General features: G+C 46.4%; 1 protein-coding gene across 2 annotated transcripts; it reads left to right on the plus strand.

Annotated features, from left to right (window-relative positions):
- The first annotated feature begins 28,411 nt into the window (after positions 1-28,411).
- On the plus strand, positions 28,412-79,558 carry LOC149338423 (uncharacterized). 2 transcript variants are annotated; one of them, XM_089550320.1, is made up of 7 exons: positions 28,416-28,717; positions 37,014-37,316; positions 38,740-38,941; positions 62,100-62,327; positions 64,005-64,171; positions 73,532-73,832; positions 79,194-79,558. In XM_089550320.1, exons 1-7 carry the CDS (start codon positions 28,470-28,472, stop codon positions 79,425-79,427), a joined length of 1,683 nt encoding a protein of 560 aa, XP_089406446.1. In that variant the 5' UTR covers positions 28,416-28,469; the 3' UTR covers positions 79,428-79,558. The 2 variants fall into 2 exon arrangements, with proteins under 2 accessions (XP_089406447.1, XP_089406446.1); XM_089550321.1 differs by lacking the exon at positions 64,005-64,171 and having other exon boundaries at positions 28,412-28,717; positions 79,194-79,453.
- The last annotated feature ends 64,621 nt before the right edge of the window (positions 79,559-144,179 follow it).

Consider the following 144,179-nt stretch of genomic DNA (forward strand, 5'->3'; position numbering starts at 1 on the left):
CGTGGCAGTGCGAAGCAGAGAGAACAAAATTCCCATCGCATGACCATGTCAAAAAATCCTCCTAGACGCCGATTTCTTGCAATCTTGTATGCTACTCCGTTGAGAGTTCGCAGCTCACTTGCGTTACCTGCGTTATATTTCTGTTATTTTGTGCAGGCATTAACATGACCTTTAAAAGCCGAGGTGAGAATTCATGGTATGTTCGCGCTACTTTCCACGTTCCCTCACTAAAATCTCAAGTTAACCTCCCCTGCCTTGAATCGTGCCGAAAGATTCTTAGTTTGTGCCTTTAGCATAAATTCCATCGGCACTTCCCGTAATCATCCCTGAGCACCGTCATTCACGCCGTATTAGCCAACTGAAACCTGTGCATCCTCTTCAGGCATCCACTTGTGCCCCTCTCGAGTCGTTCTTCACTCATACTCCCAGAGAGCGGAACAATTTTAAACTGCGCTACATCGTCCTCCTTACCGCTTCAATACATCGATATAAGAACCAATTGTTCAGTACTTGTATTAGCCTCTCCATCATATGCTGCCCCTTTCAGCACCTTTGATGTAGAAAGAAATAAACGTTGTTTCCAAGGGCTATGTGTCTCAAAAACCCACGACACACCTAGCCCAAATGATGTCAGCTTAGAAAAGCTATCGTATTATTAAAACGTTAGACCATGGCTTTGCAATGCGTAAAAATCGTTCAAGATTTAAAAATGTGCGGCAAGTGACTTACGTTACGATTATAGTTTGAGAAAAGGAAAACGATTCACATCAACCGGGTCTGCATTAAGATGCTTAGAGAGACGCTTCGTTGCGGCTTTGTAGCTTTGGAAGAGTTGCAAAGAAACTTCGTCGCAGAATGTAGTTCTAGCTACAGTGAAGATGGCAATAATCTATGCGTGGTTCTTCATGGACGACTACGCGGATACTTTCTTAACAGTTGTTATTGCTGCCCCCGGCGTGTCCGGGTGGCTGGTGATGAATTTTTCCAGGAATTTTGGTGACTGGTCTACGCGGTGACAGTCATCTAAATCGTAGTGAATTCGCCAACTCTCTTCGAATCATTGCATGCAAATATGAAAAAGGTGCTCCTTGACGTCTGGTCTTATGAAAGTTATTTTCTTGTCCTCCCTCATTTAAGGGTCCGCATAACGAAACATGCGCGTCATGTGTACGACGCTCACGTACACTGTGTCGTTTGAGTGCTTGGTGCAAAATTAGAGAGTAGCTCAAGCCTGTCCTTGCGCAAGATGTTCCTAAAGGGCTCCTTCCCAGGTCGTCAAAGAAGCCTCATTGTCTTTGAGCCACGAAAGAACAGTACCATCAAGTGCAAAGGAGACGAGCCGAACCATAATAGCATGGTCGCAGCTGTACAGCATTATTCCTCGCCCGTAGTTGTCCGACCGTCCTTCTGGATCTATATTTAGAGATTCAGAATTGATGCTGGATGATGACCGGGGCTGTCGTCGCAAGTGAAGCCATTGTCAGCGTCACCGCTTCCCATGTGACAACGGTTGCTTTGAGGCTAGTCTGCAATTCGACTGGTTTCGAGGCCTTCTCCACTTCTTTCTTGGACGTAGCTTGGACTGATAGGAAAGTTTTAGGAGTCCTTTGTACAACCAGCACACCACCACATGTTACGCGGCTCTGAAAATATACGGGAATTTATTTGAGAAAACTGTTACCTCAACACAAATTGATTCATTCAAGCCATGAAAACGTTTTCGTGCCCCTTTGGTAGGCCAGCAAGTTTGAAGTCGGCAGCTACAGCTATAGTGGCGATAGGGAGCTCTTAGAATCACAGTACAGTCGCTAGTAAAAACGATTAGCACAATGACGTTACCGGAGCGGTGAAAATAGCACCGCGCGGCTGGTGCGGCCAAGCGCTTTGAGAACCCACCTGACACTTTTGTTATCGGCGTGTTCGTAACCACAGCGCGAAGCATTGCTATCTACCGCTCCTGTACCACGTCACTTGTGCTAATCTTTTTTCTCGCGACTGTACAACAGGAGTACATTCAAAACTAGTCAGGTGTTGCAAGAGTTGCAGGAAAAATGGTTTAGTAGAGAATAATTGCGGTAACGCGGAAAAATTGGCGGCGGCCAAGCAATAAAGAAAAAGAAAAATGTCTTGTTGTTACTTTTGCCTTACATCTTGTTCGTCGTCCGCATTTTCACGTGTTCACCTTTGAAAGGCGAAGGAAACCCAGCCGCCGGCTGCAGCTCATAAGGTAGAATGCCCACACGATGCTTTCGGTAACCATTGACACCGTGGTTGCTTTTTCCAGGACTTCTTCTGAGGTTATATTCTACCTATATAATTACGCAAGGAATTTCCGACACAGTGAACACCGCACATAAAATATCACTTCCCGTATATCCTTCCTTGGTTTAAGTGGGAGCCGACTTACTTCCTATCCAAATGAGCCCATCATTTCCTTCAGTTCGCTGCACACGATTTCCTAACTGTCAGCAAAGGTCAGCCACTGGTTTACTTGCTTACATTATCCTCCTTTATTTGAGAAAACTTTTCCGGAGACATTGTAAAGAATCCTACAGATGCCGGCCCACTGGGGAACACGTTCTGCGCAAACAAAAACAGTTGCGTGATGAACTTATTGACAAGAAGCATTAGTGCAAAGGAGTTCTTTGAAAGCGAGGCTGTTGTCAAACTGTGTAACGACGTCTGCTTTATGCGGGTACCAGCATCACTACTATTACGGACATCCAAACATGCCAGCTTGATCTTGTACACCATTCAGTCAGCGCAAATGAGTAAATAGCGCGTGAAAGACTCAGAACAAGCGTCACAAGCACTTTGTGAAGTAAGGTTCACCGCTTTCAGCCTACGCGGAAGCCAACTCACTATGCCCTACTGCTGGTTTCTTACTGCTTCCACAAGAGATAAGAGACTACTCGTAACCAGCGGTGGTACAGGCATTCGCGACGCCCATCTCTCCGACGAGAGAGACGACATGCCAGTCGACATTTTCGGAGTATTAGAAAACATTTTTGTCCAATAATTTTACGAAAATGAGTGAGCACAAAATGTGATATTTCTTCTTTCGGTCCGATTTCGTCAGAGCCAAAAAAGCGGATGTATAAAGCCTCCTTTCAGAACATTAATGCAAGCGAAGCCCTTGATGATGGGGAATCGCTTCTTTCTTACTAGCATGAATGCCTGATCGGCTTTGCCACAAAGTGCCGATTTGCTTAGTGAATGTAGACGAAACGACTCTGAATATTTAAGGTCGGCAGCGGAAAAAAAAACAATTTTTTTTCGTCGACCATGTTAGGAGTTCAGGATTACATTGAAGAATCGGATCACCGAAGAAACAAAACGCGTCATTCTGATTGAATAGGTTGCACTAGTTTTGTGAAATGGTGGGAAAATACTGGCAAAACACAAGCAGCACTCAATTAAGGGTTTCAAATCATGGCAGAACAGAATTTTAAACACATTTACCCTTAATATTTTTTTCTGCTCCCAATAAAAATTGCTAGTCTTATCACACTTTTTTTCGGCACTAAATTCGGTTTAAGACTTTAACATGTAAGGAATATACGACATACATGTCGTCTTATTGCGCGCTACTATGATTGTTCCGTATTCTACTCATGTATCGCAGACTACATTTTCTTCTTATGCCATCTCCAGGAGAACTATTCATACTCTGAACCTACAAACCAATTTTAACGGCTTTCTCTTCTGCTTTGTTCAACGGCTACTGTGCGACTGATTGAATTATTGATTCAACAAACTTCCTTGTCAGGGCAAGAGCAGTCCACCTCTCCCGTGGAGCCTGCGTTCCGGGGCTCTCAGAGCTGCTTGGGCAGCCTTCTCTGCTCACTCCGAAATCCAGTTGATGTCAGTTGTGGTGAAGTCGGTCAGCCCCTTTCCGAATGAAGTGGCTCGAGAGAAGGCAGAAAAAGGGGATCGCCTTATAGTATTCAAGGTGTGGTGGTATGGTATGGCATGGGGTTTTGTATGGTATGGTGTGGTGTGGTATGGCACGGCGGCACGGTATGGTATGGTAGGCATGACATGGAATGGCATGGTATAGCATGTTTTGGTATTGCATGGATGGTATGGTATGTGATGCTTTGGAATCGTACGGTACGATAGGGCACAGTGGGGCACAGCAGGGAACGGTAGGGTATGGCGCGGTAGGGCACGGTGTGTTACGGGACGGTACGGTATGGTACGGTACGGTATAGTATGGTATGGTATACGAATGGTTTAACTCCCCAAACCGACACGTAAACTTTGACAGAAGCTGCAGTGCAGGACTTCCAAATAATTTAGACCACCTTTGGTTCTTAGACGTGCAATGAGATCGTACAGTGCAATGGCGTCTTATGTTTCGCCTTAATCTAAGCTCGGAAGCCGCGATCGGAGTTTAGCTCGATTCCTCGGGCTCCGCAGCCGAGCCCTCTAACCACTGGGGCACCGCCAATTTAAGGCAATGAAATAAACGTAAGGTGAAGTATGAGCAGCCGAGGTCGAACTGCGACTAAGTAAACTTGATTGCGCACATAAGCCCACACCCGTCGCAAAGCTGTTTTGAAGCCGGCTCTTGTGCATCTTTTCTTAAGGCTAACTCCGGCATTTTCCGGGGTTCAACCACCTAAAAAAACGAACTGCCAGGCGTCTTGCCCGTATCTCTATTTTTCGGAAAATTCCGCTGCGGGGGGGGGGGGGGGGGGGGGGGGGCAATTTTCTACGCTCGGCAGCTTTACAATTGGCCGTTTTCATGACCTCAAGTGAGGTAATTTCAAAAGCAGCAATGCGTTTGCTACCTCACGGTATTACCTAACCACAAATAACCGCAATTCGTTTCCTGAAATAAAATTTCCAAAATGTTATTCATCCGTTTAAGACACATTATGAACAAAATCATTGCTACCAGTATCCACCGTAGCCTTTAAACTGCTAGGCATGAGTTTCTTCAGTAATGTTAGCCACGTGAGTGCCGCGTTACTCCAAATACGGTTTTCAAATATACATTGTACTGTAATCTTTAATTAGCTCGCGTTGGTTATCAATATTTTCTGATCTGATTTTCCGCCATTAACCATTTACACATGAGCCCTCACCATAGGCGATGGCATACGTTTTGAATAATGGCGGCGGCTCCTCTGTTTATCCACCGGTTTTCGTGACCGTTCTAGGCACTCATCAAAACGCAGAGGATGGACAAGAGAGAGAGAGAAAGCCACTATTGTTGCACGCACGCGCACACGCCCACGATGGTTAGCGTGATGAAGCTCAGAAGCCATTTCTGCGCGATTATCAACGATTTGACCTGATGTGCAGTAGACACGCCGAATGTGAGCTTTGCTCTTTGGCATTAGCCTGTTTGCTAGCTAGATGATAGCAAGTGGGGCGTCAAATGTACATGACGAATATGCCTTCCGGGTAAATGCTTATAATTAAGCTTAGAAAGAGGAATTCGTGGGATCATTTCATTTTATGACCTGAACGAAATGATCTGTGATGATATTTCCAAACATGGAATTTATTGCCATATGGGAGTAATTGCTCATCGGCATCCAACTAAGCGCAGCCATACGGCTACAAAGGAGAGCTATACAGTTTTCTCCGAAACTTCGCAGTTAAAGAAAAATTCATCCTGGTCCGGGGTTGGAACCTGGACCGCCGTTCTATCGGAACAGTCGCTCTACCAATTGAGCTAACCGGGACGGCAAGCTTATGATAGGACCAGAGGGAATTGATCCATAACTCGAAGTGGGAACAGTGTTGGTCAAATGTTTCTGCGAGTCCTCAAAGGTAGAATAGATTTGTATTATGACGCATGATGGCCTTAGCTGCCTATGCGCCATAAAACCCAACACAAGACAGATTTGTAATACCGGACTAATTATTTATTGGCATCCACCCAAGCGCAGACATACGTCTACAAAGGAAAGCTATACAGCTTTAGCAGAAACTTCGCAGCTAAAGAAAAATTCGTCCTGGTCCGGGGTTGGAACCCTGGACTACCGCTTCACCGCAGCAGCAGCCCCATCAAGTCAGTTAATTGGGACGGCAAGGTGTGGTCCCGGGTTCAAACCCCAGACCAGGACGAATTTTTCATTAACTGCGAAGTTTCTCAGAAAGCTGTATAGCTCTCCTTTGTAGGCGCATGGCTGCGCTTGGCTGAATGCCAACGAGTAATTACCCCTTTATTACTAATCTACTCCACCTTGGGGGATTCCCCTAAACATCTGACTAACACTGTTTCCATTTCGAGTTATTGATCAATTCCCTCTCACCCTATCATATGCTTGCCGTCCCGGTTAGCTCATTTGGTAGAACGACTGCTCCGGTGAAGCGGTAGTCCCGGGTTTAAACCTCGTACGAGGACGAATTTTTCTTTAACTGCGTAGTTGCTGAGCAAGCTGTATATTTCCTTTGTAGCCATATGGCTGCGCTTGGGTATTTATTACAGTGAGTTATTGTACTATGTAAAGTAAACATGTACAAGCTATGGAGAAAACAGACGCAAATTAACACAGCCCATAATAACACACACCTAAACCAAGCACGGGAAAAGGCGCAACACAGGGCACATCGCTACTGCATCATAATAGAACACACCTAAGCAACGATACACTAGAAAACGGCCAACGAAGAGCGCAGCACTTGGAGTGGTTGCCACTCGGGCTCGAACACGGTCTGGGGATAAAATTACTTTAGATGAACAATCATGCTGCTTAAATGGCCTTTTAAAGCAACAACCGATTCACAATGTCGGTACATCATGCGCGTTTTCCAGAGGCTGTGTAGTTCAGTCAGAAAGGACTGTGTCTAAGCGTTCATGAACAAACGGCAGAGCAGTGAGATATCACGCAGAGTGCGGTGTCAAATTAAGTCTTCCTAAAGCGAAACCTTTACTGGCCTTACTGGCCTAGTCGAGCGAGTTTCGCAGTGCATGAGAGTTTGACCTTGGAGTGGAGTCATACCACCTGACTGGCTGCAGCCGCGCGCCGCCGCCGCCGCCTCGCCAGCTATGTCCACGTGACTAACCACGTGCTTGACCCGATCGCTTGACTGTGTCCACGTGGCTGACTGATCGCCTCGCAGTTCCTTGCTATAGCCGGGCTATAGCTCCTTGCTATAGCCATTGTGCTATAGACGGAGAGAGCGAGGACGCTGGTCCATCTGTGCCGAAGTTGTCTGAGCGGTCCCAGTGGCGAAAGCGGCAAACTGCGTAGGACCATCCTTCTTTCGTTTGCATAACCGGGCCTAGCTGCGTTCAGCTGCAGCCATTTTTTTTAAATGTCCGTTGTATGATATCACAAAACAGTATTGCATCTTTTAATCAATTAAGCAGTGCTCAATTGTTTCTCGAGCATCTCAAAGGCGACAAGTTACAGTGGACACAAAGATACCCTTTTTTTCCTAACCATGCTTTTAGGGGCAATGTCTCGCTATGTAGCTTATGGAAAAATATCTTGGTACACGGTGACATGAATATTTTACGTACTCTTTTGACGTCAATGCAGCTTTGTAGGGGTCTAGTTGGTCGTAAATACTGAGACTGGGGAGCGCTGGGTTCTAGACAAGGGAACAACACACACAAACAAGTTGCGCTCGTGTCTCGTGTTGTTTCTTTGCGTGTATTGCTCCCGTGTCTAGAACCCAGCGCTCCCCAGTCTCAGTACTCTTTTCACTATGTCATGTGCCAGTAAACGAAAACGCGCAGAGCGGTACATGGGCGAAGGAGGGAGCATACGACTTGAATCCTTTTATAACAGATTCCTCGACACTGTGTACAGAAACTCAAGGGAGAAATGAGCAAGCAGCAAACGAACAGCCAAATATACTTGATGCATGAACCCTACAAAAACGGTCAATCAGGAACATTATGAGACAAAATGTGGTTGGGTAAAACGTGAGCTAAATTGAGTGCATAATGCATGAAGACCCACAAACACGAGCGATCAGTACATTAGAAGACACAATGAGGTTAGGTAAAACATAAAAAAAATTGAGTGTCAAGTATCCACACGCTATTGGGTGCGCAGTGTCACAGAAAAACATGAAACGTGAAACTATCTTCCAGACTTATAGGTGGTCTAAATCGAGGCCACCAGCGCCAAAATCCGGGAAGGTTATGACGCCTCATAGATTCTAAAAACAAATCCCACATAAATGTGGCGAAAACTCTGAAAGAGCTGGATATTAAGTCTTGTGCAATGAATAATTTCAAGTAGATAATAAATTTTATTCGCGAGGAAAAGATTACATGCTGTCGCCCTGCCAAAAAATCGAGAAGCATGGGGACAAGGTAAGAAAATCTTGCATAGCGCGGGAGAGTTGCCACACGATCTTTCCAGTAATGTGATGACGATCAATTTTTCTGGCTTAAGGGCATCTGCTGCCAAAAAGCGCCATAGCGCAAAGTATCTTCATTTACTCAAGGTGGGGTCAAAGACCCATTCCCAAGCATTTGACCCTGAATACGCCGACCACCAGGCCAGGGGAAGTCTGTACCGACTGTCTTTCCAGTAATGTGCACTATGTTTAAAGACATTTAAAGGAACGCCAAGGTACTTGGGTGGCCTACGCGTCCATCGCATACCAGCATATTTAGCAGGTGTCGATCCCCACGTTCCAAACCAGAGACCGCAACTCTTCGAAAGATTAATCTGAGCTCCTGACACTGAAGTAAAGCCCTCCGTTAAACGAATAACCTCTTCGATGCTTGAATTATCAGCGAAGAAAAATGCGAAGTCATCTCCATAAGCTAATACTCTAGTTCATGACCAATAAAACAGAAACCACTGATGGCTCTGCTGTTTATAAAACTTCTGCAAAGTGGTTCCAAGTACAGCGTGAACAGGAGTGGGGTTAGGTGGCAACCTTGTTTCACATTGGACTAACTCAGACTGATTGTCAGAGACAGCCATTTACAATCAAGTGCGTGGAAAAGTTTTTGTACCAAAGGGCTATCCTAGAAGAAAGAATTGAACCAACGTTCACGTGATTTAAAAAGGGGTAAAATTGATTGGCGCACTCAATCGAATGCCTTTGGAAGGTCAATTCGCAGCAGCGCTAGTTGTTCATGAGTGATACCGCAATAATGCAACACCGTGCGCTCAACATGAACATTGGACAGTATTGACCGTTTTAACTGGTAACGACCTTCTCAAGAAAATATTTCCCGACGCACCAAGGGTAACATACAGACGCAACACAAACCTGAAGGACATCCTGGTGCATGCTAGGCTCGGTAAGAAACCACCACCGACAGTAACTTCATGCTCTCGACCTAGATGCAAGACATGCAAACATTTACAAAGGGACACTACGGTTAAAAGTACGGCAAGCGATTTCAGTTTCGATATAAAGACCAGTTTTGACTGCACATCATCCAATATCATCTACATGCTCCAGTGCTCCTTCTGCCAGAAACAATATATCGGGGAAACCGGGCACACAATGAATTCCAGATTAAACGGGCACCGGGCTGACACAACACGGAATGAACAGAAGGCAGTGTCGACCCATTTTAATCAACGCCATCACAAATTCGACGAACTCAAATTGTTCATTCTTCAGTCAGGCTTCAAATCGACTAGGGACAGAAAATACAGAGAAGCATTCCTAATCCGCAAATTTAAAACACTGCAACCAACAGGGATTAACATGTCCAGAGGAAACCTGGAATCTCTCAGGTACATTCCAGGGTTAGCATAATTTTAAATTAGTCTTGCACGTGCTCAGACCATTTCCTAGAACCTCGCATAAGTATTTTATCTTTTCAGGAGGACACAGGGGCGCGATGGGAGGCACGGGCGTGGAGGTAGACAGGGACAAGCGCTTGTCCCTGTCTGCTTCTATGTCCGTGTCATTTGTTGCGCCCCTGTGTACTCCTAAAAAGTTACGAACCAACACGTCCAAACACAAGTACTTCTGAGTATACTATCGCTCTTTGCACCCTTCCCACGTCATATCTTCCACCACATTTCCGCCCTTCTCACCCTCTTCCTTTGTTCACTTTTTTTTTCTCCTAATCCCCTACTATCAGTTCTCGGAAACCATGACATTTCTGTTACACCCTCCGACCCCACCTTTTGGCTTTCTCTGAACTCGAGCCATTGCCGCCGCCCCCCCCCCCCCTCTGCCTTGTCCTTCCTTGGAAATTCCCCCCCCCCCCCTTTCTTTCTCCTTCCAGTGCCAGCCTATTTTGTTTGCCTTGTTCTCATTTCCCTGTACCACGCTGACTAATCCTCTTATCTGAGTTTTTCAGGTCCACCCAGCGCCTCCCCCCCGTCGCAGCCCCTTCAAAGCCTTTGTTCATTACACACCCCCCGGATATAAGTTTTTCTACTATTGCAGCTTAACGAATCACGATTCACCTCCCTCCCCTTCCTGACACGCATCCCCTCTCACACCACTTTCCTTCCCCACCCCCGGGGCCTTCCTCCTCGGAGCCAAGGCCCTATTTAATCCCTGCCAATGATGAACGCTTTGTCCAGACGAAGACAAGTCCCCTTGTCGAAACGTTGGCTCAAGCAACCTGAGGTTTTCCCCTCCCTTGTTCATTTTGTGATCGCCAAGGACCATCTACCACACCCTCTCTCTACCATGGACTCAAGCCGCATGTTTGATGAGGCCCAATCAATGTAGACACTGAAAGCTGTAGACGATTTGACAGTACATTAGCGAAAATCTCATAATCAACATTAGAAAGCGTCGTCGGTCTGTAGGCATCTATAAATCGCAGTTTTGCCTATCATCAATTTTTGGTACTGCGACTTTATGGCTCTTGGAAAATGACGGCGGCAAAAATTGGACATCGATACTCCTCTCAAAAATTTGGAGGACAGGGGACAAAGCAGATTTAAATGTCTTGTAAAATCCCCCTGAGAAGCCGATCACGTCTTGTGTTAAACTGTTGTTGTTGTTGTTGTTGTTGTTAGCCTTTGAAAGAATGGCACATACCCACTGTGGGGGATCGGCCAAGAATCGAGAGGTAAAGGTTGCTATTCACCTGTACATAGTAAAGGCAAAAGAAAAGCACGCGGGAGAGCAACACCGGGGGAGTGTACCACAAGGAGGGCAGGGAGTGAAAAAAGAAAGGAAGGAGTTTGGAATGAACAGAGAGAGAGAGAAAAAAAGAGAGATTAATTCGAAATATAATAAAGCATAAAAAAGAAAATACTGTAAGCTTTAGCAAGGCAGTCGATGAGATTCCAGCAAGAAATTTTGAACAGCGTCACAAACAGACCTGTGGCTGAACCCAAGCGTGGTGGCGCCAAATGATAGCAAGAGAGGGCTGCTCAAACTCAGGCCAAGATGCTGTAAGGGCCACTCCAGCAACTGCAACACATGCTGTGCATTGAACATCGTCGTCGTCTTCATCTAATACTGCTATCGAACTTGTATACACATTCTTGCACGCTTCTTCTTCTTCTTCTTCACCTCTTTATAATGGCACATACCCACGTGGCGGGATTGGCCAAGGTGTAGCGGTATGCATAAGAAAATTTTCATAGAATGAAACGTGAATTTTGAAAAATTTATTCATGAATCTTGCACGCTGTGCAGCGCACATCGTCGTCATCTACTAATGCTGCTATCGAAGTAATATCGACGGCAGTTGTGTCGGTGACCCAGCAAAGAAAAACAATAAGCCAATAGTGCCTGAGATACCTGTAGAGCTGCGCTCAAATTTATCATTAGGTAGTATCGTAATCGCGCGCGAAACTTTTTTGTCTTACAAAATAAACAAGAACAGATATTACCTTCCGAAGAGAAGAAGTTAGCTCGCGCTGAGGTGGCCCGTGAGCTCGCTGATATCTTTCTGGCTTCCTCTCGGCACCGTACGCTTCCTGCGTTTTTCTCACTCAAAACTGCCATCGCGCCTCTTTTGCAGGGAGCAGTTTAGGAAGTGTTAAGTGCCTGCACGGCGCATCGACCATCGACCATGACCAGCTCGTCGCAAAGCACCTACGACCGCCGGGGCCGAGCTCGGGGTGCGATGCACGCCGACCCCGTGGAACCGCAACTGAGCGTGCCGTGCGGCGCCTTCCTGGCGGCCGAAGGAGCGTTCGTGACCGTCTCCACCGTGCTGCTCTTCGGCATCGGCATTCTGCACCAGAAGCACGCCAGAGACGCCGACGACTCCTGCCTCAGCGACGGCTGCCGCCGGGCTCTCAGAGAGCTGCGACACGCGGCTGCGCCCAAAGACAGGTGCGTGCGCTCTCGGGGGTGGCTGATGAACGCGAAGCCTATACAAATATGTAGATATTGCTTATAAGAACAGGTGCAGCAATCAATGTAATGAAAGGAAATTAGGTAGAGAAAGGGGCGCCATAGTGGAGGACTGCCTATAAACATCCAGCACCTTGGGTTTTCTATGTGCCAACTATTGGGTTTTCTATGTGCCATCGAACTGCACACGGGCTCCTTATACATTGCACCTTCATCGAAATTCTGCCATCAAGGCAGGGGTTCTACCAAGTGGTCTCGTGCTTAGCAGCCGAAAGCCGTAACCACTTAGCCAGCCATGTTTAGCTAAGTGCCGTTCGAGCAACTCCAATGCGCCCAAATTATTTGTGTGATTATTCTAAACCAGACTAAATTTAAGCACGACTGAAACTTTTTCCGCTCAGCGGTGAGTTTCTTCACCTGTGCATGATAAAAAAGGAGGTACTTAAAAAGTGGCCTTGCGCTGTGAACGCGTTTTTAAAACTGCCGGTAGTCGAAACTATTCTACAGAAGATTTTTGCGACGTTAAACCCGTAAACCTTTGGCTTAGTGACTATAAGTGACTATAGTGACTTGGCTTAGTGACTATAAGATTCCGTATGTTCCCACACGGTCTCTTCGACCGAAGGAACCTTTCTGTATTCCCCGACGGTCTACAAGATATGGAAGGCGTGTAAGAGATTATTACGTTCCCTTTCACTTTAACAGGTTACCTCCAAGTGTTCGCCGGGCAAAAACTAAATACAAAATAAAAAAGATGCTGCGATACATTAATTAGAGGGTTTACGACATCATGCATGTGCTTTACCACCTGTCAAGTAAATCTTGTGATTTCATTGGTTACTGCTGTATTTATTGCACTGATCTGAGGTATTGTCATGCCACTTTGGTTTTTCTTCCTTGCGATTTAATCTGATGAGGATTTTTTTTTCCTTCATGTAACATGAGTCTTGTGTCTATTTTGTTCTCACCGTCATACTAATTTGATGTCCGTTATTTTGAATGTTTTTTTTTTGCCTGTGTGTATGTCTGCGCGGTTCCGCTGCCTGTCGGGCTCTGCCGCTCAAGCCCTATGAGGCTTTGGCAGGCCGGATTTCTGTACATTTTTTTAAATATTTGGCGCAATAAAGTATTATTATTATTATTAAACAGCCGTTTTCCCGCTGCTGCAAGTAGGGTCAATCATCAGGCTTACAAAAGTAGTACATGACGCATACATGAAGGTGAAGCAGCTTCTGGAAGATGGCCGATAGTAGCCAGTGGTATATTCTGCTTCATACTGAGTTAAACGTCTAGCTGTAAAAATTATGGATGCCCGAACATTTTGACATTGAACGAAAGACAAATAAGTAATCCTAAATTGGTAGTTTAATATAAACTCGCAATCTAACCGCACAAGAACACGCAACTGCACCGACATGTTTGTAGCGTGTTCCCAGTTTGTGCTTTAAGACAAAGATTTAAATTTTCTGAAAGCCACTATAGCTACAGTGAGTGATATTATGGAACGGGAATTGCGGGATTAAAGCTGGCAGTTTATTCAAACATTCTCGGGCTGCGTCTGTCACACTGACAATTCTTGTTCTCTCCCACAGTTGTAGCCAGCTACGTCACCACGTGTAGTGTATTTGCCAACGTGCGGCCAAAGAGTTACTGCGATTCAATCATACAAATTGGAATTCAAGCTGCGGCTGAAAACAACACAAACTTAGCGACCCTTTATTCAAAATTAAACAACACTGGTCAAGCTCAGTTCTGAGCAGAGTTCCTCGTGAGGATGATGTCCATGTGGCGATTAAGCTGTTCTTGTTTCAAGTTATGCACTAAATGTTGGACACAATGGACAGGCACATGGTTGTTTTGGGTCTGAGTAAGAAAAAAAGGCAAGGCCCGGGGAAAGAAAGCACCGCAGGCGCATGGCCTCTAAGGCGAATGCACGGCAGTGTCGCTGGGCGGCTTCTGCTTCCTATCCTCTGAAAACAACTACGACGTACCTCTTTCATTGTCCAGTTGGTGGCAACTTCACGAAGCGTGCGGACCTAGTCCACATAGCTGGGTGATGTTAAAAAGGGACGTGCGAGGAAAGAACTAATTCTGACAGGGACGAAAATAACTTTAAAGCGATAAAGACGTCACGCAGCCCCGACAGCGCAGCGTGGAGGCGGCGGAGAGGAGTAGCAGCGATAGGGGCTACTGGCTGGAAGCCCCGACAGCAAGCGAATGCGAACAGCTGCGAAGAACGCTTCAGCTGAGGAAAGACAGACGCAGAAAAATGCTGCTCGGCCGCGTTTCTCGACATTTCGCCGCGGGTTGTGTGTAGTACGGGAGAGAAAACGCAAGCGCTCACTCCGTAAACAAGACGCTTGCTCCGAAATGTCTCACACTAGCTGCTCGGGCTATCTAGTTTGTCCCTGTGTTTGTTCTAGGTTCTGGCTGCTCGCTTCCAGGGTCACGTGTTTCTGAGTTCTTGTCTTTTGTTTCATTCTTGCACGAGACATCACAGGCTGAGTTTGCGCGCCGCGAGAGTCGCAGTTCGTTTGTTCTCGGAGACAATTGTTCCGGAGGCGAGCGCTCACGGAGTTGCAGAAATTCAGCGTCGCGCCGTTAAAGCCACGCTTGCTGCTCCCTTTGTGAGAATAAGCTGAACGTGTGCAGCATATCCCAGCGCTCCACGCTACGAGAGGCAAACGATTCCCTAATGCTGTGCAGGTTGGGTACGAAAGCGTGATACGGAGCCCGGTTGTTCAAACTATACCTTTCTTCGCATGCCTAGCACCACCTACGCGACGCACACACTCTTAACAACCGGTTTCTGCTTTCAAGCATGATACGTGTACTGCTTTCTTCTCGAAGAATCTTTGGCGTTAGTCTCGATAGTGGTGTACTTTTCACGAGAGGATCCCTTTGTGGGCAAAAATGAACGGAAGACCACGACGCGAAGCTTCGCGTTAATCTCATCCGAGTTAATTATAAGTTATTTGGTGCCGAGGACGTCATCTCATTTGCTTGTACCACGTGTTTATTTTTTTTATGTGGTGAAAGGAGCAGCACATTGCCTTCACAACATTTCCACAGCAAAAAAAAAAATAACCTGGAGAAGCAGAAGCCTCGGTAATTACGCAAGCAACACTCTTGTGAAGTCGTGTAATTACGCAATCAACACTCTTGTGAGTTGTGTTTTTCCAGAACTGGGCACAAAAGTAATTAACGCTTCCTTAACAAAACAAAATGGGAAGAGTCACAATTAGGATACTAAAGTGGCGAGAGGTTTAGGCACAAAATCAATTTTCTGCCAGTATTCCCGCTTGAAGCATTTGGGTTTTTGATGTTGTGCAAAATTAAAACTTTCTAATCCGCTTGCTGCACCTGGCTGTTGTGCCACAACACGGCAGCTGCGAAGAAAGAAGCGATGCGTACGACGGGCGACCGCAGTGCTCACTCGGCGAAACAAAGAACGTCGTACAAACAGCACTGAAACAACGACAGGGGTGTACCTGTCTGAGGAGCACGGGTTTCAGGCGGCTGCAAGACTAGAATAGAGCGGGAAGAAGAAAATAAAGAACGAAAAAAGCTTGTTAAAGCCAGATAAAAGTGGAAGTTACGAGAGTGGAAATTAGCGGCGTAGTAAAACAATGACTTCTATTCGAGGGTTCTGCGCCTTCTTCAGATGCCTTTTCAGTAATGCGGTGCTGTAATTTCTCTACTGTTTCTTCCGAAATCCGGCATCGCTAGATAAACAACACCGACAGAGTGGCTGGTTAAAAACTCACAGGGCGGTTACCACTGCGTTAATGGAGGGGCAGCGGCACCTCTTTGCGGAGATGGATATAATAGTTTATTCTTTATAGTTTTTATATTACTGTTTGCTCATTATAACTATTTTTCTTTTCTTGTTTCTCAGAATGTTTGTGTTGTCACTATGATGTCATTCGTGACGCCAGTGCGTTGGAATCACTGAGCGTGGCACGTTACACTAACCCCAGGTGTGACTTCACGGCAGGCTAACCAGCCAACGTTGCGCGGTGCACGTCCTTCGGTCTTTTTCCTTCTCCTTTGCTCGTTCCACTCCTCCTGTTGCTGTCAGTGCAGAATGGAACCGCTTTGCCTCTCGCTGCTATTCATTAAGATGCAGTGGTGGTAGTCCACGCGGCAGACTGTGCGGAAACCGCGCGTATGATTCGCACCGTTGTCGTCGTTTCCATGCGCTTGTTCTCGTACCAGCGGGAAACGGTGCCGCGCGGACTAGGTACATCACTAGCCGCTAGAGTATTGCGCATCTGGAATTCAGTCGCAGAAAAAAAGTACTTCACCAATGGTGATTTATGCGAGGTTTCAAGCGAGGAAGACAATAGATAAGCGAGGAAGAAAAGAGTTCACCGCAAACCGTTCAGGATTGCTGCTCACATGCTTGGTTCTTTGTGCCTATCACAATACAATGAGAGCATTGAAGCAGCGAGATTTTTCTTGTCCCATAGTTTAGGTATTCGTATAAGAAAGCTTCAGATGCATATATATTTCTTGTACATCCTTAGCGTTTCCGCCCTGCCGCGGCGGCTCAGTGGTTACGGCGCTCGGCTGCTGACCCGAAAGACGTGGGTTCAATCCCGGCCGCGGCGGCTGAATTTCGATGGAGGCGAAATTCTAGAGGCCCATGTGCTGTGCGATGTCAGTGCACGTTAAAGAACCCCAGGTGGTCGAAATTACCGGAGCCCTTTACTACGGCGTCTCTCATAGCCTGAGTCGCTTTGGGACGTTAAACCCATATACCAAACCAAACCACACCTTAGCGTTTCCCCAAACTTGGGCGTTTTTCGCCATTGGAACGGGAAATCATTCTCTAAGAATGACTAACTTGTATCACATGTGTTAAAGCTTAAAAGAAGCAGCACTACCAAGCATTTTTGTATTGGAACATTATGTTCGTTATCGACGAATTTTGAGGAGAAATTCCCTCCTGAAGTGGCCTTCGCCAAATTGAACTGAACTGGGTGCCACGAAGGTTCTCGCTGTTTTCAAAGAATACAAAAATTTATTCCCAGTCGCCGCCCCGAGGCAACTTCATGCTAGTGTTTAAAAGCCTTCTTACGTCGGTTTTCAATTTGTAGCACAAGTAATGACTCCTCATACGGTCGTCATCAAGAGTTATTCGCTACTCGGCTACAATGCCGAAGTACCCGGGTTCAAATCCGCCCTCGGCGGTGCATTCCGTTAGTGGCGAAACGCAAAAGGCGCTCATGTGCTCTGCAATGTGAGACGCCACTAATTACTCGCTGTAGTAATTAATAACCCTTATTACTGTTTTTTCACCTTGGCCTCCATGTTCTTTTTCTGATCGTTTAAACTCTCGAATTTACCAAGTTAAGGAATAATCCTACTCTCACTCTGAAGAAGCTTAAGCCATTTACAGATGAAAGAGCTTTAAGACGCGCCATGAAACGGATTAGGCGTTCAAAATTAAAGCTGTCACGTTTAGCGCACGCCGCAAGGAAGGCGTTAACACGAGAGAGTGTCAATCCTCGAGGGAACGTGAAAATCCTGTGCGTAAGACACTCGCGCAACGTAAGCCAAGTGTGCATAGCAATACTCCGCCGACGACGTCCTTCAGACGGCCGCAAGTTGTCGCTGCTGCCACCTGGCTGTGGAAGGTAGCATGACATCTGCGCCGAAAGCTGAGCGGCCGTGCTGAAAGCCACCCGTTCATGCTAATGTGAACAGTGCAAGTGAAGGAAAGAAAAAAAGCTTCTTGCGCTGCTGCTCGAAATAGCCGATTTGCGCCAGCGCAGCCTCCGGACGGGAATTAGGGCTCCGGCAGCGTGCACTGGGGGAGATGAAAAGAGCTTAAAGCGGGATTAAGCTTCGGGCTCCAGGCAGGAAGAAGGAAGTTTCTCGCCCGGCTTAGGCGGCTCGGTCGGCGGTCTAAGCCGGCGCACTCCTTAAATGCACTAGATTATTTTCGACGTGGGTGTAACAGTGGGTGTTTTTTTTTATTCACCTGTGTTCCTTCTGTGACGTGATAATATGAAAATCCTTTGGCTTACGACGCCACGTACACTGATTCGTTAAGCTGAAGAAACCCCTATTCCACAGAATTTTCCCTGCGTTCAATTTGGGCTCTGAAAGCTTTGTGGAAGCATGCCACCTGGAAGCACGCAAAATGTCACGCGCTCAAGGAGCGCCTACGATTCATGTAGACTTAGACGTAGTTCCTGGAAACAGAAAAACAGCTTAAAATATTATGAACTAAGCTTGACATTAGCAGCCAAAAGCGACAGAAGCAGAGCTGCTCACGCGCATTCAATAATACGTCTAGTATTTATAATCCTGCGTGCGTTGGCGCTGTAGAATTTTGGCACACAAAACACTGCTCATCTTTCGCATGCACCGTTGACTGCGATCAGATATAGCGCAATTAAAATGTCAGAAAATTTTGTCTACTAAAAATATTATACGAACCTAAGAACTTGGAGGCACCATTCTACAGATATGCTTCAATTTTTTTACCGTTGCTTTAATTTTTGCAGTTAGTACTCGACGCCTCTCTCTTAGCTTGTGTTGGGTAAAAATAAGTCACAGCAGATCAGTGGCCACTATTACGGCCATTCAGTCATAAGTGTTCTTTTTAGAGGAATAGCTTTTAACAGTTCAGCTGATGTGCAAGAAAATTCCCGCCTTTGTATTTCCTTCTGATCGATGCATTATCGGAGTGTTGTGTTTTTCTGAAGCGTAAGATTTACTGCCCTTAAGCGCAAGCAGACGGCGGACGCAGAAAGAACAGACACTACAAGCACTCATTCGCTGCTGTTTCCAAGATGCTGTGCGAAGTAGTTGAAATACTGGTATTTTATCCAGTAATATTCTTCGCACACACCAACCATTCAGCGCACTACCAAAAAAAATAAAATTTGAGAAACCAAAGCAGTGCGGCGGTTTACGGCTTAGTGTAATATAGGTACAAACGTTATAGTTACACTTTTACTTCAGCTGTGGCATATAGCTTTCGAAGTAGCGCTTTTGTATCGAGAATGCTATAGAAAGGAAGCTAGTACATCCGGTGCGGTGCAATATACCGCAAAACCGGTGCGGTGCAATATACCGCAATATACCGCAAGTCGGGAGAATCAAAGATGAGTATACTGCAGCTTAGTTATATCCTTCAGAAGCTTTAAAGACTAGTCTGAACTCTGCCATAAGTATTATCTCAACGGAGAAAATCAACATTTTCTGCCATACAAGAGCAACCAATGCACCAGCGTTACTTTTAGTTCGATTGCAACATTCTGGTCTGCACTACGGCCCCACTTGTCTACGACAATATGCTAAGGCTGCCGCAAGGCAATAATTTTTTACCCAAGATTTTGTACCTAGACTGTCTGGCCTATGCACAGATCACTGGCTAACAATTTGCCGCTAGCGAAATAAAGCGACAATAAACGTACATATAAGAAACTTGCTTGAATCCCACCACTGTGGCTAAGTGGCTTTGGCGTTCGGTCATTGAACCCAACGTCGTGGGTTCGATTCCGGTCGCATGCAACCGTAATTTGATAGTCGCGAAATACAAAATCGGCCACGTACCTTGCGATCTCAGCGTGTTTAAAATGTCCCCAGGCGGTTTAAATAAATATGGAGCACTCCACTACGGCATTCTTCATAGCCCATGCGTCGCTTCGGGGCGTCAAACGCCACATTCACGCTTTTCACGAAGAACGCCAGTCTATTGACAAAAGGTTGCCGACGTTGAACCTCAGTGTGATAGTCGAAGGCAATGCCTCACTTTTTTTCACGCTTTATTTATTTTATGGAGCTTCGAGCAAGATTTCATGTTATCGAATATTGCCGACGAAATGCATTCTAACATTAGTCACAACCTATTGAATTTTCATGCCTGTCTACTTAAACTGATAGTTTTTGCAATAAATATCAATCGTTTAGATCATAAAATGAACAAGGGAGGGGAAAACCTCAGGTTGCTTGAGCCAACGTTTCGACAAGAGGACTTGTCTTCGTCTGGGCAAAGCATTCATCGTTGGCAGGGAATAAATAGGGCCTTCGCTCCGAGGAGGAAGGCCCCGGGGGGGGGGGGGTGGGGAAGGAAAGTGGTGTGAGAGGGGGGATGCGTGTCAGGAAGGGGAGGGAGGTGAATCTTGATTCGTTAAGCTGCAATAGTGGAAAAACTTATATCCGGGGGGTGTGTAATGAACAAAGGCTTTGAAGGGGCTGCGACTGGGGGGAGGCGCTGGGTGGACCTGTAAAACTCAGATAAGAGGATTAGTCAGCGTGGCACAGTGAAATGAGAACAAGGCAAACAAAATAAACTGGCACTGGAAGGAGAAAGAAAAGGGGGGGGGGGGGGGCATTTCCAAGGAAGGACAAGGCAGGGGGGCGGGAGGGTAATGGCTCGAGTTCAGAGAAAGCCAAATTGTTCATTCTTCAGTCAGGCTTCAAATCGACTAGGGACAGAAAATAGAGAAGAATTCCTAATCCACAAATTTAAAACACTGCAACCAAGAGGTATTAACATATCCAGAGGAAACCTGGAATCTCTCAGGTACATTCCAGGGTTAGCATAATTTTAAATTAACAAATGTCTTGCACGTGGTCAGACCATTTCCTAGAACCCCGCATAAGTATATTATCGCTCATTGAACCCTTCCCACGTCATATCTTCACCACATTTCCGGCCTTCTCACCCTCTCCCTTTGTTCACCCCTTTTTCTTTTTTTCTTCTTTTCCCCTAATCCCCTACTATCAGTTCTCAGAAACCATGACATTCCTGTTACCGCCTCCGCCCCCACCTTTTGGCTTTCTCTGAACTCGAGCCATTTCCCCCTCCCCCCTGCCTTGTCCTTCCTTAAAAAATGCCCCGCCTCCTTTCTTTCGCCTTCCAGTGCCAGCCTATTTTGTTTGCCTTGTTCTCATTTCCCTGTGGCACGCTGACTAATCCTCTTATCTGAGTTTTACAGGTCCACCCAGCGCCTCCCCCCCGTCGCAGCCCCTTCAAAGCCTTTGTTCAATACACCCCCCCCCCCCCCCCCCGGATATAAGTTTTTCCACTATAGCAGCTTAACGAATCAAGATTCACCTCCCTCCCCTTCCTGACACGCATCCCCTCTCACACCACTTTCCTTCCCCCACCCGGGGCCTTCCTCCTCGGAGCGAAGGCCCTATTTATTCCCTGCCAATGATGAACGCTTTGCCCAGACGAAGACAAGTCCTCTTGTCGAAACGTTGGCTCAAGCAACCTGAGGTTTTCCCCTCCCTTGTTCATTTTGTGATCGCCAAGGACCATCTACCACAGCCTCTTTCTACCATGAATCGTTTAGGAGGGTAGATAGTTCCAGTCCGAGACGGTATTGGGGACGAAGGAATTTATGAACTGGTCAGTCCTGCACTGTGAAACATGAACCTTTAGGTGATGATCTCTGCGGGGCGATGAGTACATCGCAGGAGTGAACAGGGATCGCTTTAGGGGAATATAAAGCATAATATATTTTATGAAAACTGTGCAGGCGAAAATTGCGACGTTGTATGGAAAGATGAGGAAGGTTAAGTGTCCTTTTAATTTGTGAAACACTGGAATGGCGTGAGTACTTAGATATGAATCTTTCAGAGCGAGCTTTGATTCATTCATGTAAAACAATGAGAGACTTAGTGTATGGAGTCCATACTGAGGCGGCGTATACAATCCTCACAAGCACTATAATTTTATGCAGCAGTAGTTTTAGAGGAATAGTGCCCAGGGAAAAGTTGCGACGAATTAAACCAAGCATGCGGTTTGTGTGATTAGTGATTTGTTCAACGTCCGCCTTCCAGTACAGATCATCTGTTATTTGAACACCAAGATGCTTGCTAACTTGGGCGAGTAAGGTGTCATTAAAGCAGTATAAGCACGAGGTTGTTTATTAACGCGTATAATTCTCACCACTTCACACTTGTTAACGTTTAGTTTCATACGACAGGTGTTACTCCAAATTCCAATATTTTTCAAGTCATACTGAACAGCTCATGCATAACCTAGGTTACTAACTTCACTTTATAAAACTCAATCATCAGCGGAAAGTCTTAATTTGGAACTAAATATAGATTAGAAAAACAAGGGGCCCAAGTATTGATCCTTCTGGAACGCCAGATGCTACAGGGCAATAGGGAGATCCATGATCATTAGCAGTTAATATTAATACCGATTACTCAAGAAACACTGTCTAAAGGGGACAGCACTGTTTAAAATTTAGTTTACATAACTTATGTGGTAGCAGTTGGTGTGAGAAGTTATTAAAGGATTTTGCAAAGTCGATAAATATACAGTCAATAAGAGATAAGCGATCAAGTAGAGAAATCAAATCATTGGCGAATGCAAATATTTGAGCTCCGCAGAAATAATACTGCCAGAAATTATGTTGAAAATTTGTACAAAAAAACGAATAAGGTTACAGGTAATCGACAAGGATTGAATAAATAACACGTTCAAGGAGTTTCTACGGAATTTACTTTAAAGAAATTGGCCTTTAGTTGCTACCATTATGAACGCCACCAGATTTTTGGACAGGAACCACCTTGCCTATCCTCCATTCCTCAGGTAGCGATGCGCTGAGGACGGAAAATGAAAATTGAAGATCGGTTTTGACGCAACGAAATGACACAGTAACTGTCATATATATCTTGGCGGACACCAGAAGCGTGCTTTAACGGAAGGGATAAATGGGGGAGTGAAAAAGGAGAGAAGAAAGATGTGCGTAGTAGAGATCTCCGGAATAATTTCGACCACCTGGGGATCTTTAACGTGCACTGACATCGCACAGCACACGCACGCCTTTTGCGTTCCGCCGCCATCGAAACGCGACCGCTGCGGTCGGGTTCTGTACAGGGTACTCCGGCTTAGTAGACGAGCGTCTTAACCGTGTAACAATTTCGAACATCCGGGATGAATATAAACATGTACACTTCAGGAACTTATAATCAATGCCATCGGCGCCTGCAGGTTATGCAAGCTTTCCGTTTTGAATTAGTTTCGAAGCCTCTTCATCCCTGATAGTAACTGCTTGACTGGAAACAGTTATGAAGCCACAGTATTGGGTAACGTAGCCAGCACAGCATTAGTGAAGGATGAGAGAAATGTATGATTTCAAACAGCAGAACACTTCTCAGGTAAAAAAAGAAAACTATTTTGGCAACGAAGTCATATATCTTTTGTTTTGCTCGTATTAATGACGTTCCAGAATTTCTTTCAGTTGGAAGCCAGCAACTGAGGCAGTGTATCACTATGAAATGTACGCTGAGCGCCCTGCATGACCTGCTGTACTGTGAAGCAACACTAAGATAATAGTGTCATTTACCAGCAATGCTTGCACAATTCAGGCGCCAATAGATGTGTTTTTTATTCTTTAGCAGGCACTTTCGCGCCAAGTTCAACCGTAGCGGTTGGTTGTAACAAAAATGCAGCGAATGAGTAACGTGCACGAAGGAATCCAAGAGACCTGCAGACCAAGGCATGCACTGGAAAAAGTGGCTATCGATTTTCTAGTCGTCTTCGTGAATAAAGAGCTATCCGTGCGCTATAGACATTGCAGAGACCTTTGATTCAGACCTCACCGGTGGCATGTGGTTGTCCTTGCTTTCTTAAAATTGCTCTAGTAATTCCTCAACTAGTCTCCTTCTGCACTGAACAAACCCGGAAAATAAAACAGAAGAAAAATTTACTTAAATGCTTTATATATGTGTTCACCTATTTTATAGACATGTCCCAAACAACACAACTCCTCGATTCGGATCATTTACAGAAATGAGGAATACTGGCAGCGATTATCAGGAGCATCCGCAGGAATTTCGACCATGGACAGAAAACGTAATTGTCGTGAGAGATACGAAAAGTCAATGTGTATTCAAGCTCGGTGGTGTTGGGTGGGTTATTGAGTTATTGGGATTTAACGTCCCAACGCGACTCAGGCTATGAGGCACGCCATAGTGAAGGGCTCCTGAAATTTCGACCACCTGCGGTTCTTTAACGTGCACTGACATCGCACAGTACACAAGCCTCTAGAATTTCGCCTTCATCGAAATTCGGCCGCCGCGACCGGGAACGAACCCGCGTCTTTCGGGTCAGCAGCCGAGCGCCGTAACCACTCAGTCACTGCGGCGTGTCGTGTTGTTGGGACTGAACGTAGAACCTGCTCTATATAAAGCACATCTGGAATTATGTAAAGTGCTGCTTCTTGCAGTGCCCTTAGTTGCGTGATGCCAAACCACATGACGTAAGCGCAAACATGATTCCACAGTAATGACCTCGTAATGGTTCTGAAACCGCACTCATTGCGGCTGCGGAGCAAGAGCGCTTAACCTTTACGTAGAAGATTTCGACACCTTACACAGAAAATGGAAAAGCTTGTCGGTAGCAGCGCAAGCGCGTTCACACCCAGGGAAAAGAAAAATATGCAAACCTCGAAATTGGCGCCTTAGGTTATGTTAACGCCAAGCTCAGACTCGGTTTACTGTTACAGACAAGCGCTATGTGTGTGTGTCTCTATCTTTCAGTCCGTGTCTTTTAAGCGCAGGTATATTTCAATATGGCAAACCAACTCGCCCAACAAACCACTCTGACAAACAAGGCAGTGGCAAGCGGACAAGCAAAAGCAGAAGTCTTTCTTCTCGTGGACAAAAAATACCAGAGCCCTTAAGTGCTGCACGCTGGCGGTGCAAACGTATCCTGTATGCCCTATCTAGCGGCAAACCCGGCAATTGTTCATTACTAATCTTCTCATGCTAGAGCTGTGCTGTTCGCGTTTCAAATATTTGGCGCAGACAAAATGATGTGCGGAACTTTTTTCAAAACTAGGGAGTCCAAGTGTTTTGCTTCGGTTTTATGCTGTGCGGTACGGTATGCATCATCTACATTCCATATCAGTTTAATGCGAGATTAAGTCTCTTCCTTAAACGATCCTATATTTCCGCCTACATGAATCCTCTAAGAGCGCAGCTACAAGGCTGAGATACTATCTCGTCCGACTTCTTATTTTTGGCAAAGCCTACGGAACTTCTTTTTTAAGCATGGTTTAAAATACGCACTTCAAAAATTTCATTTAGCATTACTGTTATTTAACTGCTCCACTGCACTCAAACCACTCATGTGATCGTCTAACAGCGAACCTTGCAGTTCAGTAAGCTTGTACTGAATCACAAAAACGTTTATCGACGAATCCCATCAATCACAAAGAAAGCTTGTGTCGACGAGGCCGTTATATTGCATTTTTGCCTCGAGGGGCGCTGGGTGGTCGTTACCGGTATGTCTCAGAGCGCCACCTCCATAGGGTTGGAGATTATACAGTACGGCGCGTCTCTAAAGAAATTAACTTAAGCGAACCATTACGAAAAACCCGTATCTGATCCTTTACAATTCATTGTTATTCAACTCATCTCGGAGGAGAGTTTCGGAGCGATGATAGTTACTCCGGACTGACGAGCGAATAAATGTGCGCAGATAATGAAAAAATTTCTTAGACTCTGAAGAAGTGTACGCGAATTCAATCTGACCACACATGCTTTATTTACATAGCCAAAATCATTTAAAATTCCAGCGCCAAGACTAGAAACGAAACCACTGATTTTGACCAGACATTTAAGACGTCTTCGCAAAATTTGATTATCTGTGCTTACAAATCGTAAGAAGTCAGATGTCTCATCATAAATGTTAAGCATTCATGCAATGTGGATAAAATACGAAATATGCTTCTTCTAATAGATGCATATTTCTTTCAAATTTTTGTAATTTTAGTCATTTCCTTTGAGAGCTTTTGGTACCCAGTAACTGGTTACTTGAGAGCTCAGTAGAGGTCCACAAATCGGAGAAAAACTTGAAGGTCTACATTATAGACCTGTTTTAGCATACGTTAGAAAATCCTTAAGCACCTACTCGCCATCAATATGAATTGTTTCGTGCAAACGAAAATCTTTTTCATCAATTACTAACGCGGATTTCGCAAAAATAAAAAGAATCAACAATTCTATGACTTGTTTCTGCTATTCCTAGTTTCGATTCCGCCATCGCTTCACACTTTCACGCGCATTTTGTGTTTTTAGACTTACCCAAAGCATTATACCACCTCGGCACATCTGATTGACTGTAGAAAGAGAAGCTGATTGACTGTAGAAAGAGAAGCACGGCTCTCGGACCCTCTCGTTCACTGGAAAATCTGATAATCTGGATAAGCTGGATAATTTGATGACGTTAAACAAAGTCCCAGGTTTCGCCGGGTTACCGCAAGCCTCTTTACTTGACCTGCTGCTGTTTATAACTCTCGTAATGAGTGCGTGATGGTACAACTCTAAAATTACATGCTGATGGCTGTTGTTTCCTTCGTAATCAAAGTGCCTCGTGAGTTATTTTGGGCTGGAAAGCTTCGTATACACGTGTACTATGTGAAAACAAACTGGAAATTCAATACAGTAAAACTGCTGCCATTACTCTGACAATATATAGTGCCCTTCATTACTACACGTGGTTTATTAATGGTCACTGCTTTCACAGGGTTACTTAAGTACTTCATTTGGGCCTCCAACTAAGCAGTGCAATGAATTCGTATTTGAAAACTAAGAAGAAACGTACAACGCGTAAACGCGGGTCGCAGTTCAATGGATCGCGTACGAAAGAAGCACTCAACTGAGTATTGTTCGTCACGAGCCCAATGAAATTACGTTTGAAGCTTTTTCATTGTGTTTATTATTCAACTATTCGTATTGAAGAGAAAAGAATTTGCAACAACAGCCTTGTTACAAATTTAAGCGCGTTGACCATAATTTTAATGTTCGCGAAATTGCTTGAAAAACCGAATTGCTGAGAATGTCTTTCTTTCCTAAAACCTTTAGGGAATGGAATAGGCTGCCGAGTGATGCCCTGGGTGCTTCATCAAATGATGCTTTCTTTTCTACGTTGTAAAAGTGTGGCATGGCTAGCGCTTTTAATTTCTTTTGTCTCTTTTCTGTTTTTTTTTGCATTTTTTACTCTGCCTAGGAGCAATGATATTACTTACCCCCTCCGTAATGCATTTGCGCTGTGGGTTTTTTGATAAAAAATAAACGAATAAATGCTAAAAGAAAGCGGTTGCAGGCATATAAAGCTAAAAGTACCCTCTCCTGAGACCAACTCCAGGCTCCACGTACCTTGGTGCGCCTAGGTAACGAGTGTGCGGCGGCTGCGTTAGATCTCTACTACGAGAGTGGTGCTAATCAAGCAAGTTCTGCAAAGTTTGTCTCATTACTGACCTACGTCGTCCTTATCCCATGTGTTCAAACAGTTTAGACTGCAACCACTCCACTTACGAGAGGAGATGCAAAAAGTGATGCTCCACAAAAACAGGTTCACACATAAACAATAGTTTTTCTCCTTCACCGAAAAAGTCACAGCTTACCCATTCCAGATAGCTGCGCACGTACCTTGCTAATACCAGGCTGAGCAAGAAATTCTGCTCTCCAGTTACCACCGAGTTCTGCAATTGCTCCAGTGCGTCTGTAGTTGAATGAACTGCTCTGAGTATTCGTTCACAAAGTCACTATGGCGCTCGTTATGTAAAGTCTCCTGCCCTTGCAACTCCGCTGCCTTCAGTGGTCTGTCTGACCGGCAGCTTAAGCACTTCCATAATACATCACGAAACATATGACCGATCGTATCTCCCGCGTATTTGACTAGGGTTAATGGCCCCACGTCTTCGTAGCTCTATGCTGCAACATTGAAAACACTATTTCTACGGGTATAGACCAAGGCGTCACCATCGTGGTTTTGCGCGGCGGCGTTGGAAGGACGCTGTCACGCACGGGCTCGAGGGGCTGGAGCAAACAAACCTAAATGTAGTACAAAGAGCAGATTTAGTGAATGTGGACAGCTACCAACGTTACATGCGTATCTACCGAGCCTTCGGCCACCGGCTGACTATAATTTCTGGTACATCACGAGTCCAGCTTGACCCGCGTTTTCTGGCACACTTTGTCCGGGTTAAGGCAAGTGGGGCTCGTACAGAGTATGTTTCGGTTTGCCGACAAATCGCAGCACCGGGTCTAAATTACCATTTTGGTACTATTTTTGAAATGAATATCGTGTCCTTCAGGTGATCAAAATGGGGGTTTGCGAGGACGTTCCTTTTCAAACGCGCAGAGTGCACCCGTGCGACGACTTCTACGAGTATGTCTGCGGCTCTTGGAATGGGTCACGGGACGCAGTCACAGACGCTGTGCTCAGGGCGTCACAAGCAGCGCTCGGCGAACTCATGCTCTCCCCACCGGATCAACAGGCGGCGCCCTCGGCTGACGGAAATTCTGCGGTGGTGCCTCCTGCTACATCTGCGCAAAAGCTGCGCGCCTTCTACGCCTCGTGCCTGGCAGAGAACGCGGGCTCCTCCATCGGCCAAGGGGTTCTCCTCACAACGGACCGCTTCAACGCTTCGTGGGACGCCGTGTTCGTCGCTGCCGGGAGTGTCAACTATACGCTCGAGTTCATGGTGATGATGGCGCTGCGGTGAGTAGCTCAGTCTCAGAACTGTCGAGCAAGAAACAGAACCTACTGCGAGAGAGAGGCGTTAAAGTTTAACCAGAGCGTTCTTGCATACAGTTTCCGCGCACACTAAACGCTTAGTCTAGTTCGGGCCCTAGCCAGGAAAGCACGTAGGCTCTCTAAGATAGACTGGGGTCCCGGACTAGGGATCCCTCCTAGCCTTTGTAAGGGGCTGGCTCTTAAGGTCTGCCCACCCCCCTCCCCCTTTTCCCTCGTATATAAATTATAACAAATAAATGTTTTTCACCGCCACCGCCGCTTAGTCTAGTGCAGCGTCACATATGGACATTTATTAATTCGACCGCTTTAGAACGGCTATGGCAGGGAAAACTGGGCGGCGTCCTATGTTTGTCGCGCACAGCGTGGAGAGGGTAATTTTGTAGGAAGGGTAGGAGGGCAGGGTGCGACGTCATGCACTGATCTAGGCTGCCAGGTGTGGACAGGAAATATCAGAACTCTTGGAAGCAGTAAGGAGCTTGACATAGCGTGTCACGTAGTATATGGCGTGCCTGACGTTCGGCAAATCACAGAGGAGTGGGGGCAGGGCCCCTCTTGGCGGAAGCGGCTTGCGTAGTCGGAGTCGGCACCTGCAGGCGCGGACTCATTCAGGACAAGCTTCGCCTCCGGGCGCATTTCGTTCCTGTCTGAGTCCGCGCGTGTGTAATGGGTGCTCTCTGCACTCTAAAAAAACTACAGAGAATGTTTACTACATTCGAATCGGAGCTAAAGCACGGATTTGTGCTACGTAAAAGACGGCGGTGAATAGGCAGTGCCGCGGGACGGAGCAGATAGAAGCTGTTGAGCCGCCGCGGTGGCTCAGCGGTTACGGTGCTCGGCTGCTGACCCGAAAGACGCGGGTTCGATCCCGGCCGCGGCGGCTGGAATTTCTTTGGAGGAGAAATTCTAGAGGCCCGTGTACTGTGCGATGTCAGTGCAGGTTAAAGAACCCCAGGTGGTCGAAATTTCCGGAGCCCTCCACTACGGCGTCTCTCATAGCCTTAGTCGCTTTGGGACGTTAAACCCCATAAACTAAACCAAACCAGAAGCTGTTGAAGACGACGCTCTCCAGTGCACAGCGCGAGACTGTGGTGCAGTTTAACACGAGGTGGGTTGGCTGCGGCGACAGCCTAGTGGTCTCGCTGAGCTGCGCTTAAATAAGATCTGTTCGCGCAGCCGCGGGTTCGCCTCACAGTCATAGATATTGTTTCAATTTATTTTCCTCTTTTTCATGGTTTGTCCTCTAACTTAACTCAAGGTCAAAACTAGGCACCCGATGATCGAGGCACGAGGTCTCGTAGAGAAGCTTTTGCTACAAAAAATTGGTGACTTTTAAATCTTATAAACCTAGTTATACAGCGCGAACTCTCTGTGGCGCTACATCACAAGTCCAGATTCTCGTTGGTCCTCGGTTTCAGCGCCTCGTTTAGTTGGAATCCTCGATTTCCACATTTAGGAGCGGGTCCGAGTGCCCGAACTCTGGAGACGCGCAGTCAGTGTTCGACCCCTCCCCACTAAGTGGGATAAGGAAGATCATAGTGGTCGTCGCCAGGCTAGGGCGGAAGCCTTAGCGCGCCACTATGGCAACAAGCAAGGTGTCTACTACGTAGTTGTAGCCGGGCCGAACCCCGGGGGGTGGTACGCGGCCGTGGTCATACATCAAGAAATACAGGTGGCTGGGCTCTCCTTTCGAGCACCAGGCACAACGCAAGCTGAAGAGGTTGCTATCGCCTTAGCTGCTTCTGATACATAATCAAAACACATCATAACAGACTCGCGTTCGGCGGGTAAAAATTATGAGGCTGGCTGGATAACTCCACTAGCTGAACGGATACTAAGGAACTGCAGCCGAGACACCGATCATACTGCCCGCTCCATCGTTTGGACTCCGGGCCATCAGGGCCTAGCAGCAAACGAAGCGGCAGACGCGGCTGCCCGAGCACTCATTCACCGGGCGTTCCCATTGGCTTCTGAGCACCTGAAACCTGAAGGTGGCTCCTTGCTCTCGTTCAAAGATATAACTTCTTATTATAAGGATAGGCATCGCGTGTACCCAGCCCCTGCCAAGGGACTGGGGAAAGCAAACGAACGCGTTCTACTTAAACTTTTCACTAATGCAATGCAGTGCCCGGCAGTATTAAAACACTTCGATCCCGCGTTCACTGGCAGGTGCAAACACTGTGACGAGGTGGCTGACACCTACCACATGGTTTGGGCTTGCCAGCGCAACTCAGCTCTCTCTCCCCACCCAACCCTACCAGAGAGGAATGGGAGGCGGCCCTGCTTGGCTGCTCGGACCTTCAGGCCCAAAAGGCTTTGGTCAAGAGGGCTAAGCTGGCGGCTTCGACCAATGGAGTCCCGGAATAGGGACTCCACCCATTGCGGGGCTCTTTAAAAGAGCCTCATCTCTTTCATTAAATAAAGGCTTTTCATCATCATGGTCATCATGTGCAGTACACCTTCTCGGAGACCTACATCGAGTGGATGGTCGGACGCGGCTTGACGACGACGCTGAACAGTTTACACACTCGGTCCCGCGCGCGCCTCAATCATGGCGAAACTGAACGAGAAACCGCCGACGTAGCAACTGTTACACCCTGTCCTCGTCACGTGGTTTCACAACGGCGGAGCCTGCTAGCGCGCGTTTCTGTGGCTCTCCCTTCCTGCCCTCTCCTTATCATGTGGAATCACAGTGGCGGAACCAGTGAGCGCGCGGAGGTGCGCCTCTGTTTGGCGAGTCAAGTGGTTTGCGTGCCTTCCTGGCCTTAAACTGAAATGCGTATCAAGATTAACATCGGGAGACATGTAGTAATAGAGCTTTCACTCTAAAAAGAACTGCGTGGTTAAGGGTGCATTTCCGTGTCTAGAACTCGCATCCTTCCACCTATCCAAAAGTGTACGAACAATGGTTGTCTCACCCCTAGAGTTAGAGGTCTGATATTTACAGCTGCACACTTCTTCAACTATTTTGTAGTTTCATAGGTCTTCATTGCTTTAATAGAAGGTGGCCAGTTTTTTTACTTCCTTGCACTTTTAAAAGAAAGGTCGACCAGCTCTACCAAAACCCGCCGACGACTCCTCTAACTCTTCATGACAATGAGGGCATTTTCAAGTTTAATTATTATACCCAGATGCGTATTTCACGGCACGCCTCTGCCTGTTTCCGGTGGAGCGACGTTTAGAATCTCCGCAGGATGTTCACAGCGTAATGTTCTTTAATATATCCTAAAAAGAAAAGAAAAAATTCAGGGGGCACTTTGACTGTCTAAAGTGCGTAGAGGCGAAAGCGTTTTCTGCACCACTTTCAGTGCTTCTGTGGCACTGGTGGCGTCACATGTAATTGAGTACTAATTACTAAGTGATGACAAATCACTAATTAATGGTTGAATTCTGATTAATGCCTGAATACTGATTAACTGCTAATTAAGCTTAAGCTTAAGCTTCGCCTTTAGGAGTGGAACGCGACAGCGTGTTGTAGCTCTGCCAGGGAGCCCACGGAACGCCACCACCCGTTCGGCGCGATGCCTTGCCGTTTCAACGCAACGGTTTTTGAGGAAAGGAAATGGCGCAGTAAATCTGTCATCTCGGTGAACACCTGAACCGCACCGTAGAGGAACGGAGGAAGTGGGAGTGAAAGAAGAAAGACGAAGATGGCCCGTAATGAAGAAAATGAAAATTGTATTTGAGGAAAGAAAATTACGCAGTAACTGTCTCGCATATCTCGGTGGACACCCGTCAAAATTCAGGGGCGGGGGGGGGGGGGGGTGCACTTTTTTGACCTAAAGTGTGGTCACTGATGTGTGGTTAAGATTTAAGCTTCGCCTCTAAGAGTGGAACGCGAGAGCGTCTTGCAACGCTGCTAGGGAGTCCATAGAACGCCATCGCCCATTCGGTTCTACGCCTCGCTCGTCGGTAAATTGGTTTTTGAGGAAAGGAAATGTATTTCTCTCTCATATCTCAGTGGACACCTAAACGTCGCCGGAAGGGAAGGGAGGAGGATGGCAGTGAGCGAAGACACCGTATTCACTAGTCGTGCCTTTGTTCATTCCAAACCATCGAGCTGGCATGGCGGAGTGGATAGCATGCTCGTCTCGCACTCCGAAGACCGGGGTTCGATTCCCGAGCTCGACCAATTTCTTACTAGGTTTTATTTACTTATATGGCCTGACTAGAGAAGTTAATTAGGCTAATTGTGTAATTAAGTAATTAACTAAGCTCAGTCCCACTTACTTGGCGCATCACTATATGGTCCCTTCAATTGGTTGCATGGTTACTAGCCAAAGTACAATTGGCCCCGTTTGAAATTGGCGCACTGTGACGTCACGACCGTTTCGACCAACTGAAAAGCGTGACATTCTCGGTCGACAACTGCTGCTTACAACGATGAGACATTAAAGGCTTTCGCCTTAAAATAGCTTCATAAAGGAGGATAAACTTCAGCGAGCCTGCTCGCACCGCAACACAACGCTGGCGTCTGCCACACATTCATGCCAAAGGAACGCGAACAGGAATTAGCTTCAATCGAATAAGTCGCACAAAGCTACTGGGGTGCCAGAGTTGAAACAGGAGGCACCATGGCTGGGGTCAGTACTTGTCCATAACGCCCACACTTTCTCCGAGTTCAAATGCGACATTTCAAGGAGTCCACATTTACTTGAAAGCAGTGATGCTTAGCAGTCCAGCTAAAATAATACACGCGGATCCGATCCCTGCCGCGGCGGCGGTCGAATTTAAATGTAGGCGAAATTCTAGAGGCCGGTGTGCTGTGCGATGTCAGTGCACGTTAAAGAACCACAGGTAAAGGGAATTTCCATAGCGCCTCCACTACGGCGTTCCCTCCTAGCCCGAGTCGCTTTGGGATGTTAAAGCCCATTAAACCGCAAAACTATTAATTCAGTTCACAGATTTTGGTGATGTAAATCGCAGTTAAAGCTATAGGCATAAGCTCCAACTGTCAATTAGTGAGAAGCTCAAATAGTTTACATCATTTTAAAAAGCCCCATGACTGAAAAACTGCAGTTGTTTAAAAGGTCTAAGAGCAGCCGTAGATCGTTAAGCATTGTTGCACCCAAAGAAGCTGGAACAACCCTTTCAGCTGTGAGGAGAACATGCATAAATTAAGGTTTCTAATGGGCTCATGTGTACCCTTAAGAAAATAAAGGTGTGGAAAGGGTGCCGTCTATCTTCTAATTGCATAAATCTTTTCACTGGTTAGTACGTTGCGGCTTTCGCTCATCGGCAAGTTCGCACCTGGCCGCGTGCACTCTTTAGTCGTTCGCGCTGTCTGCTCCTCGGCAAATTGGAATAGGTTTTTCAGGAAAAGAAATGACGCAGTAACTATGTCACGCACCTCTGTGGACACCCGAACGGCACCGTAAATTTAGGAAGGGAGGAAAGTGAAAGTGAAAGAAGGTAGGAAGAGGTGCCGTGGTGGAGGTCTCTGGAACAATTTCAACCACCAGGGGACCTTTGACGTGCACTGACATCGCATTGACACTCCGGCGCCTTTTTCGTTTCGCCTCCTTCTGAATGCGGCCGCCTCGTTTTACACACTCCGTACAAATAGAGGGGGCTCGTTACTTACCAAGACTGGTCGTGTGTTTCATGGTGTGGTGCTTGTGCTGCGTCGGTCGCATTAACCGTTAATCGCCTCCAAATGTGATTATTTCGCTGAACGCAGAGAGAGGAGAGCCGCTCGGGGCACTTACTGGATGTACTAGGTTGAACGACAGCAATCGAAAAAGAGGTTTATCACCTCATCTGTGGTACAAAATTAATGGTTTTCTTCAAAGAGTTGATAACATATAAGACGAAAAATATCGAAGGTTGTTTTTCTTTCCAGTACAAACGTATTACGAGAGAAAGGACAAAGCTCCGACGGACAAGCTGGGAAAGTGGGTTTAGCATTTCGCCTGGCCCTCGCGCGAATGGGGAGGGGCGTATCTGCGTGCTCGCGCCATCTCTGCCGAGAGTATTTGCACGGGCAGTGCTGCTGCCGCTTGTACGCTGAGCGGAGGGCATGTGTAAACACGCGGTTACAAAGCTTTCTACTATGAATGGTGCCTCGATGATTATCACAGACGCATATCACTGGATCCTCTTCTGCTCGGATATTGATGCACATAACCTCTATGCCAGTAATCCACCTTTTTCCATCTAGTACATGCTATAAACGGCACGAAGTACCCTCTCAAAGCATCGCTAGATAGTATCATGCATGTGGCACTTGCATCACGTTTATTGTGGGAGGGTGAATAAGGTTTTCAAAGCTTTGGCTGGACCAGCGCTGACATTAAGAACGATGACCCTTGTCGCGTTTGTCCTTGTTAGCGAGAAAGTAGTGCCGTTCACTACTTTCTCGGTTTGATGACCATGCTTGTATGCACCCCTATAACATCAAGGTATCCCGAGGCTGTCACACAATATCTTTGTCGTGCCTTGTAAAACACACCACCGTGGTTGTTAGACAGCACTAGAGTGGGTGAACCGGTTTTAGAAGAGCATTGTCGTCTTCATCGCTACGGCTGTCGGCGCAAGGTTTAAGCGTACCTTTAGCAACATCAAACCGGCTGTCATCTTCGTTAGATCATAACTGTGAAAGAGCAGAGCTCGTGGGAAGTAGTCCAGCGAAGATATGATAACATCAGAGGGTCCAATTTCAATAAGTTCACGAGCACAATATAACATATATCGCCAGTATAGATGAGCTTCAAATATTTGCTCAAGCTGTTGTACCTGCCAGAGAGAGTTACAAGCTTGAAGAAACACACACACAACACTGATTGAGAAACACAGCGATTCGAATTGTACTCAAAATTTGTTCAAGCGTTTGCAATCAATTGTAGTCAGGTGTTTCAAAAGTAACGAAGTAGAAAGAGTCCTTTTCGCTAATCTGCTCCGTAGATTTATCCTTCAGCAGGATGGCAAGGTAGGCTAGTTGGGTGACGTTTTTCTGAAAGAAAAACCCAGCACGAAGTTGAATATTGGACGAACAGCGAAAAGTGTGTGTTTTTTGTATTTAGCCTCTGTTTTTTCATGAAAATTAATATCTATCGTACGAAGCAGAGAAACTTCAAAAGCCATTGCTCTAGTGCCTTTCTAAAGTTTTCTGCTTGGAAGAGCAGGGTTCCGTGATTACGTGTATCCCTCCAGGTTTACTTCACAATTGTCGCTCAGTTAACGTGAAAATAATACCCGCATACTGCAGGCCATATAACAGAGCAATTGTTCAAAAACAATTATTCTTTTTGACAGTCGGTATATAAATCGAATCGTTGGACTATGGATGAGTTGATACTGCATACTGTTTTTGGTATGCAGTACGTCTTCAGTAGCGAGTGCGCCACCAGTATCTTTTCTAGATAAAGAATGAAATTGTTGGATGGGCCACGAATCCTGTCGTAAGGAAAAGCACGTTTGTCTTTTATGTTAAGAAGCGCGGGCGTGTTTGGGTGAAAAGAAAGCTGTTACGAGCAGAGGAAGCCGTGACCATAGCACCTGGCACACCAAAAGTACATTAGTATCCTTGCTTTCCTTTCCAACTGCGGAGAAGCAGCAGCGCTGCATGCAAGCGCTAGTTCAAACAAAAAATTGGCCACTCTGGTAATGTGAATATTAGTTTTCAGCTACAGGTGGGGTGATACAAAATGGTGATACGACGTCAGAGTGTTTAGTAGCTGTAAGTGCGGCTGTAGGATGTCAATCATTGTTATGCAAGTGCACTCGCATTAGCACAGCGTTTAGCTAGGCTCTAGTGACTGCCTCGTAGCGTGGCAACTGACGCCATTTTGTTCGGCGCAGTCAGTGATTGGCATGCAGGCCAGTAGGGCATTTCCAAGGACTCTTGCGTGACATCACTTATATCGCAAATCAGCGTGCTGCGTCACCATAATGTCATGCTTGACACCACTTGATTTAGGCCAATCAGTGCGGTGCTCCGAAACAGGAAGGGTGCACTTGTCAGCTACCACTGTAAAATGTTTTTGTCGGATTCTATGCACCATGTGGTGTTGGAAAGGAGGAATAACCGCCAACTTGGACGAGACTGAAGAACGAGAAGACAGGACTGCTCGTCCTGTCTTCTCGTTCTTCAGTCTCGTCCAAGTTCGCGGTTATTCCTCCTCTCCAACATGTCAGACCAACTGGCCCAAAGCTTCCCCTTGTTGCAACATCTGGTGAGACGAGCAGGCGACAGAGTCAAGCAGCAGACCTGCCGGCGCTGCCGTTCCGTGTCATGCACGTGTGCACACCGCGGCGGATGCAGGAACAAAGTGAACGTGGGCCTCGAGTTGGCCATCGAGGAAGAAGGGTTGTCCATGGGACCCGGGCAGAGCCTGGACGACCAGTGGTACGGCAGCAGCCAGCGCATCTCCGTGCAGCTGGTGGACGCGTCGGGGCTGCCGACTACAGTGCTGTCGTCGGCAGATGTCGAGGCCGCGCTCAGCCTCGACAGCCAGGTTCATGCTGCGAGTGTCGCGGAGTCGCCCACCACCACCAGCCTTCGGAGCGCTGTCGAGCAAGCGCCCTTCGGCGTCACTCTCGACGACTGGGTGCGCTATGTCACCAGGTATGGCTGCTGCAGAAGGAGACCGGTTCAGAGTTTCCTTCTAAACTTAGATGCGCAGTATAAAACAGACCTTTCAGAGGTGTACTTTGGTATGCAATGCTAGTCCTGGCAACGTCTGCGGGTCCATTGTTGGTTGCAACATTAGCTTATAGGGCTCCAATTTCAACGAGATTGGAGCTCGATTTAAAGCAAAATTTGTCTTCTCAGCTACGGTTCTACGCTCTATCTCTGCCTGAGCCATTGCATGCTTGACGGTATTTTTGCAACGTTTTTTTTCTTCCAGAAAAAGAAATGTGCAGACATTGTGATATTCCACAGCTGTTATGGTGTTCTCCTCCATGCACCTTTGCGAATTTTAATTGACAGCATTTTATTTAGGTGCATACGAGAACCGGATCGTGGGTGCGACAAGATACAGATGCTGTTAGTGATGCGAAGAACAAACCTTTGACAAAGAGGCGGTGCTCTATAACGAAAGTTCACTAACCATGGGATCGAATGTTGTGGGCGCATTAGAGGTAGGCGTTAGCAGGACATCACTTTACGTTCAGAGATTGAGAATCATGGGACTGTAGCAAAGAACTGGCATGTTATGCCAACCTTTAGAGCTAGAACCTCAGGCTGAAAATCTTACCTTTTATATACAGTCTAGCCCGTTTATAACGAAGCCACTTATAGCGAAATAGTGGTTATAACGAAGGGATTTCAATTTCCCATTCCCATTTTTGCATTCTCAGTACATTTTGGGTCCGGTTTTAACGAAGTAAATAAGAGCGCGTCAGCGGATATAACGAAGAGATTTAATACAAACCGAAAAATAATCTGCCAATCAACACATTTTTGCATCCTTGAGGCGATTTTTTCCGCGAAAATAAGAGAAAAATTCGGCTGACGGCGTCCATTCGTGGCGTCGTCTGCTCTCCTGCGATGCGAAAGGTTGCTTCACTGCATCGCATGGCACTCGCAAGTGGTGTCATCAATCCACAATACCACGCTACTGCGTACTTGACGGTATTTTTGTGAAGTCAGGAAGCAATGGAACCACACACCTCGCCATTTAGGTGAAAGTGGCGAAAGCGTTAAAAGGATTTGGCTTCAATCCGTAAAGTAAACGCTCTGAAACTTTTTTGTGCTCAGGCCAACTATTTGGGGTGTTTCACCTAAGATTGTTAACCGTTATCAATAGGATTTTCCAGTTTCAAAAGCGCTTTCTTCGTCATATAATTGTCTGTGGCGGTGTACATCTGAATACAGTTCAGAAGGGATAGCTAGCAGGGTTGTGTGACCATTATTGAAGAGCTCAGTTTTTAACTATTACAGTTAGGCTCCTCACGTACTAAGAGGTTTCTAGAACATGCGCTGTAAGCGTGCCCTGCTCAAGCACTCTTTCAAGGACCACTGCTTACAAGCGCTCCTGCAACAGGTACGGAGACGGGCAGCCCTTGAACCCGGACGACGAACAGCTCGTGCACGTCAACAAGATGACGAGCCTTCGTGAGCTCAGCCGGCAGCTGACCGCGGCGAGGCCCATAGTGCGAGCCCTCTTCCTCTACCTGCGGCTGCTCGCGCACGTAGGCCAAGTGCAGGCACTGCGCAACGAACGCAGCAAGGAGTTGCGCGAACAGGTACACGCGTACGGGCGCGCTATGCACGGGCCCAGTGTGCTGCGAACGCTAACAATTCACTGCACTCCACTGCCGCGCTAAGCGGCTGCCGCAATCCCGTGCAGACCGCCTGCGCATTCTTGCTTACCTCTGAGGCAGCCATTACGGTGACGCCTTCTGGTAGCCGACCGTCCCTGTCCTAAAAAGTTGTAGGACGCAATTCATGTTGAAAACGGCCCTGTTTTCGTGTTAATCCGGTACCATGGTGATCGCTAGAGAGAAATTCTACAAAGCTTTTCTTTTTTAGGTCACGTTAGCGCTCATAAATGCAAAAACAATTTTTTTTAGCAAACTTCAAACCTTTAGCAGCATTGGTCGTTGATTTTGTGTGTCTTTTTGTGACAGCGTTCTCGGCAGCACCATGATGGCGCCGAAGTAATTGAGAGCAATTGACCTGCCCTCCACGCTTTGGCACTATGCACTTCATAATGTGGCTTTCTCGTCTGGAACTAGCACGCAGATTCTTCTGCGGAGGAAGCGTGCCGTTTACTAGCCGCCGTAAGCCTAAGTCCTCCGGATGTTCCTCGCAAAGTGGTCTATTCGTTAGATATGAACGCTATGTAACGTTTTCACGTCAAGAATAGGGTTGCTCAAAATTTTCCACTCCAGGGTCTGTCTTGTAGCCGCGTAACAAGGCATTGACAACACCCTTCAAAATAAACCGTCTGTAAAGTAAGAAGCCACATCCCCAATCCTGAGGAACTTTTAGAGCTTCAAGGGCGCCGTGGAAACGATTGGATGGAGAATGCATTTTTTTCTTTCTGGGTTATAGTCGCTATGATGCCGCCCAGTGGCACTGCGAGTTGACTGTCCGTACACAAGATCAGAAATAACGTCCCGGTCAAGGTCTTTTTGTACCTCTTGCAAAATGAGCGCTGAATTTTTGATGCAATGCTTATGTATTACTCGAGAAAAATTATAGCCTCCAGGAGTCAGTTATTTCTATCTGTTAGTAAATAGTGTCTCCAGAAAAACTGTTTCAATTCCACGCTATCTCACAACGGTGTCGTCAGCCCCATTGTTCTCGCCTTCTTTAAAAGCACACACATTATTGTCACCTCTCACCTAAATTTTTCTCAAGCCATTACTTATATAAGCTTATATAAGAGATTTGAAAAGGTCAAAGCTCATATAAGAGACGCGAAAAGGTCACCTACCTTCCTCTCTAGCCTTCTTATCTCCATTCGTCCCCCTTCCCACGTGTATGGTCGCATCCTGGGCGTCGCTTATACAAGCTCCCTGCCTTTCTGTTCATCATTCTCGATGTTTTTCTCATGCATTTCATGGTGGTAGGCATACATTTCAGTGTGACACGTGCTAGGAACGGGCTCGTCTATCATGTTGGGAAAAGGCTCGCCGTCGGGAAGCTGAGACGAGACACCTGACATCGACAAGCTTTCATGCTAAAAAGAATATCTTTTTTCTCGCATCTCATTGTAGTGTCCACAAAAAAGTGGAAGTAATTTTTGTTATATGTACAGCTTGAAGATAAGCGCACACGACTCCCATTTATTCGCGCCGACGCAGTAAACGTTGCAGCGTGCCTCTTATCAGTGACTGACGAACGAGTTACTAAACAAAAGTGACAGAAAAAAAGACAATTTTATCTATAAAACCGAAAATTTGAATGTTACACAAAGGGAACAGCGCCGGATTACGCTCGGGTTGCTCCATCGCAGGCCATGTATACAATGCGTCAAGCCGCAGACGTGCTCTGTATACGCGAGCGCCAAAATGCGAACGATGCACATTCAACGAACCAAGGAAGAAGTGATGCGAAGGATATGAAACAGCCTGTTAAGAAAAGAGGAGCACAGCGTCTCTTTTCGCCATTCATACTCTGATTTCAACCATTTCAGCCGTTTCATTCATTCTTGTTTAGTGTGTCAACAGCGAGAGTAACTGCGCTATCTTGACACACTCCCTCCGCGTGAACAATGAAGAATTACAAAAAAAAAATGGCGGAACAAGTGACGAGCCATTCGTTGGGGGCGAACTGAAAGAGAGCCATGGTTTAGCGCTATCTAATTCGCGCTTTAGCTACTGTCTCTTGCGTTCTGCTCTAACCCAACCGCAGACCTTGTGGCACCGTCGTAGTGCGGTTATTTTTATGGAATTCTTAGTTGGAAGTAAGCTATCAGTGTCAGTGCCGCAAACAGTTATCAGGCGACTGCCGGAAAGTTTCGCGTGAGAGCTCTGAGCGTAGAAAGAAGTAATGCGCTGTTCTCACAGTTAAAGTATCACGTGTTTGGTGGAAAGTTACTGTACTGCCCATGAAGTGTCATTATATTAGGGACAAAATCCTCACTACAGAAAAGTGCAGGAATTGTAATGGTAAAAATGTGACTTAGTGTCAAAGTGGCGCCGTGGCGTTGTGATCACAGTCGTAAGCTTGCAACATTGCCGGCACACGTTCGATTTTGTGTCTAGTAGTAAAGCTTTAATTTACGTTCCTTTCATTTGTTTTTAAAGAGGAGCCTTTGATCGTCCTATCGTGGACTTATATTAGCTGCGCTTTCGACGGCTGCGCTTGACATCAGGAAAACGAGGCATTGTTGCCGGATCACCGGAGAATCATCAGTTTAAATGCGCCGCATTCGGGGTGGCAGATTTTTATACATTACGAATGCTCCAGGGTAGTTACCAGATTGGCATACAATAGGGGAATAGGCCATATTTAAAGCCAGTGGTATTTATATTACATTCTTCCTCAAGGCTGCGCTCGCACGTGCTCCAGTTCGGCCGAGAAATACTGAGGAGGTATCTAGTGCCTGAACGGACACTAAGGGCAATGCTACCCAGTTACTCTTCTGTTTGATTCTTTTTTTTTTTCTGGCTATGCTGACGCTTGTCCAGCAGCAACAGATGATTTTATCGCCGACAAAATTGGATTTGAAAATCACCCCGCCGGTCTATTGAAAGTTTTGACGTCCGTACCGAAAAGGACTGGTCGCAAATGTTTTTAAGTCAATGGTGGTGTAACGAGGCCTCTGGAATCCGCGCTTAAAAAGTGGTTTCGACGCGTGTAGTTTACTTACGATATTAGCCAATGGTCGACACATGTATTTTCACTGAACTGGGCATTCCTCGGATTTAGCGGTTGTCTTTGTTTGTCCGGCTGTCTTTGTAGGAAGCCTACTTTATGGTAGGCTGCCCACCGGGTTGGGGGAAACTTGCCAGGTTTATATACATATTTTAAGGCAGGACTTCATTGCCCAGATGTATTCCGGCCCTTAGCCAGAGGTGGTGTGCGCCGAACGAACAGCCCAAGCGATGACGATGAGTATTCAGTGGTAGAAAAGGATGAAGCAGTAGCCAGTTCAGAGAAAAGGATGAAGGCGCATACAGTGATCGCACTAACTACCCAAGAGATCAGAAGCGGCGATCCTGACCGCAATTATTCTGATGAAGTGCACCGAATGAAAAGATTCAGACGGGAAGCGTGGACAAGTTCCGTGTCCCGGTAGCGGCGGTCCGGAGGAAGAACAACAGGAGTGACGCGCTAGTTCACTGGAGAAGTTTGGTTGAGCGCCAAGTAGGAACCAATAAAACGGTGCTGAAACTTGTTGCAAAGACCAGGCCTCCGCAGATGGGTCGAAAGTGACCCCTCGTCTCCAGGGTGGAAGGGGACAAAAATTGAGGGGGCACTTTGACTGTCTAAAGTACGTAGAGGCGAAAGCGTTTTCCGCACCACTTTGCCTATGTGACACTGGTGACGTCACCACTGGATGACGTCACACATAATTCATGAAGAAGTAATGACAAACTACTAATTAGCGGTTAATTACTGATTAAGGATTAAGTACTAATTAACTGCTAATTAATGACGTTTAAGCTTCGCCTTTAGGAGTGGAACGCGACAGCGTGTTGTAGCGCTGCCAGGCAATCCATGAACGCCACCACCCGTTCGGCGCGACGCCTTGCCCTTAGAACGCAACGCTTTTTGAGGAAAGGAAATGGCGCAGTAACTCTCTGTCATCTCGGTGGACACCCGAACCGCACCGTACAGGATGGGAGGAACGCCACCACCCGTTTGGCGTGATGCCTTGCCCTTTGTACGCAACGCTTTTTGAGGAAAAGAAATGGCGCAGTAATTCTCTGTCATCTCGGTGGACACCCGAACCGCACCGTACAGGAAGGGAGGAAGTGGGAGTGAAAGGAGAAAGAGAAAGAGGGTCCGTAATGAAGAAACTGAAAATTGTGTTTGAGTAAAGGAAACTACGCAGTAAATGTCTCGCATATCTTGGTGGACGCCTGTCAAAACGCGGACACATCTGCCGACCCGGCTGTCGACACGGCTGCCGACACGGCTTTCGACGCGGCTGCCAACACGGCTGCCGACACGGCTGCTGACGACAGTATGAGGCATTGAAGGCTTTCGCCTTAATACGGTGCGTCGCGTCGTAGCGAGTCTTGTAATCCTCCTGGCAGGCTTGAGTTCTGAGGCGACCAAGGTGGCGGCATCAGGCCAGTCGAGAGAGGAACTGGTGGGGAACAGACGGGGAGGAGCTCGAAGGCGTCGAGAACAAATACGTGTCATGAATGGTCGTGGGAGATTCGAGGAAAACTCGCGTGTAAGCTGCGGTTTGTTGCAGCGCGAGATTGTAGGCAAAAGTGAGGAAAGGCTGGACTGCGTCCCCATTCTAATGGTCAGGTTCAACGTACATAGCAATCATATCTGAAAGGGAGCGATGTAAGCGCTCAGTCAGGACACTTGTCCGGGGGTGGTAGGTGGAAGTCATCGTGTGACCTGTAGAGGAAGCTTAAAGAACTTCAGCAACAACTGTCGACAGGAACGTCCAACCGTGTTCACTGAGAGCCACCTGAGGGGCACGATGGCGCAGTAGGGTGCGTTGAAAGAAGCCGAGCTCGCAATCAGGCAAGGCTCCGGGCTCGGCGTAGTGTGTCAGATGGCCGATGGCGGTGACTATCCAATCCTCGTGTGGAAAGAGGAAACGAGTCATACAAGTCGATGCCGACGACGACGAACGGCGTGGCTAGGCATGGTAGAGGCTGCATGTGTCCAGCGGGAGTTGAAGTCAGATCTTTTCGACGCTTGCAGAGCGGACAATATGCGATGTTTTTAGCGGCACTTGAAGAAAGGCCAGGCCAGAAGAAGCGGCTCTTCAAGCGATCATAGGTTTTGTGAAAACTTAACTGACTGGCCGTTGCGCCAACGTGGAGGGCCTCCTAAATACGAGAGCGAAGCTTACGGGGCACCATAGGAACCCAGCAGGTGCCATCAGGGCAGTAAACGTTGCGGAAGAAACCACCATTCTCCGGTGTGAACAGTTGGAGAGAGAGAGAGAGAAAAACTTTATTTCAACAGGAATTCGGGGCACGCCCCAGGGTCCCCGCACGACCCCACTGCACTCAAGTGTTTACGTTCCTAAGGTCCATAACACTCGCAGCACGGCCGGAGGCGATGGTCTGCACGGCCGGGTCCTCCGAGCGCAGCAGGGTCTCCCAGTCCTCCCAGGTCTTGAGGTTCTCTAGGTCCCGCGGCGGAGGGTCCGCCGGGCAGAGGGAAAGGATGTGGAGGGAAGAAGCGAAGGGTTCTGGGCATAGGGCGCAAGCAGGAGTGGGGAAGGAGAGATGATAGTGGGTTAGGGTAAGGTGCGAGGGGAGAGTGTGTGTCGGTAATCTGCGCCAGAGTGTTGCGTGTCTGTTATCTAGGGAGGGGTGGGGCGGGGGGTAGAGCTGGCATGAGGCTCTGTATGCCTGGGTCAGCTCACTGAAAACCTCGGGCTAAAAGGTTGGCGGCCTCGTTTCCGGGATTCCCGGAGTGCGCAGGCACCCATATCACCTCCACTTGGCAGGGTGGGGTTGCATCGGGCAAGCCCAGTATGTCAAAAGCAGGGACATGAATTCGGCATCGAGCAAAATTTAGAATCGCAGTTTTTGAGTCACTTAAAATATACCGGGCTTCCGTGCGAGTGATAGCAAGTGCAATGGCGGCAACAGTTGAAGCTGCCTACGCATCCTAGCGTTAGCAGGGACGGCATCACTCGTGAGACGATTGATTAGGGAGCGAAACTACTCCTCGCCGCTTTGCTCTGGTGCAAGGGGGTTGAAGTCATCCGAGACAACATAGGGGAGCGCAGCGAGGTGCAGAGCAGCTGACGACGAGGCGGCGTAGCGGCGTCAGAAGAAAGTTGGTGTAGAAGAACGACAAGAAGACTCGGGAAGCATGCAACGAGAAAGAACATCGGCGTCTTGTTCCGTCCAACCCGAGTTGTAGGCGATGTCGAAAGTGCATTCTTGGAGATGAACCCAGAGGCCAGGGCGTTCAGTCACATTTTTCGGGCTAGATAACCAGCATAAAGCGTGGTGATCTGTGACGACCGTGAAGTGGCAGCCGTAAGGGTAGGCACAAAATTTATTAACTGCCCAAACGATGGCAAGACATTCTTGCACTGTGATAGTGTAGTTACGTTCCGCAGGTGTCAAGAGTGCGATGGCGAACGCCGTAACTCTCTCGTGAGAAGTGATATCACGCCGCAGAAGGACAGCACCAAGGCTGTGGCCGCTAGCGTTAGTGTGCAGAATTGTGAGAGCAGCATCGTTGAAGTGGCCAAGGACAGGGTCGAAAGTGAGGGCTCGCTCGAGGGTTTGAAAAGCACTTTCGCATACTTCAGACCAAACAAAAGCACTGTGAGCGGTGAGAAGCTTTCCGCAGTGGTGCGGCAGTGGTAGTTAAATTCCTGATAAACCGTCTAAAATAAGAGGACAGCCCAAGGAAGCTGCGTAATTCTTTAGTCTGCTCGGGATGGCCAAAGCTCAGGACAGCGGCAAGCTTGGCAGGATATAGTTAATGCGAGCCAAGAAGGTCGTCACGAAAGGAATGGTGCTCATTCTTTTATCCACGTCTTCGAAACAAAATAATCCTGCAACTCTCAAAAATTCGCCAGCTTTTGTATTAGTAATAGTTTTTTTATTTGGGACAAAATTTACAAAAATATTCTGTCCTGGGTGAGTAGGCTAAAGGCGGTTTCCCGCCTGACGAGGCCATCCCACCCTTGACAGCAGAGGCAACTATATACAGGGTTTGAAGATATGTGTAAAAAGTACATACAAACAGATTGCAACAGTGTAATTATAGGCAATGCATTTAAACCATGTATGCACAACATATTTGCAAGAGCCAAAAAGATACAATAGGTTGTAATGCAAACAAAGAAAATTCCAGCTTATGTACATCAGAAATAAAATAAATCAGACAAAATAAGAAATTGCGTAATTCCATTTACACTTATAAAACAATATTTACATTTGGACAAAAAAACAGGATACATATGATGGATGGAAATTTCACCCATTCCTCCATAAGGTACATTAGTTTCATTGTTTTCTTTATTTTGTGTTGTGATGGATTGGCAGACAGTATTTCAGAGATGGCAGGATATCGATTCAAAAGTCTTGGAATTTGTGTGCTCAACCTGTGGTCTCATAGTTCGTACGTGGTCTGGGTATTTGCACTGTATCTTGTCTAAGTTCATAGGGGTAGATTTGTTAGAGTATTTAGCTTCAAATCTTGACCTGTCCAACTTACACTGGCGCATTATTTCGAGGGATATTTTATACTTCATTAGCTTACTAATATCCAGTATACCGTAAGTCTTCAAATGTGGGGAGCGATTTTCTATTTTCGGAATAATTCCAATAGCACGTATTGAACGGTTTTGGACAGACTGTAGATAAGTCAAGTTTCTTTGCGTTGTACTTGACCATACAAGAAAGCAGTATGTTAAGCGCGAATGGAAGAGGGCGTGGTAAATTTGTTTTTTTACCGATATCGGCAAATAGTATCGTAACCTATTTAATATTCCAACAACACGAGAGAGTTCAATTCTGAGAGCATCTATGTGCTTGCCCCAGAGTAGGTTTTCATGAAAGGTAACACCCAGAAAGCGAGTTGTCGTGGCTTGGCTTATGATACTATTTCGAAATTTTAAATTGAACTCATTTTCTCTTTTGCTACCTTTAGCTTTGAAAATCAGGTATTTTGTTTTATTTATGTTTAGGTCCAACATACATGAACTTAGCCACGAATCTAAATGGCGAAGCCATTCATTGTCTGTTTTAAAAACGGAGCTTTCGACGTAACATGGAAAAAATACATTTGTACCATCTGCATACAATACGATTTCAGAGCAGCCTCGGATGTTTTCAATGTCATTTATATAGAGTAAAAATAAGGTTAGGCCTAGAATAGATCCCTGTGGAACTCCGTATTTAATAGCATCTTGGTTAGCTCTGCTATCATTTATTTTTGTATATTGTTCCCTGCAAGATAAATAACTTTTTTCATGAGCACGTGTGCTGTACCTCGGATTCCGTAAAACGGGAGCTTTGTTAGTAATATGTCATGTTGAACAGAATTGAAGGCTTTCTTGAAGTCCAGAAATACCCCAAGGTAACCTTTCGTTTTTCCATGTTTTCAAGGATTCTTTCTTTGATGTAGAGTAATGCAGTTTCTGTTGTTTTGTTCTTCCTAAAACCGAACTGCTCGCTTGTAATTGAGTTATGTAGGGAAAGAAAAGCAGTTAATCTTTTGTTTATTATGTGCCCGGGGATTTTGGAAAACACCGAAAGAACTCAAATTGGCCTATAGTTGTTCAAGTCATCGACAGAGCCATCTTTGTGAACAGCTGAAACGCGCGCGATCTTCATTTGGTCGGGGAATATCCCTGTTTGAAGTATACAATTGCATATATGCGTGAAAACAGGAGTTATCAGAGTAGCTACGGCTTTGAAGAGAGCAACTTTAATATTTTCAGGGCCTGCTGCGCACTTTTCCTTCAATGACATGATTATGTTAAAAACTTCTTCTGGAGAAGTTGGGGCGAGAAATATTGTTTGAGGGCAGTGTAATGTTATGTAATGTTCACATGAAGTTGTAGTAGGAGAAACATTTGGGGCTCCAGCTTCTAGAAAGTGGGCATTGGAAAGATTTGCAACATTCTGGTCAGTTTATCCTTTTGTGGGGATCAAAACTTTTCTTTCAGGACTTGCTGGTGAAATCATTTCCCTTATAGTTTTCCAGATCAGCCCCCGCGGTGTCTCAGTGGTTATGGTGCTCGGCTGCTGACCCGAAAGACGCGGGTTCGATCCCGGCCGCGGCGGTTGAATTTCTTTGGAGGAGAAATTCTAGAGGCCCGTGTACTGTGCGATGTCAGTGCACATTAAAGAACCCCAGGTGGATGAAATTTCCGGAGCCCTCCACTACGGCGTCTCTCATAGCCTTAGTCGCTTTGGGACGTTAAACCCCATAAACCAACCAACCAACCAGTTTTCCAGATCAATTGCGTATTGCCAACAATACTTGAGAATTTGTTTTCATAGTATTCGCATTTAGCTTTCTTGATATCGGCATTTAGTTTGTTACGCTTCCTTTTTAAATATCGTAAAGTCATTTGGATCCCTTGTACTTAAAAATACTTGAAAGACCTTGTTTTTCCCTTTGATTCTTTCATACAGATCATAAGTTGCCCACGGCTTTCTGATCTTTCTATTTTCCTTCTGGCTTTTAAGTGGAAAGCTGTTCTTATACGCAGTTATAAAAATGGAAAGAAAAATGTCGTATGCTTTGGTTGGGTGTAGTTCTTTTTCACTAAATCCCAGTCACAGGCAGAAAGCTGCTCTACGAAAACCCTTGTATTTTTCTGTGAGTATGACCGCGATAGAAAAACATGTGGCGGGGTGTGTGGCACTTTACAAGGAAGTGTGCAAAATATTGGCAAGTGGTCACTCACGGCACACATTTAGGTCCCGGATTGAACTTGTTCTGGATGAAAGCTTGTAAAGCACAGCTCAATGGTGGTTTCAGTTTCAGCTGTTATCCTTGTAGGTGAATGTATAGTGTTCGTGCATGCATAAGATTGGAAGATTTCTTGGAACTTGACGTAAATTGAATTGTCCAGTGAGGCATTTATATTGAAATCTCCAATAAGCACGGTTTGCATTTCAATTTGAACACTAAAATCAAGCAGCTCTTCTGTAAAATGAAAAAACTCAAACACCGATCCCGAAGGTGGCCGATATACAATAGTAAACAATGTGCCATAACACTGCAGAGTAAGCACTCAATGTTTTCATTTATAACACTATATTCAGGTATTGTTTTATATTGATGACTGGAACGTACATACATAAGGATGCCACCACCCCGTTTTTTCTTTCAAAAAGCAGGCAGACGCTCATAACCGGGGAGTAGGGGACATTCCTCATGTGATGTAAACCATGTCTCGCTAAAAGTGATCAAGTCAATTAAATCGGACTGGAACAAAGTTAATTCATCAAACTTATTTCTTGGGCTTCTGGCATTCAGATGAAATACAGAGAACTGTTGGCGTTTCGCTAGTTTGATATCACGAAAAAGTTGTGCGGTCATTTTGTTTTTTCATGAAACATAAGGCATCTTTCCTATATTCTAGTTGAGCGAGGTCACCTTCCCGTCGAACGACGATAGCAGAGTCGCCCGTTTTCTTACGAATGAGCACCTTGCCGTTTGCATGCCGCACGTAGGCGTAACCAGAATTCTTAGCCCATTCTTTTGTAGCCGTTCACAGACCCCGTGTGAGTCGAGTCATGTTTACACAGATGAACTTGTTTCTGTGGTCGTCATTTAGAACCTTCTTTTTTTGACAGCCATGCATCATGGAAGGATTGCTGCACGAAGCGAATGATCACGGGTCGTATCTTCCCTTGCTTGGCTGGCATTCTATGTATGGAGGTAATTTCGTCTTCTTTGATAGCTCGAACTTCCAGTTTTTCAGCAATCTCATTCACTTTGCTTATGAAATCTTCGCCCTGACTTTAAGCCAACCCGTGAATACACTGAATAATTCGTAGAATTCGTCCTACTCCTTCATACACCTCCTTACTCGCACTAGCCTGCCTCGGGCAGTATTGATAACGAGCGCTTGGAAAGAAAATTTCGAAACCTTGACCGTCCTTCCTTTCTAGTTTCTGAAAAAATTAGCTCAACACACAAACATAATCACGAGAAAGAAAGACAGGGAACGCGCGTTGTCCTGTCTTTCTCGTGATCGTGTGTTGCGCTAATTTTTTCAGAAACTATGCACCAACTCGCCCAGCAACAAGTTTTACTTGGGTTCCTTTCTAGTTTTTTTCTTTTCTTGCGAGAGCTTGAAAGCGTTGTACACGGCCTGGCCTCGCCGCCGCTACGAACAGGTATCTTCGACAAACTCGGTTCGAGGACCCACTCAGGGAGAATCAGCCGGAGGGCCGCGGGAAGGAAGCATTGTTTAATTAAACGGAGACCCAACGTGCGCGTTCTTACTCACGTGCTCGTGACGACGTAGCCCATCCCTTCCCTATTAGTTCCAACTGTCGGTTCACGCGAAATTCCTGAAACCCTCCAAAAGGCGCCTGTTTTTGTATATTCGTCGCCGCCGGTGTCATTTGCGTAACGGTGCGTCTTTGGCCAGGCCAAAGAGGCGCCGGATAAGTAGATAGAAGTAAAAAAAAACAGCGCAAATATACAAGTTCTTACTTGTATATTTTTTCCTTTCTTTTTTTTTCTTCTATCTACATATTTCTGTTTCTCGCTCAACTGTTCTGCGCCCAACGCCTAAAAAAGGGGAAACATCAGCAAATACAAACCACTCTTGAAAGGCATCGGGCTTCCGATCGAAACGTCGAGTCAAATATGTTTCCTTTAACGAAGTGTATACTTCGCTATATACCCCTTTATGCAGTAAGGTACTTTATGCTCTCGCAACCTGTGCTTGTGCGTGCGTGTGTGTGTGCGTGTGCGTGTGCGTATGTGTGGGCGCGTGCGTGTGCGTGTGTGTGCGCATGTGTGTGTGTGTGTGACGGTGCCCAAAACCTATAGTCAAGTTTCACGCTAGGCGTACCAAGTGAGCTTCCAATAGCGTCCAGCCGACACAACTACCACCTCTTTTTCACCTCTACTTCTTCTTCGCTTGTCCGCGGCATTTGCCCCCTGCACAGCCGAAACCCGCCGGGCGACTTAAGTTGTGTCCCGAGAGCGTCATGGCTTTAGTCGTGTGGCTGGTTTGGTTTGGTTTACTGGGGTTTAACATCCCAAAGCGACTCAGGCTATGAGGGACGCTTTAGTGAAGGGCTCCGGAAATTTCGACCACCTGGGGTTCTTTAACGTGCACTGACATCGCGCAGCACACGGGCCTCTAGAATTTCGCCTTCATCGAAATTCAGCCGCCGCGGCCGGGATGAACCCGCGTCTTTCGGGCCAGCAGCCGAGCGCCGTAACCACTGAGCCACCCCGGCGGCGATGTGCGGATATACAATGTCACTCATTCTGGCCACAACCACGTAGGGGTCATTGTAGTGGGCCAGTAGCTTTCGGTGCTAGCCGCGGCGTCTTACTGGGTGTCATAACCAGACTATATCGCCCAGAGCATAGATAACATGCTGACGGCGGCTATCGTAGCGGTTCTTGAAGCGCTTTGGTGAAGCAATAGATCCTAGGCAGACAATACAACAAGCTTCTTCATCTAAACACGGGATCTCAGCGATACAAAGGGTTTCACTGGTAGAAAATGTTATGAAGGTATCCAGAGTGTAGCGTGACGGGCGAGCGTAAAAGAGGCAAAATTGACTCTATCCGGCCTTTTCTTGAGTGGCGGTATTGAAGGCTTATCTCATGAGAGGCAATTTAGTGTCCCAGTTCTTATCAAGAGTCCACAAACATGGCAAGCGTGTTGGAGAGTGTCTTGTTTATGCATTTCGTCAAACCGTTTGTCTTTTGTTGACATGGCGTTGAGTGTATGGAAGTAACTGTCGACAAACGTAGCAGCTCTTCAACGATATCGGCCGTGAATTGGCGGGCTCCGTCAATGATTATCACTCGCAATGGTCCATGCCATACGAGGACAGACTTCAGAAGAAATAGCGACACTTGATACGCGGTATCCGATGGTAGAGCAGCCGTATAGCAGCCAGCGACTGGCATTTGGACATTTGGGAAAAGGTCCAAGATCAATTTCAACATGCTTGGACGGACCACTGGGATGTGTCACATGCTGAAGTAGGCCATGTGAAGTGGAGGTTGGGCGTTTGTGACACAGCGTCACGGCAGTCAACTGGCCACACAGCGTGCTGTCATGGAACGCATTTTCGGCCAGTAAAATTGCTCCTCAGCTCGATGGAGCGTGAGAGACAATCCCAGATGTCCGGAGGCGGGATCTTCGTGCATGACACACAAAATGGAGGAGCACAGAGCCGTTGGAACAACGAGCAGGTATCATGGGCCCACAAGGGAGTAGTTCTTTTTCCATAAGAGACAGTATCGGATACAAAAACGGCCTGTAACTGCCTGGCTTCGAGTGGTGGGAAAGAGGAGTTGTAGAGCCGGTTTTAAACACCTCAACGTCAGGAGACTCTGGAACGATGGCCGGGATGTAATGGTCAAAACTGTCACAGTCACACTCGGTTAAGGGAAGCGGCATTCCCGAAAGACACTCTGAATCGGCGTGTGACCACCCGCTCTTGCATGGGACCTTGAAGTTACACTCCTGTAGATAGAAGGCCGAGCGCAGCGATACGATCGGATGGATCTCGAAGATTTACGAGCCAGCAGAGAGATCAATGATCAATAACTCAATCATTCACAGTTATGAATGGGTGGCCATAGAGGTACGATCGGAACCTCTACATGGTGAACATCACAGCAAGGCATTCCTGTTCGGTAACAGTATAGTAGTTGCACTCTGGCTTGATGAGGGAATGGAACGTGTATGCTATAACGTGCTCCCGATCATCCTGGCAATCAACCAGTACAGAGCCGATTTTAACCCCACTAGCATCAGTATGAACTTCTGTTGGTGCCGAGGGCTGATGCGGGATGGGAAGTCAAGAGAAACTTCAGGTGTCGGGAGTCCATTCAAACGAAGCTCCATTGTGCAAAGCGTCAGCGGATAGGGAATGTTGAAAAGTGCTGAATACAACGTCAGAAATACGAACGTAACTACAACTGCGGACCCCTTTGACTGTCCGTGGTAACTGAAATTACTCCACAGCAGCCATTTTCTGTGGATCTGGCTTCCCGCTCTGTTAGTCGACTAGATGGCCGAGCAACAACGCTTGACGCTCGCCAAAGCAGCACTTGGAACTGAGGACCAAGCTGGCGTTATGCAAGCAGTTTAACACATGAGCTAAGCGGTCGTTATGCTCGTCCAACGTTTTACCAAATATGACGACGTCATCGAGAGAGCATCGACAAATGTCCCATTTCATTGCGTGCAATACCGTGTCAGTAAATCTTTCAACACTCGCAAGCGCACTGCAAAGGCCAAACGACATCACATTAAATTGAAAGGCGCCATCCAGCGTTAGAGACGCAGTTTTTTCCTCGCCTGCAGGATGCGCCGGAATCTGCAGGTAAGCTGATCGCAGAAATACACACGAAAAGTAAGAAGCGTCAGAGAGGCATTCTAAGGTCTCATCAGTGTGAGGCAAAAGGTATACATCCTTTTTGATGGTGGAGCTTAAACGGCGGTAGTCCACACAAAAACGCCATGTGCCGTCTTTCTTGCGGACAAGAATTACGGGAGCAGCCCAAGGGCTGGACGACTCCCGTATGACCTCCTTCTCAAGCATCTCTTTGAATTGCTCTTGAGTTGCTTTGAGCTCCGACGGCGACACACGATAAGGCGCATGACAGATCGGGCGAGAAGCACCGACGTCGATAGTCTGACGGGTGCGAGACGTGGGAATGGTCGGTATTGTATGGTACATGGTATGGTATGGCACATGGTCGGTATATGGGGTTTAACGTACAAATTTTCGTGGCTATGAGGGACGCCGTAGTAGAGCGATGCGGAATAATTCTGACCCGCAGAGATTCTTTCACGTGCACTAACTTCGCACAGTGAACGTGCGTCTTCCGTTTACAAACGCGGCCGAGTCAAACCCGCGTACTCGGACTCATCAGAAGAGCGCCCTTGCACTGAGATACTGAGGCTTGACCCTTGGTACAAAAGACTCGAGAACTGATGTGTCAGTGCGGGCGTAATGTTGCTTTTCACACAGCGGTGCGTCAGCGTGCGGCGCAGTCATCCTGCTCACGGTTCTAGCCAAGTTCCCTGTCCATCGCTAAGACACTGCACGTTCAAACATGAGCTGACAGGCATGACCTCGAGTTATAAGCCGCTTCAAGAATACTCTTCGGGGTGGAGAAATATTTCCACTGGCCTGTGGCAGCAGAGTTCCACTGACGGATTTCGCAGCGGCAGCTTGCTACGCATGCATGGCACGATCCCAAAAGCACGTGAGCTCAATCAAGTTGTAAACAGCAAAAAGTTCCACATCCGCTCCACACTGGCAGAAGGTAGGCGCAGCGAATCAGCATTGGAAAACGCGTTCCGGAGGAACCGCATTTCTTACCAAGCTCACACGTGGGAAGCATGCAGCTCGTGGAATATCCGGAAGGGAATGCGGAAAATTCACTTTCGGAAACCACGACGCAAAAGCAACTGAGAACGTACAAAACTACACATGGAATAGCGTTCACAACGAATGAAGTTAATGCTGAACTCAAGCTTGTCTTAAAAAGAATGCATCGGGTTTCCCCGTTACTTTCCAGGTCAGGCAGCACGACGAATTTTTCATCGTCTTTTTTTTATGGGAAAAGAGATTGCTTTTAACGCTGTGAAGCGTGGAAGCAGCGTCTGTTTTAGAGGTAGGCGTGAATATGATGCTGTCGTGAAATAAACAAATGCTTGGAAGCCTTATTTGTTCTCTCTTGGTGCGTTCTGCTAGACACAGAGAAAGGATAAACAAAAAGCGTGCTTCGGTACGAAGAGCGCCGCGGGGCAACTGGTGACGTCGAGGAAAAAAGTAACTTTCCTCATCCCTTTCGCCTGTCACCCGTCGCGAACTCTTGAAATATTCCAGGCAGAACTTCGTCAGGCGCGCGTCGCAGGGGAGCGTTTTTTCATGTAAATGCAGAATGTCGGCAATCCCCTAAAAGGCAACGTTGGACTTCACACTATGCCTAGGCGCGGAAATATGTAAAATGCGGCGCAAGTTTATTCCACGCATACACTTTAGTTTTTCTCACTTCTGCGATATTACTCTGATGGAATAGTTTCAGTTATAGTTTTATATTTATTTTTAATCTTATTGCTTACCTTGCGGTTTACAACCGTGGCCGCCGTTCCCTGCATTTTTTTGCGAGGTTTTAACTACTGCTTGTCAGCACATGAAAAAAAGGCATGTAGTTTGAATCAACGTGATAAGAGAACATTAAAAAAAGCAGGCGTTGCGTTATAAATTCCCTATTCCACCTCTCACGGAATTAAAAAATGCCCATACAGAAACCGCAGAAGAGCGGTCGTTTAAATGTTTATTAGCTGGGTAACGAATCCGACGAGTTATTAGCAATGATATACGTAATGAAAAGGGCTTTCAGCGCAGACAAACACAAACACTAGAAGAAACAAAGTATCGGAAGGAACTTCCTGTGTTTCTGTCCTTGTGTGTTTGTCTGTCTGTGCTGCAAACCCCTTTCAGTATGCACAAACTAGCCTGCAAAAACGTTCTTGCCCGATATACGTCCTTTAGGGAAGCGCCATTAAATTAAAAGGTGGCTTTTTCTGGTATCAAGCCGACTTATGAGGCAGAATAATGCGAGCATCGGCGGACATCAGAAAATAGCAGAATAGAGTTAACTAGAAAGCGGATAAGTAATATGTGCTAATTTCCTTTGATTTCATTTTATTCAATTCCATGTATCAGACATACATGAGGAGATCGGAGAAGAAGCTACTATTATGCAGCTTGACTCGGCTCCATCCCCTCTACAAGAGCAGAGCATCAGCTACAGAAACAAACAATAAATGCATGGTCCAACTGTAATCTACACAACGAAAAGTTACATTGAATTAAAAACAGACAATTGCAAATGTACGCAATGAATTGCCAGAAAAAAAACGCAGGAATGGTTTAATATCACACTAGTCACTTTAGAGACTGTCCATAATTTTACAGGTGTGGAGAAAAGCATGACAAAAACAAGCGGTTCAGCGCAGTCAATGAAAATCTTGCATGTTTAGTCCCTTATTCCTGAAAGAATTCACTACATTCGGAATGGTTGCAATCAACACTTGCACACCGTAATTGGTCCGTGAATGAGGCACAGGCCAGAATTCGGGATGACGCGTTGAATAATAATGTCTCTTAGGTCTTAAACGTGCTGCGCGTGGTAAGATTGAAACAGCGCAAGGCCGAAGGTCAAAGAAGAAACCGGAAGAAAGAGGGAAACGGACAACACAGCGCTGAAAATTCAGCGCTGTGTTGTCCGTTTCCCGCTTTTTTCCGCTCTCTTCTTTGGCCTTCAGCCTTGCGCTGTTTCAATCTTACCATGCATAACCAACTCGCCCATCACTTCGTGCTTTCAAGTGCTATGCGTGTTAGCAAGTTTATTTTTTGCTTTTGTTGGCTTCTGAGAGTTTTGCATAGGCGATATTAATGCAGGTGCAATAAAGGTATTAAACCAAACCCTTTCAACAAAAAGCCAGGGTTCTGAGTAGAAAACATTGTTAGAGATAATTTTATTAGCCTGTATGGGAGTTTTATTAGTTTGGACATATTTGTTCCCGTCGTCGTACCCCACACAAAAATACAGTACTGTATATGAGAAAGAATTAGTGAATGGTAGATGATAAGTCTAGGGTTTATAGGTAGTAACTACCTGTTGCGATACAATGTGCCATTTACACGTGCCGATTTAGTTACTACATGGTCGACGTGCCTGTCGCAGTGGATAGTTTTGGGAAGAGATCACCGAAAAACAATTATGTGTTGAAAACTAAAGAGAACGCTCTAGACTGTACGGATATGAAGTCGCTGTCATATTCTATGCCTCAAGTTATCGGGAAATATGAATCCCTTAATAGCAATTGCTAAATCTCGCTCTGCGTAATGATAGCCAACCTGTCTGTTTTTTTTTTCGTCCTCATTCCATGATATTTGCACACCTATGAGAAGCTAATGTGTCGGATAGAGCAACACAGTCTTTGCAGTTGTAGTGGTGCTCCTTCAGGGAAAAAAATAGTCTATCTTGTTGGCAACAGTACACTTGTAAGCATGGAAGCAACTGCCAAGGAAACTTTTCCTTCCAAATGGATAAAATTACATCGGTTTTATCTTGCGGGGAAGGTGGAGTTACGGCAGTATGGATTTTGAAAAGTTCAGCAATCTCATCGGGCCGTAAGTCAAATGTCGTTGTGTAATACAGCCTGCAGATCTCGGCAGATGGAGACCATTTACAGATGGGTTATGGGTTGTGCACGCAGAGAAAGTTCATTCGGAAGCAATCTGCAGCCTCAATCGAGCGCTCACCCTACGTGAATGGAAAATGTTCTGTTGCATAAGCATGCCTCAAAAAGTGAATGCGGAATTATTCGCAATAATATGGAATACTTCGCAAGCAACAAAAAGCTGCTGATTAGCAGCTTGACGAACGTTGACGGCCCTATATTTGACAGGTTGAAGGACACTAACATACAGCTTTTCAAAGAAACAATTATAGATATCTGGAGACAAAGCAAAATAGATCACCTATGTATAGTTTGTAGACTCTTTCATTGGACACAGTCATGCTTGATATTATTCATAGGCGTACTTGGGGACATATTACAAGCAATAAGACACAACTAATAACACCAGTGGACGTACATACAGCTTTTCAAAGAAACAATTATAGATATCTGGAGACAAAGCAAAATAGATCACCTATGTATAGTTTGTAGACATGGGTACATGGGTTACAAACTGCAAAGCTACCCACTCCCTTGACATGTATTCTTACTATAATACATATGACAAAAAACCGTACTATGTTCACTACAGTGTAAAATTATTACAGAGAGGAAAAAAAACAGTTACGTAAGACTCCAAAGAATCAAATGTAAGAGAAACCATGTAAAGCCACCATCAGATACAGCACATGGAAATTATCGATACAACGGCAACAAATTGTCATTTAGGACCAGCAGTTAGCTATGCTACTAGGCTAAGTTGCAAGATGTCTACTAAAAAATAAGATATTTTTAGAATTTTTCCTGACATACCTTGCATGCTATAAATTATTTAGCATTTTTGAAGACGATTTGCTATCCTGTTTCACTTTTGTTTTGTTCTAGGAAATGGCAGCATCAAACTCTCTTATGTCTTATGGAGGTTGCAAAGCTTTTGTCAGGTCGAATTGTTTGAGAGAATAGTGGTGAGAGTTTTAGAGCGCAGCTCTTTGGCGTTCGTTCCTGGGTTTCGCGTCGTCGTCGGCGTCGGCCTCGTAACCAGCTCCGCCCCCCTTTCATCCCCCCAGCGCTATCGGCGTCAGCGGCATCAGTCAGTCGCTGCTATCTCTTCCCTCCTCCCTTTATCGTGTTGTCCGCTTGCTGCGCGCGCTTCTGCCCCCATCGTTTGCGGCTGGGTGTACACGCCACCCCCCTCCCCCCTCTTCCTGCGAGTCTCCGGTTGTCAAAGCGCCGGCTCGAACTTAATTCCTTTCTTCGCTCCTCCTCCAATGCAACCCCTGTGCGGTGGCAATCAGAGAGCCAGATCGGTGGCGGCGGATCTGTATATGTGCACCGCCCGAGCCGAAATTGCGAATACGTGTGAAAAATAAAAAAAAAATACTGTGATAGCGCATACATGTGTTGCTCGATTTCTTTGCCTCAATCTATCGAAAAGGTGAAACACCTTATTTGCTGCGCTCAAATTTCGCATTAGGAAGTAACGTAATCGTCGGTAATTTTTTTCTTAGTCTGTTGGTATTTTAGCAAAAGGTTAAATTTTATATATGCTTGAGAGTAAGAATTTCAAGCACTTGAAATAATTCTGTTGTGTGGGCGTCGTATGAAGCAATTGCGATAAGACGCATAGCTCGCTTTTTTTGATAGGAAATAGTTTCTCAATATTCTTTTGGGACACAGTTCTCGACATAAGGCTGCCATAACTTAGATTAGGAGATAATAAAGTGTTAGGCAATAAATACTATAATCCTTACAGGAATAGTGTTGCGAAGTGGAGATAGTATGCCCAAGGGCGTCCGCAGAATTTTTTGCAGGGGGGGCCCCATTGGTTGTTGGCGCCGGAGGGGGGGGGGGTATATTCGTAGCAAAAAGGCACTATTTGCGGAGTAAATTTATTTATTTATATATAAATAAAAAAATAAGTAAAATACGCACATGTAAGAAAAATTACAAACAGCAAATTAAAGCGCGGCTAGGAGAGATACATTAAAGTTTATCAACGAAAAAACAATTAAAATTAATAAAAAATACAAAAAGATACTATCACTTCGTGGAGAAGAGTGCTCAGTCTTGCTGCATACGGGTTCTCGACTCACCCGGATTGATGACCAGCACACAGCACAATATGTTCACAAACACGCAACTACAGTCAATCAGTCAGTCTTCCTTGAACAGCAACTGTAGGCGCCTCGGATTTTTCTGGGCGAATTGTGTAATTACACGGGTGATAAATTCATTTCTGTGCTTCACTACACGCTCTCGGTGCATACTCATCATACACATTGAATGGAAAAACGGTTGAACGCGTGCGTTGAAAACAAAAGACAACTATATATACAACAAAAACTTCTTTACAAGATAAATGCACGCTCGCCCCTTCATACACCTCGCTCCATCTTGCTCGCGCATCCGCACAGTCGAGCAACCGCACACACACTGCTCACCGCTCGTCGTTTTCTCGTCCGCTGTCTTGGTTGTTCTGACCTTCGTTGACAACCGGCCACTAAAAACACCGAAGCACAAACACAGAGGCGCGCACACGGGCAAGGGCTTACTTGCCGCAATATCCCCGAATGCGCACTTTGGGGGGTGAAAGGAACGCCGCGCGACTTCCGAGGGGAAGGAACACTCGCCACTCCGGTCGGAAAATTTGTTGTTGTGTTTTTATGGGGTTCAGAGCCCCAAAACGCATCAGGCTATGAGGGACGGAGTAGTACAGAGTTCCGGATAATGTCGACCACCTGGGTCTGGGTCTTGTTGTGGACGGAGGGGCCCAGCGAGTTGTGGAGGGTCGTTCAGGGCAGCAGGTCCCGGCTCCAAAGGAAGATGGCGAACTCCATTTAGGAGGAAAGTGTACGGAAGGTTTATTCACATATTTACAAGCGTAAGAGAAGTGAGAGACCTGAGTGAGAGACCGAAGTGGGAGACTATTCTGCCGCATTCGTTGTCGACTTTTATACCCTTCTTCGTCCCCAAATTCCCTAGGTTGAGGACGCCCACGCCGGATTGGGAGGGGCCTATAACTTTCACCTCTGCGCACAAACACAACACCGCACCTAGGGTCACGCCCCTGTCACGTGTTGATTCCGAAGGAAAGAAGGCCGCCGTCGAGGCGTTGACTGCGGTAGGTGGTGGTTTCTGGCCAGCTGAAAGTCCCGCGGGTCACCGATATCTGTTGTTCCTCAGATGGCATCCGCCGCTCGAGGCCGGAACAAAGAGGTCAGGAAAAGGCCGGAAAGTGGTCCTTTGTCCTTGCAGATGTTCAAAATGATGCCCGCCAGCTCGTCGCGGTGCTTGGCACGCCAAAGAGCAAGCCCTTTGTCCCCGTGCACGCTCGCAGCAATTAGGGAAGATAACGTCGGTCTCCCCGCGGCGGCGGCGGCGACACTTGAAGAGACTTCGGAAAGGCGGTCTGTTTTTGCTAAAACTTCAACCCCTTATTTATGGTTCTGTACTCCGACCGGGAAGGGCTCGGTGAATGGAATCAGCTGTCACCTGGGTCCCCTGTGTGGTCCATGACGGCAGGCTTGGGGCAACGGTCGCCGAGTAGAAAGCAGGTACTCTCAGCCACCCAGGAGACATATGTGTGCCAGCTGCCTCCGCCGCTGCTTAGCCTTCGCCGCATCTTGCTTAACGACGACCCACGTTTGGTGGTAATTTCTCCCAGACCTGCGTTCTTCGATCCTGACACCGCATCTTGCTTCCCGATGACACACGTCGGGAAGTAGTCTTTCCAGGCCCATGTACTAGGACCTTAACAGTCTCTTTACCGTGCACTGACACGCACAGTACATGGGCGCTGTTGTGATTTGAGACCCAGCCAGAGGTTACAGGCGAGCCAGGCAGGCGCCATCGGTCTGCGTTGACCAAAGGCGCTGGTTTTCGGAGAATACGCAAGAAACGCTGGTGTGGGGGCGCCTCTGGAGACTGCGTCGCCGTGAACAAAAGCAGCTAATCCCCTTTGCCGAAGATTCTGAAAGCGGCGCTTCTACCGAACTCCGCTCTCCCGTGGATCGGAGGAGACAGCGAGCGGCGGCTGCGGCGCCAACCCACCGCCCGCTTGACCCTGAGCAGCCCGACAAAGCGGGGGTGGATACGGCTGATTTGTCCTTCCCTCCTGAAGAATTAATCGGTGGCCGGCGTACGAACGTATCCTGATTATAGCGAGCGACGAAGGCGAAAACAAGATGCTCTGTGCACTGTCTGCCTCCGTGCCGCTATCTCTCTAGAGATCAAAGAAACAGACACCGATCGTAAGAAGGCTCAAACACATGCTCGCCGGTGCCGCTGTATGTCTGCAACAGGTCGCCTTTTAGTAGAGCTAACGATGGCGTGGTTTGAAAACGGCGGGACGACGCCCGCCCGGACGCGGCATTTCGCAGATGTGACCCAAAGCGTGGAAGCGGGGCTGCTTTTACCCTTTTGGCTGAGCGCACCACGGCCCCTGGTGTGCGGCCATCACTCACGGTTCGAGTGAGTGATTTTCCAGGGGGGTGCAGCCGCCCCCCCTTGCCCCCCCCCCTCCGGACGCCCATGAGTATGCCGCAAGTCTTCACAAGGCTTTTTCTTCTACGGTCTACATGAGCATCCCATGTTAAGCGTTCTTTAAAAATTACTTCGAAGGTTTCACATATTTGAGAAGGTCTAGCCTATAATTTCAAGGTATAATTTCATGTCAAAGTACTTCTGCCCCACCTGAAAAAAAAAACTTATTTTGCCATAGCCCAGGAACGTTGTTCCGCCTCCAGGATGTGCTAAAATTGCGCTAGAAATGTGCTATAAATGTGCCAGAAAAGTCCGGACAGTCGAGTCAGCGAACTGCATTGCCTGTCTCATGCCGTCGACCGCTGCAGGCGTTCAGCGACTACTGCCGCAACGTGACGTACATGACGGGTGTGAGTGCGGCGCTCGAGCTGCTGCTGCTGAGGCGGGCTGGGTTCGCTGACCCCAAAAACACCTCGGCCTCTGTGCTCAGCGCTCTGGCGGCCATCGACCGGTCTGCGATAGCGCGCCTCCAGTTCAGCTGGCTCCACTGGGACCTGGTGACCAAGGCCGAGGCGTGGTTGGAGAGAGAGCTGGAGGTACGCTGCAGATATTCCCATAAGCATATTTGAATATAGAGCGTATGCTGAGAACTGCATGAAAGCCTGAAGACGTGCTTAAATAACAGCGCAGATAAGAGAATAAAGCGGACGGACCTTGAGAAAGACGGTGCAAAGGTGTCAGTGGGCTGCCTCCGTCCCGTTATCTTTAACAGGGTGATCTCACCGGCTAGTTGGTCGTTCATAATAATTTCAACAGCGCATGCTATACAAGGACACAAGACGAGGAAGCACATACACGAGCGCAGAACTGCAACTTTAGTTGAGAAAGGCGCCAACCTCTACGTATATACCCTCAAGGAACCGCCCACTAGGGTAGAGCTAAAATCACAACACGTGTCAAGCCACAAGCCAGAAGAAATGTTCAAGAGACAGGTGGCCAAGACCGCAAAAAAGAAGGAAGATTACAAGAAGCAGCGAGAAGAAATTATTTCACTTGCCCTTTTTTCCTGCGTAACAAACAGTGGGCAGAAATCGTTTTTAAAAGTGGTAAAAGCACAAATCGATGTAACGACGCATGATGATGACCGAAGCGAAACATCTGAAGTGCATGAGAGCCAACAACTAACACGGCTAAATAAAAAGTGGTGACAAAAGGGATGTAAAAGTGCTAACCCGAAGACTAACAGAGATAAAACAACGATGCCTGCCTCAAGATGAACCAACGCGGCCAGTCTTCTAAATAAAGCCGAGGAAATTGAGTGTAACTAAGCGAATAAAAGCTGTGATCAGTGCGTTTCAGCGCCTGTCTGGCCTACGTGGGCTGATCAGTTCAGTAAGATTACAAAAATAGGGTGGCGATTGCTGAAGATTTACAGGATGAATTTTGCGTCACTGGGGCAGCATTTTCCCATTTTAGCTCACTTCAGGTCACAATGTGCATATTTCACACGATATACAGAATTACAGTGAAGGGTGTACTGAACTGGGTATGTACTGGCGATATCAAAAATAACGCCACTTTGATTGGATTATTTGGGTTTAACGTCCCAAAGCAACTAAGGCTATGAAAGACGCCGTAGTGAAGGGCTGCGGAAATTTCGACCACCTGGGATTCTTTAACGTGCACTAACATCGCACAGTACACGGACCTCTAGAATTTTGCCTCCATCGAAATTCGACCGCCGCGGCCGGGATCGAACCCGCGCCTCTCGGGTCAGCAGCCGAGTGGCATAACCACTGAGCCACCGCGGCGGCTAACGCCACTTTGAGTGGCGGTAGTGGATGTACAGATCTTCCGTGGTGCCCTCCCACTCCACAAAGCTTTTGTTACCACTGCCGCATTTTCACTCAAGAAGAAACGGAAGTAGTCTTGCTTAATGGAGAAACTGCGTAGGCCACTTATGTCATTGAGGTATTGGCTCCAAGGTTTCGCCGTGCCAATGAAAAGCAAAAGACGTTTTTTTCGGCTTTCCCAAGGTATTTATATAATTGCTCAATTCTCCCCCGTAAATATTTTTACGTGCAGGTGCATACCTTATCAGCGCCAAGGGTTGCGGATATAATATTCTCTACTTACCTCAGCGCAAGCAAAATTGTCATGCAGTACATAACGTCAGCTGCTTGTAACTGATCAGATGACCCCCACTTCGGCCTGGAGGCGATCAGCTTGCGCTAGAGAGGAGACCCTGTGGACAGTGTCAATCTCACCTGCAGGCCATCCATTGGCGGGGAACGGCCGAGAGTCGCGCGGCGAACAGCGACTACGAGAGCACGGCCGCCGCTTTCCTGCCGGACATGGGTGCCCAGTTCTTCTCCAACCTATACGCCGTGTTGGAGAGGACGCACGAGCTGCCCTTCTGGGCGCGCTGCTTCTCAGCCAAGTAAGAGCAAAAACGGTGTAGCGGAATAATTATTCATTAGCTTGCGCCCATGTACAGCCACACAGCTAGGAAGAAAAAACTATATACCTTTCTCGGAAATTGCCACCTGTCCGGGCAGTCTCTACACCAATGAAATCATTGATTCCTCGCACCACAGAGTGGAATAACCTACCATCATACATAGGTACTGAGGTTAACTTGCAATCGTTTCAGCATTCGGTAAAGCAAACCATGGACTAACAGATTTTGTATTTTTGTTGTATTATGTGCATTCACTGAGTATTTTAGTCTGAGTTGTTTGTTGTTTTATTTGTGTACATCACTAGCTTTATTTAATTCTTCATTATTACATGTATTTTACTTTAAGTACCTGTGCCGTATTTTCATGCTTGTATCGGTTCCTCTCTATTTATTGTAAGTAATTAAGGTGTATTGTAAATAATTAAGTAAATAAATAAACTGAAATAACAAATACGGTTAGCATATGGCCGGGCGAGACAAATTTAAAATCAACCCGAAATGGGAACTGAATTAGTTCATGTTCTGGGGAAATGCACAACGTAGAGAACGATTTTAACCCTTTCAGTCACGCATAATAATCTACAATAGAGAAAATTCTGAAAATGTGTGCCCTTATATTTGGAATCCTCTCGCAGAAAACAAATGGCTCAAAGAAATTGGCAATGGCTTAACTCAGCTTGCCCAGGACATACGCAGCGAAATCAGTTTCGTCTCCTGACATTTTGGTAGCGACGTGCCGTCTTTGTCGCTCAGGAGCTTGGCAGCGTCACTTCGCGAGACGTTCCTCTCGTTCTTCGGGTGTCTGGCCCAACTTGCTTAGCCTTTCTCGCCTCGTTTTCACGCGGGGCAAGCTGTGCGCGGCCCGCCGCCTGTGCCATCTGCTCCGACAGCGCCATACAGCGGGAAAGGGGTTTTCATAGGGTGTTTCATGATGGCGCTTCTACTGCACGCCAATAACGGAGGAAATTTGCCGGAAACGGGGGAAATTTGGCACGGGCTTTATTGCGACATCTGTAATTAACATGCTCATAATTACTCAGGTAGGTCTTAACACATACCTCGCAGATATGTTTTCGAGAGCTGTGAATTCACTAGACGCGCCTTTATCCAGCTTCAAACGCCGAAGTTTCGTGGCAGAGTGATAGCGTCCCCTTCTCGCACGCCGGCGGTTAGGGTTCTATTTCCACCTTGACCCCAATTTTCTTTTCTTTGTTTTTCTTATGATTGGCAGTTCCCGTTGCGCCATGACTCCCATGGTACTGGTAGCCTTGTTAACGGTGCATGCGCAGTAGTTGCTTTTAGTATGCAGGCGCCGCGAATGGCTTTTCTGCAGGCCTAGTGTACCTTTCGCAACAAAATATAGGAGTTGACGCCCGGAGCGCACTTCCACGCTCAGGGAAAATCAGCTCTATTTTCTTTATCATTAAAACTTACATGAAGACAATTAGCTGCAGACTCCATTAATAGAACGGTGCACCATATAAGAGAAGAAATTACAGCATGAGACACCACTTCTTAGGTACATACTAGAACTTCGCAATCTCCACCTTTATTTTTTATATTTGAATATCGATCCTTCTTTACAGGCACGAAATAGCCCTGCCATTCTGTCGCTAGGGCACCCAATTTTTCGAAGAAATTATGCCATGGGTTTGGCGCATGATGATCTTAGTTACTTATGCTCCATAAAACCCAGTACAATATAATACAATACCATACAGTTCTGTCCAGCAGAGATTTCAAATACAGCCAGTATCAGACTTCCTAAATTCGTGCTAGGCGCTTTGAAAAACACATTATCAACGTCGCGTGGACAGTCGCATACGCCATGCCGCAAATGTTTAAGTGCGGGAGAATTTACTCGGTACCATTAGGTTAACGCTTACGACTGATAAGTAAAGGATAAAAAAAAAATGACGGGCTATCATACGATAAACATGTGCGTTAGGAGTATATTGGCCTTACAGTTGTCTTTTTCGTTATCGCTTTTAGAACGGTCCCCTCCCATTGCGTCTTTGCATCTTGTTTCGCCGTCGCTTTTTCGTTCCGGTGCTGCATGGGCTTCTGATGGGCGAAGGCATTCTGGAGGATGAAGGTCGGTTAGTGGCGGCTTGATTTCTCCGTTGCTTTTTTGTTCCCGCACTGCGCTCGCATTTGGTGCTTCAGTAAATTGGTGGAGGTGTAGTGGATGGGTGCCTGCTGGGTGGGGTGTTTTTTCTTGGAGATGGGTATTTAATATTTACCAGTCTTTGCCTTGATGTGCATCTCTGCAAGAGGGGAGGAAGCTTTGGACACACACTCACACATTCGCACACGCACCGCACGCGCGCATACACACACACACACACACACACACACACGCACACACACACATACACACGCACGCGCACACGCAAGCACGCACGCACGCACACACACACACACACGCACACACACATGCACGCACACGCGCACATGCGCTCACGCGCGCGCACACACGCGCGCGCACGCACATACGCGCGCGCACACACGCGCGCACACACGCACACGCACACACCGCTGCAGGAGGGAGGAGGCTTTGGACACAGACGCACACAGGACGGCTTTTTCGACGACATAGGACCATACTGCTAACGCAGAATAAGTTGTGCTTCTGCCGCACTGTCGTCACTCTCTATTGGCGGGACAGAGTTCAAGATCACATGTCGCTGAAAATCCGGCGTCGTCGTCGTTTACCCTCATTGAAGCATCCACGGAAAATTCCCAGAGGAGCAACCTAGCAGGCAGGTGTGCCACCTAGGTCACGTGACCTTGTAGCCTCACCACAACATGCCAGCCGGAGTGTGAGCAAACTGGGCACTACAGAGGTGGCATTTAAATTAATGACTGCTCGCCTGAAATTGTTCTGCGAGAGCAACCTGGGTCACACAAGTCCAATCGCTGACAGCCCCTGCCGTCGCAGGGATCCAGGGATCGAGCTGGACCCATGAATATCGGAGAATTAAGAGAATTAGAGAACTTAGCTATCGCGTCACACCCTTAAGGTAGAGCTTTAGTGTCGTCTAAACTTTCTACTTCAGTCGTCAATTTTCAGGAATTTCATGAGCAAACTGCAGATTTTACAGCATATGAAAGCCACTCTTTCCCTTCAGTATATTACACTTCTTATTCCAGTACTAAAGGAGTAGTGAGGTGAAAATGGTATTCCTGGAGATTGATATCTCTAGGCTACCCGGTTATTGATACACGGGCGCTCCATTTTCTGTCCATGCAACCGGTCGCGGCTAAGGTGCTCGGCTGACCGCATCAGAAAGCCAGAAGTTTTGGTGCGTGAGAACAGCAACGTGCATTGCTCTGCCAATCACGAAGCTACGACCTACGTGTTTGTGCTGTACACTTATAATAATCTGTCAGTAAATTAACTCATTTTCATTAGAGCGCTTAGGAACAACCTGTCATTCCGGTTGCCGGCGCATTAATAATAAAGCAGCAAAATGAACCAAACGCTAAGCATACGTCGCAACTATACACTGTGCCGTTCGGATATCGGAGAGGCCTTTACTTTGCCGTGGGAGTATTCAGACTGATGATGTGTAGTCGTGCTGTTAGCATGCATATAAACGTAATTTTTCGGAGGCATCAACAACGAATAATAGTAATTGCTTATGAAGAAACAAAAAGCGCAGAAGCTGTCTTATTCTGTCAAATATTTGGCCTCTTCTTTTACCTCTTCGTCAACATCAACTCAAATTTTCTCAAACTATGTTTGTAGCGAACAACACTAAAAGAGGTGCCGCCCAGTCAGCACTGAAATTCCCTGTTTCATACTGTGATGTCTTCTGCGCAAGCCCGTCTCTCGAAAGCTTGAAGATAGGGTAGTATCTGTAGATCTCTCGGCGTCCGACAAGGTTCCTCTCCTTTAAAGGCTGCCCAGGTGACTGGGTGCAGTGTGCGCTTTGGGATCTTTTTAGCCAATGTGAAGAACAATAACAACGGGCGCCTCAAATGCCGGTCATTTCTTGTCGTTTTTGCCTTCGTGCAATTTTGGTGGTTTAAACTCTTATTTAAAATATGACCGAAATCACAGGCTTGCCTTCTTTTTAACTTCTTAATTGCCTCCGGCTCACCGCGCTGCCCTGTTCGCTTCTCTATGCAAAGCTGGTCGTCGGTTTAATGCTCGCTGGTTGCCGCCGGTTCGTTGCGGTACGGCTCCGTAAGTAGCGGCTTTTTCTGCGATACCTCGGGCTGCTCATGATGGCGTTTACGCTCTATATCCTTATAAAACTGAATTAAAGGGATGCCAAAGTGATGGTAATCGTGCCTGTCCTACCGTCTTGTGGTTCAGTTTTGTGTTGACCGCAAACCAACTACCTTTTGTAAACAATTAACCCTCCTTCCTGTGGGTCGTAATCACTACGTTCGATCTGGTTCAATTTCTAGGTGCTCCAAAGCGACTAGGTCTGCAGCGGTGCTTGCCGGATGATAGCGCTATAGTTTGCGTACGCAGCCTGACTCAAACCAACAAGGCAACGACATCGAGCCTTTAGTTGCGACTCGAACACACGACGAAGCATGACCCTGTTCCGAGACCGGAGGGCAAGAGACAAGAACCTCTAACGTGAAAGGGGCATACACGGGGGAAATTTCACTGGTTTGGAAGAAAATGTAGCACATTACCCTCTCAGTTCATTAAGGCGCTTGGTCGACATACAAGGTAGGCCACCCTGTACTTACTACAGAAATGCCAACAGTGAAACTGCCGCCTTGCTGCACAAACAACGTAGAACTCCTTGCTAATGAAAAGAGGAGGCTGTTCAGTTTCACTATGGTGCACAATACAAGTGATTGTTGGGAATGACAGCACAATGGAAAAGAAAAATAACAAAGCAGTATGCGAAGCTGAAGTCTACTACTTCAGCAACATATTTCAAAGCGCATTATCGGAAATTGCAAAAAGATTTCAGAACATTATTATCCCATGGAACAGCGAGCTTGCTTTCTATAACGATCCCAATGAGCCTATTCGGCCGCCTGAATGGGCCTCGATATTTAATCTCTTTTTTTCAAACAGACTGCCTACAAACAGTGCACTCGCAACAGTTGGTGTCCCCTAATCTGGTTTTGTTCCTCTGTCTCCAGTTGTTACTCAATGCGCTGAAAATATCCACTGATTGTGATCGCCTTACCTTAAACTCACATTGCCAGCCCACTTGGCGTGCTCCTCCAGACATATCTAAACCATGGTACATTACCACTGAAATGGAATACCTGGAAAGCGGTTCTCCTACATAAACCTGGTAGCAAGCAGTAACACATAAAATATCAACCCGTTCTGCTAACAGGAATTGCACTTAAAGTTACAGAAATTCTCTTGCCTTCCCACATTTTCGTCTTTTTAGGAATTAAGGTTATTTTTACACGCATTCAACATAGTTTTCGTGACTTATTTGCGTGCAAAACACAACTACCTGTTTTATTCCACCTATTCTTTGCAAGCTATACTAGATAACAGTTCTTAAGCACCCTTTATTTTTCATGTCTTAGCTCAGGCTTTTGAAAAACTTACCCAGAGGCTTCTGATTAAACTTTCTGCATTAACTCTGCATTCGGGAACAATAACATAGCTGGAACGCTTTCTTACCGATTTCTCACAAAACTTTTCCTTTAACAGCCGGGACACTGCATTAGTCAGTGTTACACCAGGGGTGTCTCACGCCTCAGTTCAGGGTCATTTACTTTCCTTAATAAATATTAATGGTCTGCTCAACTCAGCCTCAGCTTGCATACAATTTTTTTGCGCTGACGACTGCGCCGCCTGTCATGAGATTAGTTACCGCAATAGGCTGGTCCCCCGATTATACTTAAAAGTGATCAATGCAACAAAATCCCTAAAAAAATAAAAACTAATGAATGTTTCACGACGCACGGGCTCCACGTCCAATTAAACTCAGAGCTCGACAACACTGGGCTTGAATATGTTCCATCGCACCTACATTTAGGGGCACGATATCATCTACGTTAACTTGGAAGCTTCATAATCATATAATCGCTAATGCAATTCGCAGGTTGGAACACCTGCGACGAAAGATAAGCGAAGCTTCTATTCCAATAAAATTATGGCTTTAGAGATATCTTGTACACTCTAAACTTGAGTACTCCGCATCGCTCTTTGGTTCTGGCAATGCAACTGTTAATAAAACTCTAGAACTTGTCCAGAGTAATGCTGTTAGTTCTTTCTTTCAAAATATAACGTTCATCGAGCATTACCTACATGGAGGGTAGCATGTCGCTACCCTTTGTGTCACTTCGCAGAATCATGGTCTTTTTCATTGAGTTCAGCATCTACAAAGCCACTTTATTACAAAATTCAAGTCACTGCATGCCACACAAACACATAGCTAATATCATCTACTTTAAAGTGGAAGCTTCATAATAATCATATAATCACTAGTGCGAACTGTTCGTTGGAACACCACTTTCATGTTAATGCACATCCGACGAATGGAGGCACCCACACCTCCCCCCCCCCCCCCTACTATATTATCACCATATCCAGTCATCGCATTTGCCACGAGTCATTGCCTGCATTCTGTATTCTGGTAGTTGCTTGGGGTACTGGGTCTCTAAGAGTTCTTTGCGAGCTTTAAAGTCAGCGCTTCTGACATGGGCGCTGATTGTGCTCTTCGACCACCGCTGAGCATGCTGGTGCTCTCTCCGCCACCCAGTATGAGTTCTTAGGTATTCGCGGGGAGATTTGTTCATATATTGTTCACGGTGTTGTCGTCCCCACGTCACAATATATGAGCCAAACATTTGGAGCTTGGCCATGGCTGTGGCATAGCTCGAACCGTAAAATAACGTGTCATTGTGCTGCTATCTTGCTGGTCCAAGTGCTGCCACCCGCTGCGATGTTCTGTGTAGAAAAGCCCTTCCGCACTCGAGGCATTGTTCACACATGCTGCCTCAACAAACGTCTATAGCGCCTCGAATGCACACAAAATGAACATTTATGGCTATAATATTAGACCAATGCATTTAGGAGAACCCCATTGCATTTAGGCAGGAATTACTCGTCAGCACCCCCATGTGCATACCTCAGCTCAGGATGTCTCCGCTTTGTAGCGAATCTTCTAGTCTTTCCCATCGCTCTTTCACCACCCATTTACCTCATAACTCTCTAGAACAAGCTACGCTCTAAAATGAAACCCAAAATGCTCAATGATTTAAGGGAAATAGAATAAGGCACATGAGCTCATACCCCACCTTTACTTCCCCATTTATCAAAAAGATTGCCCCTATTGGTCCGGTACGAGCTACCCATGAAGACCAATCTGGGTTCTCCAACAGGGGGCCCATCAGCCCTTTGGGTGGCCTAAAGATCATTCCAGTCGGTCTCATTTCGGAGCAATGTAGGCAGCCCATATAGGGATACCCACATTCAGCCCGCATTGCGCGATGTGCCACCAAACTCCACCAAAGCCACCAAACCAAAGCCACCAAACTCCACATACAACAAACTTAATCCCCGATCTAGGGCCGCTTGTGAACTACAGCATGCTTTATCGCTTGAGGTTGGTGCATGCAGGCTCAAGTTAGGCAAAATGAATGCTCGTAGGAAATGAACAAAACACCATAAGCGCTTTTGTAGCGAATGCTACAATGGCCAAAAACTTGTGATTTCGCTGTGGCGGTGCTCCTAGGAGGCACAGAGACCTATCTTGAGCCGTTGCCTAGAAACCGCCGTAGCTGCCGGACGCCGCGCGCTCGCCGCACCATCTGGCATGACGTCACACCACGCGCCTCGGCTCCGCTACCGTTTGGTATGACGTCACACCGCTTGCCTCACCGTTCCGCTTGCCTACGCTCGCTTCGCCAGCTGTGTCTTTCGCTACGTAAATCCTTGCATAGCCGAGCTAAGCCATTGCCAATTTTTCAAGTAGAAATGATTTCACTATTTCCGTGCACAGCCTTCATAATTTTACGATGAAAATAAAACACCTGACTAATTGTTTGACCGATTGTTTAATTGACTGACTGATTGATGAATTGGCTGATTGCTTTATTCATAATACAGCGCGTAATTATTGTACCGCGGTTTGCCGCGTCGCCTGTGGAGAGAACGTGCCTTGTGGACGAAAAAGTGCAGCAAACTAGTCCGTCATTTTCGCGCGACAAACTTTGGTAAAATTGTGGACGAGAAGCTAGGCACACATTCACCTTACTGAGAGCCAATGACAGGGCGAATGAAAGGACGAAGACGAGCTCGGGCCCTTCGTCTTTTCCTTCGTCCTCTCGTTGCGCTAATTATGATGCAGTGAAGCCAGAATACCTACTAGCTCAACAGACAACTTTTTTAGAGAGGATAGGCGCATGCACAGACTGCTGCAAAAAGGTTCATTGAAAAGCACGAAGTTGTTGCTTTTCGCTAAAATGGTCGCCGCTTAGCTTCAATATTGCCAGACACTGGTGTTACTGGATTTTAATCGATTCCGTATTTTTCAGTGCATGCGCTGTGAAGACGGTCTAGCTTATAGTGCTTTACTGTTCCAAGAAAAAGCAAACGCTGATGTCGCTGGCAGAAAGTCATGGTGGCTGCAGGTAGCAGAGAACCGGCATAATCGGAGGTAACTCGGCGAGGCCTCTGTCCTGTAGGGCGGCTGTAGTTACGCTGGTGTAGATGACGTGTCATTTTTTTTTTCATGTTACCGGTGGACAGTTATTGTCAGACAGGAAACTGCGCGTAGTTGGGGAGAACGAGAAATAGAGGGACCACAAGCACTGTCCTCCTTGTTGGTCCGTCGATCCCGCGTTTGAGGTGTGACTCCCAACTGGACCAACTTATTAGAGCTGTGCACAAGTTTAGTGGTGTTCGATTAAAACCGAAAAACTCGCAGCCGGCTCGTATTTTACCGTAAAGACCGCGTAGATTACAGGTGTAATTGCCGAAGGTCCTGTTTCTTTCAGCCGAAAAAGAATACATATCTGTCGTGAGGTTCATCTCCTGTCCTGCACTAATCTCCGGTAGTAGGTTGCTGCTTCTTGATCATCTCTTTAAATCGGCGAAAGGGCCAGCGATTGTAGAAAAAAAAGCAGGCAGTGGCTTAACTCTGCTATGCCACGATATACGTAGCGTGAGCAGTGACGTCACATAGCGCTGTGCCGGCGGCAGCAGCGGCAGCGGCGAGCGCGCTCGGCGAGGTGCGCCAGCTGTGCGCAGTGACGTCACTCGCGCATGCACAGTATGGTCGACGGAGGGAGCACGCGAAACGGCGAGACTGTGGCCAATGTAGCTCACGCTACAAAATGAACGAGTGATCCAACATGGAACCGGCAGCGCTTGATCGCTACGTGTCCTTGCAGAACGGGCCTGATCCGACACGCGGCCGACCCTCGCACGAGCTGCTTCTCTCCGTTCGCGGTGCTGGATCCCATCTACTACGAGGGAGCCGAGCCGTTCGTCAACTACGGCTCACTCGGTGCACTACACGGTCTGGGCACTCGTGCGCTGGCGATTTTTCTGGGCGTGCCGCAGCAGAAGTCGGAGGATTATCTCCGCAACGTGGCTTGCCTAGAGCGCGAGCACGGCTTGCTCGACCCCGGTGCCGGGTACGATGTACGTGGAGTCCTGCGCGCAGCACTCTCCGTCAGAGCGGCGCTGCAGGTATGCACGCACGTGTAGTTCATCTCTATACGACCACAACAGCTGCGGTTTGGTGCGGTCTTGACAACTCTACTTTGAATAATTGTGTTTAGTTCGAGGTATTCGTAGGGATCCCAAGAAGTGGAATGTGTAAGAAACGTCGTAGTTGTGTGTTCTGGTTGCCTAAGCGCGGCTTACTTTTCCCCGAACACTCTGCTTATTCCCTTGGACCACTGTCCAAGTCTGGCCGCATTGGCCAAGCGCGCTCGGATGCGACCGCCCGCAGCGCCACGCAGGGCATGCGTGCCCAAGGTGTACTGCATCAGTGCCCCAGGTGGCGCCGCGGAAACCAGCGCCAACCCACACGCCATGACTTCGCAGTGGAAAGCCTCCCTATAACGATGTGCATTGAGCTTTCGCTGTGTTCTCATGGTCGAAGCCGAGGGCCGCTGCGATCCTGGTTTCGAGAGATTTGTGTTTATTGACGGACGCCATTCGCAGATCATGGGAGAATTATTGTGTGCTCGGGTATAACTACTTAGTTAGGCAGCGATCGTGAAAGAGCACCGAAAGTTGCTCTTTTGCGAAATGATGTTCACTCTCTGTACCCTAACGGCAGGACAACATGGCCTTTCGTTTTGTGTTCGTCTTGCAAGCTTGAAAGATGGTTCTAAATAGTTCAACCAAACCTTTAAATCTATTTCAGTTTAGCTTTTCTGCTGTATTCTCCCGCCTGTGTCTTTGTCCCTGCTTTATGTCGATAATAAATTCAGTATTAAATTACTTACCAGCATCAAAGCAGCCGCGGACAAGGCTCTTTTATTTGGTGGCCGTTTGGTTCCGCTCCAGTAGACGCTATTTTGTAATTACTCCCTTATTTCAAATTTTCGCCTCCTTGGGGGATTCACGAGCTGGCTAATCGGGCTGTTTGGCGTCTTACAGTGTCGTGGGGAGCGCTGTGGTGTCCCGTATTTTCTTGCCCTTGTCTAAATGTTTCGTTCTGTATTCCGTGCTGTTGCAGCATTCCTATAAACGCACTAGACTCGGCCTATACCTCTACTGAGTCATTTATCAATTCATCTTTACCGTACCATCCCATAACCGTACTGGTTAGCTTAGATGGTAGAGCTAGTGCTCTGCACAGGTGGTGGTCCTAGGTTCAATTCCCGAACTTAGCTGATTTTTTCGTTAACACTACGAAGTTCGCGTCAATGCTGCCGTTCCTTTGTTGCCATAAAGCAGCGCTTAGGCGAATGCTGTTGAGTGATTATTACCTTGTTTTATTTGAACATAAGGAGTCACAAGTTTGTGAAAGAGTTCCAATAGAGCTTTGCGTTCTGACTGTTACCTGCACAATTTAGAAATGACCCTGTGATGCATGGGGCACCTGTGAAGGTTGCACCTACGACCGAGTGATCGAGCATACTCTAGAAATGTCGTATCACTTATGCTTCAGTCGCAGTTTTCGTGTATTATATGTTTTTTTTTATTTTTGCTAACTTATTTTGACGATGTAGTGGATCCAATGAACACGTAAAGAGTTTGTATCCATGTGTGCCTCACGAACTAACTCACTAAGGTAAGAATTTAATTCTCATATAGCGCAGAACTTAACAGGGAGTCATTAGCATGCTTCCGAAATGGTCAGGTGATGGCAGCCATCCATGCATTCATAACCTACGGAGTTCTTAACTTATTTGCTGAAAAATTAATAATCCGTTATAGCAACAATAACTGATGGGCACGTTGGTCAAACATGATTTCTTGTGAAACAGCGCAACGGCAAAGGGCCAGAGGAAAAGAAGGGACGATACACAGCGCTGCCTAACAACAGAATGTTTATTCAGTAAGCCATGCTTATAAAGGCGCCAGCGACACTGAAAACCAGAAAAATACATAGAACCGTGATAGATATCCCTCCGACCAGGAACGTATTTGATAACACACGGCTAACACGTGTGCAAAAATTCATGTTCTTTCTGCAAGATAGCGACAGAAGGGGTGCTTACACACCTCTGACCCAGCTTGAAGATCTTAGACGATTCGATAACTTCTCTAGTCAGCTGATCTTTGTGTTTATCAATAATCCTGCTTTTGTTATATAAAGGCTGGCAAGAACACTCACGACAGTGAACACCGATGTGGCGGGCAGCATTCTTGACATCATTTTTGCGCTCCCTTAGCCTATCGTTCAAACAACGATCAGTATGTCCAACATAGGTACCACCACAACTAAAAGCGATCGAATAAACCAGATTTTCTACGCACTTCACAAATTTAACCTCATGCTTTTTTGTGCAGACGAGTTCAGCTTCAATTGACTTTTAGGGGCCATTTACACGCGCGCACAAACTTCTCAATTTCACAGGAGCTGAAAACACAACATCTACTCCGGCTTTCTTATCTATTCTTTTTAAATTATGCGAGACATGTATGTAGGGTATGACAGACACATTTTTCCTTCTGGTACTGTGGTCGACTGCGGCACCAAGTTTCAACTTTTTCAACATTGCCTTCGTTACTGCTGCTAAGACGTTGAGGGGGTATCCTGCAGTAACGAGCCTCTGAACCTGATAATAAAAACTATTGGCAGTCCTGTGTGTGCAAGAGTTCTTCATGGTGTTACTGAAGCAAGACGCTACAATGCCCCTTTTTACGAGCTTCGAATGAGAGTAACTGTACGGAAGCAACGGTTTTTTGCTCCTAGGTTCTAAAGACCAGCACATATGTGCAACAGTGAAGTACAGGGTCAAGTCAAGAATTTTTATGCAGTCATCAACAGGTACTTCACGTGTCACTTCAAGAGGCTCGAGGACTTCAGAAAAAACTGAAAGAATGGCATTAACTTCTTCAAAATTCACCGAATCAGGTTTAATCAGAATCAGGTAGTCATCTACAAAACGGAAAACTTTTGCAGCATTTGAGCTAATTAGACGATTTTCGACCGTCCTGTCAAGCATGGCTAAGTAAAAATCCAATGGAGCAATGCAAGCTCCTGTGCATATCCCTTTCTTTTGAATAAAAACACGGCCATCCCATTCAGCGTAAGTGGACTCAAGGTATGTTTGTAAGAGGGCCAAGAAGTTTTGTATGGAGATGCCGGAAGCATTCTGAAAAGCAACTGCCCCGTACCTGTCAATTACTTCATTAATGCACTTTAGCAGTTCGCCATGTGGGATAGAATAATACAAGTCTTTGACGTCAATAGAGAAGGCGCGCAACCGTTTTTCCTGGTTATTCTTCAAAAAGTGAATTACATCGTCCGATTTTCTCACCTGATAAGGTTCGTCGATGGTTAAGAGAGCTAAGTTCTTTTGTAAAAACTTCCCCAGACACTTTTGCCTCGCGCCCTCGACGGAGCTCTCTAACATTGTCCCGAGAAGAATTATGCGTGTTTATGGGCAGTGCGAACGTTGGGAGGACGACACGCTCAGGTTGGCTAACCTAATCTAAAAAAGGTTGGTGCTGGCAGGGTTAAGCATAGAACATCGAGGGAAACGAATCAGTGAAAAACAATTACTTGAGAACATTACGTTTCAACGAATAAACGGGAGATTCGAAAACCAGTAAGCGGCGAAGGGCAGTGCTGGATAAGCCGGAATTTGTAACTCTTTTTACATTCACGTTCTCAATTCAAGGGGAAATATTTTTCAACGAGTTAAAAGGAAGCACGTTATTGTTCTTAAGATGTGCCCGTCATTCGTGACAAGTCCGTTTAGAAATACTATTAAGGCTGTGTAAAGTAATATGGCTTCACGCAGTGCAGCGAACGATCGAAGTCAGTCATAAAGAGTGACGCCCTTCAGCTGCCATCAAACAGGCTACCAAGGAGATCTGAGGCAGTTAACGATTTTAGAATACAAGCGTCAGTTGACATAATGGTACAGAAACGAGGGCATAATAAACGGACAACGTGAAGAAAGCGCATCAAGGCCACCTGACAATGCACAATTCTCTTGTAGCTACCAGCCAGTCTATGGAGGAGGCGAATTTCTATAAAAAATTTCTAATATCTTCAAATTGATTTTTGCTGCGCTTGAGCTTCCCATTTCAGATACACTGAGCATCGTGCCATGATGTAAAATTATTTCTGTAATAATTCTTTGCTGATGTTGTGAAAAGATTTAGCCAGAAGTTTTTTGGCAATAATTATCTCACGGTTTGCCTCACTTTTCGCTACACTTTTTTGATCAGGGCCTCAAATAACGACATTTTAGGAAGTTTGCTTAATAGCTAGCTGACAGCTGCTGGCGCGCTAAAGATGATCGTACCCTCCTTCTCGTCTTATATCCTGGAGTCCTTCGGTCAATCTGTTCTTCCAGTACATTCGTTTATCGCTGTATTCACCCATCTATATCAAGCTATTGCTTTATAACGCACTGCACAATTTCTGCAAAAGCTGAATCCTACAAAAAATTCGAAAATTTTGTCGCTATTGACTTTATCATGCACGTTACACTTTATGAGGCGTGTTTCCAGCTTTCATGCGCTACCAGAGAAAGCAATCAGCTTTCTTTAGAACACTTCAAACGACAATTATAACGGGCCCCTTCCATACTTGGAATGTAGCCCGTAATCATTGTTCTTTTCTGTCCATGGTATTTATTATATTTTTGACGGGGCCTCTGAGAGAAAAACTCGTCTGTATATTGCGCTTGTTGAAATTATAAGACAACGCTGGGTAGTCAAAAATTTTTTTTTCCCTTTGTGACTCGCTTCCGTCCCCCGTCTAATTATACATGGATGATTGCCTTACTCCTTCGCAGAATTTTGCGTCTTCTTTATTGCCGTCCCGTATGATTGCCCTTTATCACAGCGTAAGAATGCACCATAGAGAGACTCAAAACAAACAGATAGACTACTATACTCAGAAGTACCAAGTTGCCAGTTGGGAGAAAAAGCCACTTTGTCCTGGCGTCCACACTGACATAGGCAATCCTTGAGAACCAAATTCTAGCCGGAGGCCTCAACCAGGCACCTGATTCTGAGTACAGTTCCCCTCAGTCACGAACACTCATTTGTCTCTTAGGCTACTGAGGCGTTTTGTGTTTGCCGCTGACAGTTCAGGGGCAGCCATACGAGACGTATTATTTTGTGAATCGTTTTGTGAAACTCCTATCCGTGGTCCCTCGCCTTACCCAGAAGTCGCTGTTTTTTTCTTTTTTTTTTGTTCCACTCGTAATATGTACGTCATACCAATGTCTTACTTCAATGAACAGAAACAGTACGCACCTCGGCCAGAACATGTTGACTAAGAAGTAGCTTGCTTGTTCTGTGAACGCAGCTTAGTAATGATATCACTCTCAGTATGCGCTGTCTCTTGGAGCCTTTGCAAAAGGCAGCGTCTTGCGCACTGAGCAATGCACTACCTGCAACTCGCAGGCCGTGCAGGCATCGTCGCAGCCACTGCGGAACCGCTTCGAGCGCCAGACATTCTTCAAGCGCTTCTGCCTCGTAGCATGCTCGCGGACCCCGGACCAGGCGCCCTCTTCCAGTGAGCTGCCTCCGCGGGTGCGGTGCAACATGGCCGTGCGCCACACGCGGCTCTTCCACGCCGCTTTCCGCTGCGACCCGCGGCGGCGCCTTGCACGCGTGGAAGCCTGCCAGCTGGTGTGACCTGGAGACCGCCGCCAGCGGCCAAGCGCGACATAACGAGGTCGTCGTCAACCATAACCAAGGACATCGCTGTCTCCAGCATTTACCTCGCTTTACGCGTGATGCGATACCGCTTGTGACTGTTCATTTTATTTAATCACATTGATAACGTTGACTGTCCATCCAGTCACTCATTTGTGCCAGGAACTGCAGATATTTAAAGGCTGGCGTAAAAAAAATTGTGGCAACCAATGCTGCACCGCTAATCACATGTGCAGCCTTTCCCCACTATGAAGAAATTTAATACTCTTTTTTTATTAAAAGGATGCGTAGAAATATCTGTTCTCGACAGCACAAGGTAAGGGGTTTCTCTAGGATTGGTGGATTTGTCCCACTGAAATACTATTTTATAACATCGCAGAAAATTATGGCGTCGCGCATCACGCTGCCGTTCTCCTTCGACAAGAAGCTCCTCATTCGGGCCCAGGCTGGTGCGACGTACCTTGTGCTGCGAACATTTCGGTGTAGATTGACTGCACTCATTTTTAGTCTCAAAGCATGCGCTGTCGTTTCTGTGGCGCTCCAATGATGCCAAACACTGTAGTGCTTCTAATGACGGAAAGTACTTAAACCATTAAAATGCCCTCTACCGCATAATAAACTGTACTACACTAACATCTTTTTAACTATTTATAATTGCGATGCGCAGCAAAAATATATTCAACAGTTCTAGAGGAACGTACGAACCGTCCAGATTAATAAAGCGTTCTTAGCGAGAACCGAGTCGTAACTTCGTTAGCACATTAGGCTCGAATAGCTTGTAATGGTCTACTGGATTCATTTTCTGAGCGGTTTTTACAAACAGGCTAAATCTAACAACATCACACAAGGGGCAACCGCCAGCCCAAATAATTTTTACTGGCGGATACATGACATGTATACCTTTAGTTGAGCAAACTGTTGCGACCCTCCCAACATCCGTTTGCCTTGGCTCCCGAGGACATAACTGGACGAAGAGCCTACGTCTGGCAAGGCATGGGTGGCCGAAGAAACCAGCTTGTCGCCAGCGCCCGGGTGCGGAGTTCAACAAACAAGTCACCAAAGTGACTTTCCGGACAAGGCGAGTCTTCGAGCAGCGCACTGCACGACGCACAACGGCTGTCCGGGCTGTGGAGACGTGTCACCACGTCCACCCCTCTTCGGCAGCCCCCAGTCACCCAACCTTCTTACAGCTGTGGGTTTGTCGAACCACGCATGGCTTTGTATAACCAATGTGATGCTGTCATTCCTGGCAACTCGAGGAGGACCCAAGAACTGACCTGCGTTCGCGTCTGATTCACGACGGAAGTTCGTGAAGGACAAGGCAAAAAGAAATACCCCCGCAGCTAGCCTTGGGATCATCCAGCGCCAGCTTCATTACCGAGAGGAAGCACCTTCGAAGAGTCCCACTCATTGGCGGAAAAATGCGGGAACTAGAAGCAGAACAGCTTTCAGGAGCGCCCAACTGCTTCGTTCGGCGTATTCTCCTCATTGTCGTATTTTACGCTGCACTCTCTTTCTTACTGTTCCAAGATGTAAATAATGTGAATATATTTGTCTTGTTTTTGGTCAGCCTGCCTGTCTCCTCGTCCTTGCACCTGCGGGGAAACCACTGCTGACCCTGCTGACAGCAACATGCAGGTGCCTCTTCATTGACAAATGCTCAATGAAGCTATACGTGTCACGTATGCGTCCAGTAAAATTAAGTTTCTCGGATGCCCCTTGTGTAATGTCTTAATTTCGTGTCGGTGTTCGTCAAAAACCGCAAAGAAACTGAACCCAGCAGCCGAATAGTAACATGTACGCTGAGGACGTTTGCTTTAAATTCTTATAAAACTGGCTGCCTCTCTGCTGTCATGCGACAAGCGCGGCACCGGAACACAAGTACTCAACTACGCGCCAGATGGAGGCGCCTTTTAGCAGCCACGTCTGCAGAACGCTGCCACAAGCTAACCATCATTTATGATGCAGGTAACAAGCTCGTTGCACTTTGCAAGCCCACAGAATAAGTTATCGGGGTCATGAGCCCACATTGCACTCCGAACATCACTCACCATTGGGCTCATGTTCTCGCGCAGCAGCATGTGCACAATCCGATTGGATACCAGGCTTTAATAGGGCGAGTCTGAGACTGCAAACGAAAACCGGAAGAGGAGAGTGAGGGCCAAAGCTTCACTTCTGCCACTTCTAGAGAGCACGTGTGTACTGCTCGGGCGTTGCTAACGCCAGCATACGAGCGGCTGCGGTTAGAGATGCATCATTACTCTTCCCCTTGGGAAAAAGCATCTGCCCAATTTTGAACTAAATGAAGGCAAAAGAGAGCAGGCTGGCGTGTAGCAACTAGAACTGAGTTCTAAAAAATTGCCGACGATTACGTTACTTCCTAATGCGAAATTTGAGCGCAGCTCATCAGCTGTTTCAGCTTTTCGATAGATTGAGGTAAAGAATTCGAGCAAGATATGTATGTACAGTTACAGACAACTTCTTTTTCACACATATAGCTTCTTCAAGGAACACTCCACTAACATTTCTTGGTTTTCATGAAGGAAGCTTTGTGGATGGAGAAATAGATGGATATATGCTCGACTTGCTGCACCAATGCCTGGTTCTCAAAGACGCGGTCTGCGCAAGTATTTCGCGAGGTTGTCACAGCTGTGGGAGCTGTTACGAGCGAGAGGAAAGGATGTTCTCCCGCATAAGGGGTAAGAAATTCCCGCTTGTCTTTATACCTACATTAATGTCCCCACACACCAGGCCCTCCGCATTATTACCCGTAGCCCTTTCTCATCTAATGCTCGTTCTTTATTACAGGAGCACAGTATTTTACCAGTCCACCAGCTTTTCAAGTATCACCTTGCAATCATGTTCTTTAGATTACTACATGGCACCCTACATTTTCAGTTTGTAGACCCCAATCAATCATCAATCACAACCGTACCAGATTTGCAGCAAGAAACAATTTTCTACTCCCCAAAGTCCATACCAATTATTGTAAATCGACGTCGTCTTTTCAAGCCATTTCAATTTGGAACACATTGCCACCCAATCTAAACACATAAATTTCCTTGCCTGAATTCAAGAACAAACAAAGTATTTTTATTGGAATGCTGATGTGTTATTCTCTTTTTGCTGATGTGTTATATTTGCGTTATTGTTAGTTTCGACCTTGTTTTTGTTAAGTATTGATTTTATATTTTCTATATTTTGTATTTATCCGCTAACTATGCAGTAACCATTTCTTGTACTAATGATTTATTGAGGGTCCCGGTGCAGACTTTGACTTTGGGACCCTCGTCTGTACATTTATGTTGTTTTGTATATTTTTTGGGACCAATAAAGCCTAACTTTCTTCTTCTTCAAACCCTGCCACCCTGGCAGGTGGCAGCATTTCTGGCACAACGTGATAAATGCCAAATCAAGCAGCTCACATCTGTCACTACTCCCACGTAGCTTTAAGCACGATTGGGGTGTCCACTGTTTCAAAAGGCCAGTTATGCGGCTTCCCTCTGGTTCAGGTGTCCTCCGACATGTGCGAGACAGATACTGCGCATTTCCATTCCTCAAAAACCAATTTCCAAATTTTGCCCTCTACTTTCCAAGCCCCCGCTCGCAGCTCGCAGGTTTCGCAGCTCTGGGAAAATACTGTGCATTTCCTTTCCTCAAAAAAATACCGAAGACACTTTGGAAATTCTAAAGTGTGCTTGGCGAGAGCCTTGTGGTCAGCCCACTGCCGCTTCCCCGAACCGCTTGGTGCGGAATCACTCGGCCGCTTCGGAGCCATGCGTCTCACTCACTCGACTGCAGTGAGACGTCCGGCGAAGGAGCGGCGGTGTAGCTGCCACCGCCGACACGCGCGCGCGCTCGTTCTACCGCTGCTGTGCGACGTCACGGTTGCTATGCACAGCTGCACCCCCCGCTGGCGCGCCGGTTGCTAAGGAGGGGAGGAGGTTGCGCTATTACTTTTTCCTTTCCTAGCTCCCACTCCATTGCTTTCGCAGCTTAAAGGGTTTCAACTGGGTGTCCAAAAGTAGAGGTTGATCGATACGGCATTGAAGATCTTTGGTCCCTACCCGCGTAGAGAACTTGCGTGTATTCTTTTAACATATGTTGCGAATACTGCCGCAAACCTATGTAATGTTTATTTCTGTATTCTTATCTAGAACATTCTTCGCGAGCTTAATGTTGGGGTATTAAATTTCTTCTTGAGATTTAAAATTTCCGCAGCTTTGATTCTTTTCTACTACGACCCTTGAAGACGCTTGTTTTCGACGCCACCTAGTTGTTCACTTCTTCATGGCTGCAAATCAATGCAACAAATAGTTTGAAATCCACGCCACTCGGCTCGCCCATTGTCCCGCCCATTGTCCCCAGTTTTGTCACCACAAACGTGACAATGTGTAGTATAAGGTCGTCTACTTGTCAATAGATGCCGAGGTCGACCAATGGTCTCTTGAAACTGGCTTGTGGGGACCAGTGTAGGCTCCGGATAGACTGAAACGTCAGGCAAGAGGCTAACACATGGAAATGAAACTCTTTAGAGCTAACTTGTGACCCCCAAACATAGATCGATGCGGACGCGGCGTTAGCAGCGAGTGCACACCAGGTTTGTCTGAGGTTAAACTGACAATCCTTTTGCACTGCACTCACTTAAAGCTTCCACCAAGCTTCCAAGATTGAAGACCAACCGCCAAATCTGAAACACCGTTAAATATGCCTCGTTTCAGCACAACTGCAGAGCGGACTGGTTACAACGTCTCGCGCTGTCTGTGAACTGATAAGGCCGCGTGCCAGCGCGATGTAAAAATAACACAGAAAAAGAAGTAAGGTCGGTGTTATATAACGATTTCTTCCAAATAGATGGCATTCTTAATGACTCGCTACTCGTCATTGCCTGAAGCGACGCCATACAGCCTTCAGCCAAGGTGCGTGGCGTCACTTCGGCCAGTGAGGAAAGGGTAGAAATCCGAAAATGGCATGGAATTAATTTAGGAACCGTTTTATAATACCTGCCCTGGCAGAGCGCTCTTTGTGTGCATTATCTACATTTTCCTTAGCTTAGCTTAGAACTGAGTGAGCAGATGCTATATTAAAAATTACAGCGTCAACTTGAATCTGCACAGGAACCTAGTATCCGTTACGTTGCAATCAGAACTCAGCTTCTGGACCCAAACCGCCCATTCAAACGCGCTTTTCGGCTTTGTGGAGCACGAAAGCTTCCACAATATTGTCAATCAGAATGCCCCTTAAGAAAATACGTGCAGAGGCAAAGACTAAACAGAGGCTCCTCCACTTTGTTGCCTAGAGGTTCGTTCTGTGGCTACCTGCTTATTCGTATCGTGTTTTTCGGGGCGCCTGCCTCACAAGGCACCGCTGCGACACTAAAAATTCATTTCAACACTCATAAAGGACAAAGAATGAGAAAGATGGCACATGGAGGCTATATATCATGTACTCACCTGAGTCAGCTCACACCTGACATCCGCTGACGTTCGATCTTGTATTCGGCGCATGCGCAACAGTGCAGTGCGGCTATTTCCGGTTTTGTCTTTTGAAAGGTTTTAAGCGGCAAATTTTGATTAGAAATATTTCAAAATGAAACGTTAAAGGTTATGCTTATTGCCAGAGGTTTAATTGGCTTGCGAGCAGATAATTGTAGGGCGATAAAAAAAAGAAGGGGGAAAAATATATTTGGAGAGACTGGTTTAAACAGCGATTTTGGCTAAAGAACACCTCAGAATGCTACCTAAAATGAACTTACCGACAGGTGTTTATGCTGACTGATTTTCATGCTCTCAACGTTTGGTGAAATAAAAAGAAAAAAATATCGGCAAAAAACGATACTCGAGCCAGTGTCCTGCGCGCTCGGAAACGCAGTATTCATCTAATACGCCACAGGAACAAAAGGAATGGCAGCGTTTAATTTTCGTATTACCTGTTCTCAAAAATATTTGTTTATTCGTGCATGCGCAGAACAGCAGATCGCGCAGTTATGAATGTCTGGTGTCTTAACCAAGCGAACTGGAAGTGTTAACTGAGTGGCTGACTCGCGAATTTAAAAGTACTGGTTCCTTGAGTCATCAGCTTGGTTATCGGCTGGCGGTTGTAACAGTGCTGACCAACCGCCAGAAAGCGAACAAAACAGCTAATCCATTTAGTGATTGAGCAGTACCAGAACTTTTCTAAAGACTAGCCCAAGGACCATGCGTTATGAAGGTCATAAAATGCAGCTCAGCATGGACGCAAACAGCACTGTGACCTTAATCACCTCACGGATAATGGGTGAGTATAACGTTAATGCTTTCCTCTAAGCTATATAGTGTGTTCTCAATATCAGAAAATAGCACTGTAAAACACGTGTGTGAGAAGAACAGCGGCTTAATTCTCTGCCTATGTTCTCGCCCTTCGGTTACCCGTGTTTTTCAGCGGTGTTTTCTTCTGTACATCCAAATATCTTCCCACTTCATAGTTTGTAAAATCAGCTAATACGAAATAAAAATGCGCATGGTAATGTCTGGTACCACTGGTTTAAGCACGGCCGTAGAGATGATTACAGATGATTCGTGGGCAAAGATTTCCATGGGTAGCTTTTTTGTGTGAACAGCTAGATGGCTTACGCAGAGATGCCTTTTACTCGAATTTAAAAATCTAGTATGTGTTTTAAATGTTTACAAAGTGCATTTGTACACTTTTGCGATGATTTATTGCGTGCGACGACCATACTTGTGGAGCTATTGGCTCTCGCGACTTCAACACAGTAACCCTTTCTCACGCCTCGTAAAATGACTATTTCTGCGCAGAGCCATCAAAGTTTCCCAGACCTCTTAAATTTTTACAAGCTTCTGTGCGACTCCTGAATATAATGGCAAATGAAGTGTGTATAAGACCCGCATGTCCCGAATCATTGTCACTGTCGTCGGCATTACTGACACCATGGGCGAATTCCTGCCACGGCCAGCATGACGCGATACCTCACGGCCTACGTGATTAGGAGCGGCGACCAAATTGCAACGTAAAGGTGAAATGAAAGCAAAATAACTGGTTACAAAATAGGGGCTCTGCTCCACTGCTACCTGACGCATTGGATGTCATGATTATCGACGTCACCGCAACTGTCGCTCAATGAGCCACTTCATCGTGACCTCCTGCTATTGAACCCCCGACTGTAGCTTCGAAAGCGAGGCTGCATTTTAGCGTGTGTCTTGTAGGTATTGAAATTAAAGTTTTTCCAACAAGAAGTTATCAAGAAGCTCTAAATTTTGTCATATAAGTTAGCTTTCCATTGCGGGACGCCCGAGGAAGGAAAGAAGTTGTTGTTGCCTGTGAAGCAATAGCACATACCCACGGTGGGAAATTGGCCAAGGTATGGCCCAGGTCCAAACAGGAGAAAAATCAATTCAAACTTATTTCTAGCAACCCAAAAATAACAGTTCAGGAATATGAGAAAACGAATAACGAATTTTTGGAGATTTTGAGGAGACTAGAATGAAACCCAAGAAAACAAAAAGGTGGAGTTAAAATTAACTAAAAATTAGAAATAAATAAATAAATCCTGAGACAAAAGGAAAGGGAAAAAGAGTTAACGTGAAAGTATCACGGTCTCGATAACATACCAGTGAAGAAGCTCACACAGCAGCTCAAGGGCATGCCCTTTGCCGGTTGCACCGAAGGAGAATAGAACGAGATTAGAAAACGGCACAACTACTTGTACATGAGTGTGTTTGTATCCGCTATGCACCCTGGCCAATCCCCCGCCGTGGGTGCGTGCCATTAAGCCTGAGGACATCATCATCACCATCATCGAGTGACGGAAATTTGCAAATACTTACCGCCGGCATGAGAGGATGAAATGATCTCAGGATTAGAGCACTGCACGGGCCTGAATTTGAGGCCCGAGCCCGGCCCGGGCCCGCGACCTGAAGCCCGAGCCCGGCCCAGGCCCGCGGCTTGAAGCCCGGGCCCGGCCCGGGCCCGCTAAATTATCGCTCTAGTGAGCCCGGCCCGGCCCGTGAATCCCGGAGCGAAGCCCAGCCCGGGCCCGGCCCGGCCCGTTTCACAGTAACTGAGCAAGTAGACTGCTACTACAGCGATAGGGAACTGGCCGACAAAGGTTCTGAAACCGCAGTTTGGCTTTAAGAATGTTGGTTCTTTTTAACCCAGAAGGAAGTGATGAAGTGTAGTTCTCGCCAGGCCCGTCTTTTGGAGACTGGTCTCGTGTAGGTGGGCAAAGATAAACTCGGAAGTTCCGAGAGCCAAATAAAAAGGGCTGCATACACGCGTACTAGTCTACTCTGCGTTCCCCCATGATTGTAATCAGTTATGTTCTGTCGCCTGCGAAGTATAAATATTAAAGCTGCCTAGCAAGCAGTAGGATGACATTTTTTTTACTGAACGCGATCTCACAGGTTGAGCTCATAGCCGAACTGGTCACCTTTCAGCAGAAACGAAAAGCTAAAAGGCTTGAGTATTTCATGGTATGTGCTTGAAGACCATAAGCGTCCTAAACTAATATTTTCTTCCCTAATGCATTTATAATAGTGTATAGGTATGTTTTGGGAACGCGAATGATCAATGGCCAATTAAGGCCGGTTGAATTTTACTCTTACTGCACCGCGGCGTGGAAATAAGGAAATAAATAAGTGAATGAATAAAGCTTAGTTTTTTTTCTCAGCGCGTACTATAACTCATAGCTCAAACATGTCGCTGCTTCAAAGCCACAGTTCTGCACTTCACTCTGCAATATTGAATGAAAAGTCGGACACCAGCCGTTTCTGTACGGACCGAAGCCTGGCTCGGGTCCGCAGCTTTAAGCCCGAGCCCGGCCCGGGCCCGCAACTTCAGGCCCGGGCCCGGCCCAGGCCCGGCAAAATAAATCATGTCCCGGCCCGGCCCGCGGGCCGGGCCGGGCCCGGGCTTTCGGGCTGGCCCGAGCCCGTGCAGTGCACTACTCAGGATTCAACGTCCCCGCACGATGCACAAAGATTCGATGGCGTGAACCCCGAACACAATAAATAAATATTGAGACGAAGAATCCTGTAGCACAATAGCGTCTTGGAAACCACATCGCCTTGAAGCACTTGAACGAGCGTTTCATGGGAATTTGAAGCCTTCATAGACTGCGGTAGAAACGATTGGCTCATGGGTCAAATTCCGATGTAGTTGGAAACGCTCAAAATGGGGCACAGTCAGCAGGGTAAGGTTTAGAACGAGATAGGCGCTCAGAAATCATCCATAAAACACGTTGCGGGGCAAGTTGGTGATGCAATTTTTTTCTTGGGATTGAACAGCGCAACATAACTACACATATATACCGAAAGACATAACAGAATGGGCGCTGCCGAGTCATGTTTTTTTTTGCATTCGTATAAATGTGTAGCGCTGTTTAACTTCAACATCAGCCATGGAAAATGAAGTAATGCCACAGTGCCCTGGAATCCACTGAAAACACACTTCTTGCACATGAAGGAGCACAAACAACATTAGCGATCGCTACAAGAGTCTACTACTCCAGGTTTCAAGCGCTGCCAATACTGAAAGACAGCCCGAGAGAATGATTACAAAGAGGGGAACATTTTGAAGGTCCAAACCAATAGCCGTAAATAGAGCAGCGAGAACTGGCGTATAATCTGGAACCCGAACAGAATAACTCCAATCTAGTGCGTGGGAATAAACACCTGCTGCTGATTTTTCGCGATGTTGAGAGGCATCTGTGAAAATGACTGCGTGGCTGGGATTGTCAAGCAAAGTTCTCACAGGAGACCATTCCGCAGATTGGAAGTTACAGTGCAACTTCCAAGGAAGTTGTACCGCCGGCAGCTCGAACTGGCAGTCTTCGTTTTCTTCCGCAGCTACTTTTCAGTCGTGCTTTTCTCAGGGCCAATAAATCCTTCTTTGATTGCATGCCCAAGACGCTCGTAACAACTCATAGTAACAGCACCAAATAGGGGAAGATGCTACTATAACTCGGAGAATCATTTGAAGAAACTCATTGCTGTTATTATTAGTGCACATTTCCTTTTTTTTTCGGAAAATGAAGCACTTGCCGCCATATGTTGCACTGCGCCTTTATTTTTAGAGCTGCGTCCACAAATGACAGAAAAAGTTTCTTCGGGGAAAGAAATATATGCGAGAGCGAGCTCAGAATTTCGCCCTTTCGTGCAAAACCTACACTGTTGTCTTTCTTAACCTCGAATATAATATGCTGGAAGCCTGCTAGCAGTATCCACTACCATGACTCATTTGATATACACTACCGCTTTAGTCTCACTCCTTGGCTGTCACACTGCTTTCGCATCTAGACATTTCTTTCCAAGAATTCACCGCCATCAATCTTCCAACATGTAGTGGTATTAATGTACATCGCTTTTCAGGCGTGAAAGTTTATATGCATAGGTAACGTCTTTAGCAAAAGTACCCAGGTCAGAGAGTGTTTGGTAGCTGTCTAGTGGTGACTTACGGCTCTCCTCAAACGAAAATTACTCCACTTCTTGTGAGAAAAACGCGACCTATGAAATGAAAATTAAGGTTCTTGAAATCTGTTAAAATTTACTTAAGCTTTAAGTGACACTGGCTAGACTGAGTTTTTTCGGCAGCTGTTAAACTATATTTTTTCAAGCACGGGCCGCAAAGAGAAAGCATCAAAGACGGAGAGGCGTAAGCAACGTCAACGCGACCTATTATTTAAGTGTCCGGTTGTTCTGAAGGGCCCGAAGAAGCTACAGAAACGTTTTTTTGAGATTGTGTGTGTCAGTTCGTTTTCTTACGTGTATGACGTCAATGGGCCTTTTCGAATCAGGCAATGCAGCTTGATTCGTCGATGGGAGTGGTGCTATGAAAATCGCTCCCGAGAGGCAGCGCATACGGTGACAGCCCGATTCCCCCGGGCTTTGATCTTCTGCGCTGCGCCCCCTCATAGTTTCGCGTCTCTTCCGCAAGCAAGAAACTCAAAAAGGCTGAGCCTTCAATTCAGAAACGGCTTTTCATACAAAGCATCCAGGCCGGATCACGAGTGCTTTTCGCGGCCTCATTTTTATTGCCTTCTCTACTCGCAAGCTTTCAAGTCGATATGCGCTTTGAAATACCTAAAAGCGCATTTCGGAGTGTCATCGGTGCAGAAGTGCAAGATGATGCGTCTCTGCAAGCACAAGCTTTTTCAGTGTAATTTCCTGCGCTTTTTTTGTTCGTACTTTATGCCCCACCCTTGCTGCTGTAAAAGAAGTACTCTTTCCACATTATAAGATCCGTGCCTGTTGTCTCTTTAGTGCACATTCCAAACGTGCTTAAGTGAAGGGTGTTTCCCATCTTCTCTCGCATTCTATGGATGATCTGAATTTCATATCGGAGGTCAGTGAGCAAGACCTGAGACATTCTTGCCGTATATATCTCTGTCGAATAACGGGAGCGTTAAAAATTAATCAGTATCGCGAACGCTACAGCTTATAACTTGTCCTTTAATGGAATAAGACATTCTGCTGCTGCATTAGGAGAAGATCGTTCTGGGACACATGAGTAAAGGTTACAAAAAAAAAGGTAGGGAAAGAGAACCTGTAAACCCGATGAGCCGTAAATGGGGTTATATGCAGTTGATGTCAAGGTTTTGTAGTGAGAGCTACATTTTTAAAAGCATGAAGAGGACAATTGCTAAAAGAAGTACTGCCAATGCTCTCAATACAGTCTGTCCATATTTCATGTGGGTTCGCATTGCAGAATTCAGTATTACGGGAGGCTGAGTTTTCTGATGTGGTTCTGCACGCAGTTGTTCAAACTCTGGTAGAGATGTTAAATGCGATACCTAAAGTAAATACCGCTATGGATGCCAATATTAACATGCCAGTAGTTGTTTCTTATGTCAAAAGGAGAGCCCACAATTTGCAAATAATTAGGATTTAAGCACAGTTTCCTGCTGGTTTTCTGGGAAACCTCTAAGCGGCGTAAATTAAATGTAGGCGTTGGAAGAATACCGCCAAAAACAAAACAAAAAGAAGCAAGGTGGCTGCGGCGTAAAGCAAAAGAACCCCTGTGTTGTATGCCAAGTTCTCCAAATCTAGGGATGCCCCCTGACGTGCTGGAATGACTGCACACGGCAGACAGGCCAGTGTTTCAACGCTCGAATGAGTGAGCATGACAGGTCCATTCCATATTCGGAGCACCTTCCGTTACCTGCGCATTTCCTGGCTCACAGATGCAAGCATCTGCTACAAAAAAAGTTCTGATTCCTCGCAGCCGCAATAACAAAATGCACGAGAACTTCTCGAAGCTTATTTTATCAAGGAGGAAGCAACAGAACATATCACTGACATCTCAATGAGACTTTATAATAGTCAAGTACGTTTCCTCGAAGACACGGTGACGTGATCACCCTTTTTCCCTATCCGTTTTGATACCTTTCTGGCCTGTGCTGGCAAGAGCATGTGTATTCGTTTCTTCTACGAATAAACCTTTGTTCAAAGTTCGCACTTGTCCCGTTTTGTCGTCTCTTATGGACGTCCCACATGCGACACCGATCGTTTTATCGCTAAGAGCAGAAGAGGCGCCCTGTTGATTGTCGGCGGACAATATGTGCAGCATGTGCATGGTCTTTTAAAGCGCACTGACACCGCACAGCACACTGACTTCTTCCTCATTTCGCCGCGACTGAGATGCTGCTCGGTGAAAACGGCTCGGTGATGAATTTGGTAACAGCCTGTAGTCAGTTGTGAACGGAAGCACTAGGCCTTATCCCATGATATCACACGTGAAGAGCGTTGCCGTCTCATTCGAAGTCGCATCTGAAAGAGCATAAATACCTTTATCATGTCATCCGTACCATTAGAGCGCAGCTGGAGTACCAGGTGAACTTTATCTCTCTGTGATCCAATGTGTGCAATTTTTATCTATCTACTTGCTGATGCATGGTCCAGTCAATTTACGCATTAGCCGCCATTCAAAGTATGGGGAGCTAGCGGCAAGAAAATAATCAATTAATCGCATAAGGGGGGCTGCTTAACGGCAGAAAGTCACTCATGAGTGTGTTTTATCTACGAACGGCTCAAACATGGCTACTAACGCTAAAAAACACAAGGGACACTGCAAAGAAACCGTTCGGACACACGCTAGCCATGTTTCAGCCAGTGAATCAAAAGCACCAGCTAGCCCGTCTTTCATCTACGAACTGTCCGGCTGTGATAGCAGTCTTCGAATTTCATGGTCGCTTCACTGCATGGCTAGCATCTCTAAAATTGCATGCAGCACAGCTCTGGAGGGGTGTTCTTGAGGTTGACTAGCCACGCCAGATCTCGTGTCACGGAGGTGGCAAGGATGTAGGTAAATAGACGTTGAAAGTGAACTGTTAGCTTAGCGAAGTTTTTTAGCGAGTGAAAGAAAGGCACTCGACAACGACAACCTGGAGGCTCACGGTACGCAGTTGCCATCCACAACTCTCCAGCTTTTTTGTGACGAGTATTTCATCACAGCGCAAAACTTCGCACAAACTGCGGTCAGCATGGCATTTGTTTTTTTGGTGCCGCAGATTGGCTCTTGTCCCAAACAAGACTTTCATGCCGCGTGCATATCTCAAATACCTGGACTAGCGTACCAAAGTAGTGCGCGGCGAAGGCAGTCTCATATAGTTCTGAGTTTCCATCTTTACAGAAGATTAAAAATCGGTCTTCACGTCAACTGTCATGTTGCATTTAAAACTTATGACCAGAATAATTATATTTTTTAGCGAGTTGAAACGCAAAATGCGTATCAGCATTAGTATTTAAAACTCATGCGAAAGTGAGAACGATTCTAGCTTCTTTCGTTACAGTAATAATACGGACTGGTCCGAATTTTTATTGCGGAAGAGTTACTAGTCCCATTCGGCTGCGAACCAGACGTGGACATGAAGAGCGCCGACCCAAAAGCTCATGACGTCACAGGGTCAGGCAATAGATATTCAAAGCTAGTTGAGGGTAGTCAATGATGATAATAGCTGGTACTGAACAAGACCTAAGCCATAATCAGTAAACTCTGAGTTGTAAATAATAAGCGTCTGTTAATAGTTAACGGGCACTAACTGATCCAAAATTAGCTATAATAATAGATAGTGATCTGAAAAATATTCAGTGCACACTAATTAGTACTTGGTGTACTTACCTAATACTAAAATGTGCGGGAAATGCTTTCCATTAACCGCATGCAAAGACCCTAAATTCACCGGGTAATTTTTTTACGGTGGCCGATCAATGCACTATGGCGAGGTTTAAGTTATTCAGCTTTAAAGAGCAACTGCGACACTTTTGGAGAACTCCGTAATATCATAGGATTCACATCTATAGAGGCTGTATATAAAGCATGCAAATTATTTTTCCACTTGCATTTAAAATAATGACGAAACCAATGATTTATTTTCAGCCGTCTGCTTAAAGCAACATAGAAGTGCGGGGAAGCTCAGTGTGACGTCCCGGAAAGTAAGATTTCAAAATAACACTGCCGTCTACCACAGCCTGCCGTGCCTGGTTCGATGCTGCCGTACAACGCTCGAACGGCTTTGCCTTCGATAGGTTTTTTTTTTTTCCTTCAAACGTTGGTAACTTACCGGTACCTTCGAAGACGTCATCATGCGCTCCCTACTTGGCGCTGTGCGCTGCGAAGAAGCGTGAAGGCCATCGCGGTTTTAATCCGTGATTACGTCATCATTTAAAATGTTGGCCCAAAAGGACTGAATGTTTTACCTTATAGTTTCCCACATTCTACCCCTTTAAGCTCGCCTATTTCTAATACTTGGCAGTTTCCCTTTAAAGCTTGCAGTTGAAGCTAGTGCCGTTATAAGTGATAACTAAGATATGGAACGTTCCTGGCCAAATGTAATGCGCCACCGTAAGCAAGACATCAAGGAATCGAAAGCATGCACTTGTTCTCAACACGGAAGTCCAAAACAAACACAAAGCATGAGCGTCGCGCAGGAGCCGTTGCTACTTCAGTGTACACACACCCCACAGGAAGCCGTCGAGGAACGAAAGGCGACGTTTGTAGAACGTGCCCTGTAAGTAAAGCTGCCACTCGCTGAAATGCAAACGTGCTTCGAAAGTCCCTGAAAACAGTACAAGCATTCCCAGTGCTTTTACTTCGTGATATATGGAATGAAATTTCTCTTAAAAAGTAAAGCCCTAACGCTCAGTCTACAGAACTTTGCTCACCTACATCTGTACGTAAGTGGCGCGTTCTGACTAAAAAAAAAATACGTACACAAATACTTTTATTTTAACATCAAGGATGTTAAAAGCGTACCCAGAAAGCCTATGACTGGCTTGACAGAGGGATACACCCCTACATACTGATAAAGCGGCAGAAAAATTGCACGCTCTGAATGCCATCAAAAACAAAAGGACTATTGTACATAGCTGCAGATTCCTTTGTAACTCATACCAAGTCAGGATGGTAACGAATTCATAACGGTCAACAAAACATAAAAAATGCATGAACACAGCAAAATAGACAAGAAAATAAGAAAATAAACAATTACAGAAAGTACAAACATTTATGGAAACCGTGCGGAGCACGCTAAACTGCATAATCAGGCGCTCAGGACTCGCCGTGCGATTTAAGCAGGTTTGGAATAATATACCCGAGCATTTGGCGGCCGCAGTTCGTGCGACAGGATGCGACATACCAAATGTCATTGCTACGTGTTATGTAATGATCAGTTTGGATTCTAAGTTAGCTAGTTCATAAAGGAAAGTGTCATGATTTTTCGTTTTCTTTCGTAAGGTTTCATTAACAATAAACAGTGGAGGTCACTGACTGGTGTTGTTTCCAGTGATGCGAAAAGAGGTGGAGTATGAGCCTTAAATAGGGCATTAGCAATGATACAAACTACTTTTCTGAATTTTCTGTAACCGATCAGTGTTCGACCATGTTGTCGTACCCCACACCATGTAACAGTAGGAAAGGTTTCATAGAACTTTTCTATTTTAAATTAAAAACCTAGAACTGAGTAGTATTAAAGGGTCTCTTACGAATGTTCTAACGGGAGCACAGCAACTTGCTGAATCACTACACTGTGCTGTCAAGAAAAAATGTGCCAAGTAATACACTTGTACACGCAGCACAGGGCCCACAACAACGCCCAAAAGTTGGTGAGCCAGTCCCGGCGAATTTTTATTGCGAAAGCAATACTACTTGCCCTTTCACGCCTTTACCGTGCCGCGGCGGTGACCACCATTGACCTTCATTTGACCTTGGCTGCATTAGATTTGATTAGATTTAATTAGATTAGATTGGATTGGACTGGATTGGACAGGATTCGATTGGATTGGATTGGATTGGATTAAATTAAATTAAGTTAGATTAGATTAGATTAGATTGGATGAGATGAGATTAGATTAGATTAGATTGGATTGGATTGGATTGTATAACCGATGCATCACCAGAAGTCTAACCACAAGCCCCACCACCAGCTACACTACCAGCTGAACCATGGCGTAGGTACGGCTATTGCTTTCGCAATTACCGGGCTTAACCAAGCTAAGCCACAGTGAATTTTTTCATGCTGGCACCCTTATCCGTCTCTCGGACCTGCGTATACAAGATGAGAGGAGGCTATCGGTCAGATTCTTTCAGACGTTGGGCAGCTACTGTGAACGCGGCCAATAAGCGGCGTAGCTCCGGCGGGTCATGAAGATGTGCTCCCGGAGGAGGGGCTGCTCAGGAACGCCCACATTCCAGCGTGCAAAAAGTGACGAGAGGAGAGGGCAAGGCGCGAAGACACTGAAATTCAAATTGCTGAGACGTAGGACGCACTTAAGCGATGGAAGATCATATTTTTGAAAATTTAATTTGTTTTGTTTCTTTAAATCTATAGCCATTGTAGAAATTTGCGTGTTTTTATATGAGAGCCATTAACATCGTTTTTCTTTAGTTTCATTTTGAAGCAAAAAGCTTCACTAGGCTAGTCAAAAGCGGGTATGGCGTATGCTCCGTGATCAGAATTTGCCGCAGCTGCGCGTGCGCAGAACCGAATGAAGTCATAGAAGAGGCGCAGGTGGGCGGAGCGGCCGCCGCCGCGACCACCGCCGCGACTCCGCCGCCTGACCTTTCGGCCCAGCCGCGCGCTAATGCGCATGTGCCCCGCCTCCTCACCGCCGCTACTACTGCGCGCTAGCCTCCTCGCTACGGTTTGACCTTTCGTTGCAGCCGCGTGTTTACCACGGTTACTACGCATGCGGAAAGAGGGCTATATAACGCGCTTGCCTACACCGTTATCGTGGTGCTCCCAGTGCATTGTGCGCGAACTGCGGCAGCCCTGACGTCAAACAAAGCATAATTGCAGCTGTTCGCTTGTATAACCAGGCTTAACCAGAGCTAAGCAACTGCCAATTTTTTTTAGCCGCAGTGTACACAGAATAACCCAAGGTTTGAACTCAGTTTTGTTCTCAACAGCGATCGGTACGAAGCGGTCATTATATTCAATCACAGCCCTCCTTAAAGGAACCTACAAACTATGCACAATCAGGAGTGCTGCTGTGAAAACAGCTGAAAGTAAACGAAAGCCTATTAATAATTTGTGCGTCATCTGTACAAAAAAAAAACGGAAAAAAAGATGAACAGCCATTTTTATTTACAGGAAAAAAACAGTAGACGATTTAGCATGACTAAGTGCGGAATATCGTGCGGTAGCACTAGTAAGACCGGACACTTAAGGTCCCAAGTGTTAAAGGCATTACACCAAAGAAGTTTACCATAAAGGCCTTAAGCCTAAAAGCCTTTACCAGAAGGCATTCACCATGAAGGCAATCAGCATAAAGGCCTTTACCTTATAAAGGCATTTGCTCTCAACGCCTTTCCGTAAAGACCTGGGTACAGGTCTAAAGGACTTCACTTGGCCTTCACCCATATTTTTACGGAAAGGCATTTAGAGTGGATGTATTAAGGAAAGGGCCTTTATGATGATGGCCTTCCCGGTAAATGCCTAGGCCTGCCAGGTCTACACACCTTGCAGGTTTCCCCCAACCCGGTGGGCAGGTAGCCCGCTTGCCACAACGCACGCTTCAGACACGCACTAGCGTACGCGCGTTCCAGAAATCAGGAACTAGGGCTAGTAGGACACCGGCCTTATGGAACAGTGGTAGAGATGCAATCACTTAAATTAGTGACTCAGGCGGACCAAATGCCGACAAGCTACTGTAAGGCTAATCCCGCCTATACATTGTTGTGAACCCTTGAGGCGCTTGTTAGAAAAAAAAAGCTAATGATAGATCGAACATTGCTTCGCCGACGTTATCAGTGCGATTTTAAACCACCTAGCCATATTAAACCATATTTCGCAGTGAAATCTGCATTTACGAATTATCCGATGCTAAGTATTTACGTGCATAATTAGGTATTTTAATAGTCCCAAACCAACAAGTTCGGGTTAGGGGTCGCTAAAAAAACCTACTACATACTTGATAATTCCCAAATACGCCTTTCGCTCCGCCTGTAAAGTACGCAGCTCTCTTCACTGTTCCGTTTCTGGTCATCACGTGAGCGATAGGAATACCGGCAGAAAACTGCCCAGGAACAAGGTTCTCGATTCCCACGGAACTCTTACAAGAGTGAAACGTGACAGCGCCGGCCTAGAGCAGTATGACGTGCAAGAAAAACAGGGTAGCGTTTTGTAAAAAGCTGTGATTACACTTTCCGGAGTCTGCACCTATACCTACGTTCGCACCTCGTGAGCCCGAACCGGAGCCCACGGCACCCAGTCCGCGGAACATGCATGCACAGTAGTAGAGGTTTCTCATGTAAAATAAAAAATGGAAGAAAAAGTTGTTGCTGGCGCCGGAAAATGCTAACTACTATCTTAATCCCCGTAGCTGCGGCCGAAGGAAATGAATGGGAGAGGAAAAGGATAAAGAGAATTACAGAGCGGGAGGCAGAATTTGATGCGGGTGGTTGCGGCCACGCCCCTATAAACGTAGCTTTCAATACAACACAAACCAAGAAAATCCGACGAAAGATCTCCTTAGCACATTTGGATGGTTTTCGACCAGATCATGATCATCAGCCTCACTACTTCCACTGCAGGATAAAGGACTCTCCCATACCTCTCCAATTAACCCATTCTTTATCCCATCTGCCCCCTTGGGTTCTGCCGCCCCTGCGCTTGCTTTGTCTTCGTATCCAGCCCGTTACCCTTACCGACCGTCGGTTATCTTGCCTTCACATTACATCCCGTGCAAAGACCACGTCTTGATTTCCATTAAAATATCATTAACTACCGTTTGTTCTCTGACTCACTCTGCCCTTTTCCTGTCCCTTAACGTTACACAGGTCCAACATTTTCCTTTTTGTAGCTTGCTGCGTTGCCCTCAATTTCAGTTGAGCCCTTTCCGTTATCCTCTAGGTTTCTGCCCCATAGGTGAGTACCGGTAAGATACATCTTTTATACACTTCTCTCTTGAGGGATATTGGTAAACTGTTCTTCATGATCTCAAAGAAACCACGCAAGTGTGCTCCACTCCATTCTGCTTCTAGTTATTTCCCTCTCGTGATCTGGGTGTGGGCGGCGCTAGAAACATCAAATAGCAACGCAGTGTGCACCATTACGGCCTTGCCAAAATTTGCACCCATTGCGGTTCTCCAAGAAAACACACAGTTGAACATATTGACTGAACTTATGAAGAGCGAGTTGCAACACGAAATCTCAATAGAAACTATCTCACGCCCGTTGCAGCTTTATAGAGTCAAGTTACAGCACAGTAACCCCATCGGTGACAAGTCTCTCAAGAAGTGACAAGTCGGTGACAAGGGCTCTCAAGAACATGCACAAAGCAGCGCACGCCCCACGCCGGCCGCGAAGGTGGATATTAGCCGCCTTTCGTGGAACTAACCAGGAACGCAGGACTCAAGAAGACGATTACTGAAAATTGGGCTTATGGCTGCAACGGAAAACGCTAAGTTTCGGAGCCTGCTAAGGTGTCTTGAAGAGAGTCGGCTCCACGGCCTTCTTTTGCGTATGGGTTACCTTTTTTCAGGCCATATGGGAGGTCTTCTAATTAAAAACAACGGCACAAATATAGCAATACAAGACACGGAAGCGCAATGTACAGCATTTTCCCGTTAAAAAGTAAACAAGACTGCTCCGCGCACATGCAAGTGCACAGGTAATGTCCTAGATTAACTGCACGCGAGCGAGTATTACCCATATTTACAAAACATAAAAAAGCGCTGTTTATACAAAGGCGGGCGCAAATAGCGTGCTATCGCTAATTATTCGCTGATGTCGCTAATTAAGCGGCCAGGGTGCAGTGCACGGCCACGTATCGTATAAAAAGTAGCACACGCGGAGCGTTCATTGTCACGGCGCGCACTACCTGGCAATGAGCAACAAGCGGGACATAAGGCCCGCCGTACACAACACCTTTCATTTGGGCTGCGCATTTCCCGCGGACAACAATAGCCATTCCTGCGCTGAAAACTTTTTTTGTGCGCATGGTACACGTGCTTAGCGTCGTACAGTTTGCGACTGCGCACTTAATGTGACAGCATGCTCCGTGCGGTGGAATGCGCTGCGATTACAGAGCTTTCATCACTTACGTAGTAAAACACCACCCACGAGCAACGTGTTGCGGTTGGTGCCGAGAAAAGCTAGTGGGGTTTTTTTCATCTGATCAAAATTGCTAATTGAACTGCATGACGGCGCAAAGTGCCCCATCAGCAGCCGCAGCTGCGCTTTTAGGAAAAACGATCAATGCGCATAGTTCTGCCGTAGGCAGCACAGAAGGCGCGAAGGTGGCAGCGCGTCATCAAATTGCGGACGAGAGCGCCGCGATCAATTCGGGCACATAGAGCACGCTGTAACGTGGTATTAAGGCGAAAGCCTCTAATGCCTCATACTGTCGTTAGCAGACGCGTCGGCAGCCGTGTCGACAGACGCGTCGAAAGATTTGTCCGCCTTTCGGCGTTACTGCTTAAAAAGAAACTGCGCCGAGGGGGGGAGTCGAACCAGGGCCTCTGCCATTTGATGCGGAGACGCTACCACTCAACCACGAAGGCTCAAGTTTCGAGCATGAATAAAGGCGCATCTAGTGAATGCATGGGTTTGATCAATAAAATAAAAGGAATGAAGTCATGAAAAGGAAAAATAAAAATAAAAATCAGAAAATAAACACAACTAAAAACAAAATAAAATAAGAGATCAAAATAAAAATAAAACAATAAAAATAAGAAAAGGAGCAAAAATAGAAAAATAAAACAACAGAATATGAAAAATAAAAAGTACATAAAAACAAACAGTGCGCCGGAAAACGCTTCGCCTTGCAGCACTTTAGAGAGCCAATGTGCCCCCTTGAATTTTTTTCTTACACTTCGCAGGCGTTCATTTTTGCAAAAAAAAAAAGCTGCGCTAAGGCAGCAGCAGCGCAAGCACTTGGGTCTAAACATTTCCTTTGCGCTGGAGAATTTTCCAACACACGCATTAGTGTTTGGTGCCGAATTTTAAAACAAAATAATTGTTACAGTTATTTAACGTAGTAGGGGGAACGCAAAAACGCTGGCCGGTACTCTACACAAACCTTCATTCATTCTTTGATTATTTATTTTTTTTTCACAGCTCACATGTAATTACATACAGACACACACAAGAATCCTTATCCAGAGGCTAGTCGTAGACCTCAAAATGAATACAATTGCCGTGAAATTCCGAACAAGCGCCCCCACCCATGCAAGCCCCCCCTAACTTCACTGTCGATTTCACATTTCCGCGCCGTTCCGGGAAAGCGCTCCCTCCCCCCGACCGCGCCCTTATTACGCACCGCGCCCAAGCAACACTGTTCTGCCCCGTCCATTCCAAAAATCCAATCCAATCCCGCCTTTCAAGCTATTCGCAAGCTCGTTCGCACGCGCCACTTCTGGTCTTGTTATGGCGTTGTGGAGTTCGCGATGCCGATGCATTTGTACACAGTGGCGAAGCAAGTTGAGGTCGTACAATGGCATCGGCAAAACGGAAGAAACGTGCACTAAGCGTCTCGACATTTTAAGCTCGACCGCAAACGGATACGGGAATGGGGCAATAATTTTAAGAATTTGCTTCAGCGTAACTACGGGAGAGCAAAACTTCAAAGAGAGCTGAGTAACGGCGGCACAGTTTTCAGTGAATGCATGGACGATGCGCTCTGCGAGTTTTTCAAGTGGGAAACAACGGCTGGACGTGCCGTTAATAACCTGCTTCTCTCTAAAGAGGCTGCCATAATAGCCAAAAACATACAGTTGGGAAACTGCGTAGCCGTGGCGCCAGATGACCGCAGTAGGCTTCAAGTGGAATGCTGTGAAGTTTTATTTTTCCAGTGACTCGGAAGAATTTTTTGATAGTTTTGAGAGTGATTGGCATAGCAGTCGTAAATCTTTCGCTCAATAAAGTTCATGTTGCTAGAGATAACTAAAAATTTAAATATATGTGCATTGCGCTTTTTTGATGGCGGAAAATGTCGCCGTCATCTTGAATTTCGGCGCAGTTCCAGGACAGCGCCCCCCCCCCCCTGCTTTGCCAGTGATTTCGACTTGCTGGAGGGGGGAGGGGCACTTGCTTGGAATTTTACGGTAAGTCTACAGACGATTCAGGAACAGCAATAATACACATATTTGACAGTGTAGAATGAAAGAACTGCAATACAAATCGATATTATGCAAACTGAAACACCATCGTGTGACAAACATATTATCAAGGAAAAAGAAGGTTCATTCTACATTCATACTGGCACGTTGAATAGATTAACAGTAACATGCCACGCCACAGATGCATATAGAACGCTTTATTGAGACACTTCAGTGTGAAGGAAAAAGTGCATCAATGCTTTAAATGCATTAGGTCAAGGTTTGACTGAGCATGGGATAGCATTCCAAATTTTGGCGCCAAAAAACTCAGACATCGACGACCATAATGACTGTTAGATATTGGAAGTAAGCTCTTTCCATGTGCGGCTGAACAATAAGTGGACGGAGGGGACCTGTATGAAACTAAAGGAAAGGTGCTAGAGTTGCAAATAGCATTTTTTATAACATAATGTGCTAAACGAAGCTCTCTTAGGTTAGTTAGTGGCATAATGTTATTTTGTTTAAATAACTGCTGTGAAGGAGTTCTAGGTGCCACAAAATTGATCAGTCTAAGAGCCCTTTTTTGCAGCCTTACCACGGGATCAATATATGATTGGTTTGTAGGCCCCAGGCCTCAACACATTATGTTAGCTGCGACTGAAACAAACTAAATTAAAATGTTTTTAGCGTATTATGTTGAAAACGCTTAGATGTTTTCGCTAATGTATAGCCAGAGTACGAAAACTTTTTACGCAGGGCATAATTTGCTGATGCCACTGCGCCAGCACTCGACAACATGCACTCGATTTCACTTTGCAAGAACGCATTCCGTTCTTCTGAACAGATATCTTTAGCTAATTTATCTTAGACAACCTCTATAACTAAAAAGAAAAGGTGCTAAAATATATCCTATGTCCAATGTTCTAGAGCAATCCTCGAAGCTAGATTAATTTCTAGTAAGTGTATCATTACTCGTTAGCATCCACTGAAGCGCAGCCAGCAGGTGCTAAGTAACTACCTCGGGCAGGTAGCGATAAAGGGTTCGAACATCGGACAAGGACCAAGTTTTCTTCAATTTCGAAGTTTCCGTGAAACCTGTGCAGCTTTCATTTGCATCCGCATTACTGCATTTGGGTGAAGATTAGTGAAGAGATACTCGTTTATTACAAATTCTACGCCACCTCATATTTTGAATTTCAATTAAATCATAAGTGGTTATAAAAAATCACACACGTACAAGCGCAAAAAAACACGGACAGAGAAGAGACTTGGACAACACGAGCGCTAAGCGCTGGTGTTGTCCAAGTCTCTTCTCTGTCCGTGTTTTTTTTTGCGCTTGTACGTGTCTGCTATGAACCAACTAGCCCAAAGGTCTGTGCTCCTGAGAAAATATCAGTATACAAAAGCAGGTCCTAGAGTCAGTTATTTAATCGGGACCTCCTGTTACTTGTAAATAAGCATATACTACGTGAACAAGCAAACCACCCATTAAATTCATGCATAAGAGAATAGGAAAAAAAAGCAAGAATAATGTAGCGTACTTAATAAACAGAAGAAATATGGGAGCTTAGAAGTGACTTTAAACATTATACAAACACAACATTGGACCACCAGAAAAAACAAAAGCAATAAAGCCACACACACAAAAAGAAATTCAGAGCCAGACTGACGAGAAAAGAGCGATGAATTAAGTTACATACAGAATATAAAAAGCCAAAAAGTTTAGGAACTACCTAAAAAGAATGGTACGCAAAAAAGCCAGCAGTTATCAGTATTCGTGGCAGTAAAGGTAATAAGCGATCCATATTAAATATTGCCGCACTCTACCGGCGCCCCCGTGCGGTCTGTCTTCGACCTTTGTCGCGCGCCGGACTTCGTCCTCTTCTGCTCGGTGCTAGGGTCGGCCGGCTGCGCTCCGCCCAGTGTGCTCGCCAGGGATAGAACGTTCTACCGGCGCCCGTGACATTTTGGTGCAGCTGCTGGGTACGATCCATGTACGAAGAGGTCCCAGGAACCTCCAGCTCTCCGCCACACCCCCTGGACACGACACCTGTCCACAAGTCAAGCCGCCGCTTGAAAGGCTTAGCCCCCGAGTACAAACCCCCCACCGCGCCATCCCGCACGATGACCTCTACGGTGGCCAGCCAGACCTTCCAGCCATCTGTGAGTTCGCCACCGCTACTTCTTCACACGCCTCGCACGCCTGCGTCGTTCCATGGTGACAAGTTTGAGGATGTGGAGGACTGGTTGGACGGGTACGACAGGGTCGCTGAATTTAATCTGTGGGACGAAGACCGCAAGCTTCGGAACGTATACTTTGCCCTCCAGGGCGCCGCCAAGACGTGGTTCGAAAACCACGAGTCCGCCATCCACACCTGGCAAGACTTCCGGCGGCAGTTGCTGGATACCTTCAGCAGCAACGAACGGAGGGAGCGTGCTGAATTGGCCTTGCAATCGAGAGCGCAGCAGCCAAACGAGAGCGTGGCGATGTTCGTGGAGGACATGACCCGGCTTTTCAACCGCGCTGATCCTTCGATGTCGGAAGCCAAGAAGGTGCGCCATTTGATGCGGGGAGTGAAGAAGCAATTGTTCGTTGGGCTCGTGCGCGATCCTCCGGCTACAGTCGCCGATTTTGCAAAAGAAGCGGCAGGCATGGAGCGCGCCCTGCAACAGCGGTTTGCGCACTACGGCCGTCCATCAAACATCACTGCTGTGGAGTGCCACATGCCGAAGCCCGGGGATGAGAACACCTCTCTCCGAGAGCTCATCAGGAGTATCGTTCGCGAAGAGCTGCAGAAGCTTCGCTCTGTGGAGCAGCCTCCTAGTGTGACCGCCATCTCGGATGCTGTCCGTGACGAGATACGCCGCACGGTGCAGCCCATTCCACCTCCCCAACCGCCAGCGCCCTATGTGATGACATACAGCGAGGCATTGCGAAGTTCTGCGCCACCACCGCCGGCGTTCTACCCTCCTGCCCCTACCGCGCCGTCCCACCGATTCCCGTATACGGCAGCGCTGTCAGACGACCGCCCACCCGTCACGAAGGCAAACATGTGGCGCACGCCGAACAACAGGCCCTTGTGCTTCCACTGCGGCGAAGCAGGCCACATCCGTCGTCACTGCCCGTACCGCCGGATTGGCTTGAGCGGCTTTTCGCCAGACGCACCCCTGCCACGCTATGGTGAACGACCCCGCGAGATCGATCAGTACCTAGCGGCTAACGTCCCACCTGCACCCACTGCCCAACGTCAGTCCAGGTCACCGTCGCCTCGACGGCTGTCTTCACCAGCCCGCCAGTCTTACGTCCGGCAGTCCTCCAGCCCGCGCCGGGAAAACTGAGGACGGCGACCCCCGGAGGTAGGGCCGCCGTCACTGGACATAATGACGAACATCCTCCGCTCACCGACGTTAGCATGCGACCCGACCTCCGACCCCACGCCGCTACGACCTTTCGACGCCCAGAGACGCCTTCGCTTGACGCTTCAATTGGACGATGTGAACGACCCTTAGGTCCGACGACTTTTCGACGCCCAGAGACGCCTTCGCTTGACGCTTCAATTGGACGATGTGAACGACCCTTACGTCCGACGACTTTTCGACGAACAGAGACGTCTCCGCTTGACGCACCAACTCGACCGCGAGAACGATCCCCAAGTCCGACCTCCCCCACACAGCGTTTTTCTGAAGGTGACCAAGCTTCGGCTGAAATTCCGATCATCGTTGATGGCCGCCGCGTGACTGCTCTCGTAGATACCGGCGCCGACTTCTCCGTCATGAGTCGTGGTCTGGCGACTGTCCTGAGGAAAGTCCTGACACCTTGGCCTGGAACGCACATCCGGACAGCTGGAGGCCATCTGGTGACACCGCTTGGTGTCTGCACCGCTAGAATGGAGATTCGCGGTGTAACCTTCATTTCCTGCTTCGCTGTGTTGGCTTATTGCTCGAAGGACCTCATCCTCGGGTTTGATTTTCTTCGAGAACACGGTGCGATAATCAACCTCCGCGAACTTGTCGTGACGTTCTCACCTCCGTGTGCCATAGCCGGCAGCAGCGAGCCCGACAGGCCTGTTTTTCGCGTGTGTGATGACAATGTCACGCTACCACCACGCTCCAGTTTGTTTATTACGGTGGAATTCTCCAACCCACGCACGCCTCACGGGATTGCGGAAGGTAACCTGTCGTTACTGCTGAGTCAGCAAGTCTGCGTTGCGCGGGGTGTTACTTCCCTCCGCGGAATGCGAACGCAGCTTTTTGTTACCAACTTTAGCGCCGAATACCGCCACTTGCCGCAAGCAACAGCCATAGCCTATTTCGATGAAATCAGTGACTCACTCTCCCACGGCGCCTTTTCCCTCAACGATACCCATGAATCGACGTCTGACGCCCCCGTTCTGACTGACGTGAACCCCGACCTAACCGCCGATCAGAAACACCGCCTCCACATGATCCTCGACTCTTTTCGTGACTGCTTTGCGACCACTTCTAAAGTTCGGCAAACATCGGTCGCTAAACACCGCATTGTAGTTGATGAAGGCGAGAGGCCTATACAACACCACCCCTATCGAGTGTCTGCGAAAGAACGGGAGGTGATTCGGAGGCAGGTTGAGGAAATGCTCCGCGACGAGGTTATCCAGCCGTCAACAAGCCCGTGGGCTTCGCCCGTTGTGCTGGTCGCCAAGAAGGATGGCACTCTCCGATTCTGCGTCGACTATCGTCGCCTCAACAAGATTACTAAAAAGGACGTTTATCCGTTGCCCCGAATTGATGACTCATTCGATCGCCTGCGTCATGCCCGGTACTTTTCCTCTCTTGATCTACGCAGTGGGTACTGGCAGATCGAAGTCGATGAACGTGACCGTGAAAAGACCGCGTTCATAACCCCCGACGGTTTGTACGAGTTCAAGGTGCTCCCCTTTGGCCTGTGTACCGCTCCTGCCACCTTTCAAAGAATGATGGACACTGTCCTGGTTGGCCTCAAATGGCAGTCGTGTCTCGTCTATCTTGATGATGTGGTTATTTTCGCTGCGACCTACGAAGAACATCTCAAACGCTTGAGTGCAGTATTGACGGCAATCCGATCAGCCGGTCTGTCTCTAAAACCCGAAAAATGCCACTTCGCGTACCAACGGCTGAAGTTTTTGGGCCATGTTGTGACACCTGAGGGCGTCAGCCCCGACCCCGACAAGACGGCCGCTGTAGCTGCGTTCCCGACTCCCACTGATAAGCGAGCTGTGCGCCGGTTTCTTGGCCTCTGCGCATATTACAGACGCTTCGTGCAAGACTTCTCCAGACTGGCTGAGCCTCTCACACGGCTGACAAAAGACGATCAGCCTTTCGTCTGGGCACAGGAACAGCAGGACGCCTTCGAAAAGCTCCGCGAACGCCTACAAACAACGCCCATTCTTGCCCATTTTGACGAGGAGGCGGACACGGAACTTCACACCGATGCCAGCAACATTGGCCTCGGTGCAGTCCTCGTCCAGTGGCAAGATGGTGTTGAGCGCGTGATTGCTTACGGCAGCCGCACACTGTCACGGTCCGAGACAAATTACTCAACCACTGAAAAGGAGTGCCTGGCTGTTGTGTGGGCGATAACGAAGTTCCGGCCCTACTTGTATGGTCGCCCGTTTCGGGTCGTGAGTGACCACCACTCACTGTGTTGGCTCGCGAATCTTAAAGACCCCTCGGGCCGGCTAGCTCGTTGGAGCCTTCGCTTGCAAGAATTTGACGTTACAGTTGTCTACAAGTCGGGCAACAAACACAGCGATGCAGACTGCTTGTCCCGTGCTCCTATTCCGTCCAGCTCTGATGACCTCGAAGATGACCCTATATTTATTGGTGCTCTGACCACGTCCGCCCTCGCTCAACAACAGAGAGACGACACGGAATTGCGCCCACTCATCGATTATCTCGAGGGTACCGCCTCGTTACCGCCTCGTCTATTCGCGCGTGGCTTGTCGTCGTTTTGCTTGCGGGATGGCGTCCTCTACAAACGAAATTACGGCCCGACGGACTCTGGTTACCTGCTCGTGGTTCCAACGGCGCTCCGCAATGACGTTTTGCAGGCGTGCCACGACGAGCTTCCTTCCGGCCACCTCGGATTTTCTCGAACGATGGCACGAGTTCGTCACCGTTATTACTGGCCCAGGCTTTCTGCGGCTGTCAAGCGTTATGTGCGCACTTGCCGCGAGTGTCAACGTCGGAAGAAACCACCTTTCAAGCTGGCTGGATTGCTCCAACCCATTGCTCCGCCGAGAATTCCTTTCCACCAAGTCGGCATGGACTTACTGGGCCCATTTCCCACGTCATCATTGGGTAACCGGTATATTGTGGTTGCCACCGACTACCTCACCCGGTATTGTGAGACGAAAGCCCTTCCCCGCGGTACTGCTGCTGAAATTGCTGACTTTTTCATCATCAGCATAGTCCTCCGCCATGGCGCCCCTTCTGTTGTTTTAACTGACCGAGGCACAGCGTTCACGTCCACGCTTACTCAGGAAGTTATGCGGCTCAGTGGCACAAGTCATCGTAAGACCACAGCTTACCATCCTCAAACCAACGGCCTAACCGAGCGCCTCAATAAGACTATCGCTGATATGATTTCTATGTACGTCGACGATGACCACAAGAACTGGGACGCAATACTTCCGTACGTCACGTTTGCCTACAACACTGCCCTTCAAGAGACGACGGGGTTCACGCCATTTCGTTTGGTACATGGTCGTGAAGTCGTGACTATGTTGGACACGATGTTGTTGCCCGATATTGCGCACCCATCCGTTGCCGACGCTGATGCATTCGTTCGCCATGCAGAAGCTGCCCGCCGGCTGGCTCGGCAACGAACCTGCGTGCGGCAAGAAGTCGATGCTCACCGCTATAACCTTCGTCATCGCGAAGTCATTTTCCAGCCTGGCGATCAAGTGTGGGTTTGGAGCCCCATCCGTCTGCGCGGTCGCTCCGAGAAGCTTTTGCGCCGTTACTTCGGCCCCTACGAGGTACTCCGCAAACTCAGTGACGTTACGTATGAAGTGCGCCCGCAAGGGAGTGTTCGTTCTTCAAGACGCCCGCCGACATCCGAAATTGTGCACGTCGCAAGACTCAAACCATACCATGCCCGCTAGAACAACTCTCACCACGTTCAGTGCCTGGGACTCTGTTCACGTACACACGTGGCTCCCGCTCAATCTCAGCCATCGAGTCGATGCCTTTCCAGAGGGGAGGGGCAATGCCGCACTCTACCGGCGCCCCCGTGCGGTCTGTCTTCGACCTTTGTCGCGCGCCGGACTTCGTCCTCTTCTGCTCGGTGCTAGGGTCGGCCGGCTGCGCTCCGCCCAGTGTGCTCGCCAGGGATAGAACGTTCTACCGGCGCCCGTGACAATATGTTCTGTTAGAAGAATTTTTTTTATTGTTTTTTGAATACGGATATAGAATGGGATTTTTTTATTTAGAGTGATAGTGTATTCGAAAAGGAGAACGCTGAAAAGTTAGTCGTTTTTTGCCACAATTGGTGCGTGCCGCAGGTAAAGTTAAATTATTGTTGTGTGCTAATCTAGTAGCATCAGTGTTTACAAGGCATGTTTTTGTACTCATACAGAAAACAACTTGAGTATTCAATAACTTGAAAGTAAATATGCCTAGCTTGTATTCCATGCCATAGTCTCGCTGGCAGGAAAAATGTTGTTAGTGTCTAGGGATAGCGGCAAGATTGAAGGGACTTATGTGGCTAGTGTGATAGCTTAGTTTTGTACGGTTTGAACTTAACTGAGGTGAATATTGTATGTATTCCCTCAACATATTATGCAGTAGTTAATGTGCAAATTTATAAAATCATAATAAAGCGAGAGCAGTGTTCCATGGTTAATTAGAGACGGGCTTTAAGCAGTTACTGAATGCAGTAGGCAATTCTTTTTATTATTAGCGACATGGTAATAAAACTTGATCGTCCGGTCCAATTCAACTGCTAAAAGGAACAATGAGTGCTAACAGTGATTACATGGAAATTAAGATTCAACGATGAATCGTACCAAGATGATTTTTGAGGTGAACTAAAGACAATAACTAATAAGAATAAGGTAATAATAATAAGGTAGTTATGATTGCAGCAGTCAGTAGACTTAGCTATGTAAGTATGAAGTTTGAAAACCAAGGGTGAAATATTTTAATTATAATAATGGTGATGTCTTCTGCGTACCATATGCATTATGAAGATGTTATGTATTCAAGGAAACGATGAATGTAAATCAAAAGTACTAAACGTCCCAGAAAGGAACCGTGTTTTACGCCTATATTAGCAACTTTCAGAAAAATCATCTGCAATTTTAATTACGTTATGCCTGTCTCGATGATAGCTCCGTAATAACATTAGTGCTGGGTAAATTATGCCTGTAGCTTCTAATGTTAAAAACAATATGTGATGATTGATTGTATCGAATGCTTGAACTTACTTTCAGAAACTAAAACGGCTTTCGTCCTCAAATCTTTCTGAATTCCATGTTCTGGCTGCTCATGTACAAAAATTACTCTGTAACGAAACCACCCGGAACTTGGTATGTATAGCCCTCTTCCCATTTTAAGTCACCCATTTCACAGCAACCAATTTGTTATACATTTTAGTCTCTAAATCTGGATTCCTTCATTGTCTTTTTCTTTATTTGAAAAATGTTTTTGAGTATTTTTCAGTGGCCACCCGTATGTCGACCGTTCCTCCCCAGTGGGTACTGGCTTTTTTGCTATTGAGGGCAGCAACAGCAACGACTCGGACGGAGGGGGGAGGGGGGGGGGGCAAAGACGAGAAAAGGAAGAACGTGGAACGAACGAAGGTGGAGTCTCCGTTTCTAGATTTCTAGCACAACAAAGACAGCACACAGAATAGGAGAACGATGGGACATGCTCTTGTAAGCTCTGTGTCCCAGCTGGCGTTCGAAACACTTGGCGGCCCGGGCAGGTATGGAACGCCTCAGCTGGAAGGGAGCATCGCCGGCCACTGTTCCGGTTTCGCAGTCTCTTCTGTCCTAAGGCGCCGCTACGTATGCCCCGACTGTGCCTGCGCATGTTATCACAGTCCAGCTGCCTCTACAACCAACTGCAACGCTCAGGGGTTACCTCGACGCTTAGTACGTTCTAACATGAAGTGGATGAAACAGGGCCACAATGTGGGCTGATAAAAAACAAAGCTACTGAACGCTTATTTACCCCTGTTTTGGTGTCCGCTATAGTTGCATTTTTCTCATGCGAAGAATATCTGCAAACAACACTAATTTTTTTTGCCTGCCGCAAGGTAGGAAGTGAAAGGATATCTGCGCTAAAACTTTTCTAGGGTGTTCTTCGCTCAGGCGAAATTAGACAAAATTTAAATACGCTATTTACCGACCGAGTTTAGCCACCGTCACTCGCCGACCTAAAGTGCGTACACGAAACCGCATTATACGATAGAAAATAAGTTGATTCGCAGTTTTCAGTGAATGGTCAAAAGCAGCAACAGAACGCTCTCGAAGAATCTGAAGGACAAACGCAACAGTGGTCTGCACTACTGTGGCGCAGCGATGTTCCATGCGTTAAAAGAAAATTCCCCCAAATAGACACAAAAATTTCTATTCCAGGCTCTTTTTTAAAGCTGAAGCCCAAAAATTCTTGAATTCGTGAAAGGTGAGCACGGCTTCAAAAGCGGATTTCAAACGTTAAGCTATTTACCCAGCTTTTTACACATTCAGTGCTCTATTAGATAAGCCCCAACAACTTTAAGTCAAATATCTCGACTATAGCAAGGCGCGCCGCAAAGTTCGTCTCAGTAATCTTCAACTGTACCACTGATAAATTGTATTACTTAAGGTACAGAACACAGCCTGTGGAAATGAGAACTGTTGGGCTAGTTGGTACTCTGACATGCAGTTATTTTTATTTAATGCAAACGACCGGAACCTCGCTGTCACGAGCCACGGACAGAAGCGAAGTGGCACAAGATTTTAATGCGTAAGAATAGTATGGCTATGTTTGCGGTTTCGTGCGATCACAAGCTTGTCCGCACGATTACGTCCGAACTAATAGGTTTATGCGGAAAAAAACTGTACAGCATCAAAAAATGTCATTATGGAAATTGGGGGGTTCTGGTGGGTTAATTAGTTAATTAATTAGAGCCAATATTGTCCGAAAAGTGGGCGGCTTCATGTCATCACGAGCTTGTCTGCACGATTACGTCCGAACGGAAGGGTTTATGCAAAAAAGAAAATGCCACCATCGGATAGAACCTCAAAAAGTCTCTTACGGAAAATTGGGGGGTTCAGGTTGGTTACTCAGTTAATTAATTAGAGCTTAAAATGTCCAAAATGTCGGCGGGGCCGGAGCAAAAGTGGCGCCAGATTTGAAAATGCCTGAAGTGTGACACCACGTAACGGGAAGGGTGGGTGGAGCCAGCGCGTGCCGCGAATTTTCAAAACAAAGAGTGGCGCGCAGTTTGAAAACTCAGATGGGCAATTGATGGAACTTGATTAAGCAAGACAATTAATTGCAGTATTTATATGGCATAGATAAGCGATCGATAGGTGATCAATAAGTGATCGTTTGACGTAAGAACCTTATCCAGTGAGGCTAGTTTAGCAGTGCTGTTGGAGGAATTAGCTGGTATTCATTGGGATGTCATAGGGCTTACTGAGGTTAGGAGGACAGATGAGGCGTATACAGTACTAAAGGGCGGGCACGTACTGTGCTATCGTGGATTAGCAGATAGACGAGTACTAGGCGTGGGATTCCTCATCAATCAGGATATAGCTAGCAACATAGAGGAGTTTTATAGCATTAACGAGAGGGTGGCAGCTATCGTAATTAGGCTTAATAAGAGGTATAAGATGAAGGTGGTTCAGGCCTACGCGCCGACATCGAGCCATGATGACCAGATTGTGGAAATCTTCTATGAAGACGTTGAATTGGCGAGGACTAAAGTAAAATCACAGTACACTGTACTGATGGGCGACTTCAATGCGAAGGTAGGCAAGAAGCAAGCTGGGGCCCAGGCGGTAGGTGACTATAGGTTCTAGGAGTAGCAGGAGAGAGTTATTAGTAGAGTTTGCAGATAGAAATAATTTACGGATCATGAATACCTTCTTCCGCAAACGAGCCAACAGGAAGTGGACGTGGAAGAGCCCCAATGATGAGACTAAAAATGAAATAGACTTCATACTGAGCGCTCAGCCTGGCATCGTAGAGGATGTCGAGGTCCTCGGAAGGTCGGTTGTAGCGACCACAGAATGGTAAGGTCTCGCATTAGCTTAGATTTTAAAAGAGAGAGCAGGAAATTAGTGAAGCGGAAGTATATTAACGATTTAGCATTAAGAGGGAAAATACAGGAATTCAGGATTTTGCTGCAGAACAGATTTTCCGCTTTAACTGAAGATGACGACAGTAATGGGACGCCGGCTTTGAGGGACGCCGCAGTGAAGGGCTCGCAATTTCTACCACTTGTGGTTCTCTGACGTGCTCTGCCATCGCACAGCACACGGGCCTCTAGAATTTCTTCTCCATCGCTCTATCGAAAGTCGACCCCTGCGGCCGCAATCAAACCTGCTTCTTTCAATTAAATTCATTTTATCACATGTTTAGAAGGCTATCTGGGCTAAAAGCTGCCAATCACAGCTTTACACCACCCAGAAAACCTCTACAAGGCAGTGCCGATGCAGTTGCTAACAATAACTTTGCGTAGTTTTCCGAAACAAAGACAAGCTTAGTTTTTATAATTATCAGAAATAATACAAGAATACATTATACACACTTCTTCGAATAAAACCGTGGATTTATACAATCATCGATGAACCCAAGGTAACGAAAACGGAATAAAAATATAGATCAATGTTGCGAACATATATAAAAAAGACACCGATTTAGAAGTCGGAAAAGCATTATTGAAATTGTTGAAATGCAGTTATCTGGAAGTACTGATGATGATTGCGTATTTGCAGGAGGTTGTGCTGTAATAACTGATATTTGTGGATTGTACGGAAATTCGGAGTATGCCATACGTGAGGACTACGAGTAGGTATAAGTGTTTTTATTTTTTGTGTGTGTAAGGCGTCTGGTATGGACTAAAAAATTTGTTCAGTAGTCGAGAAGAAGAAAGAATGCAAACTACGAAATCGCATATGTTATTATCTGTGACAATTTTGCGTGAGGGGAAGAGCTTTTTTGTCGAGTGCAGGAACAGAAAATTGGCAATATGGCGAATGGCCTTTTTTGTCAGACAAGTATTTTTTAATCGTTGTTTTTTGTGGCAGGCCAGATAACACAATAGTCATTTAAATGCTATGAGAATAGAACGTAATATATTTGCAGCTTTACTTACGCAGTGAGAAATGCTCGACAACGAGAGAGGGTTCCATTTTTTGCAGTAAGTTTTCTGCGGTGGCTATGGACTTCGGAATCCAAGCTACGATGAGATGAAAAAATAACTGCAAGGATCTTGTGCTCTTGCATTGTTCCAATTGGTTTTCCAGCATATTTAATAAAATTATTAAATTTCAGTGGCTTGATTCTTTCCCGAAAATAACTGTTTTTGTTTTCTTGCCTTAACTTTGAGTTTATTCAACTATGAGCAAGTAAGGACTAGCTCCAGTATTTCATTTATCGCAGTCAGTTATTTCAGTCATCTTCTCTGTAACTAGAGTAGAATTTTGAAATGAATTCAAGCGCACAAGAACACGCACACAAGAGAGGAAACACACAGGACAGGCGCTAACTTCATCTGATTTATTCGCAGGTAAGAGAGCAAAATATATACATAAATGGAGACATGCGCAGTAAAGAAACACATCGTCAGTTCACAATGCGTGCTCAAGATACCTGTACTCGGCGTTCAAAAGATTAACACACGTGTCACTCACACAGTCATGCCCCCTCTTCCTGATGTGAAAGGCTTCTAATAGTTCACGTGCCGTCTTATCACCGCCTCTGCCAAGTATCTTTATCTCCTTCAGCCGCGGCTCGCACGCTCTCCAGTTCGCACAATGCTTTGCCAAATGTGTGCCTCCGCCCCTTAACGCCCGCAAATGTTCCCCCGCCCGGTCATTGACACACCGCCCGGTCTGGTTTATGTAAGCCCTCCCGCAGGTCAACGGTATCTCGTAAACGGCATCGGTGCAGCACCGGTGTTCTTGTGCGCTTGAATTCATTTCAAAATAGCTATGCACCATCTAGCCCAAACAGAAGTTTTGTTAAATTACCTAGAGTAGAATGCTGCCGACACCAATTGCTGCAATATTATCTGACATTATATTAAGGACATTATTATATTATATTAAGGATATTATTATATTGAGGACATTAATTGCGGCAATATTATTTAAGTATGATTCTAAAAGAAGATGTACCAAAGCACTGCCTTTAGCACAGCGCATGTAACAGGCAGAAAGGGCGACCGCCGACTGCCTATGCATATATAGCAGCAGCACCGGTCTCGCGCACCACAGATTGGCAGCGGACACCAATGAAGACGACGCCGAGGAAAATCCTCTTTGGGCCTCCTCCTCGTGCCGGAATCTCGCGCGAGTGTGTTCCAGACAGTGCATCGGACACCTTCGCTACTGCCAATACACGAGCCGATGTTTCCCTCCTCCCTGCATTATACTGGTTGACGCGACAAATTGGTGACTCTCTCTCTCTCCGGCCGCCAGCTATAACACTCGCACGCAGCATGGCCAACGCCGACAGCATGGCATCCGCCCTTTCCAGTGATGGTGCCTCTGGCCACGTCTCTTTGCTGTCTCTTCACCTTCCTCCATTCTGGGCTGCCGATTCTCAGCTGTGGCTCCCCAGGGTAAGCAGCCTCTTCACTGTGGCCCACATCATCTCCCAGGCGCAGAATTTCCACCACGTCGCTGCGCTGCTCACACCCAACGTTGCCACCGCAACGCCACCCGCCTCTGCGCCCTTGACAGTTTGGCTGCTGCGCTCATCCACCGACCAACCGCGTCACATCACAGCCGGCTGCAACAGCTAATCTCCATATCCTAACGGAAGGACCCAAACCATCACAGTTGCTGCGGCGGCTCCAGACACTCCCAGGCGAGAAGGCTCCCACCTTCGACCAAGCTTTTTTGCGTGAGCTGTCCCTTCAGCGCTTGCCATTGTCAGTCCTCATGGTGCTCGTGGCCTCGCACGGTTTATCGGTGGAGCAGCTCGCCGAGCTTGCGGATTCCGTCATGGACATCTGTTCCCTCGTTTCTCTCGGCAGTGTCTCGCGACCTAACACCCCGCCGTCCATCACTTCTTCCTTCCCGATTGGACATCCACAGCCTCCGTGACGAGTTCAACGCCCAGCTTGTCCGTCTCTCTGACCACATCACCACATTGTCTACTGCCCACACTCGCTACCCTTCTCGCTGCCGGACGTCACCTGACTGGGGTCGTTCACCATCACCTGCTCAAGACGCCGAGTGCTGGAAGCACCGCACCTTCGGGAAAGCGACACGTCGTTGTGCTCCACACTGTCGTTTTCAGGGAAAGTCCCAGGGGCACCACTACAAGCGGTGAGTAGTGTCGGCACGGAGAACAGCCGATTATTATTCGTTCATGACCGCACCTCTGGCCTCCGCTTCTTTCTCGGCACTGGGGCAACGGTGAGCGTCGATCCTCCCAGGCACCCTTACATCAACACCCATTCGCCGCTCCGGTCTTCAACTACAAGCTGCCAATCTTACTCCCATTGCTACGTTCGAAGAGCATGCTCTCACACTCTATTTTATGCGAAGCATATTAAGGTAGGTTTCGGGCCTTCGCGCGACGCCCGGCGGTGGCCACCATTGACCTTGAAGTGAGATCACATGATGTGACGTCACGTGATGACGTCACACCGGCTGCAGATGGGGTCCCATATCGCGCCGTCGGACGTCGCCCGGTGGAGGCCTCCAAGCTTCGGTTCGCGCCGTCGTGCGCGACGCAGCGGCGCCGCCACCATCGCTGCATCACGTGATATGTGACGTCACGCCAGGGATGAAGCGGTGCGCGCCCGCCGTCGCGTCAGTCTCTGTGCCCGCAACGGCGCCAGCGTCTTTGCGCCGGGCGTGTATGCGGCCAAGATGCCTCCAAATGCTCAAAGACAATACAGAATAAGTGACGTGCAAACCAAGAGTCATGCATTTACGGACCATAAGAGTGTGTTTATCGGGCTGCAAAGAATAAAGTACGACGATTAACCTAAAACCACGTCTCCGTTACTGAGCCCCATCCACACTGAGGCAGCTGCTTAACATGCTTCGCATCCACTGGGCTTAACCTTGATAAGCCTCCAATTTTTTTGTCTCCTACTTGTATTTCTGTGGGTTTTCCTCGTCGCAGACGTGCGCTATCCAATATTAGGAGCTGATTTCTTTCGGCACAACCTGCTGGTCAATATGCACTGCAAGCGTATCGTGGACGTTACGACGAACCTCAACTGTTCAGGGCCTCTCTCTTCGAACACCGCTTGCCATTATACCCAGCACACCCCAGAGGCCTTTGAAACCCTCCTGGATGAATACTCGTCCATGCTCCGCCCATCCAACTTCCTACTGCCCGTGAAGCACCAGGTCACGTATCCCATTGGGACCACTAGCACGCCCACACACGTTCGAACCCTTCATCTTGCTTTAGACCGGTTCCAGATTGCCCAAAGAGAGTTTGAGCACATGCTTTAGCTCGTTTATACACCTTTTCTAGCTCAAGGCGTCACCTCTACACATGGAACTGAACAAGTCGTCAGGGGGCTGGCGGCTCTGTGATGATCACCGTGCTCTCAACAACGCTGACCGCTATCCTCTACCCCACATAGCGGATTTCACAGCATGGCTGCATGGCGCCATCATTTTTTTTTAAATTGACCTAGTCAAGCCAACCACCAAATTCCCTTGGAACGGTCTGATGTACCCAAAACTGCTATCATTACACCTTCCGGCCTCTTCGAATACATCCCCATACCCTTTGGCCTCCGTGACTCTGAGAAACAATCCAACGCTTAGTGGACGCCGGAATTCGGGGTCTGCCCTTCTGCATGGCTTAAATAGATGATCTCCTCGTCTTCAGTGGTGATGCTGAGCAGCACCTACCACACTTCCGGCCGCTTTTCCGGCGTCTCTCTCAATACGGCCTCAACATCAACAGAGTGAAGAGACTTCGGCAAGTCGGAGCCCGATTTTGTCGGCTATCGTGTTGACCTTCGGATACCCGTCCTACTCACTGTGACAAAATTATTTGAAGTAGTATTATTCTCTCTGCTAACGATATTGTAATCCCCTCCAGAAATGAAACCTGAGGTTGTCTGAGCAAATATTCTCAAGAAGTGACACAGAAAAAAAAGTTTAGAACTTTGGAATATTTCCATTTGGAGGCCTGTACATGACAAATAGCGCTGTATGTTTTTGTTTGAGGGTTAAAATTTTAATGTCTTCAGTACTCTATGAAAATTCTGGTATATTTTTTTAGTAAAAAGCTGGCAATACAAATGGCAACACTGCCTCCTATCCGATTAGGCTGATTAAGAAAATGAGGGATATATCCATCAAAGTGGACCGTCGTCGGTTTTACTGTACCAGGTTTCTGTCAAAAGAATAGGGTTGAGCTGAAAATTAAATTCACTCAAAATTCAGGACAAAGGCAAGCGCCATAACCAGAGAGTCAAAAACTTGTGAAGGAAATTGAACTTGCAGGGCGTGCCATAAGAACAAAGCATTGTAATCATTGTTTCCTGTATATTTTGCTTTCTGTCCTTCCTGCTTGGACCCATAACACCTGCTGTAAAAGAACATAAACAATTGAAGAACAATTTTGGTTCTATGTATTCCCTGAAACTCCTCACAAAGTTTTTTTCTGCAAAATTTTACTAGTCGAATTCACTGAAGAAGAGGAAATATGCGGAATGAAATACCACTTCTGTGGACTTAATAAAATGTTGCAACGCCTCATACGACTGCGTCTGAGCAACTGAGTTCGCCTACTTAGCTGCACAACATCGCTGGTTTGAGCTGTCTCAGCTATCAGCCAGCACACACCATCGGATCAACGAATAAGCGCTCCGTATCTGCTCGGTATTGTGGTATCTGTCACGTTTAGAAAATTGCACCCTCATATGTACTGCTGGAGAAGCTTCATTCGACTGTCCGACGGACAGCCCTATCTTCTAAGATTGCCTATGATTGCACATTTTCATCTCTCAAAAACCTCTCTGAGCTATGAGAAGCACCATTGGGGAAGAGAATATTGGTGTACGCCACTTAGGTCTTTTAACACATGCGATACGATAAAGGGATATTTTCATTGCGAAAGCAATACTACGCCAGGTCTAACCACTCGTCGCGTGGTCCGTGGACAACCCTGCTCCTCGAGGAGCCGCCGCCGCGCCTAACAGGTGGTGTGACGTTAGCCACTCCATTGCTATGGCGACGCGTGACGTCAGCTTGCTCTCCTAGACGTTACCCGCGCGCGCGCGCCGCACTGCCACGTCACATTGGCCAAAGCGGGACCCTATATACTCCGACGCCGCTTGACCACCGACGTCTTCAGCGGCTTCGACGCGCTCTGACGGTGCTGGCGTCGAAACAGAACATGTGCCTATTTTGCGCCGGGCGCGTGGAAGCCGCGAACCCAGAATGCACGACGCGCGTCATCCGCGGAGCGCGTAGCCGCTACTCGGAGGAAGTAGGCCGGACGAATGGATTTCTGCGCATGCGCATCGCTTGTCGCTCGGCGCCGTCTCGCGTCGACGCGCCTGGAGACGCTTCGATATTTCGATATCTCGAGCCGCACAAAATAAATAATAAAAGTATACTTTTAACGCAAAGTGGATTGTTACGTGCGTACGTTGGCCTTTTCATTTGGCTTTCGGAAGTTTGGAGCTGCTAGCTTACAGTCGAGACGACTGTGCAAAAAACCGAGCTGATGAAACCGCATAAGTACAGGCTTGAATCGTACAGCAAATAGGATGATGGCGCATAGTTTCGTTTTTCATCTTTAACGTTCCACAGCCACTCAGGCTGCGAGGAACACCTTACCAGAGGACTCCGTGCAATTTCGACCTCCTCACGCTCTTTTATGTGCTTTGACATCGCACAGTACACAAAAGTGGCGGGTTTCATTCTCCCGGAGGCGATCGCCTTTCTATGGAGACGAAATATAGACGCCCTTGTTCTGTGCGATGTCAGTGCACGTTAAAAACATCAGCTGGTCGAAATCATCCGAGGCCCCACCCCTCCCCTCCCCCCCAAACGCCCCTCATAGCTTGTGCCCCTCCTGCCAGGGCCCTTCACTGGGCCTGCAGTATGCCCTAAATAAAAAAATAAAAAAATAAATAACATCAGCTGGTCGAAATCATCCGAGGCCCCACCCCTCCCCTCCCCCCCAAACGCCCCTCATAGCTTTAGTCACTTTGGGACCTGAGTCCAAACCAACGGTGCCAAATCAAACCACAGGTTTCATAATCCTATTTATTGAGCCATTGAAACCTATGTGCACATTAAATAGCGTGCCTCAACTTCTGTTTGTGCTGTATTTAGCAGACGAATTTTTGTTAGTGTTATTGCTTTTTGGAGGCCTTTGCCGGCCACCTCTTCCATAGTAGGAGTCTACTTGCACAGAATAAGCTCGAGCTTCAGCTGATGCGTGAACAGGCCTGGGCCGGGCCCGTGCCCAGCCTCACGGCGAGCTTGGTGAGCTAGGCCCGAGCTCAACAGAGTAACAATGGAGCGTGCCCGGACTGGAAACTGTGGTCTCGGGCCGGACTCGCGCTTTGAGTCTAGGGCTTGGGCCGAGCTCGGGCTTCAGATTGAGGGCGTGCTTTGACCTAAACCGGATATTTGCATAACTGCTCCTAGTTTGTGGAAATTGAAGCAATTTATTTAAAGAAATTTGCAATCTGCGTAGGGTTGCGCAAGGTTCTGTTTTCGGCCCCCTACTATTCCTGAATTATGTTAATTATATTGCGCAAAACGTGTATGATCTATAAATGGGAAACTCTTTGTTGATATCTAGGCCAGAAAAGATAAACACCTCTACCTTCTTGTACTTCTGCCTATTGAACATATCTCCCTACTGTACTTTGTAGTACCATAGGCAGGTGTTTATATGATCAAAAGTACGAAAAATAGGCGCTTAGAAACCAAAAACAGAAAGTTGAACTAATATCTATTATTCTTTAGCAGCATCATGAGGTACTTTGAATTACTTAAAAAACACTACCGTCGAAAAATTGAACCTACTTAAAATGATGAAGAGTACATAATTCGTCCCATTAGTCATTCACGGACTGCTCACATTCCTCTATCTTCGCGGCAATAAATGATGCTTTTGACTACTAAAACCCGGCACGACATTTGTTAGCCAGCAAAGTAACCTGACATGCTGAAAACAATTTTGGCACATCACATGAAATCTGCAATGCCACCTTGAAGCAACAGAGCTTATGGAGGCTGAGTCGGTCGGATATCCAAGCATATTTTTTCCCCATAGCACGCATTATAAGCCCGAAAAGTATATGCCTATATTACGTATCATCAGCCTCCACTTCTTGGATTCTCGTACTTCTCCCCTTAGTTTTATAATTGCCTAAATCGCATTTTGATATGCAAAGCACTGTAGATGTTGCCCGGATGCTGCCTAGTTGCATCCAGTGCAGCTGAGGCTTGCTGCTGACTGTGTTGTTCGCATGGTGCTTGTCGGAGTCGAAATCACGCCTTTATATTTGTTTGCCGTCGTTGCCACTTCATCTCTAAAGCGTGGGAAAAAAGTAGAGACACTGTGAATCAAAATATTCGCAACGGGTGCATATTCTACGTAGAACTAGCAAAATGCCTAGTACGCTGTAGAATTACGCATTTAGGCGTTTGTCAGCAATTCTATGCAAGTGCCAATGTTCTTCGCGGCCCTTCTGGCGACTGTAATTTACTCCTTTATTGACAGTGCGTTTGACAAGCAGTGCTAAGATAATGCCTTTATAAATTCAAGGATTTATGTTGCTCAAAGCTGATAAGGAATATTTGGCATATATTATATAAGGAATAGAAGGCTAACGTAGGAATATTAGGCACTGTACAGATTGTACACACGTTCGCATTATTCCTACGTTTTTCGGTCGAAAAATAATCATTAAATGCGTCAGCTAAAGATGCCAAAGCCATGCAAGAAACACATTGCAATTATGCCTTATATGGAATTGTGTTTGTTACTACGGAGCTTATTTACAACGAACCAAGTCTTGAGCACGATACGTGACTCGCGAAGCGGTTAGCGTATTAGTGCCACTTTCAACAGCGGATCACACCATTTAAAATATTTCCGCCTGTGCGGATTCTCGCACTTAATGCGTCGTTGCTGGGCCATAGGGTTTCTTTCTCTTTATTGGCTAAAAAAAAACAGCGTTAAAAGAGTAGTGATTTCCGTTATTTCTTTTTAAGGTTATTGTCTTTCGGCATTATTCTGAGTGTGCAGACGAAATCATGTAAGTTGTCTGAATTACTTCCAGTCAAACGAGGACACCATGGTTAAGGTCATGGTTACATTGTTCCAGGTTAAGGAAATCGGCAATGCCTCTCTCGCGCCTTCTTGCGTTACAGTAGCTTTTCTTCCTCAAACGGCCAATAACGCAAGCTTCCATTGGGTATCTTTACCGACTCAGATGACCGGTAGAATGAGCGCACTTTTACATCGCGACTGAACGCTTTAGTTATTGTAGTGAAACCTACACTAGGCTAGCAGAAGCGTTTTTCGCGGTTCCTCCAAAAGGCCACTACTGCGCATGTGCTGTTACCAAGACGACCAGTACCATGGCAACCATAGCGACGCAGCCGGTGCGCCACACTGCGCATGCGCAGAGTCACGCTGCGCAGCTGGGATATAAGCCGGAAGTGGCATGCTCGCTCCACAGTCGCGCACTATGAAGTGCTCGTCATGCAGCAGTACAGGCTGCATTTAATTGAGGCTTCCGAACCAGATGTCGTCGCATGGTGCAAGGCCGGGCGACAGCGTGGAAACGAGGCGAGAGGGGCTAAGCTAACGGCCGAGGCGCGTGAAGAATGAGAGGAACGTCTAGCGAAGAGACGCCGCCAAGCTGCTGAACGGAACGACGGCGTGTCGCTACCGAAATGTCAGTGGGAGAAACCGCTTTCACTAGGTATATACTGGCCTAGCTGAGTCAAGCCACTACAATTTTTTTTTTTACCGTTTGCATGCTGCTCTATGGTCACTTCATAAATGACGCACTTCATTTCGTTTTCTGAAACTGCTCCGAAGAAATTTCCAGTGGATAATGGCCACAGCTTTAATACATTTATATTTCATGAGACAACAGAAAGCCTAGAAAAAGAAGTAACTTCCAGCATCCTTCAAGACAAGCTTCGCTTGACTGTCTCGGGGACTGAAAGAATACATCGCTTGGGAGCAAGAAGGGAAGACAAAGGTTTATGGTTTATGAAGCTTTAACGTCCCAAAGCGACTCAGATTATGAGGGACGCCGTAGTGAACGGCTACGGAAATTTCGACCACCTGGGGTTCTTTAACGTGCAAAGTGCGCCCCGTGGTCTTCAAAATACTGGATTACCGAGATAGAGGAAAAATTTTGAGTAACTGTTCCAAGCTAGAGGATTCGGGATTTTTCAGCCACCGAGGTCTTCACACACCAAATTCGTAACGTAAGAAAAAGGCCATGGGACAGCTTCAAGGCCAGCCGAGAGGCGCGATAAGGTATCACTAAAGTACGGCGGGGTTAAAATTAACTGCCAGCTGTTCTCGTGGAATGCTACGGCAGGAAGAGATGTAGCCGTATCAAAAGAAAGCACGCCCACCGAAGAGTGTGACCCATAAAGAAGCAATTCACACTAATAGTCAAAGCAAGTTTAAACGCTAGAAGCATCGTAAATAAATTACTACAGCTTGAAGCGTTCCTTCTTGAATACAACCAAGATGTAGTAACCGCCCCTGAAACTTTCCTGTCCTCACATCATCGAATAATATCTTTCCACCTGGCTATCTTATTTCGCGGAAAGGCAAACATTCTCAGGATGGTGGTGTCATGAATTTAATAAAGGAGGACGTGCACTATCCCCTTAGCGGACGTCGACGGCGCAAAGGCAGTTTGGTGCAAGATCCTAATCAATGAGACTGCGGTTTATATTGGCACTGTGCATCGCCCACCAAACATCAATGTAGATTTTTTGTCGCCTATATCAGATTTCATGCTTCATCGACTTAATCAATCGAAAATAAATTATTATAACAGGGGATTTTAAACTACTGGCATAGCGTGGGAATCGCTCGATAGAGGGTCTGTTGATCAAGATAATGTGACGAGCTTCTTGACTTTGCATTTTTCTTTGGATTAAAACAAATTGTGCAAGAATCCACCCTTGTTACAGCGACAAGCCGCAGTATACTGGATTTATGCCTCTTCATATGAAATACTTCTTGGCATAACTGACTACAAAGCAACCATTTGTTTATTATCGTTGACAACTCCAGGACTTAAAAACAGTATAACAACACGAGTGCATGAATGGAAAAATGTTGACGATGGTGGCATTCTTGACGTCTTAGACTGCGTTTATTCAGAATTTGCTAGGAGGAAAGAGACTTTAATGGATAATAGAGAGGTCTGCCAGCAGAATTTGCTACTATGTACGCTGATCTATCGCTGTCATGTTGTGATCTGTGGTTTACACTTAAGCACAAACTAGAACATTGCATATGACGTTATGCTGCCGGATGAGTAAAAACTGTAAATAAATTTAATCCCTGGATAACTAGAGACACCACACATATGAAGCGGAAACTGTCACTATTGAGGAAACTAAACAATGCAAAGCCCTTTCGGCGTGCACTGAACAATTTCGCAGTCTCACGTGGTTTAAAACAAGCAACTAAAACTGAGAAACATAACTATGCAAATGTTACTATTGTCAACTTTATCAAAACCGGCCCCAAAAATTTTGCAGATATTTGAACTATCGAAAACATACACAAAGACGTGTACCACCACATGTGTATTTAAACAGGGCTAAAGACTTCGATAAATACTTCCAATCGGCCTTCACATGTGATGATATATCTATATTTCACCTACACTCACAAATAAGGTGCGCCGCCGCGGTGGCTCAGCGGTTATGGTGCTCGGCTGCTGACCCGAAAGACGCGGGTTCGATCCCGGCCGCGGCGGCTAGAATTTCTTTGGAGGAGAAATTCTAGAGACCCGTGTACTGTGCGATGTCAGTGCACGTTAAAGAACCCCAGGTGGTCGAAATTTCCGGAGCCCTTCACTACGGCGTCTCTCATAGCCTTAGTCGCTTTGGGACGTTAAACCCCATAAACCAAACCAAACCACAAATAAGGTGCCTTAGCCTAGACCCCGACGAATTCTCGCTAAATGTTTTCGCGTTGATACTAAAGACTAACGAAAAGAAATCTAGTGGCCCCGATAATATTCCGAATGCATTCATCAAGAGATAAGCAGAGTGGGTATTGAAATACTTCCTCCTTGCTTACAAGTAGTCTTTTTAAAATGGATATGTGTCTAGAGACTACAAAATTGTTAAAGTTATTCCTGTTCAGAAATCTGGAGACACTACAAGTGCTTCTAAATATCGGAATTACACTGACATGTACTGCATCGAAGATTCTTGAAAATATCATTCTTAAGCACATTACAACATTCCTTGAGGAAAATAACTTACTGAGTCCTAACCAACATGGGTTTAGGAAGGGCTAGCTAATACAACTCAGCTATTGGAAATAATCTACGATCTCTTAACCGCTCTTGACAAACGCAGCCAGGTTGATATGTTATCCCTTGATTTATCGAAAGCGTTTGATCGCGTATCGCACCCAAAATTGATTTTCATACTTCAGCACTACGTTGTCAGCAATAAATTTACTGACTGGGTAAAAGATTACCTTTCAGACCCTTACTAGTGTTTGCAATACGTTGCCCATGCATCACACCACGTTAAAGCAATGGCTGGTGTACCCCAGGGACCGTTATTAAATCCTGTCTTAATTCTAATTAACATCAATGACCTAGAGTTAAATCTTAATACAAGTCCGAATTTTCGCTGACGATTGTATCGTTTATCAGGAAATTTAGTCCCATAATGATGAAATTGCTTTAAACACTGCACATGGTCAAATAGAAAAATGGCGTCGGGAGTGGCAGATGAAGATGAATCTCCAGAAGTCAGTTTTATGAGTCTATCACGAGAAAAGATTCCGCTTAATTTCCCGTATGTAGTTGAAGAACAGTCTTTGAAAGCAGTAAACGAATACAAGTATCTCAGAATTGTGATCCCCTGTGATTTCAAACGGGATAAGCACATCCAGCATGCATCACCAAAACCGCTTGGCGTGTTTTTTCTCTTAAACGGTCGGTCCCGTCCACCTCTCCTGACACCAGATTACTGGCATAGTATTCCATCCTCCGTCCTGTACTCGGGTACAACATCCTGTACTGGTTTCCGTGTACACTTAAAAGCATAGATAGGTTGGAAAGTGTTCAGCGGGAAGCAGCCAGGTTTATATTCAACAAGCGTCGATGTAGCGAGTCTCCAATCGAACTCATTAGCACAGCAAGCACCACCACTATTAATAACCGTGCTCGGATCTCACTACTCAGGTTTGTCTTTCTTCTTTTAAACGGTGCACTAAAAATATATTACGCATTTTACTTCGTTCATTTCCCTGAAAGAAATACCATAACAAAACATTCGCAGAATTTAGTGGAGTACAAATTTCACACTGACACCTTTCGTTACACATTTGTCCAGCAAGCGATCGGGGAATAAAATATGTTACCCGAGAATGTGGGTAAATCTGAATCTCTGAGCAGTTTTCTTCCTAACTTCTCAAAATTCTTTTTTTGAACCTTTACACACGGGCATTACATGCAACACTAGTTAAAAAAAATCTTGTTTTCTAAACTCATATTGTATTACTTAATATTACACCCCGTGATATTCCACAGTTGACTATTCATCTTCACATGTTTGTATTTTCCTGGTGTGAATTTCTTTTTTGCTGACGTTTTTATTCTTTTCCTTTCTGGCGTGTCTAGATACATCATATTGAGACGGAGAAGGCGAAGCTGGCAGCAGCGCGGTACAGAGCGCTCACGCTAGGCCAGCGGTCATTAAATCATCTCTTGTTTATAGATCATTGCGCTTGTCTTCGGCTGGCCGCCACGCAACATTAGGTGGAGGTGTGGGGTGGACTTCTTTTTGCCCGCCCCCACCAAACTTTAACATGCTTGCCCTACAATTCTAAGCAGGGATGACGTGTCTTTGGGGAAAACAGAGAAAGAGCGCTACGTAGTGCGAAATTTGACGTTCGTTCTTTGTCGCGAAGCTATTGCATACGGCTTGCCTCATGGTGATCTATCCGGTGACCAGGCTAGGGCTTTACCGGAACACACGCCCACCACATGAACACAGAAATAATATTGTTACGGGGAAGTCTCCACAAGAAATTGTGCATCGCAGAGAGGTACTCTACGACCTGAGGCATCGCGAACACTCACACACATACACTCAGCGTCATCTTCTTCAAAAGCGCCGACAGTCATCTGTTTTTCAGCGGGTAACACTACCCCCGCGTAAAAGTGACCGTCCCGGTGAGGGCGAGGCGGGCGAGGTAGACTGGGAATAGTACTGCTTAACGCGGGCAACGTGCACTGTTTCGGAAGTATGTGTAGCAGAGGGGGTCGTTGGATGGAGTGGTACAATCTTGTAGGTCGCATCGGTCATTTGGCCTAATGCACGTTAACGGCCAGTGTAACGAGGCAGAAGTTTTGCGCTCAAGCCCACACGACGGGACGGGAGGCAGAGGAGGACGAGCAAGCCGGGAAGGTAGTGCGCATCACAATGGATGCTCTGGAAAGGGAGTTTTTGTGGCCCTTGAGAGGCAGACACTCGGTGACGAGCAACCTTACGGGTGGCGTCGGCTCAGACGATGGCATCGCAATTGTAAGTGATGAGGAGTCAGTGGCGGCGGGCAGTAACGTATCGAAGGGCAGTAATGGGTCTCGTCGAAGAAGATAGAAGGGCGGTTACCCAGCGTTATCATGACGAGAAGAGTTATAGCAAATGTCACAAATGATACGTTAACGATCCAATAGCGGTGATCATCAGAAGCATATATGAAGAACATGTTAGTGAGCGTGCGGTTGAGACGTTCACTAAGGCCGTTCGTCTGAGGGTGATAAGTCGTGGTAAAATGCTGTCGAACGGAGCAGGGACGAAGTATTTCGCCATCCACTCTGCAGAGGAGGCAGCGGCCACGGTCGGTGAGCAGTTGTCGAGGGCGCCATGGTATAGTAGGACGTCGTGCAGAGGGAAGTCAGCTACGTCGCTAGCGCAGCTAGTCTGCAGGGCGCGCGTGATCGCATAGAGCGAGCATAGTCGGCGGCGTCGGCGATCCATTTCTTTCCCAAGGTGGACACCGGTAAGGGCCCAAGCAAGTCAACGCCAACACGAGCAAATGGCTCGGTGGGATGGCTATCAGCTGCAAGTGGCCAGGAGGTAGAGCCGAGGGCTCCTTTCGGCGTTGACAGCGCTTGAAAGCGGCCATATAGAGTTGGGCACAGCGGTAGAGGAGAGGCCAGAAGAAACGCCGATGAACGCCTGCGTTCGTGTGAGTGACACCAAGATCACCAGCCATCGGAGCATGATGGAATTGTTCGAGGATGGTAGAAAGAAGGTAGTGCGGAACGACAAGCTAAAACTCAGCGCCATCGAGGCGCATACTGCGGCGGTAGAGAGTGTTGCCGTCTATGGCGAACATGGCAAGGGAGGGTCAGGTGGCTGGCGTTGAGATGGTCGATGGTGGAGCCTCAGCTGGGATCCAGGCGCTGTTCGTCGGCAGTGTGTGAGAAAGCCGAGATAGACAAGACACGGGCCTCACAGTGACAGTCTGTGGAGGAAAGAGGATCAACGGGATGACCGGACAGGCGGTCTGCATCTTGATCAAGCCGGCCGGATTAGTGCACGTCAGAAAATATATACCCTTGCTAGCGGAGCGCCCAGCGCCCAAAGAGTCCAGTAGGGTCCTTGAGGGAAGCGAGCCAACACAGAGCGTGGTGGTCGGTTTGAACAGTAAACGGGCGGCCAAACAGGTAAGGGCGGAATTTTGCAATGGCACAAACGACGGCTAGGCACTCCCGCTCTGTGATGGAGTAGTTCTCAATGAAGAAAGCAGGTGACTGGCATAGGTAATCGCGAAGTGGAGGCTGGGGCCTACTTTTACTAACTTTCCAAGGTGGATTTGAAAAAACAGGCTAAATATATCCTCTCCGATATGTCTGCATCCAATTAACCCTATTTATTTATTTATTTATTTATTTATTTATTTATTTATTTATTTATTTATTTATTTATTTATTTATTTATTTATTTATTTATTTATTTATTTAGTCACAGTACCTACAGCGCCCAACGGGCATTATTGTAGGAGGAGTACAGAAAAAAAGGGGGAACAAGAGTAATCCGTACAAACATACGTTCATTCGTACACCGCGGTTACGGACAGGTCAACAACACTTCCTTTAAAACATCTAAGAAAAAAAGTACGATTCCGTTGCATAAATTTAATACGCAGGCTCTGCATGACATAATAATATACACCAGGACTAAAGTGAAAGAAAACGCCAAACTGCACCAGACGCTCTGGTGACAAAAACATAAAAAAAATTTTAAAATATGCATAAGTTAGACATGGAACACAGCAGTTGAGTGGAGAAAGATGAAGGAGGAGCAGTAACAATATGTTAAGGTAAATTATTCCAGTCAAGGATTGTTTTCGGAAAGAAAGTGTATTCGAAAATATTGGCCCTATACCTCTATTCTATGATTTTCATCCAGTGATCAATTCGATAAGATACATAAGTTGGTGCTTTCATGTATAGGTCCCTGTCAATGCCTGTTCTGCCCTGGAATATGCTACGCCGGCTGCGGCCACCCTATTTCGCAAATTACTTCATCTCATCCGCTCACCTAACTTTCTGTCACCTCCTGATAAGTTTCTCTTCCCTTTGAATCCACTCTTTCACCCTTCAAAACCATCGCTTATCTCGTCTTCGCATTACATCCCCTGCGAAAGCCCATTTGTTCCTCTTGATATTCATTAGGATGCCATTGACCCTTGCGGAACAACTCCACTCTCTTCCCGTTTTTTAAGGGTCATCTATCATTTTTCTTTCCATAGCTGTATGCGCTATCCTTACCATAAGTTGAACACTTTTCATTTTCAGCAAAAGATAGATGCCTGCCTGCAATTGCTTAACTCATAACGATTTCCTTTTTCCACAAAGCTACAACTCAGGGAATTCGCATCTTTGCCAGAAGCCTTGATGTAGACATACAGGCCTTAGAAGTATACGCAAGAACTGGTGATATCTGCAGCATATTGAGCAAGTTTTATTTTGAATTTCATCAATGTTCCTACTGCTGCTGCTGTTTAAATTTGTAATTGTTAAAATAAGTTCTACTGTGGCAGGTTGCTGAAACAAAGACATCATTCATCATGTTTACATGGTGACATCAATCTGAAGACCTACCTGATGTACTCATGTTTGCAAAAAAAAAAGGCTGAGGCTTAACTTGGTTAAGCCTGGAGAATGCGAAGCATCATCGTGTCACGTAATTTGGAGGCGCACAACCACAGCGACGGCGCGAGGTGGGCCCCCGTTTCTCCACTGTCGTGACGTCATCGTGTCACGTGGTGTGACGTCATGAATCACGTGATTTGGAGGCACACAACCACAGCGACGGCGCGAGGTGGGCCCCCGTTTCTCCACTGTCGGGACGTCATCGTGTCACGTGGTGTGACGTCATGTATCACGTGATTTGGAGACGCACAACCACAGCGACGGCGCGAGGTGGGCCCCCGTTTCTCTACTGTCGTGACATCATCGTGGCACGTGGTGTGACGTCATGTATCACGTGATTTGGAGGCGCATAACCACGGTGAAGGGCTGAAGTGGTAGCTAAAGTAGTATGCTTCGCATAAAAATCACTGAAAGCATCTCCCATTTCCGCCCCATGCAGATCTTAGCCGTCAAGGTCAGTTTAGATATCCAGCTATACCGGTTATCACGTCGCCCTATTTAATTTGCCTGAAAGCAGTTCGGTGAGCACATTTCCGACATCCATGAAAGAAGAAAAATACTAGTTATATGCAATGCGCAGTTTGTTCGTTAGATTGTTTCGATACTCTATGAAAGCGCTCAAGTAGTCAAAGTTACGAGTTTTAAGAAATAGTTGTTTAGAGCTTTTTTGTTCTGTTCCACTGATAGTGTTCGTGTATCGCCCTTAGTTTTCGAGTCTTTCTATTTTCTGGGCGTCTTTTAACAAGTTAGTGAACATGGTACAAACATTAAAGACATCTCAGAGTCCATTGTAGATTATTGTCAGCATCATTTATATTGAGAACATCGCACTTGAAGCAGCTCCTTCAGAAACATGTTAAGAGCCGCGTCAGATATCGGCTGGTAAAAACTTTCAACAGGCGAACGTTTCAGAAAAAGATTAGCGTTAACAGAACATGATCAAACACAAGCTTTTGTTTTGTGCTATGAAAAATTTTTGACGAATATATCTAATACCGATTGTCATTCAGACATCACTATTGGCTGATTAATATAGTTACCAAACCCATTTGATAGCACAATATTTGGAATTTTATATTAACTGGTGTACTGATTCCAATATCAGTGTTATGTTCGCCCGCGGAAACCAAAATAGATCTGTCCTCTAAAACAAAGGAAAGGAAGCCTTCGTAAAAATCAAGAAATCTTGGAGTATGCCCAATTTGACACGGAAAAAAGATCAGGTGTTATACTTTGTCTGCAATTAAAAATAACTCTTTGTAATCGGAAGCCACAATACTGAATGAATCTGGCAGTTCGCAGTCAGCTTGTTCTGAAGTTAGAAATACGGCACCACCTCTGCGACCACAAGGTCAGTTAATATAACGAGTTTCATAGCTTTTCATTCTGAAGAGAACCCCTTGTTTTTGCTCACTGTTTCTCTGTGCATGATAACCGAAAAAATAAAAGAAAGTTTACAACAGCATTCCTCTAAAAAGTACCTAGCATTTGCATGCGCACATTTCACTGCATGAGATCTAAAACCAGATGCCATTGCTGTTCAAGCCATCTGGCGAATAGAAATCATGCTCAGTAATCTTTGCATTCTTTACTTAAGATTGTCTGTGCCGGGCCACATGATTTTTCGTGAAGGCGATCAATGTGCTCGCGGGTTCTTTTACGCGCATTGCGTTTGCCCCGTCAGTCATCCTCACAAGAACCCTTTCGTGCGCATACCAGACGAATTTAGACAGCTTCTTGAGGCCACTCTTTGGTTGCATGTACCACGTCTCTGTTGTGCCGGGTCAGCTTTCCCTGGATGAAAATGTGTGGATGCCTATTTTTTAGTTTGTTCTTTTTGCTTAACCGTGATTCCCAGATCGCCTGCCTTGTTAAACGCGCAATTATTCCAGATATCATCTTTTAGAGTGGACAGCCTGTGTAGTGGTGTAATGTCATGCTCAACCAGATGGGACGTTTCCTACTGATATGCAATTTCATTTATCAATGTCCGCAAGTTTTAATCGTGCGCGAAAGGCAGTCCGTCAATTTGAAAATTCAGCTGCCTATTTAGAACCTCGAGCTCATCCAATTCCTGTCAAATTTAAGCTTGAACTTTTTGGATCGCGTCTTCTTTTTTCCGGTCCCTACAACTATTTTGTGCGTACTTTAATTTCACTTTGTTGTGTAACAGATGGTTTTCTTGAGCTGTTCCAAAATGGCAGACATGTGCGTGACAGATTCTTCCATGGCATCGGCTATTGTTACGAGTAGAGAGAGGCTTTCTAGCTTAAGCTTTATGGTTCAGAAGATAGCCTTTATATTCAATTCTGTCCTGCTTTCATTAGTGCAGTTACCACTGGATACCAAACTTCTACAAATTTTTAGTCGCCACCCTCAGAATTGGCTTTGAATGACTTCTCTACTATCTGAGCACATTTACCGAATTTTTTTCTTGTGCCCACTCGGAACAAGCTACACGCCCGCCAGTTTTTTGGTGAGCCATATTACAAGTGTTCTTGACAGGCATATTTTCGCGCAAAAGACGGGACAACAGAAAGCGCTAAAATATGCCTGCGAAGTTTGCACACCAACTAGCCCAACATTTAAGCCTTTTTATATTATAAGTGCAGAAGGCAGACATAGATTTCAACACAGGAGAAATTGACCCGGAACAACAATACGGGAAGGCACATTACAGGTCTTTGGCAACGGTAGCAGCCCAAGCACCGTTACATAAGGTAGGATAATAGGAACAGAAACTAACCTCTAGATGTAAAGCTATCTAGGGAATGCGAAGTAAATGCTTTGCAGCAGGTACATAGGTTTTGCAGAATTGTCTTTTGAGAGTGCTTTATTTTAGTGCATCCATAAAGTCTGTATTAGCACTTCTTTTCTTCCTCATGCAAATTACTGGTATTCATTTCTGTTCTACCATTCGTTCAACTTAAGATTTTGCGCATGATTCTGTTTTATGCACAGCCAATAAAAATTTAGGCGACGAAACTGAAAGGTATGATGCTCTAAAATTAGTCCGCGCATATCCAAAGCCGCGGAGAATGAAATGAAATGCTTCAAAGCCCAAAATTTTCACATTCTTTCGTGAGAAGCAGACCAGGCATTAAAGTTCTGATTAACTTTTGGTAACAGCGAGGTTCCAAAACATTGGCGAGCAAAGTAGGGGGTATCAGCGTTCAACAATTTATTGTTTCGGTTAGTAAAATAGTACGTGATGCAGAAAAAAAAGTAAAGGTGTATTGAACTAGAAATTTGGGCTAGTTGGTGCTTGCTGAAAGTTTTCATCTCGGTAACTAGCGCGTAACACACAAGGGGAAAAAGAAATTGAACTTTACTCAGCTCTACTGATGTGGGAAGATTAATTTTTTTCACTGATTTTGTGGTCGCACTTCTCGGCCTAGTTACCATGTCGAAATTAACGCTGACAGCAGTTAGCTGTGGCGTTTAGGAGCACATTAGCGGGTATGCTACTACCTGGGCTTCGGGAATGTTCTGAAAGGGAAACGCCAAACAGAAAATAATATCGATTATCAGCTTAGTTCCTCGTTGTTTACCAACGGAGCCTAATGGAATCCCGAAAGGATTTAGCGGTGATGTGACAACAGGCTGCTCCGAGAAAGTTCTTTTATTTTTCCTAAAGCTATACAAAAGCAGAAAAAGAAAAAAAAATGAGCACCACTATTTCTTTTCACCTACTAACGAAGAGAGGGTGGTGTTTGAGTTGAAAGCGCCCCAGTTGAATATGCAAAAAACAAAGACAAAAGGTGAAAGGTTTTAGCGGAAAATCCGGTTTTCTCTTTCGAGTTCCGGCACTCTACTTTCGCCGCTTTGCTTCAAGAACTTTGCACTTTCAGAGCGTAATCTACTTTCCAGATTTCGCTCGCTACACGGCTCTTTATAGGCCTTCAGAATGCCGGGCTTGCAAGTCACTAAAAAAAAAAGAGAGGCACTAGATCTGTTCGAGTGCTCTAAAAATATTGCGTTGACCTTATTCATTCTACAGGCTCACCACTGCTGGCCACTTCCTAACGAGCGATATTAATAAAATACAGCAAACAATCAACACCTCTTTTATTGTGCCTTTGACATATGTTTTCCCGTACGATCCTCCTAAGCGAGTCCCCAATGCACCTTGACACTTCACAACAGCCGAAGTGTCTCAGCCACATTTAGCATCTACGAGGCTTCGTAGACTTCGCATTAATTAAATCGATTCCTCACCTTACTGATCTCGAAGCAATTAAATTCTTCTTGGGCGGCCAGCCAAGCAGTGTGCTTCTATGCCGTGCAACGGGGCTCTTGAAGCATTCGTGAATGACCCGAGTATCTAAATGCGATTACGAGATCACTGTTCACCATAAAAACATTTGTAACGCTGGTCACGCCCGACGCGCCACACTGCAGGAACCAGAATTAACCTCCCCTCTGCTCTTTACAAGGGGCGTACATCGAATTTTCGCGTGTTAAATTTTTAACGCCGGCTTGCTCGCTAGCATGGTATGCAGCGAATGTTTGAGAAATTTTTCCTTTTCAGCAACACAACCAACGAACCAAGTAGTACAAGAGCTCGAGTCGTGTTATTCTTCTTTTGTGTCTCTGAGTTCCTTAAGAAAATTTTTTTTCATGCTATAGAATTATATTTTGCAAGGTGTGACAAAGCTAATAAATGTCCTTCAGAACCACGCAGAACCTATAACATGCTGTGAAAATGCCGTTGACTTGCCAACTATATTAATATTTTTCTACTATTAAGAACTACCTGCTTAGTGCCGCTTTCTTTGCTCTCAAAGCAGTGCTTTTCTCATCTTCGTTTCATTCATTAATATTTGAAGCTCAATGCCGAGATCACCATGTCTGCAAAGGTCTCAAAAGTACTTACATTGTACCGAATGCCAAACAGACGTCCGCACTTCATGTCACCAATATCAAGACTGCGTGGATATGACGCTACCAATACATTTTATTACTACCGTAAGCAAGACACTCCACGCTTGTGACACCAGCGGCCACAGCCGACGAAGCAGGAGCAGCAGAACGAAGACGAAGCTGGCGAAGTTCGGATCTGCGCTCACGAACGCGGGTTTAACGCAGCGACTCCCATTATGATTTTATTTTGCTCGTTTTCTGTCAGTGCGAAATTGAAACACTACATGCGTTGTATTTGCATTTACCCATAAAGCTATTGACCTTTCTTCGATCTGCCAGTTAAGAGGTCCCCTGTCGTTGCGTTCTCCAATCTTTAAGCCTATACCCTATTTCTACTCCTTTTCCCCCTCTAAACCCTCCTGTTTCCAGCAGTTCACCACCTGTGTCTTGGCCACTGCCGGGTAGTGGGTATGTGCCGCCTTCATCAGAGGCCTACCAACCAACCAATGAACCAAGCAACGCGGGTTCACTAAACCACAGCATTTTATAAAGATTATCGGTGTTCACATTCACTGTTGGATTTGGCTATTTACACTATACAAATAAGGGCACGATCTGGCAACAATAAGTACTTTCAATGTGCACCATAATATAATTGCACTCTATTGAGACGATTATAATGTTTAAATTAGCTTATATGGTAAAAACATCTTCTCGCCTATTATCTTCGTGAATTAGAGAAAAAATAGCGCCAAATCATGCATACCACAAGAGAGGAACGAGGACGAGACGCAAGCGCTTGTGTCTCGTCCCCGTTCCTTTCTTGTGGTATGCATGGTCTGGCGCTGTTTTCTCTAAATGAAGTATACACCAACTAGCCCAAAAAGAGGTGGTAATGCAGTATCTATTATCTTCACTTCCATATCATGACGGCCGCGTGAAGTTTATTGAGGTGTGAAATGAACGAGTCACGACAAAAAGGTAACAGCAAACTTGCCAGGTCTTTCAGCCTTGGTGCAACGTGGGGAAACTTGCGTTTATTCAAGGAAGCGACTGCACGAGTCATAGAGTTCGTGCTTGCCATTGCTTCTACTCGGTGCTTTCCTGCCGCTGGGTGAGAATGGGCGTTGTGCGCGGAATACTAGGCGAGATTTCGAGAGTATGTGCGACGGAATATTTCACGCCACATGAGGAAAAATGGCCGCGTCGGCAGAGGGAATGCGGAGTCGGACCGATCGCTAGGGAAATTCACTGCGTGCGCACGTGTGCGAGCGCCAAACCAGAAAAATGCCGCCACCGGCTGGAACACGTTGAAGTAACGGGCGTTAGCAGTTCGGTAGCTCCATCTATCGTCCATGTGATGTATTGCCATGTGATTCGGTTACTTTTTCATACCTTCCGGCGAGCAGGCGCCTACTGCCTTGAGGTCGGATATTTTTTACCAATTTGGGCAGGAAAAGTTTCTCGACTCTCTGGAGGGACATTTTTCCTTACCTCAAGGCGGTGGATGCCCGGTCGCCATGAGGTACGAAATTGTGAGCTGCCGAGTGCCGAGTGCTGACGACATAGCCGCCATGTTAAGCCTAACCATTAGTAAATATTAACCTAATTAGAAAATATTGATGTCTAAAATGTCCTCCTCATCGAGCCCGCTACGAATATCCGTTAGTTAGATCATCACGTTATCGGTTAATTAAGTATAAGTAAATATATGTAAGCGTAACCATAACAGAATATTAACTTCATTCGTTAATTTTGGTCTCTAACCTGCTCTACTTATATTGAGGATTCCAAGTATTTAATTCGTTTTATGACGATTAATTAATTACCGAGTTCAAAGCAATTAAACATAGTCGTGTGACTAGTTAATTATGACGTCACTAAATCAGTGACGTCACTAATCACCAATTTGATATACTAATGACGTCACCAATCAATCACGAATTCGATTGCTATATCGATTTACTACGGGAGCCGCCATCTTGTATTCCTCGGACTTAGAAGTTCTATTTCACGCCGAAGGGAGGTGGTAGTAGACCCCAAGAAAACGAGAAATGTGATGAATAAGAGCTGACGCTCTTAAATTGGTCGGGTAGCGAGACATCGGCTGCGGTCTGACACGTCGACAGCCAGGACTCTGCAGCCCCGAACAACGAGCGCGGTTACCAAGCTCACCCGCTTCAGTCTGCCTAGGGATCTGTCGTCTGAATCTCCTACGTTCCGGATTTCGACACCTGTCTAAGCCTCCACTTATCCGCTCTCCCAAACTTTCTATATCTGGTCTCGTGTCTACTCTTCAGCCTCATCTCACAAAACGCCTTGTACCTTATTCACCCTGCTTGCTGAACTTTTGCAATATCCCTTAGTCTCTTGGCTATATCTTTTCATATCGATACCGCCCTTCTGTGCAGTAAAATAAAAATTGTGCCTTCCCTTGTGTAACACGAGCGGCACCACCATTTCCACACTTTTAGTTTTCTTCGCTTGTCGTGCTCAAAGCCGTACTCAAAGCCGGCGCCCTTAATGCTGCCATTAATCGTTTAAGAGCACACCGCTGCAAGGGTCTTGCAGCTCCATTGTGCACAATGACGTAAAGGTGCTCTTATAACTAGTGACCAGCCATGCAGTTTTTGTTATTAAGAGCTCATCGTATATTACATGACCTATTTGAGCTTCTCACTAAATGATAATTGTAGGTTTTACGCATGGGGCTGGGCTTGCCATTTGCGCAGGAGCATTTTGAGAATTAGCTCAACTCCCATGCGCCACTGATTAAAATGGAGCTCATTTATACTGGGCGTTTAGGTGCGCTGAAACTAGACTTGTCGTGGGTAAGTGCGTGGCGGATTGCGCTGGTTTGCTTCCTAGCTGATGTCTTTCATTTGAGTACCGTTGTAGGACTTGTTCCCAATAAACGTTGACCTTATAGTGTTGCGCAATTTTACGTCGCACAACTTACATGTTCAAAATAAATAGCCGTAAATTGCACAAATGGAGCAAGAACGGAGGAAAAAGGCTTGTTTTTTTCTTCTTCCTCTTCTCCGTTTCAGGAACTTTGACTTGGTGCAACTGTTGGCCAAAGATGAATTACCGACTAGCCCCAGTCTTTGCCATTTTAAATCTAGCATTGTGCTGCTTTGGGGGCGGTTTTCCTGAAGCTTGGTTGCGTTGGGTATTGCTTCGTTTTACTCTTGAATACACTGCCGAAGAAAAGCCATGAACAGCAAGCAGATTTGTGATCCGGATTGAAATTGTAGAAGGGTTGTCGTGAACAGTATCCCCCTCTCAAGCTTATAAAACAGGAGGCCCGCAAGCCTCGGAGTGCCAACGGGAGTGCCGAATTTCCACCGGCGAGAACACGCCGGCATTGTGGGTACAGATGTCGTACGGCAAGGTGTTCGGCCGCCTAGGGGGCTCCATCTGGATGGGGGCCTTTGGTGCTCCCTCCAACAGAAGGGGGGGGGGGGGGGGGGGGGAGGGGGGGGGGGGGGGGGAGCGTCTGGACGTCTTGTGGTTGAGCATCTACGCCAAGGCCATAGGAGGCTCTTAGGTGTCGCCAGGTACCTACCGATGAAATAGATACGAGGGCACTCCCGGTCTGGTGCTCGGCCATCATGGGACCTCAAACGTCGGAAAGTGGAGTCAGCTCGGTCTCGGAAATCGCCCTGTTGGCAGGGGAGGTCACTTTTTACCTGAAGCGGTGGTCTTGTGGTGGAGCATCCGCTTCGCATTCGGAAGGTACTAGGTTCGACCACCTAGTGCCGCTGTAAACCTACCGGTTTTTCGAATGGGTAGAGATGCCTCCGGGTTTGGTGTACGGCCGTAAAGAGGCCACGTCTCGAAAAAGGGTCTATAGGGGCGGTCTGCACCACTGCCAAAGGGGATACTCGGCGACCCTTCACAACCATGCAGGCCATCATCATCAAGCGTCCGCCGAGGCTTTGGGAGGCGCCTGCCATGGGAGTCTCCGGGTACCTACTTTCAATTGGGTACGAGCTAACCTCCCAGCCCCGGCGCCCGGCCCTTCGTGTGAGGCTGCAACGCTCGGAACCCTTTCGAGCCTATACCACAGGATGACCGCAAGTCTCGGAGCATCCGACCTGGTCTGTGGGAGTGACCGAAATGCCACCGGCGGGAACCCACCGGCATAAGTGGGTACAGATGTGACCCACACAAGCATGGAACACGATGATACCAAGTCAGTTTAAGAAAACGTTCAAGTTGGTGTATGGTTTAACAAGAAAACCAGCAGGCCCTTACGCGTTCACAGAACAAGGAGCGCACAGGGACCGTCGGCGCTGAAGAAGATCTTCACTGCTGCCCTGTTGCGCCATGAAGTCTGGTCTTTTCAAGCCGAACGCCTTTAATGGCTCATACTGTCAGCCAAAATTGTGTCACAGTATGGCTGTCGATGGAAATGATGACGTCATCGGTGGCATAGTATGTCGTAGCCATGAATACTCGTGTCTTGGTCATTAAGTACATTGCATAAAACAATAAAATAAAGGAATAAAAATAATAAAAACAAATAAAAAAATATGTTAAAAATAGTTACAAATAAAAAAAATGAAAACAAAAACAAATATACAAGAACCACAGAAGAAACAAAAATAAAAAGAAATAAAAACAAAAGCTATGAAAAGTAACAATAGTAATTGAAACTAATGACGTATGGCTTCCGCCTCATCACACTTTAGCAAGAACAAAGTTCCGATGGCCTTTTAACAGTTATGTCACATAGATAGCTATATCACATCTGCTAGTATCGGTAGCTGGCTCCATGTTCAAGAAGTCCCGGCAGCACGTCGGACCTGCTACTTCACACAATAAGCGCATAAATGTTGTGGTAATGCCCTAGCTCCACACAATCAGCCATCGTCTCAAGAAAGTCGCACAGAGCGCCGGCGTAGATGCCGTCTTCACGGCTCCCAAGAAGCATTCCGCCTTGTGTTCAAAAGTGAATAACCCGCCGGAACCCCGAGGGCGTAGGGCGACACACTATGACCAATATGTCCCCTGCGATTCAGGAATAATTTACTCTGTGCCAGTGTCATGCGGGAAGAGGTATATAGGTCAAACGGGAAGGTGTATCAATATCAGACTCCAAGAACATAAAAACAACGTTAAAAGTATAGCCATTTCTGGGCACCTCACTAAGCTCTGTAATAAGTGCAAAATCGGAGAAAACAGTCCTGAAAGAGCCTGCACCCCTGACTTTAATAGGAACACCACTATCGGCCGAGCACGAGGTAGGTTCGCGAGGGAAATCGTCAAAGCCCTGAAAATCCATTACACCGGTGAACAATGCATGACCGCTCCTCCCTCTGCTTGTCAAAAAAACAGCTGAATTACCTGGGTGACTTGATAAACACCTAAGGTTTCTTGTGTAGGCCACATACAGCTGAATAATTCACGGATCCCTAGTTGGTACTGCTTTATCTCGTTTTTATCCCCCCCCCCCCCCCATTTGGACACGTTTTTAGCGCCTTTACCCTCTTCACATTTTATGTATTCACTTTTACAATTTCATCTGTATCCATCATGGCTTTAACGCATTCCCTGCCATCTTGGGTAATTTTTAATTGTTTTTAGTTAATTTTACCTACCTGACCACCTTTTCGCCCTCCCTCTTTTACACCGTCTTTTTATCGCTTATAACTCTCTTTTGTTCCCTGGTTTTTTGTTGCCATCTTGTGACGTGCCCACACTAATTGCCGGTTATCGCTACACCAGTTTTGTTACCCACCCTCTAATGTTCTCTCCGCCGCCGCGGTGGCTCAGTGGTTATGGTGCTCGGCTGCTGACCCGAAAGACGCGGGTTCGATGCCGGCCGCGGCGGTTGAATTTCTTTGGAGGAGAAATTCGAGGCCCGTGTACTGTGCGATGTCAGTGCACGTTAAAGAACCCCAGGTGGTCGAAATTTCCAGAGCCGTCCACTACGGCGTCTCTTATAGCCTTAGTCGCTTTGGCACGTTAAACCACATAAACCAACCAAACCAACCAACCTAATGTTCTCTAAGTTTAAACGTCTTTCCACCAGAATAAAATTTCATTTGCGAGCCAACGCTCGTGTTTGTGTCGTTTCTTGGTGTGTCCGTGTTTCCTCGCGCTGTTTCTTCCTTTTAAATTAATTACCAACTAGCCCGGAATCCATACTTTCAACTGCGCGAAAAAAAAAACCAGGACTCAAGGTAGAAGGCACGACACGCTCGTGTCGTGCCTTCTACCTTGAGTCCTGGTTTTTTTTTTTTTTTGCGCAGTGAAACCCCACCAACTCGCCCAGTTTTCCGTCCTTATTAGCCCGGAACCTTGCACTTTTTCTCTCCAGAACAATGACAATTTCTTTTTTTCACTGCATGCTGAGGGGAACTGCATCAGGTGACCGTAACTACGGCTAAAGTCCTCTGCGTCCTTCTATATTACAGGAAATCAAAAAAATATTGTGCGAAGAAAATACAAAGCCCTCCTAAGTATTGTTTTCAGAAGCCTTGAAAATTCCTTTTCGCTATACCGTGACGTATATATTAAACACTGTTCAATAATATTTAATGCTAACAAGTAAAGGGAGAAGAGGCAGCCATTCCTGAAGTAGGGGTGCCCGAAAACTACTTCATCAAACGAATACGCTCTCCCTTAAAGGAATCGCTCGAGATATTTTTGTTCATCTTTCGATCCTTACTGTACAACGCGCTTAATTCACAAACATTTCATCAGCGATGCTACATTTTTCTTTGAAGCGTCCTCTAAATAAACGGGGAAAGATGGGTGTGAAAATTCAAGGATGTGCCGATCTCTTAGAAACACCATTAGAAGAGACCCAAAGAGCATGAGTTGCTGTGCGATAAACATAAGCCATTTATACCTTTGCTGTTTGCATTCGCGTGAAAAAGTGGTGCGACGCAACAATTACAGAGCCAGTATTTTCTGGTTCCTTCCCATACCTGCTTCTTTGGAGCCGATGACACCCTGATGTCGCCCATACCAGTTTTCTAAACACGAACTCAAGCAAAAAAAGACATTATGCTATGCAGCATTATAATTATTATTCCAAAAGATGCGGTGCGTACGGACAATCAGTGAGATATCATTTCGTTTTCGCGAAAAAATAAGGTCTTTAAAACGGGAGTGGAGAATTTAAGCTTATAAACAAAACGTCCTGTGTGGTCGTCGTTACGAGATCAAGCTACAAACGGCAAAAGAGTGAGCGGCAAAGATACGACCGTGGAATTGATTTCTGTTTCACGTTTTACCCTTTTTACGACGAGAAGGCGCAAAATCATTCGGACTGCAAACAACTGTGTGCGCGCAGGTCTATGTATATGTCGTCATGGTATCGGAGTCGTCGGAGTGTTCTCTCGAGGATTACGTTACTATAAAATCGAACTTAATCATCCACTTACGGTAAGTTTACACGATTATTTTTAATTTATTTCGTCTAGTAAGTCACTTTAAGCAGAGCGATGTGTGCAGAACGGATTACGTATATGCGCAGCGACAAACTTCCTATCCTCGTTTGTGAGCGGCTTTCTAAGCAGCAGAAGCCATAGCGTTCTCGACTAATGCCGCTTATATCTGTGCCGCTATATATTTCCTAACGCGCGGAAAGGCAGTCGGTGGGAAGCTCTTGATGATAAGCCGCTCTTCGCGAGCTGTTAACTGGGTTCTTCGTGTTGCAAGGTAGAAGCGCGCCCACAAATATCGCTTACCCCGTGAGTGACGGCCGCAATGGAACTATGCATTAGTTAGCGCTGTGTGAAGTCTATTTACTTGATACCTCTGAAAACGCACACTCACGTTCTGAAGTGTATTAAATTTATTTTTAAATCTTTGTGTTACCGCCTGTCCGGACCATGCAGTGTTGTTCTTTGACAGGTGTGCATTGCTTCTTACGTGTGGATGCTCTCTCTGTGCGCGTCGTGGACAGCGACGTTACAGCAAAGGTGTTTTTTAACGCTGTAGACTGGAGCACGGGGCCTTTCTCAAAGTTTCAGTCAAGCGGCGCTGGAGGAATGCTTATAGTGTGATGGAAGAATAAAAGTCGTTGCCGGCGCGAATGGCCAGCGTACGCAAACACCGCGAAGAACCTATCAGCTGAACTCGGTCTCCCCTTTCGTTGCACACGTATGAATTCGTCTATCCCTGCTATCCGCGCTGTTCGCTGCCGCTGCTGGCTTGCGGGCAATTCATTTTGAAAGATGATTACAGGTCGCCTCGACAAGAGATGGCTTACATTTCGTTCCGAGAGGCTCGATCATAAACCCCGCTCACGCGTGCTCAAATCTCTTTAATAGCATTCGTGCGAGAGGAAGAGTATGAATTTCTTATCTCAGACTGCTACATTACGAAACCGCGAATGTAACTCGCCGCTTATTTTTACCAAAAATGCAATTCAGCTCCCGCTGTGTTAATATAGCTGCGCCTGTTGATGAATACGGTAATTGTTTCATTGAAATAGCTCCAACTTTGAGCTCATTTGTTGCTTTCGTTGATTTTTTAGCAGCGTTAGGTTAGCGTACCTGCATGCAAGAACAACCTTTTACTGCTCTGCTCGGGCAGCACTTGAAGGAAAAAGTAAGTGAATTTCAGATGGTACTTTATCGTGACCGTAATGCGTATGTTGTCTCAAGATCGCGACCGCTTTTGAAACGGCGCAGCTGCAGCCAATACATGCTCTTCGAGTTTTTCTGCATAATGAACGCGGCATGGAAGCGCTACAACCCGCTTATTGCTAAGAGCGCGCACTGATGTAG

The sequence above is a fragment of the Amblyomma mixtum genome, chromosome 6 (assembly GCF_055824585.1).
Source record: "Amblyomma mixtum isolate Tamu chromosome 6, ASM5582458v1, whole genome shotgun sequence".
NCBI classification, from domain to species: Eukaryota; Metazoa; Arthropoda; class Arachnida; order Ixodida; family Ixodidae; genus Amblyomma; species Amblyomma mixtum.

Bases quoted from the DNA above. Each gene is read 5' to 3' on its own strand.
- LOC149338423 (XM_089550320.1), top strand. From the start codon at position 28,470: ATGCTCTCCCCACCGGATCAACAGGCGGCGCCCTCGGCTGACGGAAAT. The intron at 28,718-37,013 runs GTGAGTAGCTCA...CGGCGGATGCAG, and splicing joins ATGGTGATGATGGCGCTGCG to GAACAAAGTGAACGTGGGCC. The intron at 62,328-64,004 runs GTACGCTGCAGA...TCTCACCTGCAG, and splicing joins GGTTGGAGAGAGAGCTGGAG to GCCATCCATTGGCGGGGAAC.